This window comes from Cimex lectularius, unplaced genomic scaffold (assembly GCF_000648675.2).
Source record: "Cimex lectularius strain Harlan isolate CLEC.00 unplaced genomic scaffold, Clec_2.1 scaffold211, whole genome shotgun sequence".
NCBI classification, from domain to species: Eukaryota; Metazoa; Arthropoda; class Insecta; order Hemiptera; family Cimicidae; genus Cimex; species Cimex lectularius.
The window spans coordinates 303,407-447,585 of record NW_019392909.1 but is presented as its reverse complement, the minus strand read 5'-3'; the positions used below and the strand labels follow the sequence as shown (position 1 = coordinate 447,585).

The following is a 144,179-nucleotide window of genomic DNA, read 5'->3' as shown; positions in this document are numbered from 1 at the left end:
CAATTACAAATCCAATGAAAACGTTACTACCATACTACTTTAAACTAGTTCACCAGCTTTGTCCAATATTTATCACTTTATTCAATTTAATTCATTAAAAGCATAACTTCGTTTCTGTCGAAGTGTACTCACTGAATTTTTTAAAATGTTTAAAAAGTCACAAAAATATAATATACATCCTCTTCCTCCCTTCGATAACATAAAGGACAAATTTTTATTTGTTGATTCAACATGTATTTATTTACGTACTACAAGTCTTCTATAATTTTAACAATTTAGTCCAAATTACTGCGAAAAAACTGGGTGAACATACTCGTACCCTTCTGGTTTCTCACAACCTACTCAACGTAGAATAAAATTAAATAATATATTTTTAGCATAAGCTTTTCTTTCAAATATTACAATAATTACAGCTTCTGAGAAAAGTTAAAAATTGGACTTTTCATTTTTCAATTGGTAACTCACATTTACATAGTAGATTCGTAAATTTTATCATGTTTTATAAAAAGTGGCGACAACATTTTCAAATATATCTAGGAAAAGTAATTCAGCTCTTTTTAAAAATTCGTCATTGTTGATCACAGAATAGTTTCAAGAAAATCAAGTTCACAGCCTCTGTCATACCATATCTCAATTTCTAATCGTCTGCCATGGGTGTAAATTTTTCTTAACCTTTAATTTTTAAATAGCCCCATATAAAATAGACCAGTGGTTTTAAGTGTAGTCTCCATGGTGGCGAACAAAATTTAAAAATTTTTATTGCAGTATCTGATCTGAAGTAATGTCTAATACTTTTCATAAAATCGGATTTATTTTTTATTATTATTTACTTGATGAATCTGCAAATGAAAATGTAGGCTGCCATTTGTAAAAGAAAAATTTCATTTGTGGTTGGTGGCTGTTCCATTAATGATTCGACAACTCTGAGCAAAACTGGATAAGTCAAAAGGCACCATTTTCTGATTTTTAACAAGATTTTACAGTTGTGACCTATGGTAGAAATTTAATTTTTGTAATAATTTGTTTCCTTTTTCTTCCTCTATTTTATGAGAAGGTCCTCGACTTTATCAAGTTTCTCAGGTCTGAAGACTTATTGGAAAATGCATATTTCATTTTACCAAAATTTGATTTATCCAGTTTTGCCCCTGGGGTGCAGAATTATGTGAGGGTTTATTTGAAATAATCAACTTTTTTTTTCTTTTTTCCTTTTATTGTAAATGTTTTTCAGGTTCGAGCCCCGTGATGCACTTCCTCAGTGCAGCTTCTCTTGTTGATATCGTCTGGGATTATATTAATATATTCTCAATAAAAGATTTAACTCTTTTAAGAAATACAAAAACAATAAATATTGCAAAGTTTAAAAGTAGAGCTTATGCTGAACAAATATTGTTAACATTGGTTAACGAGGTTGATTAATTTTTACATTTAGAGATAACCATAGTTGACACTAGTACTGTGTATAACAGCCTGTATATCAAGTTATTATTTAGATCAAGTTATTTACAGACTGGTCCTTTATTTATCGCGTTTAGCTTTGTACTATTATACATCAGTGTTCAGCAAAGCTATAACAAATTTGTATATTTTATAGTTTAAAAAATCTGCTATAGTCATATTGAATTGGTACTATAATTTTTTTACACAAATGTAACTGGTTTATTACAAACAATTTAGTTGGAAATATTGTGATGATAATAATATTTTCCTTTGTTTAACCTACGTATAAAATTGTGTTTTCCATTTACTCGTTGTTGCTTGTGGTTTGAATAATTCATCTGTTTGAGTTAATCGTTGATCCTACTAGGATCGTCATAGTTTAAAGAAAATAGGAAGGCCAATTTTCGACTTCCTTTATTCCCATTGTAAAAGGCTTAATTCACACAATATATTCACTGTATAATATAATTCACTTTTATATTGATAAGTGAAATTTCTGAAATCTTTCTGAATTGAACAAGTAGAATAATGAGAACGTGCGATGAAATTGCGGAGTAGTTTTTTTTCTTTTAAAGTGTTTACACACGGGAAAATTATCGACGAACTTCTGGATGTTTAAAATGATTGTTTTAAAATAATAAATACAATTAAAGAATCTTTATATTTTATTCAGGCACATAATCGCATAAATTATTTACCTACGGGTAGTAGGTTCAAAAAAGTATCAGAATTTAAAAAAAATATATATTAAAAAAACATTGAAGACTTCTTTATTGTCTAAGCCATTGGTGGAGAAAATAATGAAAAATTATTAAATTATTGTTATGATTTTGATTTTCATAAAAACTTTTTTCATTTTTATTGTGATTTTTGTCTTAAACTTCTTCATGTGTAAAAAAGAGACGAGTGTTTATGGTAGTATATTGATTAAATTGACATTTACATCATTACAATGTCTCACCTTGTATGTACTAAAGGTCAAGTCCGTCGAAAGTTCACTTTTTATCGCAATCTAACCTCCTTGTCTTCTTCTTACCCATTAAAAAAAGATTGTTCAAAATATTGAAGACTTCTTTATTTTCTACGCCATTGGTGGAGAAAATATTGAAAAATTATTAAATTATTATTATGATTTCGATTTTCATAAAAACTTTTTCCAATTTTATTGCGATTTTTTTCATAAAAATTCTTCATATGTAAAATAAACATTTCAAATTATTAATGGCAGGGTAATTGAAAAAATTAACTTGTAAAAATCAGATTATAACACAGATGTGATAAGTTCAACGCGAAAAGATAAGTGAACTTCTTTCATGAGAAAATATGTGAACCAGGATGACCAGATGCTGGGAAGGTAATAAAATCCGTTTAATAAAAACTTCTTTCATAATTTTGGATAGAACTGGTAAATATTGCGTCAAAAATTTTTAAAAAAATTGAAATGAACGGATAGGTAAATTATTTCATTCACTTATAACGCTAGTAAAAGAAAACAATGGGACAATTAATTTAATTATTTTATCCATGTATTTTTTTTAAATTATAAGCATAAATTAATGTTTATTTGCCTTGGTGTTGTATTAGCTTGAATCTGTGTTTAAAACTTAAGAAACAAGAAACTATAAAACTAACTTCCCTTGAACAAAAACAGCATTGATTTAGTTCATTCTTGATGCACAACAGGCCTTCGATCGAGTCTAGCACTCGGGCTTTCTTTGGGAACTTTACTGTTCTAAATTCATCACAAAATAAATATATTTCCTTGCAATCATTAACATTTCACTCTTCAGAACAACGCATTTCCCCGTTTGGTAAAATATTCTGTCATCTGTATGAACCAAAAACCGAACGCCCAATTTATCGTCCCACGAGTATGCTTCCCATCAAAACTGTTTGAGAAGTCTTTTTCATAATGGGAACCCTTAAACCTTAATTCTGACAATCAGTTCGGCTGTCATCACTTCAATTCCACATTCACAAAATTTGCTTATTCGATCGCCACTTTCTTGCTCAAGGATCCTCTACTTCTGTTATTTATCCTATCAACGATGGTCTTATACAAGGATATGTACTGGAATCCTCTCTACACTGCTATCTTCTTTCCGCAATATCAATGCTATTCTGTTCCCAACCTGATCTTGACATAGCCTCCCGCTTTCACTAAAGCACATCCATAATCTACAACCCTCCGCGCTGGGAGAATTAAAGTCAACGAAAACAAGTCCACCTTGTATTTTTCACCATACACAAACAACCTTACTAACCTAATCCAGGACAAACCATGTACCCCCATGTACCCGGGCGGTTCACACTCAAATAAAACTTGCAGATAGAGATACGAAATGATTTAACGGCTGCCAACCAACAGAGTTGAATAGCCGTTTTAACAGAACAAAAAATAATTTTATGCAGCGCTACTTAAAAATGAGAATTGTACGGGACAGCGAAAACATTCAATCTACAATATACCATGTTCAGTTTTTCAATCCAAAGTCCTCAACTCCTAAAATTAAAATGCCTCTTTGAGAGAATTGCTGTATCGTCTGCAAATATGAATGTGGTGGCATTTCAGCTGTGAACACCTGGCATAGCGTAGTGGCCAGAACTCTACCCTGAGGAACACCAGCATGGATAGAGAAATATGCAGAGAGGGAATGGCCTTCGATGACTTGGAAGAATCGGTCAGTGAGGTAATTGTGCTGTACGAGATATTTGGTGGCTGGAAGGATGCCCTTGATCATGAAGAGCAGACACGGGTGCCAACTGCTTACGCCAAGAAAGGCCCCAGAACCGTACTGCCCCGTCTCACAGGAGGAGGAAATAATGTCTACTACACGGTGACACTGTTGGACAGTTGAGTGACGGTTGCGAAAATTAAATTGATGGTCTAGGATTATGTTTTGAGAATTTCGAATCAAAGAATTCTTTACAATAGAAGTTTTTCTAAAATTTTACCCAAAGTGGGTAGAGTTATTGACTGTATGAAGTAGTACAATGTGTTGACTTTTTGGCTTAGGTTAGCTATTGGGAAATAGGTTGTACGATGAACAGAATTAAATAGGTGTGTAATGAGTACGATGCCTTTTTTGGTAAGGTATTGGAAAAAACTTAAAAAGGAATTTTGGAAAGTTTTCAAATGAGCCTGTTTTTGAAAAAGAGCTTATTAGCTAATAACCAGTTTAAGTAGGATTTTCAACATAATTTATATCTTTAGACTTAGTTGGTGTCACTCCATTTCCAAGTTATACGTTATGTGATGCATTTGTGTACCATTATTATACGTTTTATGTGAATAATAAAATTTAACAAATATAACAATGTAGATCGATTGTAGAATATTCAAATTTTAGTTTTTAGTTTTCTATAGAAAGCATCAATACATTTCTGGAAATTTAATTAAAAACAAAGCCTATAAATCACAATTAACTAACTAATCAATATCCACGGCACTGACAGAAATAATAGTGGTAAATTTTAATTACAAACAACGTTTATTTGTTATAGGAACAAGGTCATGTGGGTCACAGTCGAAGTTCAACCTAGTGGTGGTTATGTATCGTCATAAAGGAGCACTTAACTTAATCGGTTCGGGAACGACGCAGGGCTTCGTTAAGGACTTTGCCTCCAACGCCATCGACTTTTTTCACGTGAATTACTGCACTTCCTATTAATTCCCTGAAAATTGCCTCCCCTTTCCAAAATGGCCACGCTCTTCATTAGGCCTAGTTTAACAGCACATTATAGCCCTCCTTTTAAGGACGTAATTAAAAAAATCTTGATTTTGATTTACGATTAGTTGCTTGGATCAGGGCCATTTCTGATGGTGTGAGAGGACGTCCGAAACATTGGTTTGCGTGACGGCCGGTGTAAAAAATACATCTCGTGCTAGGAAATCTAGCACTTCTTTATATGATGTGATCTATCAAAGTGTCATGCACGTAAATGTAACTGTTCATTTTCCTTCCTGAACTGACTAATGTTTTGTTGTCTTAATCTTCTTTACTTCCGTTATATGAAAACCATTCGATTTATTTTATAAATTTATCATGTTTAATTAATTAAAGAAGAATAATATAGGCGAAACCTATGTGATCATGCTCAAGCAAGCTGATAATAACAGTTTAGTAGTTCATTATTAAAACTGGGGACCCAACAAACCGTAACGCTATGCTTTATCACTTGACAAAGTATAAACGAGTAATATCATGAAGGATTGAAATCAATTTTTTTTTCTCGCAGTTACAGTTTCACACGTACTCACACATACTCGCCCTCTCACTCTTTCTTATTCTCATACTTCTCCACTCTCTCAAAGTGTATACTCTCCCTTTCCTCTATCGCTCTGGCTTCTCCCTTCTAACCCACTTTTTTAACTTACTCACACACTCTGACTTATCTTTCTCTCTCATTATCAACGCTTTTTTTCAGACATACACATTCATTTCTAGATATATTTCAATTTCTTATTATGTATCATTCATAAGGGTTTTCAGTTTTTTAAATCTTCCTCTCAATCTCTCTCTTTTCTACCCTCTATCAATTAAATCACACCTTCCGTCCCACCCCATTTCACAATGATTCTTTCCCTGCAACTATAAATAACACATTAATTAATCAATCAATTTCGCATTCTCTTTCTCCCCATCTTCTCTCTCTCTCTCTCTCTCTCTCTCTCTCTCTCTCTCTCTCTCTTTCTTTCTCTTTTCCTTGGACCTCTGTCTTAAAATAATGTTGGCCCTATCTCTATACTAAACTATATACCCCTCTATCTCTCACTTTGTCTCTCTCATTTTTTCCATGATTCTCTTTCTTCCTTTTTCTCGCTTTTCCTGCCTCTGTCTCTCTCCCACTCTTTCTCTGTTTCTCTTTATCTCTCTCATTCTCTCTCTCGTTTTCGCTCTATGCCTTCCATCACTCTATCACTCTGCCTCAAAACACTCTGAGTTTTTCGTTCAATATAAAACAATTATAATAATAAAGTTTGATGAGAACTAAAATATTATAATGGGAAGAAGAAAAGTAAATAGGTAAACAAAACATTAATAACGTTAATATGTGATATTTAAATATAATTTGTTATATTTTTTATCCTGCGCCAGCCTCTAGCCTTGGGGGCCACCAGACTTCGCGCAACACAAAAAATTTTTGCCTGTCGGTTGTACTGATCTTTTTCACTAACCGACTCCCGGACAGCAGAGCACTCCTCCAAGTGGTTCATTTCACCCTGGCCGCAAAACGGGCATACCGGAGGGGTATCCGCTACTCCGATCCTGAACAGATGTTTATTGAGGTACTCGCCCGGAAACATGGAACCGCCAGATCCCTTGTTAGGTCAGATGGTAAGCTGTTATTCCTCAGACTTTCCCATCGCTTTCCTTCTGCCGCCTAAATCTTACCTGACCTATCAATTTAATGTGGCTTTGCAAAATTCTGGCTGAATGGAACGTTAACCCTATCTCTGCTAGTCTTTTTGCGAGCCTTCTCGAACTAAAGCAACCGCCCTCTCGTTTCCGTGCAATCCGCAGTGTTTGGGAATACACTAAATCACTATTTATTTTTCATCTGACTCGGCTTTTTTATCAGTGAGGGGCAATTGATTGCATCGGAGTGCATACAGTTAGGATCCCCATTTAACGCAGAAATTTCTGCTGTAGAATCAACTAGGATTACGAACTTATTTTCAGCTCGGTTGTCAATCAAAACGAGGGCAAGATACCCCATCGATGTTGGTCGCAACTCTACCCCGACTCTGAAATCGTGCCAATGTGGGAATAAACCCCGGCTCCTGCATTCATATTTGCAGTTGTTGCAGAGTCGTCCGTATAAACATGCGTCCAAAGGGGTGAAGGATATCTGGCAGCGATTGTTTCCAATGTTACTGGTTTTAGCTCCCATACTGGTGGCCTTGTTTACTTCGGAAATCAGCCCTAGCATGCACTTCACTCTGATAGTATTTTCTATTTTAGATTTTTTGGGCTGAAAAAATACTGTTCTCCATCCCCAGTCCATTGCTGATCATAATTTCTTCATCCCTGTCCAAGATGATATGCTACGTTTTTAGTATTTTTCGCGGCCTGATATGACTTTCCCAATAATCGATTTCTAGTATTTTCAATCTTTTGAATATGTTCATTGCTGGGCTTTCTCTGCGCAGCTCAAGTCTTTCCAGATTGCTCTGTATTTCCGTGGCTGCTATAGGTTGAATAGGTTGCGGTAGGTTGCTATAGATAGAAGGTGTCCCACCGGTGATTACGCGGAATGCTTTATTTTGTACTTTGTCTAAGCATTTTGTTGTCGCATTCGATGCAATACTTAGCAATTTCCCACCGTACTCTAGGGTTGGGCGGACATAAGCTGTATAGGCTATGCTAAATATCTCTTGCGAACATCCCCATTTTTTCCCAGTTAATCTACGGATTCTTTTTTCTCCTTTTATTACTAACTTTTCAGTGTGTTTAGTCTAACTTAATGTCCAAAGGTATGCCAAGGCAAGTGGCTTCTTCTGTACGTCTTAGATTTTCGGAACCAAGCATTAGGGAGACTTGATGGCTCTTGGTAGAGAGTGTGAACAGTTGGTAATAAGATTTAAGCACGTTCACTATCATTTTGTTTGTGTTGGTCCATGCATGTAGGTGTTCAAGGGCAGCATGCTTGGTGCTAGGACCGGAAAATGGCTTGGAGTGTCCCAAAAAACGAGGTCGACCGCAAACAATATAATTAAAGTTAATGAAAAAAATAAGTGAGATAAACTGAACTAAAATATTCAACGTTTAATTTATGATTTTCGATTAGTAGAAATTTTATTTCATTGGGTGTCAGTTGAGGAGAGAAAAGAGATAAAAAGATCACATAGCAAGACTTAAACAATATCCTCTATTTGTGCCAATTAGGTTCAGCATCTTACTTTCTGGTAACTCACAGCATCTCTTTTGTTCCAGATTCCCCTTAACACAAAAGGGAATTTTTATCTAAGAGCGAAGGACTTTTTCTGTCTCGTGTCCCTGGGAAAGGAGGGCATTGTTGGCCAAACGTTGGCCTGCTGGTGATTTGAACAAGTGATTACGCGTAGAGATATAGCCACGATAGTGTGGCCAACTCTCGTAAAACAATGTAACGCTGCCAGTGACACTCAATATGTCAGTTGCCGCACCACCCTTCTATTGTCTGGTCGGTTTTTAGATAAACAGCCCTTCATGCTGTTAAAGATTTACTGCGCCTAGGGGAAACGGGAAGGGGGGGTTTATTAAAAATTCCAAACGGTGGCGCTCGAATTCACAAGCGTTCTTCGATTCGGAGATAATATTCGAAAGGGCAAAGCATGTCTGGGTCTAAAAATAGGAAAACCACCGTGTGCACGATGGAGGTAAAGGGTTGGCTGTGCTCGATCAGACGACAAACCTCCCGTTTGCTGGCAAATTCGGCGGAACTAATGGCTCGCCTGTCAACCGATAGGAAGACCCCTCTGCCTTTCGTTTTATTAAGCAGCTACCTGTCGCAGAATCGTTTAAAGAATCCCTTTCGTTTCCCTTACACCTTCTGCTCAGCATTGAAGCGTTACACCGATTGATTAGCACCTTGTATTTTAATAATTCTTTCACCCTGAAATTCCATTTAACGACCACAAAATGTATGCAGTCCACTTATTTTTCATCCATTTTCTTTAAATAACACACTTAAATTACACATAGCCTTACACTTTAACAAAAAATCATAATGATTGAGTAATTACTCTTTATCAGCACGTTATTAATCTTCCCAATTTGCCGTCGAAGGTATTTCTTCCTTTAGCACTTAACCTTTCGTCTATTGTGCCAAGTGTTGCTATTTAACGTAGAATTAATGTATTAATTAAATCCTGTCATGAATAAACCAGAAGCTCTTATTATTTTGGGTTGTAAGACACGTGTTACTACTTATGACCCGTCTGTATGTCTACCTACCGACATCCATTCTCTTAATATACATAGTTGTCTCTCTTCTATCTCTCTCTCAATCTATCTTTCTATCCCTCCCTCCCTTGCTCTCTCTCCACGCACTCTCTCTCACACACACCCACACACAAAACCTTCTTATATATCTGTCAACTCTGTGTTTAGTTGTTTAGTATCTTTATTATATATATATGTCTTTTTTCTACCTATTAATCTATTTTTCTGTCTGTCTATCCTTACTCTGATAAATTCAATTTCTTCTCGAACTTTTTATGTCTGTACAAGTATTTGTGTTTGTTTACCACTCTCTCTGACCCCACACCCTCTCCCTCACACCCTCTCTCTTTCTCTCCCCGCTCCGTCTTTCTCATTTTCTCTCGCTCTCTCTCTCTCTCTCTCTCTCTCTCTCTCTCTCTCTCTCTCTCTCTCTCTCTCTCTCTCTCTCTCTCTCTCTCTCTCTCTCTCTCCCCACTCCCTCCATCCCACAAGAGTCAACCTTCTACAAATACCCAATCACTGTACATCTGTATACAACAAATAATTTCTGGTACAAGCCTGGCGTAATCTCAATCTTAAGGTGGCCATTCACGATCACTCCAAATGGAACCGCGCCAAGCCGTACAGCTAGCTCCATTTCGAATGCCTGAAATTTGAGGGGGCATTCACGACCGATCCACAGCCAGTCGCTCCGAACGTCAACCAGTGAATTACCTTCTCAAAATGGATGACGATCTCTTGTGCTACTCTTCTGTTTATTTACATATTGAAAGCAAAAAATCGAAGAGAAAATGGTGAAAGAAGTGGCTCCTGAACAGAAGCCGTAATACCCACATCAATTTTATGAAAGATCTTTCCCTTGAACCCGCTGATTGGAGGAACTATTTAAGGATGGATGAAACGTCTTATTTATTCATTATATTAAGTGTTCTATTGACCAAATTACTTCTTTCAAGTAATTAATATTTTTTGTAAGGTTTTGGTCGAAATGAAAAAGCTACTGTCACGAGCGGGATCTGAATCCATGGCCTCGGCTAAATACGCCGCTGCTCTACCACTTGAGTTATCGTGACTTCGATCCTCTCCGACACCAAAAAATGGCAAAAAAGAGAGAAAATTCGAAAGGTTGTAGGTTGAGATGGGGAGTTGGTGTCCCAGTGGATAGAACTATCGATGTCACGATAGCTCAAGTGGTTAGCGCAGCGGCGTATTTAGCCGAATGTCGTGGATTCGAATCCCCTCGTGACACTAATTTTTTTCATTTCAACCAAAACCTTACAAAAAAAAAATGATTGTCTTATTTATATTTACTTCAACTTGTTACCCCCTTGATTAGAAAACAAAAGACAGTAATGAGAGAAATCATCACTCTACATGAAAGGTTGGCAACCACATTACGATTTCTCGCTACAGGGATGAACTACAAAGAACTTAAATTCTCTACTACGATTTCTGATCAGCGCTTAGGGGTTATCACTACCGCATCTCTCATTGCATTTGTATCCTTTGTTTTGAAAACGTCGACCAACTTGTTGAGGACCGAATTTCTTTTATTTCTATCGTGGTAATCGTTGTCCACCACTTTCCATAAATATGGTAAACTTACATACAATTCAATCACCTCAACAATAAAATCTAGGTTGGATGTCATTACCAATAAAGAATAAACGTTTTTGACTTTTTGAGAATGTACGACGGAGATGTTTGCTCAGTGACAGAAAGACGGAGACTGCACCAAAAAAAAACGCGGGTTTTCCGATTCACGAACGCGCCATGCCGTCGTCGCGTCGGAGATATTTGGAGTGGCGCGATGGAGTTTGGACCGGTCGAATATTCGCCACAGCCGGGCACGCCAGTTCAGTTTTGCCATTGACGTGATTTTTGGAACGGCGTCGCTCCGATTAGACTGTTAGGAGCGATCGAGAAAGGCCACCTTTAAACTGTGAGCATTGTGTAGCAACTAACAGGCTAAAAATGCACTCTATCCTAATTTGCATAAACTAAACAATCTATTTGTCAAAGATCTTTCTTTTCTTTGAAAATGTTAATATTAATGTTAATATTTACTATATGATGTGAAACCCATTTGGTTTCACGTTGGATGGTGTCACAAATATTTAATTGTCTCTAGTACTCTCGATACTAAGATAGAATTTTATTGTGCGTATTACTTTAAAGCTTTAATGATGAATTTGAGTTAATTTAATGAAACGAATCAGTAGTTATTTACTTATGCATTCATGTATATCTTACATCTGTTATTTATTCATCTATAAAGTTGCTTGTTAAAATTAATTTTTTGTAGTTTTTTTTTTTTTTAATTTGTTCTTACATTAGAGTAATATATTATTATATTATATTTACTCTACTCCATTGAATTATAGTTTTTGTATTATTGATATTTAAATTGGACTACTAAGAGCCTAATATGTGGTAGCAGGAAGAAAGGACATGCATGTCCTATCCTGTAATTAATAAATAAATGTATCAAGTCTCTCTCTCTCTCTCTCTCTCTCTCTCTCTCTCTCTCTTCTCTCTTTCTCTCTCTCTCTCACTCACTCACTCACTCACACTCTCTCACTCTTTCTTTCTCTTTCCCTCTCTTTTTTTATCACTCTCTATCTCTCTTTCTATCTGAAACTCTCTTTACACTTCTTCTTTCTTTTCTTTCGGCCTCTTAAAATAAAGGCTTGCTCGGTAGATTTTTTTTGCGTCAATTTTTATTCTTCCATATCTTTTCTGTCAATAATAAGGTCTATTCTGTATAGATCACTACGCTGTTTGAAGGCTCGTCTACTTCTTTGTTGAATTTTAATATAATTAATTATTTAACTAGAGAAAAAGTAGGGGCTGTGGTCTGGAACATTCATGCGAGCAAAACATTTATAATATTATATTATACTATTGAATTGAGGAAGCAAATAACGCAGTTTAATTAATTTGTTCAGCTGGATCCCTCGCAAACTGCGTTGATCAAATATTGACGCTCGGATGCGGATAGCCTGTTGGTAAACTATTTTGCAAAGTCGAACTCTGGATACATGTTAGTCAGCAAAACGGTTTTAACATCGATTTTCCGCTTTTGGCCAAACCATTAATACCCTGAGATATCTCCAAGACAAATGTTTACATGCTAATGGGGATAACAAAATGATATACAACTGCAAGTATAATATTGGTTGCTTCGGATAACAGTGCGCCGCATTCGTCAGGTGTTCTGTTGAAAGCCACGAGTCTTGTTTTACGATTTGTTTTTTTTTACTTCTTTTTAATTCTTTTATTTTTACCCCTTTCTCAAAAAACTAGTATCAAACAATTTTTTTTAAAAAGCAATTATGAAACAATTAATTTACGATAAATTACAATTTTCAGTATTAGAAGTATCGACCACGTTTTACTTACGGACACTCAGGATCAAGGTATTGGGTTGTCCGGAAAATAATGCAGGATTTTGGTATTAAACAAAAAAAAAGAAACTAGTTACTTTAAAGCAATGTTCTTTAATCAAAANCTAGCCGAAGGTCGTGGGTTCGAATCCATCTCGTGCCATTAACTTTTTTTCATCTCAACTAAAAACCTTAATTAATTGTAGTAAAAACTAAACATATTTTTAGGATGTAGACATATGTAAGGATGTTTCGCCCTAATGATGACCTTAAAATAGGTGGAAAGCTTGAATTTGCTGTCTTCTTCAAGACAATAGCTTGATCCAGAGTGTTCGTCAATTACATAGGTTCTTGGTTGCAGAGGTTCGAGAAGATTTCGTTTTCCCGCAAAACAATGTCCGGAAATAGCGTTTTGCCAATAATTTAAGAACAAGAAAAAAACATTTCCGAAAAAGTGCATTGGTGATTGTCTGACCACTATTCGTACCCGCTATCCTTACAATTTTGACCAAAACTTTTGGCGTTCTCTGAGTGATTTCCCCCATAAAAATAAAGGGGAGAATAGGAGTTAAATACCCTACATTTACGGAGTTTAAATTTTCTTTTCTTGTGAGAAGATACCTTTTCTTTGTTTATTTTTAATTCTCTTTCTTTGAATTCTTGGAGCGTACTCACATTATTTGTAATTGATTATTTGGAAATCGTGAGATGTGGTCTGGTGTGACGTAGGTTTTAGAAAAATATTTTCTTTAACGTGCTACGTTTCGATCTATTGAGATCATCTTCAGGGACTGGGATTGAATATAAAAAATATTTTTTCGCTTTGTATAAATTCACTTTTTGTATACATCCTACTTGTATTTGTTACATTTAAACAATATTTATTTCCCAGACCTTGAAGATGATCTCAATAAAGATCGAAACAATTAATAAAGGTTTTTAGTTGAGATAATAATTGGTCAACCGGACTACGAAATTAGTGAATTTAAAGATCGAAACGTTGGCACGATAAAGAAAATGTTTTTCTAACACCTACGACACACCAGACTGCATCTCACGATTTCCGAATAATCATCGACTAACGGTCACTAATCACCTCACATTATTTTTAATTTTATGATGAATTTTTCTTGGTAATTTCGTTCGTGAATGTTAAACATTACTGGACCATTCTGGAGTTGAGTGACCGGACAGGTAAAGCTTCCAGGATATACAAAAGACTTTCACAGTGCACAAAATCACAAAATATGTACTGAAATTTCGTACATCTTAATAGTCAGTACAGAGGCTGTTTTCTGCCACTCCTAGTATTTTTAAATGCCTGTAACGTCCTGTTATCATAGCTAGCAATTATCCTGCGCTTTGTTTAGCTAGTACATTAGTTTGGGCGATACTTATTTAAGGATGTCTTTTCCCTGTCTCTATTTTTGTATGTTGTTCCACCAAGTATGAATCTAAACACGATCAATTCGACATTCGCTCCATTTTTTATCAGCTCGGAATTGTTCAACAAGGTTTTTCTGAGGTCCGTGGCTGGTCTCTCTGACTTTACGCTTCTGTCTTGTTGTGCCCCCTAGGAATCAGTAAAAAGAAAGTTTGATATCGTGCGATCAACCAGCCTTTATTATGTAATTCACTCAAGTGGATTATGATTGTGGTCAAACGACAGTTTGTTCTTTATTCCTTATTCTCGGAGGGTACTCACATTATTTTTAAGTGTGTGAAGAATTTTTTTTTCGCAGACATTGCTGAACCATCTTGGAGTTGATTGACAGGATATGTTACGCTCCCAAGATATATGAAAAAGATATATCTGTGAACCTTTCGGTCCCATTTTTTACTATTATCTGAACTTAAATTCATGGACTTCACATTGAGATGAGGGGATTTTAATATAGCAATGTTTGAAAATATTACAAGATTATCAGTAGCAATAACTTACTTCGTTTTTTTAAAACGATTTGTGTTTTCATTGAGAATAACTAGGATTAAAATAAATATATATGCTGTTTTTGTAAGAATGTACATTTGGGGAGACAATGCCTTGATACAAAATAAAATAAAACAATTTAAACACTACTATTACTAAGCACTGAAAAATGCCCATTTAATTTTTAAGTCTGTCCATAGATGTCTCGATGTCAACGTCGATGTTTTTGTTTGCTTCATTGATTATGAAAAAGCATTTGACTCAGTTAAAAATGATAAACTTATTAACATTCTTAAAGAATTGGGCCTAGACAATCGTGATATCAGGTTGATCGGGAATTTGTATTGGAATCAGTGTGCTGGTGTCCGGGTAGATGGTCAGATATCAAAAGAGGTGTCAATTACGAAAGTTGTTTGTCAAGGTTGTATTCTCTTACCTCTACTTTTTAATATCTATCCAGAAAGAGTTTTCCGGGATGCTCTGGAAGGAAAGAACTAAGAAGTGAAGGTGAAAGGAGTTTTTGTTAATAACATAAGATACGCTGACGACACTGTCCTGCTTGCAACAAGTCTGACAGATGTGTAAGGATTCTGTTGCTACAGAAAGCAGTTCCATAGGATTACGACTTAACGTGAAGAAGACAAAATGGTACACAGAACCTTCTCAAGAATGGCAGTGAGATAATTGAGAGAGTATCATCTTACAAATACTTGGGGGTGCTATGTCAAGAACAACTGGGGCCTCGCATGCGAAATGCGTTGTAGAATTGAACCAGCTTGAAAGTCCTTCCAGAAAATAAGAAAAGTCTTGACTTATCTCTCAGGCTTCGTACTAGAATACTTCGATCCTATGTATTCACTATACCTCTATGGGGTTGAAACTTGAACCCTTACAGGAAGCTGGAAGCATTCGAAATGTGGATGTACAGACGAATTCTGAAGATGCCTTGGACAGCCAGGGTCACTAATATGGCTGTATGACAGCGCATGAATAAAAAATAAAATAATAAAATCCTCAATACCATATAGGGAAGAAAATTACATTTTGGACACATAATGCGCAATTAGAAATCTCATCTGCTGCAGGTTATCCTTGAAGTAAAAGTAGATGGGAAGCGTGGACCAGAGCGTAGAAGAAAGAACATTCTGGCTTAAGAACTTAAGCCAATGTTCCGCAGTGAACACAACTGATCTATTTAGAATAGCTTAGGATCGAAACCAGTTCAGGCTACAGATCGCCAACGTTCTACAAGGACATGGCACTTGATGAACAAGAAGTCCATAGATAAGTACTTAAGGGAATTAATTACTTGTAACATGACCTACTACGTTTTAGGACTATTGGGTTCGTTTAGTAAAGTGTACGGTAATAGAGCAGCGATACACTGATCATAAGATTTTTTTTGTGAAATTGTTGTATAAAACACACATTTTATATATATATATGATATAGCGTGTCTCTTCTTCTTTTTTTGTTGGGCCCAACCCTAATTNTAATTATATATATTTACGGAAAATATATTCATTTACACAGTATGTATACGTTACAAACTTCATAATAGAGGCATTTACAAAGTTTTTAAATAACAAATACATTATAAATAGTATAATCAGACTTGAATATATACTAGATTTCCTTCAGTGGTTTAGAATTGAAAATAATTCTTTTTTATAATAGTTCTATGACTGGTAAAATATATTTATTTGGTCGTTTGCACAGTTTAGTATTTTATAATCTCTTTCCAGAGGAGCATTTTTCATACATTTGTGTTATTGTGTGCTATATAAAAACAACTCTGGTTGCCTATTTCTATAGGCAGGTTCATGAATTTTTATCTCTTCTAGTAGAGAGAGGCATTTAATTATGTTGTTAATTATTTTGAACAATATTAGAGCATCGTTATTGATCTTCTAGATCCTAGTGAATTTATACCTAATTCGGATCTCAGTTGAATAGTTTGGTTTTCTGGTTCAAGACGTATTTGTAGTTTGAGTCCACAGAATCTTAAAAATTTGTTTTGCCTTTTTCCAATGTAAATGATTACTATAGTAGGGTGACCAAACAGGTGAGACATTCTACTCTAAGTGGGACCTGACCAAAGCGAAATATAGGTTTTTAATGGCATTAATGTTATTTATAGTTACATTACACGTAACGAAACCTAGCATTTTTAGGCTTTTATTTTTAATATATTCTATATGTACAAGGAACGTTACTTAGAATCAAAAATTACCCCTAGGTCCTTCATGGAGTCCGTGAAGAAAGTTGAATATCACAGATCTTATAATCAGATTAGAGGGCATCGAATACGATGGAAGCGAATTAAGTTACATTTTTTTAATATTAAGTTCTAGGCAGTTTACTGAGCACCACGTCACTAACTTATTTAATTCTGTCTTGATAATATCACAGTCGATGTACAATCTATGGTTTTGTAAAATGTAAGGTCATCTGCAAATAGTTTAATATAGGTGACAAATGTCCTCCTTGCGGAACACCAGATGTGACCACAGTAGGATTGGATGGGGTATCATTAATGAAAACATATTGGATCCTATTATTAAAGTAACTGCTTATCCAATTCAGTAAATGGCCATGAACGCGAATTGCATTTAACTTTTGGAGTAAAATACAATGGCTAATCTTGTCAAAAGCGTTTGCGAAGTCTGTATATACCACTTACTTGTGGTCTTCAAAAGCATGTAGAACATCATATTGGAATTAAAGTGGATTTATTTTTAGCGAAGCCATGTTGTTCATCGGACATAATATCATTGAAATATGGTGTGAGTTTGTGATTTATTATTTTTTCAAAGATTTTCGATATATGTGAACATTTGCCTATTGGCCGATAGTTGATTACATTATTTTTCTCACTACTTTTGAAAATTTGTGTACATAGCTTGTTTTCCATTTTGTTGGACATATGCCTGTTGCTAGTGATAGATTAAATAGTAGAATGAATAATGAATGAATAAACATTTATTAAAAAAATACTTATACATTATGTTCCATAACATTCATTAAGCAGGGGAAGTGACGGGGCACTTTTACGTCCTATTTCAAAACTTTTTCCTATCAACGCACCTAGTCCTAGTTTGTTGTTATTTTTAATTAATCAAACAAGAAAATAGTGGGAAAAATTTTCTTAAAAAACCCACTAGGTATCAAATAGGATAATAATTAACAATTGCATTAACAAAAATATGTTAACAAAAACATAAATAAATGAGAATAACAAGAACAATGCAGCACGGGTAATTGAATTATCACAAATTGCCTTATTTATTATCACAGCTCTAGATTATCACAGAACCTAAATTTATGTATTGTGCCTAATCCTTCTATGTTTCCAGGGAAAGTTTACATCATACACTCATATATCCCTACAAGTAGTGTTCTTGCTGGAGGAGAGACCCATAAAAAAATTCCTGGACAGACGCTTTAATTCGGAGTTAATATACTCCACTCTCATGGAGGAGGCCAATTCTGGCGTATCGAGGTAGTGAGGTTATAAACCTTAGAAATTTATTTTGGACCAGTTAACAGCAGGTTTAATAATTATTTTATAAATAATTAGTTTATTTTCAAAGTCATTCCACTCTCATGGGTTATCAGCGGAAATAAGGCTTTTATAGCTATTTTACCTTTTGTAACTATATCATTTATATGCCTAGAGAAGTTAAGTTTTCGGTCCAGAGTTAAACCCAAGTACTTTACCCATTCACACCACTCGATTTTGTGTCCGTGAATTGAAATGGTTTCCCTGAATATTGGTCGTCGTTTTGTGAAAAATATGGCCTCAGTTTCGGGGACATTAATCCTGAGTTTCCAGCGGTGACAAAACCTGCAAATCCTGGTGATGCTGTCATTTAATCTTTTCACAATTGTTTTAGGCCTCGAGGATGAACAATAGACAGCAATGTCATCCGCATAAAGCGCAATTTTGCAATTTTTCAGTGAGGGGAGTGGATTTATAAAAAGGAGAAACAAGCATGGCCCTAGGATTGAACCATGGCGAACTCCGGCGGCAATTGGGAAAAGTCTAGAAGTTTCATTGTTTAGGGAAACTAGGAAACAACGGGTTTTTTTAAGTAGGCCATGACAACTTTTATAAGGTATCCAGGGAAATTCATTTCAATATTAGAAACAATGGTTTAACAAGTGAGAATCTGCATTCATAGAGCAATATGAAAGGAAAACCATCTGGATCTTTGCTCGTGTTATTACAATTTAAGGATGATAATTCTTTTAGAATTTCATGAATAGAAATTCACATATGACTTAAGTTTATATCACTATATATATCACAGTATTAGTATTACAGAATAATAGGTACTTCAGAGAATTAATTACTTGTAACATGACCTACTACGTTTTAGGATTATTGACTTAATTCAGTAAAAAGTGTACGGTAATAGCGCAGCGATACACTGATCATAAGATTTTTCTCTTGAATTTCTGTTTGGCTCTTATGACCTTAACATACAAAAAATCTTATGATCAGTGTATCATAAGATTTTTATTATATTATATATTTTTAGAATTATGATAAAATTCTTTATTTCTCTTTATATACATATATCAAAAATTAAACCAGAAGAATGAGTTGTTTATAAAGTTTTCCATGAATAACTCACTCAACTCTTCAAGATCATCTCGGACTGACACGTCTGTATAAATTTGGCTTCCTGCACCATATGTTCGAAACAAGAAAAGTTGAATATTTCAACGCTTTAAGAAGAGAGGATAAGTGCTGGTGGAGACGGCCGCTCTGAAGAGGCGTCCTGTTAATCAAAACATGTCTGCCTCCAGTTGAGACGTTCTTCTGTACTTTGTACTTCCATAAACACTTCTCCCTAGCCCTTTGGCACGTTCAATTTATAAAATAAACAAGGGTGACTTCAGTCACTTTTAACAAGGGTCCGGTGGAGCTGAGAGCAGCGACCTTCTGGCCAGGTTGTCCGTGAAACGAGCAATAATAGGCAAGCAGAAGACGATACAGAAAAACTTCAAATTTGCGCATTTCGTCTATGTTATACTATATTCTACCGAATTGTGTACACATTTTTACGTTTTGCAGTTTATGTTTCTATTTATCATTTTCTTGTCTCTACACACACTATTCAATGTATTTATATTTATTTCATATAAATTTTAAACCTTAACGTCTGTTTGACCTCACCTTTGTTGTATGGAATGAATGTAAAATGAAACTGACAAAACAGAAAATAACAGTAACATTGAAGATGGCGAGTCGCCGATCCAACAGAAGAAAGACAGACAGACCACAATGACCGGAAGTGATGATTTTTTTTTTAAACTTCTTATTTGTTATTCACACTGTTTTTAGTCTATCCAACATCTAATTTATTTGTTTAGATCTATGTAATATTAATTTTCAAACCTGTTGAGTGTTTGAACCTTTACACATAAAGGAAATATTTCATAATAGCATTTAACCACGCTATTTTTGTCAAACATGATGATTGTTTGAACCTTTAGTTATAAACAACTACTTTGTAATAGCAATTAACTACGCTGAATTGTGTTTTGGTCCTCCGGGCTGGATCGTTTTTCCTATATTATTGTTTTAGCCAAAGCCATTCGTGTGGTGAGTGATCAAAAAGACGTTATTTATTATTACTTATAGTTCGTATTTTTACTTATCATTGGTTGCTGTAACTGCTTATAGACTAACTGTCATATATTACATTTATTTACGTCACATGTGTATCAATTTCCAAACAATGAATGTTTGAACCTTTAGATATAAACACCTACGCTCAAATGTATTTTGGTCCTCCGGGCCGGAACGTTTTTCCTATCTTATTAATGTTTCAGCCAAAGCCATTCGTGCGTGATGAGTGAACAAAAAGAAGTTGTTTTTTATTATTTATAGTTCGTATTTTTACTTATCATTGGTTGCTGATACTGTTTTGAGACTCTTCGTCATCCATTTTATTTATTTATATCTCTTGTGCATCAATTTTCAAACATGATGAATGTTTGAACCTTTAGATATAAACAACTACTTTGTGATAGCAATTAACTACGCTCAAATGTATTTTGGTCCTCCGGGCCGGATCGGTTTTCCTATATTATTATTATTTTAACCAAAACCATTGGTGTGAGGTGAACGATCAGAAATGACGTTGTTCTATTCATACTTATCGTTGATCATGGTACTTTTTTTAGCCAGTCCATCATGCATTGGATTTGTTTCGCATCAATTATATTCATTTTAAACCTTCACGTTCATTTAAAATTGATAATTACAATGTGCAATGTATGTAAAATGAAACTGACTAAACAAAAAATCTTATTAATCGACCATTAAAGATGGCAGCACGGCAGAATGTACCGATCGTAAACGACGATGTTTTTCTTCTTTCTGATTTGTATTGTATTTCTTATGAGTAAATAGTATTGTTTTTAGTTTATCCTTTATATATTTTATTTATTTCATGTTTCTTTTGAAACTTGATGACTGTTTGAACTTGTTGATATAAAGAACATGCTTCATAAGGATGATTAATTACTCTATACCATATTTTGGTCCTCCGGGCCGGATTGTTTTTGTCTGGATTGGCCTAATTATTATTGTCCCAACAATATCCGTTTGTGTGATGGCTGGTCGGAAACGACGTTGGCTTTTATTGTTTTAGTTCACATGTGTACTTTTTATTAGCTTCTGGTCTGTCTTCATCTATTCGATTTGTTTCGAATTAACTGCATTCTTTTTAACCTTGATGTCAAAGAAAAGATTATATCAGTCTTTAAATATTAAGGCTTTTTTCTAGTTTGCTTATTGTATGTCATTATTTTGGGGTTTGAATTATATTTCCTATTGCAATAATTATCTAAGCCATCAGAGAAAGATCATGTTTGTTGTTGTAATTTACTGTTAACCTCTTTTCGACCAATTTATTTAATTTTCATTGTATTACTCGTTATCAATTCAAATTCCGCAAACAATCGTTTCATTGTATCACAGACGGACATTTTTCCTAGGGGCAGTGAAAGAGCTGTTGTAACTCCCTTTGTCCCCTTTCTCGCTGCAATTAATTTATTAATTAAAGTTTCAAAAAAAAAATCCGAATCGCGTTTTATTTATTTACTTCTCGGCCCCATGCGGCGGCTTTTGACGATGGTTCAAGATCAAACGGTGCCCGTATGTTGGGGAATTGTGGGAATTGGTGGAAGCGTTCGAAGCACGTTATTAGCCATGGTGCCTGGCGCTGCACGCGAGCCGTAATTGTGGATAATTTAACGGCGTAATTCCGTGATTCGGGTTCGACTGGAACGGGAAAAACACCGGGGCGATCAGCGCTGGAGATAGAGATGCAAACAAGAAGCGAATAATTCGCCGCACCCGTCAGGACGAGCATCAAAAATTGGGCCGCCGCCTCCACAAAGGTGAAAACACGAGAAAACAACGATTTTTCCCAATAAACTTTCCCACTTGTGAATATATTATGCAAAACGCCATATTTATACATAAGAACACAAGATCAAATCAAATTTATACCTACTAACTGTATACAGGGTGTCCGTTTTCGATGGCCCGGCTGAATTTCTCTTGAACCAATGACTCTCTCAAAAAAAAACAAAAAATACGTATTGAATATTTTTCAGTCTAGTTTCAAATTTTTTTGCAGAAAAATTATACAGTGTACCTCAGGCCCAGTTCAACTTCAAAATTTCAAATAAGACCCTATTTATACGGACACATCATTTTAAAGGATTTTTCACGCTGAAAACAGTGATGCAATAGGATTTTAAATTAGTCAAAAAATGACAAAGTTATGGCAAAAAAAAATTAAAAAACGCATTTCGTTAATTTCAATAATTTGCTTATACTTTTTCTCCAAAAAATGGAAAAATTTGAAATTAGTCTGAAAAATATATAAACATATAACATTTGCTTTTTTGATAGCGTCATTGGTTCAAGTGAATTTCAACCGGACTATCTAAAAAGGACATTTTAATAAAAATTAAATTATTAAATAAATTTCAACCAAGATAACCGCTAGCTTCCTCACTAGGTCAATTTTTTTATATACCAATTAATTATTCTTTTTATCTAAGGTTTTTGGTTGAGATCAAAAATTAGTGTCACGAGCGGGATTCGAACCCAGGACCTTCGGCTCAATACGCCGCTGCTCTAACCACTTAAGCCATTCCCTCGGACTCCAACTTCCGTTCTTAACCTATAACCGTTCGAATTTTCCCTCTTGTTCCCATTTTTCAAATTTTTATATTTTTTATATAGTCTATAACTTCCTATTTTCTCATATTGCTTAGATCTTAATGACGAGATTTTATTTAAATCTATTATTCAGCAAACGTTTCATTTACAAAACATTTCAGCTTAATGAACTAAAACTAGATTTTGTACTTAGTGCATTAGTCGAGCACAAGCTAAAAACGAAAAAACAAGTCGGAATCATGCTAATGGAATAGAAATTTGCCTCGTGAATTAGATCCAAAGGATACGCAGTTGTTGGATGGTTGCATGGATAAAAGATCACACAAATTTCCAAATACGACATTGCACATCAGCTCGAAAAGAACGAAACAACCACCAGCCCACATATCAGTACCAAAGGAAGTTCTGAAGTAGATTCACAAACTCAACCAACAACTGGACTGTCAGGCGATATTTATCAGCAATAATATCCATTTGCACTACCACCGAGGTTAAGAGCAACATGTAGCCAAGTCGTTGTGAAAGATAATGACCTGATAGGTCTCAACAAAAAATTCGGAGGAACGCATCACCATGTTCAACCAATTGGCAACATACATGCTGTTACTCTTTTCCTTCCAGAAATTGTATCAACAGTAAAAAAATTTTAAAAAACATTATTTAAACATTTAATTAAAAATTTATTTAGAAAATTTCAACTTAAAAGTGTAGTTAAATGTAATATAAATTGTAAAATATTGTATTTAATATGTCTGTTAAATTATGATTGCTAATATGGTCGCCTTTGATAGAATCATACAAGCAGAAAAAGAAAATCGATTGTGGCATAATGTAATAGAGTTGGTTAGTATATATCAAAATTTCAACTTTTTCTAGAAAATTTAGCCATTTAAAAAGAAAAACCTTTTATAAAAGAATAAAAACAATTAAAAATAAAATTAACTTCAATCATTGTTTGAATCATTTTGTCTTATTGTGTATGTTTCTGCTGAAAAATATGACGAAATATAAGCCCGTGTTTTTTGAAAAGATAAAATTTTTGCTTATACTAACCACCTCGTAAAGAGTACATTATTCAACATAAATACCGATTTTCTTCCTGTTGTATGTATGCATGTTTCATTTGGTTTTATGTCCTTACGTATAAAATGGTAATTAATCATCCAAACAGGACTGTAACAATCAGCACTAATCATTAGAACTTGATTAAGTGCACGCTGATAAAATAAAATCCACGTTTGGTTCTTTTTTTTATAAGTCCCCGAGTTCGGATTCCTTTTCATAAAAACAACGTTAACATTTTAAAAATTTGTTGGAGTGGTGTTTTAGGGTAGGTAAAAAATACATCAATTTGTATTTAACTTTTTAATTTTTAAATATATTAGTAATGATAGAAAACGATGTAAAGTGTAAGGAGAAAGAAAGAGAGAGAGTATGTATGAATTTATGTATTTCACTTATGACAATACCACAACAAATACTGTATCAAAAAACGTAATGCATGCTTTTGAATTATGCTGTTGTTGCACAACTGTATACATTTTAGTGTATGCAATATATGTATTATTACATAAACATATTTTTATTATAATTGTTTGTACATGTTATTATTTATATTTTAGATAAATTTAACGTGATATATAACGAGAATGGATGCTGTATACCAGGCACCCTCTTATAACGTACTAACATTTATAAAATAGATCAGACCAGAATTATATTTCTGTCAATGTTTCAACACCGAAGCTGCGAGATCTTACGGACCCTCTCTAATTTTGGATTTGGGTTTTCCCAAAACTCGTACAAATTACGGTATTAAAATTCCTTTTCTTAGGCCTGCTGCAAATTTACAAAGGATTTATTAAACATAAGAATTTAAAATCGATATATAGTTTTGGTGAAATATTTTTTATTTGGACCTATGAAACGGTGTAAATTAACTTTTCAATCGAAGTAAACGTATCTTTATTATACATCTAATACAAAATTTTATTAATTTATTAACATTTTTTACGTTAGTTATGGTAGCTTTATATATTGTGTGTGTCGGTTAATCTCAAGCAGCCATGCAAATTTGAGAAAAATTCCTGGATTTAAAATTCCCTCAAGGCAAAAAAAAAAATGCAAATACAAATTTCAAGCGCCTTGAAAAGAAGGTATAAAGTCTTGACCGTATTACTAAACTGGTCTTTTTTCCTGCGCATTTTATGTAAGAGAACAAGGAAGTAAATTATATTCCTTGAATTTTCTCGTGCTGTTTCACCAAGGGGAGCAAATATTATTTTAATGATGCAATGTAATACGGGGGTATTTTCTGCTACGCACAAGTGCATTTTAACATTCTTTGTTTACTTTTAAGGAAAGTGAGTTTATACATTTTAAAAATCTTCGTCAACCTGGGCAGATATCAAAGGCATTCTTTGTAAGTTTGAATCAACAACGAAACAATAAACGGTGAATCACGGGATCAATAGTTGGCTATTGATAGGGGCATCAAACGCAAAATAAAACGAAAACCCAGCAATGCTCTTTTCTTTAGACAAAGAATTTAGGAAGGTCGTCAAATTCGATTTTCAGGCATTCTTATAGGCATTCCAATCACCAGAAAAAAATGAACCCATCAATATTTGGTTTTATAACAGCCAACCTTTACGAGTAGAATATATCAAAGTGTATTCAGAAATGAGTGGATTGGAATACTGTAACATGATTGAAACATTCGTTGATTATCCGATAAAGCTGTTCTCCTTGAGAGAAAGTTGGATAATGGATTTGCCTTTTGTACGAGAAAATGACCCGGTAATTTGCAAAATATCAATCAAAGGGACGACTAAGTTATCACCGCCCTTTGATGGAATACATTCAGCCGAACTTCTGGTATGATTAAATATAATTACTGTATCACTTTCTGGAAAGGCTATGTTAGTGATTAGCTTCCACACAACATAAGCTTTCTCCGTCAATCTCTTAGTGACATCTATTTCTCGTTCCGTCTCTCTCAGTCTCTCTCTCTCTCTCTCTCTCTCTCTCTCTCTTTCTCTCTCACTCTCTCTCTGTCACTCTCTAACTCTCTCTACATCTTTATCACTCTCTCTCTTCCTCTGTTTTGTCTCTCTCTCCATCCCTCTCACTTTCTCTCTCNTATCTTTATATCTAATTATATCTTTGCTTATTTCTTCATCAGTCTCTTAATGATTAAGTGATAACTTTTCTCTCTTTTTTTTCTCTCTCCTACTCTCACTGCCTATCTATTTATCTTTCTACCCTCTCTACCTGTCTAACTAATTGTTTTTCTTCTTCTCTTTCTCTCCCTTTGTGCCATTCTGTCTCATCCTCTCTCCCTTGCTCTCTCTTTTTCTATCTCTCTCCTGCCTACCTATCTATGTACTATCTAACTGATTATTTTTTTCTTCTTTCATCCTCTCTCCCTCTATCTACCTATCTCGCTACATCTACCACTATACTTTTTTCTTTTTTTATGTTTATCTTCGTTGCTTTGGTCTGCAGACATGTTTCGTCATTTCGCCATCTCGAGTGGTCTCTAACTGAGCAGTTACGATATCACAGTCTTGGTTTTTTGCAGTAATGAAAATATATTTGAGAAGATACAATTTAAACGAAGAAAAACGCCTAAAATCATTAATGCTGACCACTAAAGGTCAACCTATTTGTAAATATTTTACAATGCCTTCTTGTACTTATGATGACATTTTTAGATAATAATAATAATAATAATGTATTTTATTATGAAACAACACATAAATTAATTGTAATACCTATTTTTTGTTTAAAAACTATTAGACATTAGCGTTAAGTCCCTCTGCCAAATTGACAATCAGAGCATTATAATATTAACGTAAACAATTAATTTATAATCTTACATTAGACTATGATAAAAAAAAGTAAATTTATAAAAAACAAAAATGTAATAGTAAAAAAGAAACAGTATCAATTAAATTAAAGTGAATATCTTCTTTTCACTGTTAGATTTAAGATGCACGTGTAAACAACATACAATACATAAACTACCGGTTTAGAAGTTAAATTCGTGATTAAAATTTTTCAAATTCTCCAGACTTCTACATTGAATGTACAGAAACATCAGGTCCTTACCGTTCAGATGTACTTTAACTTAATAATTATTCAATTGCAATTTTTTTTTGCAATTTCCTTCAGAATTAGGCAAATGTCTTATCTTGCCTTCAAATAATACATAGAACATTTTTGTTACTTTCTCCCTCTCTACACTGTAATATTTTGGAATATTTTCACTCCAAAGTGGATATCTACTTGAACTACATTTCATTGTTGGATGTCGCGCTTGGTTCAGCCAGGTCCGAATGTCTTTTTTTAATTCGCGTGTTTACATTCGACCCGACACTTTTCGCGTGACTGGGAACCGAAGAAAACTTGTTAACAGGCTTGTTTCAAATAGAAAAAGACAACTCGGCCCAGTTTGTAATGAACGTAACCGGTCTGTTTTTTTATGCTAACTTTAATTACGACTAAATTCAATCGATATCAATTATTGCCGATGGTTTAAACATCGTAAACGGGGGAGTACCGTCGTGATAAACTGCCCCAACCCATGAGGTAGTGAAACCCATTGTATTCATATCTGGATATTAAACGACCTCTGATACTATCGGCTCAATTGACATGTGGCAGACTGTCCGTCTCAATTGTTAATTTTTCGTTAATAAAAATTCAACCTCTCAAAAATCTGTTATTGCGAAATAAACAATCGCAAAGATCAAACCAGTGAAACTTAAGGGTCTTTTAAGAAAAATCATCAAAAAAAGTTTAAACATTGTAAAGTAAGAACCAAATACAAATATTGAAAATTTACGCATTACGTACCAGGCTCATTAATAGTTGGTGCAACGATTAAAGCCATAAAACTCAAAATAAATTATTATTTATTAATAATTAAATGCGTAACTTCAAAATAAGCAACATAAACACACAAAAATAAGTTTAACAAAAGGTCCGATGTACTTATGGTCGTTTCTTGTTTTACTATATGCGAGGACGTTTTTGTTTACATATATTGTTCTGTGAATGTACTACTAAAATAACAAAACGAGCGTGACCAGACGCTCCGAAAATGATGACGATAACATTTAATGTTCATTACGTGTTTATGACGGCAAAAAATCTTTAGCAATAGTTATCTTTTGTAATAAAAAATTGATAGTAACAATAAGCTAGTCTTGAAAGGGAAAAAATAAAAAACCTGATACTGAGCTGACATTTTCAATGACAAATAGTGGACAAATAGCGAAACGTGGCGGACCTAAAATAAAATTGATTTTATAAGACACTTAGCAATTTCGAATCCATTTGTCTTTTTAAAAGGTATAATAAAAATGTTCTCAATACGCATTCTTGTTTTATTCTGTGACATAATCCATAAGATAAGTAGTTTTGTAGCAATTAACTTAATGCTTAATAATGCTACGATGCCGGGGTAAAACAGTAAAGGTTAAAAAATTACTACTAACTAGTCAATTTATTAACTAGTTATACTTAAATTTTCCATAACTATATTTGTCCATTCTTTACAATAGCCTTACGTTTTTCTTCTTAAGGCTAGACTTTGCCCAGAAAAATACTTGGGAATAAATCCCAAGATGGCTGTACACCACAAATATAAGACCCCTGATTGTCATTAGCAATGAACAAGGAGTCAGAAAACAAACAGCTAAGTCTACAAAGATTAGTGTGTGTTAATATAACGGAAAATGCATCCTTGCCCTACAACGCGGAAAGCGCAGTCGAATTTACACACCTACAGATTGATGGACGAAGTATGGAAATAAAGATTTTTTTCGATTATCTTGTTTATTTGAGGTTTGCTGGTTTAATTCTTGCATCAATCGATTCAGAAAGGTCCATTTTGTACGAAACGAGTAGAAAATCGACCATTTTGTAAAGTATGGTTTTTTTAGTTCTTTGCGTTTACCTTCTTCATTTTGAAGTTAAAAATCTTCATTCTTAACTGATCGAATAAGGAAGAGCCATAAGATGTCTATCTTAAATATGTCAAAAATGCTTTTCTATTTTTTATCTTACTTGTTTTGAGTAACTCGTAGATATAATAAGAAATAAGCAAAAAAATTTTTTAAAAATATGTAATGTTTTTCCTTTACCTTGCTTAATTTGAGGTTAGCCGGCTTAATTTGGCCCTAATCGATTCTTGAAAGTGAATTCTATAAGAAACGAGCAGAAATACATGGAATTTTTATTTAAAATTATTTTCTTCGTTTGTCTTGATTCTTTTTGAACTAATCGATTACGGAAGGTGCATTTTATAGGAAACTTGTCATTACCTGGCTGAGGTTGAGTTTGGTTGAGTAAGCTGTAAAAATAATTCAAACATTTTTTGAAGTATGTTGTTGTTTGTCTTTATCTTCCTTAAATTGAGATTTGCCGGCTTAATCTTGCCCTAATCGATTTCGCAAAGTACTTTTTTCTTTTTTTTTCTCGAGGGTTTGCAAAAACAGAAGTCATACAAACCCTTAAGGTTTTTTTAAAAAACAACCTATTTGTAAGCATGTGGGGTTCGAATGTCGGGCCGCTGGATTCGAACCCGGGACCTTTTCCTTACAGTGATGAGCGCCGTGTCAATGCCTAAACCGTTGCGGCCGCCGACACCCCGCCTCAAAGTACGTTCTATAGGAAACGGGCAGAAATACGGCGAACATTTATTCGAAATTGTTTACCTTGCTTCTTTTGACGGTAAGGAGTTTCATTCTTGAATTAATCGATTAAGGAAGGCCCATTTTATAAGAAACTTGTCATAAATTCGTCCAAAATCTTTTTACAAACTTTTCTATCCTTTTATCTTACTTATTTTGAGTAACGTGTAAAAAAAATTCAAACATTTTTGAAGTATATTTTTTTTTGTCTTTATCTTGCTTAACGTGAGGTTTGCCGGATTAATTTTGCACTAATAGATTCTGCAGAGTACATTCTATAAGACGAGCAGCAATATGGCGAAGATTTATTCGAAATTGTTTACCTTGCTTCTTTTGAGGTTTACGAGTTTCATTCTTGAACTAATCGCTTAAGGAAGGCCCATTTTATAAGAAACTTGTCATAAATATCTCGAAAATTCTTTTACAAACTTTTCTATCCTTTTATCTTGCTTTGAGTAACATGTAAAAATAATTCAAACATTTTTGAAGTACGTTGTTTTTTGTCTTTACCTTGCATAATTCGAGCTTTGCCGGCTTAATCTTGCCTGAATCGATTCTGCAAAGTACATTCTAAAAGAAACGAGCACAAATTCGTCGAACATTTATTCGAAATTGTTTATCTTGCTTCTTTTGAGGTTTCGGAGTTTTATTCTTATTTTTTATAAGAAATCGATAAAGTATAAATAAGAATAAAACTCCGAAACCTCAAAAGAAGCAAGATAAACAATTTCGAATAAATGTTCGACGAATTTGTGCTCGTTTCTTTTAGAATGTACTTTGCAGAATCGATTCAGGCAAGATTAAGCCGGCAAAGCTCGAATTATGCAAGGTAAAGACAAAAAACAACGTACTTCAAAAATGTTTGAATTATTTTTACATGTTACTCAAAGCAAGATAAAAGGATAGAAAAGTTTGTAAAAGAATTTTCGAGATATTTATGACAAGTTTCTTATAAAATGGGCCTTCCTTAAGCGATTAGTTCAAGAATGAAACTCGTAAACCTCAAAAGAAGCAAGGTAAACAATTTCGAATAAATCTTCGCCATATTGCTGCTCGTCTTATAGAATGTACTCTGCAGAATCTATTAGTGCAAAATTAATCCGGCAAACCTCACGTTAAGCAAGATAAAGACAAAAAAAAATATACTTCAAAAATGTTTGAATTTTTTTTACACGTTACTCAAAATAAGTAAGATAAAAGGATAGAAAAGTTTGTAAAAAGATTTTGGACGAATTTATGACAAGTTTCTTATAAAATGGGCCTTCCTTAATCGATTAATTCAAGAATGAAACTCCTTACCGTCAAAAGAAGCAAGGTAAACAATTTCGAATAAATGTTCGCCGTATTTCTGCCCGTTTCCTATAGAACGTACTTTGAGGCGGGGTGTCGGCGGCCGCAACGGTTTAGGCATTGACACGGCGCTCATCACTGTAAGGAAAAGGTCCCGGGTTCGAATCCAGCGGCCCGACATTCGAACCCCACATGCTTACAAATAGGTTGTTTTTTAAAAAAACCTTAAGGGTTTGTATGACTTCTGTTTTTGCAAACCCTCGAGAAAAAAAAAGAAAAAAGTACTTTGCGAAATCGATTAGGGCAAGATTAAGCCGGCAAATCTCAATTTAAGGAAGATAAAGACAAACAACAACATACTTCAAAAAATGTTTGAATTATTTTTACAGCTTACTCAACCAAACTCAACCTCAGCCAGGTAATGACAAGTTTCCTATAAAATGCACCTTCCGTAATCGATTAGTTCAAAAAGAATCAAGACAAACGAAGAAAATAATTTTAAATAAAAATTCCATGTATTTCTGCTCGTTTCTTATAGAATTCACTTTCAAGAATCGATTAGGGCCAAATTAAGCCGGCTAACCTCAAATTAAGCAAGGTAAAGGAAAAACATTACATATTTTTAAAAAATTTTTTTGCTTATTTCTTATTATATCTACGAGTTACTCAAAACAAGTAAGATAAAAAATAGAAAAGCATTTTTGACATATTTAAGATAGACATCTTATGGCTCTTCCTTATTCGATCAGTTAAGAATGAAGATTTTTAACTTCAAAATGAAGAAGGTAAACGCAAAGAACTAAAAAAACCATACTTTACAAAATGGTCGATTTTCTACTCGTTTCGTACAAAATGGACCTTTCTGAATCGATTGATGCAAGAATTAAACCAGCAAACCTCAAATAAACAAGATAATCGAAAAAAATCTTTATTTCCATACTTCGTCCATCAATCTGTAGGTGTGTAAATTCGACTGCGCTTTCCGCGTTGTAGGGCAAGGATGCATTTTCCGTTATATTAACACACACTAATCTTTGTAGACTTAGCTGTTTGTTTTCTGACTCCTTGTTCATTGCTAATGACAATCAGGGGTCTTATATTTGTGGTGTACAGCCATCTTGGGATTTATTCCCAAGTATTTTTCTGGGCAAAGTCTAGCCTTAAGAAGAAAAACGTAAGGCTATTGTAAAGAATGGACAAATATAGTTATGGAAAATTTAAGTATAACTAGTTAATAAATTGACTAGTTAGTAGTAATTTTTTAACCTTTACTGTTTTACCCCGGCATCGTAGCATTATTAAGCATTAAGTTAATTGCTACAAAACTACTTATCTTATGGATTATGTCACAGAATAAAACAAGAATGCGTATTGAGAACATTTTTATTATACCTTTTAAAAAGACAAATGGATTCGAAATTGCTAAGTGTCTTATAAAATCAATTTTATTTTAGGTCCGCCACGTTTCGCTATTTGTCCACTATTTGTCATTGAAAATGTCAGCTCAGTATCAGGTTTTTTATTTTTTCCCTTTCAAGACTAGCTTATTGTTACTATCAATTTTTTATTACAAAAGATAACTATTGCTAAAGATTTTTTGCCGTCATAAACACGTAATGAACATTAAATGTTATCGTCATCATTTTCGGAGCGTCTGGTCACGCTCGTTTTGTTATTTTAGTAGTACATTCACAGAACAATATATGTAAACAAAAACGTCCTCGCATATAGTAAAACTTCAAATAAATGTATAGGTTTCAAATAGTACTTTTTAATCTTTTATTTAACAATAATAGTAGCAAGGGTAACAATACTTTAAATGTTTAATTTTATGAATGTTATATGTTATTTCTATATATGTGACCTACAAACTCGAATTTGTTTTCCATTTTACTGACATTCTACATAACCAACTAGAAAAAAATATTCTTGCCCACAACACAAACACGGTTTCCACCCGACGAAACAAGTAGGCCGCAGAGTTTGTTTTGTTAAGTGTGTACACTTAACGGAGAGAGAGAGAGAGAATATAAAACAATTGCAGCGCACGCTTTCGGTCAATAAGGTTTTTGTATTCACGAAATTAGACAAAAAATATTTGCAACTATGTATAATTTAATGTTCTGTGATGTCACCAGTGTAAATTTTTGGTAATACATTAACATGGGTTCGAACCAATCGAACCGTAAGGTATATAATTCTGCTAAATCTTTAAAAGCAATTATATCGTATAATTCAAAGCATGGCGAAAGTGGAGGGAAGGTAGATGGGATTAGGTCATTATTTATGGTGTAAGAGGCCAACCGACGAAGCTTCACAAAGTTAAACCTCACCGTTAACCAACTTAAACCAAAATAATTCTATCAAAATCCAGATTATAATCGTAGAACGATCGTTGTTTATGAGTGTATACGTATTATTCCCGGGCCGAAATTTAACCAATTAATCGTGAAACGAATTAAAATCACAGCTCACTTTGTCATTGGGAAAGGTTCGTATATATGTGTATTATGGTGCAGATTGCTTGACTATAATCATATGTTTTATCGTTACTGTTCTCGATCATCACGTGGACGAAACATTCTCGCTGTTTTCGCTAAACACAGACAGAAAGAAACAGAGGGAGAAAAAGAATTAAACCGCTCAAACATTTTTCAGTTCATAAGATATGAAATCATCAAACACAATCACCATACCAAAGAAATAACATAATAAACCAACCGTGTGAACGTTTACTGTATATAAGTGGGAAGTTTATGGGACAAACAGCTGAAGTCATAGCCTGCCCTCTGCGAGTTTTTCCTCCTTTTTCTCTTCTTTCGCGCGTATTTTGTTTTAAACTGCAGCCATTCGAGCGTGTCGATCTGGTTATTGACTCTCTACTTTCAAATATATACTACGTTGATATCCTAGAATTCTAGCCTCTCGTTTCTACCTCAGGTTGTCAAATACAGAATAGAAACAAAACATACAATACATATATATATGCATCGCCACAAACATAGATGTTTGGTCACATTCACTCCCACAGAGTACTCGATATTCAAAGCCTCTCCATTCTCGTTAATTACAATTAATTAAGGTTTTTAGTTGAGATGAAAAAAAGNGGACGGGGTTGAACCCACTCCACTCTCGCTAATAACTTGCTTTTACTCTCCAGACGTCACACACTCACCCCAGAATACTCGTTATTCCTCGGGGCTGGGTTATAAGCAACCCCTTCCTTTCACGCTATTAAATTACATTCATTCCACTAAATTAACACAAAGTCCACACAGACACAACACAAACACAAATGTAAAAAACTATTTACATTTATCCCTAAAGCCCTGAGGTACTGGAAAAGTGATCTGTGCCCCCCCCCCCAAAAAAAAACTACCCACAGGTCTGATGATATGCCAAAATATTGTCTATGTACATCAAGCCTTCTACAATTGAAAATGTGCTCGACCGTTAGTCTATCCTTGCATAACTGACACCTACGCGGTCGCTTTCCGGCCAGAAGGTATCCGTGCAACTTTTATTGTATTATTACATTTTATTTTATTAAGACATGACCTTTTTTCAGCTGCTTATTTTACAGGAAAACTTACTTTGGTTCCAAAAATAATTTTTCACGTAGAATGACCTGGAGCTATTGGAATTTTAGTGAGTTGAGCGCTACCTTTAAATGTTCTTGTTTCAAATTTTGTTGGAAACTTTTTTTTTAATTTTTAAATTCTCTATATTTTAATTTAATGGATTAAATTAATAACTAAAGCTATTAAATATCTTGAAGTAAGAATAAATTAATTTTTTTAATATTAACTTTTTATTTAATATAATTTTATTATTTTTTGTAATTTAATTAATATTATAATTAAACTGTAGAAAATAAGATATGTTAAAATATTTATGTTACGTTGAAGTAAAATTATGTTAATTACGAAAAAATTAAATTCTGCTAAATAATTATATACAAATAGTTAAAAATTTCCTGTAATCATCAATGGAAGCAGGACGAATAAATACGAGCGTTCTGATTGAAATTTCAGGGTTACTGCAGAGGAGAAAACTTAAAATAATACATACAGATGGAGAAACAGAAAAAACAGAGAGAGAGAAAGAGAGAGAGAGAGAGAGAGAGAGTGAGAGAGAGAGAGAGAGAGAGAGAGAGAGAGAGAGAGAGAGAGAGAAAAGAGAGAGAGAGAGAGAGAGAGAGAGAGAGAGAGAGAGAGAGAGAGCAACTAATAATAATTAATTAATCGTAAGGATTTAAAATTGTTATCTTTAAAAAAATAGGCAAATAGCAATATAGTTATAGAAGAACAAAAATATTAAAACAATAATAAGGTTCATGTTCGTTTTTCTACCTACATGTTCTAATGTTCAAAAATATCTACGATATTTTGAAAAAATACACATTTTAACTACAAAACATAGCAAAAATTGTTTAATACCTTTTAGATTTCACAGATTTTTTTAATTGCGCACTGTACACCTACTGGCCAATTACTTCTTTTGAAGATTTAAAAGACAGCATCACTGAAGCGTCCAGAAGTGCACTTCAACTTATGCTTCTGGAAATACTTAGATATATAGAGCTACTCTAGTTTAACCATGCTTATATATTTTTTTTATGAAGTCAGGCATAATTTTGGCATCTGGTGTAAATTATAAAAATAAAATTACGTTTGAAGCTTCAATTTTAAATCATATCCCATATATTTCCCATTGAATAAGTCACAGGGTGATATTGAATTTGCGGTTAATACAAATCAGAAAAAAATAATCAAAAGTATTTTTTTCAAAAACACCAAATAATAAAAGAATTCTTTAACGTTTATAATCATTTCGCTTGCTTGCCATGCTAAAAACAAATTGATTACAGCTTAAATGTTTTTGTACTATCTATGGACGATAGATCACATGATACATGATACACCCTGTATATACAGAGGGTGATATCTACCAGATCATTGTAGAAGGTCAACAGATAAACCTAAGAGGAAGCAGAAAGCAAGTAACTTGATAAATAACATACAATGACGACCAGAAAAAAATTAAATGGTGAAAATACAATTAAATGTTAATTATTAACAAAATATTTAGGACATTAATCATATAAAAAATCTTTTGAAAACTGCAAATTTGGAAAATAATGAAATTTTTATTAAAATTATTGAAATTTTTATTAACAAAAACTAATAATAAACACTATCTATGTAGCAAGATATAAAATCACATGTATGAACATTGATTATGAAAATAGTGGTCGTATGTCAAATGTATAAAACAGAAGAATATTCATCATTACTCAGTGAGACTAACAATCAAATTTTTTACTGCAGTACATATAAATCATAAACAACTACAAATGTCAAAATTAGTCATCTATTAGTAAATTTATCACAAGGAAAAACTAGAAAGATCTTTCACAACCAAATATAAAATTTATGACTTATCAACTTTGAAAAAAAAGCGAGTGATGATAATATAATTCTGACAAAATTGACAACTATTTCTCATATTACATTTTAGAAAAGAAAAAAAGCGACAAATAAAAATTAAAAAATATTAAAATTCCGCAGAAACATCTTGAAAACTATCTCTAAGATGGCAGTTTTAACAAACAGAAATACGAATAACTCTCATGTAGCCATGAAGAAGATCATGTCAGACAAAAATTGCATGAAGCCAACAGCCTATGAATTTTAAAGTAGATAGACAAACAGAACAGAAATCGTGACTAGTCATTTGAGCTACTGTTTAAATTTTATTTCCCATAATGCAGACTATTACTATAAGAAACTAAGCAAAATAAATTTATTTAATGTTTAAGATGTTAAATAATCCACAATATACTAGGTAAAGTTGCTTTACTAGGTTGTTCGGACATCATACTATCTATAATTTCACAACTCACTAGACAGTCAAATTTGAAAAAAAATTCGAAATCTATGCAAAACTTTCTGTCAAGAAGATTCGAATTTATGTGACAAGGTAAAATTGTCTGCCAAGCATATTGTGCAGCATTGATAGTTTGATATATTTTTAATTTCTAATTAAATCTATTTAAATTTAATATTTTTTGACGTTTCCGATCATCCTGGTCCGTCTAGTCTCGCAAGCTTTGTCATTGCGTACAAATTTCCCATCTTCAGTGGTGTATTTGTATGTTCTTTTTTCATTCTCGTTTCTTGTGTGAAATATCGAAGATGTACTTTTTTCAGTGTTCTTTCGTTGTATGTTCTGTCATTTGTTGCGATCGACGGTTCCTTTTTTTTGTTCTGTCGTATTTTTAATAAATTAAAATGTGAGTGTGTGTTGTTGAAATTCGTCGTGTTGAATGTCTTGTGTTTGTGCATTTCTATGTTTTCAATGGTGTCCTTTTTACATGTTTTTGTACGCCATGGTGCATTTTTAATTTAGTCTATATTGTTGATGGTTGATATTTTGATGTTGTTTAAAGTGAATTTCTAAGATTTTCCATATATTGTCCTTAGATGATGTTAGATTTTCTTTGTATCTTTGATTTTACTACTTGTTTTTATGGTGTATTTTCCCTTGGGTTACTTTTGTCGATGTTTTGCTTAAGATATTTCATTTTTTGGCATTTGATTTGATTATCAAATAGACAGATTAGTTTGTAAGTCGCTTTTCCTGTTTTGTGAATATAGTACATTTGTTATTTGCTTGAGGAAATGTCTTGTTTATTAGCATCTAAAGTGTTCTTTTTTTCTCTAAAATTTTGCTTAGATTTGGGGGATGAGTAAAATCTTAGCCTGCAGAAATGCTTCCCTTTTCATTATTGTCGGTTATTTATGAATTTAAAAAATATTATTTAAAAAAAAAATTTTTTTGCACATTTATATTTTGACGTACCTTCTTCGTGTCGCGATATTTCAAGTAGGATGTGAAAATGACGAGATCCGGGTCGATGGGGATGATTTCTTCGTCGTCGGAACCAGAATCGGGCCCGGCGGACGAGGAGCGACTTTTAGCCGGCGAACTGTACACCGTGTCAGACATGACTGTGGGGAGTCACGCGCCTCCGGAGGCGGGAGAGGCGGCCGGCAGTTCTCGCGGGGGTGGCATCTGCCGGGGCTGGGGTGAGTTTCCTCCACCGCCCCCGCAGGCGTCGGCTACAGATGTCGGGTCGGTAGCTCGGAGAGACAACTTGCGTATGCAATAAATAATTTAAACAATTTCAATTCCGTCAAAAGCAGATTTTCCCATTAAAAATTATTAATTAAAAGGTAAATTTTTAAATAATTAATGTAAATGGATGTGTTGTTTACGTTGTTTCACACAGCGAAATGGTTTCTTGTGCTGGATGTGTATTTATATTTTTATGATACTTTTTTCGACTGTATCTGTGGTCTCATGGGAAGGTTATGGTCATGGAATCAACGATTTTAATGAAACTTTTTTTGATGAAACCAGATCGAAATGTAATTAACACATGTCCCAGCGTTGCCAAGAAACATTTTTTTTCTTTTTGTATAATTTAAATAAGAAACTTTGTTCTATATATATTACAAGGTTACCATATGTACTTCATTGCATTTCTCCTCTTTAAGTAGGATAAGAAATAAAACTGGATGTTCACGGCTCACTTACTAACTGTGGCTTTCGCCGATGACAACCTTCTTATAGTATATGCAAATAATCGAGCCAACCTGCAAATTAAATTAATAATCAATTATTTAGGCATAGTATTCGATCACAAGATGGGTTGGAGGGAGCACACCAAGAATGTGACAGAAAAGACCCTCCAGCTAGTGAACGCGCTCTCAAAGGTGGCAAAAGTGAACTGGGAGATTAGGGCCTGGGGATGACCTACGGAGCTAGTAAGCTATCAACTTGGGTAAGGGCCCTAAAGATAAAAAAGAATTTGAGAATGCTGATTTGAGAGAAGAAACGGTTCAAGACTTGATAGCCCTAAGAATGATTAAAGGCTACAATACTATATCTAAGGCGGCGTGTGTGGTAGCCAACATAGTTCGAATAGGACTGAAAATAAGCAGATCAACGAAAGGTTCAGGCTCTAAAAGGTCACTATGACATGGGATTGCAGGACTGTGTGCTTGATAGGAAATTAAATAACACATTCTGGACACATCCAGCTGATGCAGTGAAAGTGGTGGTGTTTAATGCACACCATAATATTGACTTCTACATATACACTGATGGGAGCAAGTCAGAAAACAAAGTTGGATAGTTGTTTACGATAATAAAGAAATAAATAAGTTAATAAAGGCAAAAATGCAGAACTAAAATACACATTCCTCGAGAGATGATAAAACAATTAGGTTGAACAACTTGCTATACTTAAAGCACAGCAATGGATTGAACATCAGGACTTATCGAATAGCCTGATAGCTGTTGACCCTAGCGGTCCGGTGGAACACCGTTGCTAAGCGCTCTTCGCATGAGGAATTAGGGAAAATAAAAAAGACAATCCCTAAAAACGATTCAGTGTAGTACAATCGTTTTGTCTTGTTTGAGTATAAGTAAACTCGTCAACACCAAAGGTACCGAAGTTGCAACATCCATTCAAAATTAATGTAAATTGTCTTCATGTTCATTTTTGTATAATAGTTTGTAAGCACTTATACAATAAAAGATGTTATTGCGTATTTTGCTTTTAATCTTAATCGTTGTGATCCTAAATCTGGAACGAATAAATAATTAGACACAATAAGTGGTGATCCCGTCGTGATCATTTTCCCGAGAATAATTTAGGGACTGGGAGGAACTTAATGGAAGAGCACGCCACACTACACCATTGGTCCACAGCTCAGAGATGCTCGCCTTTTGTGGGAGGTATGTGGTGGCCATCTGCAGTTACCAAGGAACCCGCTAGGTGCCACTACTAGCTCTGGAATGGTTCGCCTTCAACTCTGCAGCGAATCAGAGCAGAGCTTGTGCGTACTGCCTCACTGGCTTCATTTTTATCTCCTCGACGAGATCTCACTTCACACCTCGAGTCTCGTCTGTACGACACATGGAACATGGTAGACGATGGCAAGGATACTATCAGCATTATCCTCGAACTTAACTTTTCAACATAGCCGACTTGTCTACTGCCCAACCGTTGCACTCGGCTTCCTGCTGCACCAAAGTCCCTTCAACCGCTGTAGTGTCAACCGACTTACGGCCCCGGACCTCAGCCAACGACTCTCTCGATAACGGACCACTACCAACGGCATACACACTCGGTTGGCCTCATTCATCGTCTCAGTGCTACGCTTCAAAACAACAGCCTAGCTACTATTTTAAAAGTAGTGGGTATCGCAAAAAGTAGGACTCAAGGGAAACGAGGTCACATACAAGCTAGCTAAGAAAACATCTAAACATCAAACAAATGATGAGTTAACTTTAATGTACAGAAGGTACCCTAAGTATCATATACAGGAACATACACATAAGAAATACACCGAAGAGTGGGAGCGGGATGGTAGTCTATCTCAAAAGCACAGCATACAATATTAAATAGTTCGACAATATATTTCTCCTTGAACTCAAAGATAAAACCATATTGACAGGACATGGACCTTACAAGGGCTATTTCCATCGAATCAAAATTATAGAAACCCTTCTGCATGTGCAGCAACACTAAACAAACAATTCGTCATATTATTTACTCTGCCCACTTCTAAATGACGCCAGGATGCCATGATTTAATCAGATATAAAATTTTTGTTAAATTACATGTAATGGATTCCAAGAAACATGTAAAGATGTCAATAAACCTTCCAGTAGAGGTACTACGGGGGGAGAGAAAAAGTAGGATAAAATATAATATTCAGATTTAATATTATATTAATTAAGATACATAAAAAGTTACGAAAACCAAAAGATACATCCAAAACATTTCGGATCTGTTTTTAGCACAACCACTAGCGGTTTAATAATTAATATTTTAATAATTATTAAAATATTAATTAATAAATCTGTTACAACCGTTAGAAAGCTTCATTTCTCTTCTTTTCGCGTTTGTCAATAAGGTTTAGGTTTTGTCATTATCAGTGAAAACATTAAGCCTACGGACGAGGGATCACTAATTTTAATGGAACATTTTTTGCGGAAAGTAGGTCAAAAAATATTTGTCACGTGTCCCAGCGTTCTTGTTAATGAATCCTAGTAGCCAAAAATAATAAATTTAAAAAAATTAGCTAATTAAGTATTTTTTATTAAATATATTTTTCTGTCTTTGTTGTACATGTATACAAGGTCGTTATGTATCACCAGATTTGTATTTTTATCTACGATAAAAAAATAATAAGGAATATCTTATAAATGAAATAAGATAATATAAAAAGTTACGAAAACCTCAGAAAGAATCCCATAAAGTAGGTCAAAAAAACTTTTTTTTAACATTTCGGATTCATAAGTATCATATATAACTCATTGGTTGACATATACGAATACTTTTGAGGCAAAAACCGTGTATGTCCGTGTATGTATTTGTGTCCAGCATACAAAGTAAGGTTTCTCGATGGGGTGCATATAGAGAGCGCGTAGGAATGCCATTTGATGAGATTTTTTATTGAGCACGGCAGCGAGTTTCTGTGTTTATTTATCGAGTTTCGTTTAGCTTATTTACCTAGCTATCTATTTCTATTTGTGGAGGTAACAGGGTTTTTTAAATTAATTTTTTTTGTTTTTGTTTTTTACGAGTACTCCCAACAGCAGAGGCCATATCAACCTTTGAGGTACCGGTGTTTTTGGAAAAAAAAGTCCATTTCATCGGGTTCGATTGCAGAACCAGCTTTAACCGTTACGCCCACCGACGCCCTCCTTTATTGTTGTTTTATTATACATAATAATATGTATCCCTAGCGTGTATTAAGAGTATTTTTTAGCGTGAATGTGTGTAAAGTACAAAAACTGGAATTGTTGGTGGGTTGCAATAAGTGACAGTCTCAAATCACATATTTGAGTGTATATGTATATGCATGTGTAGATTTGACCATATATAAATCAGTAATAAGGAATAACTATTCTGAACTTTAACCACATTGAATTCTTATACAAACCATTAGAAAGTAGAAATGTGTGATGATTAGTGACCGTTAATCGATAATTATTCAGAAATCGTGAGATGCGGTCTGGTGTGATGAAGGTTTCAGAAAAACATTTTCTTTATCGTGCCAACGTTTTTAGAGTGTCCACTCTCAACCTGACACGCAAGAATGGCAGAATTACACAGAAGACAAACACTTTGAGCCCTGAAGATGATCTCAATAAAGATCGAAACGTTGGCACGATAAAGAAAATGTTTTTCTGAAACCTACATCACACCAGACCGCATCTCACGATTTCTGAATAATTAGAAAGTAGTTTCCCCCCCCAGCTATTTCAACAACGTTTATTTATTATGTCATTATAAAATAAATAAAAAAATTAAATTAAAAGCTGCTCAAACGTTTGTTTATTTTATTTCTGCGGTCATAACTTATTCACGAAGGTGCAGTTTATTCCATTACCTATAATTTATAAGATTCTAAAACCCCTGTAAGATTCCTGTACATTGGTGGAATCGTTTCAAATTTATCACCGTTGGTGTGATTTTCTAAAAAATCAGACGTATTTGAAAAGCGAAAATTAGGAGACAATTTTCTCATTTTCCCAAAATTTGTATTCAGGGTTTATTGATTTAAATAAAAAGAAAATCTTAAATATTTTATTACAATCTGCGATTTATGATACAACAATTTGATGACACATATTTACAATGAGGGGAGCAAACAATCAATGTGATTCTCAAATAAACATCACTACTTACTCATCGGAAAGGAGGTCGCAGTGCCATTTCCTCTTGAGACCCCTTCTGGGATTTCAGAAGTCTGTTCTGTTGGACGAGCCTATTGGGGTGATGGGAGAGATTATTGTAGAACTTGATAAATTATTTGGGATTTAATTTTTGGATATGTGGGATTTTAAGGTTGTTGTGGAGGGTAATTTTTTGGATACAGAATATGGAGCATTTATGATTGATCTTTGTACTTTATACTGAAAGCATTGCAGACGTTGGATAATGGTAGGTTTAGCGGTTCTCTGAAGATCTGTACCGTACGTCCAATGGTCGTACAAGCGTTTTGTAGATGATAGTAAGTTTGTTTTTTGTCCACAGCTTGGATTTTGTGCTGTAAGTTGGTGGAGTAGAGCTATTTACGTCTTGTCGTTTCAGTCGTGTATAAGCGAGGTAACGAACGAGTTGGCCTTGGGGACAGAAGTGGACAGTATTACTCGGGGTGTATATTATTACCATCAAGAGCTATTGTATCCTATACTATCTTGTAACTTGATTAGTAGACCCGGTTTCAGTGGTTCGATCTCTTGTATGGTTACGTTATACGTCCCAAAACACTTCCTCCTGCGGGATCTCAGTTTGTTAGAAGGTGTGTTCGGCCTTTGGGATATTGTTGTAGTAGATTGTGAAGAGTTTCTTCCGATTGTAAATGTAACATGAACGCACTTGCTTTCATTTAACTTCAATTCCCATTGTCTACATCAATCTGCTCTTCCTGTGATATGTCTCTGCACATTTTGTTAAGCAACTGCTGGATCGGGGTTAGATGATGATACACCTGTGTCAACGGCAAAAGATGCAAGAAGGATGGTAGGTTTAGTGGAAACGTGTTGTCTCTTAAGCCGTGGGGATTCACGTCAGCCTGTTGTCTAGAAATAGTGCTAAGTATTTGACTTGAATGAAAATCCGTTGTTGATGTACGATGAGGGCAGACTGTTTTTTCAATATGAGCGAGAGAATATTTTTCTTTATTCAGCCTTGTCCTCCACTTTTTGAAGGACAGCATGATCAGTAAAATTAAGCGAATCGTAAGTTCATCAAATCAAGTACTAGTTTTAAAGATAGGATCGAATATTTAAAACAAAACTAACGTAATTATAGAGAATTTTATTTGTAACGTACACTCCTCATAACATACGGAACAAAATTATTTACATTTAAAACTAGCATATTCAAAAATAATAATATATTTAAAACATTTTGTTTAAATATGTACACCTATAAAAATTCGGTTTGTTACAAACAAGTCACAGGTGAAAATAATAGTTCAGGCACAATATATTAATTTGTGCACAGCAGAAATACATATGTACATTCAACACACTTATACCAGGTCATCCCATTAAGTTTCCTTTTTTGTAACATTTTTATTTATAGAAATGATGAATAGTGCAGTGAGTGCGGTGTTCAATCTTTTAAAAATATAGTTCCTACTCACAGTAAGTTGTTTTCTAACGATACGAAATTCGAGCTTTTAGCTCATCATCAGATTGAAGGAGTTCTATTCCGGATCGTTGAAAAACAACTTACTGTGGGAAGGAACTATCTTTTTGAAAACATTTTTATTTGTCATAATTTTATCTAGACAAGATGTTTGAACATATAAAATAGTTCGTTAGATTTATACTCATATGAGTTCACCGACTCGCAGACCAACACCAAGCATCAACTCTAAAATAGTTATCGTGCTGTATTTAGTCGGGGTGTGTATTATTCTGCGCCCTTTAAAAGATACTTAAAGCACAACGGTAAGTCCTATTTAATCAAGGAGCTAGGTCCGATTTCGGTTGTTGAATCTCTTCTACGTCCCGAAACACTTCCTCCTGCGGGCAAGAGCAGCACCAGTTTGTTGCTGTCGTGAGATAGTGTCGCCTCTGGTTCTTTACAGAATCCGCACATATTGTGATATGTAGAGAATTCATTCTTGGTAAATGGGCAACAGGCATTTTTAATTAATTATAATTAACATCATCATCACTATTGCTAATAATCAACACTTAAAGGAAACAGCATTTGTGAACAAGATAACAATTTTTTTACTTAAAAATATACTTATTGGAAAGTGATTTTTTAACCGTTCAAATGACCAAAATCGAATCAAATTCCAAACTTTTCCGGAATTTATTAATGTCCTTCATTAATTCTATGTGGCTTAATTCTTCTACAAAAGGTTTGTCAACAGATTTTCGAAAGTTACTAAAAAAAAATTTAAACAAAATCATGCGCGCGATCTGACGATATCTAGCAAGTTAAACTTTTTAAATATGCAGTTTTGAAGTACTGTTTATGTTTTGGAAACTGTTTACACGAGAAAACGTCCGAACGGTTAATATTAAAGCATGTTGCTACATTAAATTTTAACGGCTAAACAATACACTTAAAAATTTAACAACGATCGTGGAGAAGTTTGGATGAATAAAATGTTCAGTCAATATTAAGTTTTTAGCAGGCAAATTGAAAGTAAACCGGTGATTGTGTATTTAGAGATCAGGAAGATTTTCCACAATTGTTTGTTCTTAACTCTTCAGTCTTAACTTAATTATCTAATTTCCTATTTGATTTCAAATAATTCATTAAAATAAATATAATAAATCTTATATAATTTATAATTTTAAGAAATACTACTTAGCAAGTTATATAAGATAAAACATAAACGAATGAAATGACCTGAATTTGTTAAAACCAAATTCTCTTGACATACGTATGCAAAACATTTCCACAGCCAAATTAAGGGATAATATTTTAGAGTGTCATTTATACAATTGGATCCGTGATATAAGGTGCGCTCAGACGGGATGAAATAGGTTATGATTTTGACAGTATGCATCGACAAATGTATCCATGATGTCCTCGTTATTGAGCAGTTCCATGAGTAGGGCGTCTTCGATTAAAAGCATACCTTGCCTGGAGAAGTGTTCTAGGGTGGCGTAGCATTTCGCGAATTTTTTAATTCTTTCGTACGTCCTTTTCTCTGCGTTCTCCTCCGCCACGTAGACCGGTAGGGTGAGGAAAAGGCCGATGAGCTTCAACGTCTGCGGGTAAATGGACACCAGACCGTTTTCGACAATGTAGAGATAGAGGTCCCTCGCCGGCACCCGCTTCGTGTTGTCTTCGTAAATGACGGCCAGCTCGGTTTCCAGCCTCTCCTCGTCGAAAAACGAGTACAGAGCGGTGAGATCCATCAGATTGTCGTAAGGGAAGGCTTTGCCGAACGTCTCGAATTTCTGTTCGTCGAGGAGCTGGAAAAATTTCAGTTTGGAATGATCGAAAAACATCGAACCGAGTTCTTGCTGCATGAGGCGGATGATTTCTTCGGTGAGCTTGTTCAGGACGACCTGCTTCGGCTGGGTGTTCTTCCTCTCCCGCATCTTCACGCTCTCGACGTGTATTTTTCGCAGCGAGCTCGGGCTCTGTATATCTTTGATGTTGGTAAAAAACTGATTGATCTCGTCTGCGCACATTTTCAAATTTTTGAACGATATTATTCTCATCACGCAACTTACATGGTCAGAAATGATAAACGTCCTCGAAAAAAGGCAAAGGAGATAGACGAATACGTCGGATTGCATTATGTCGTAGATGAATTTGGCCATGCAGGTCGTTTCCAGGTCCCAGTTGCCACTTTCTAAAATGTACACTATCGCTGAATCCAACTGGGTGAACTTTGTTTTTATTATCCAGATATAAGTTTCCAACGAGGCGCCGGGTTCGGTGAATTCCCTGGGGACGGGATACCCCTCGGCCCTGAGTCTCATATCTCTCTTGACGTCGCTGAAGAAGGAGGCTATCGTCGCGACAAAACCGGCGAACTCCCTCACGTCGGGGTGGTCGAAAGCGACTTTAAGAAGGACTAAATTAAGGTTATAGTTGGCGCTGTGGAGCCAGAGGATGTTTCTCTCCTGGAGCTTGTTGCTCGTCAATTTTGTCGCCTTGCTGTCGTTAGAGACGCAAACCAATTTGTCTTCCGCGCCCCAATCCTTGATGAGGTTTAGGACAGTCTCGCAGAAATACAACTCCGACTGGTCTTTGGGAATCTCGAAAAACCCAGCGAATCTTTCGACGACTTTATAGTTGACAAGATACCTGAAGAGAATGCTAAACGTCGGCCTGGAGGTGTACTCGGACATGTCGTCCACTTGGACTGACACGAAATCGCAATTGGCGATTTCATGGCGGATGTGTTCTTTGACGCCTTCGTGAAGAAGGTCCAGTATCTCGTTCTGAGCGTCGTTGTTCGTAACGGATTTTAAATGATTTTCCCAATCGTATGGGAAGTGGATGTCGTTATTGGCTAAAAAATCAACACTATCTTTGAAACAGTCTGTATACACAGGTATCAGTTGAAGAAACTTGGTCTTGTTCGTCAAAGCCAAGAAGCGAACGAATTTTTTAAAAAGGTTTCTTCTAATTTTAAAAAAGTCTTTCGCCTGGACAAACTCGATCGGATTTACCTTTTTGTTGTACGTGAGTATCCGGACGAATTTCTCCGAGCACTGCACGTGGCCCTTCGAGGTCTCGTGAGCATGCGCCTTCTTGTGGAAGTTCTTGAGAGAAGAAAACAAATCGGCCACTTGAGTGCACTGCCCAATGACCAGGCAGATGAAACAGTAGAGTTTCTTCCTCTGCCGGCTTCCGGTGAGCCAGTCGTAGGCCGAATACCATTCCACGTCGAAGTGGATGATGCCTTCTTCGTCGTTGCTGGAAAGGTCGATGTTCGGTGTCGGCCGTTTGCTCACTATTTCTTGTTTCTGTGGAAGGGGCAAGGACTGAAAGACGTTGGGGCTGGTCAGGAGAAACTCGAGAAGGTCCATCGAAACCACGTTGGCGCACATGTTTCCCCTTTTTGGCCCGAACCGGTACCGCTTTTCCGCAACGTCTAGGGCCTGCGGAGTTTCTAAAATTTAAAACTTTGGTATTACCGACACGTCAAAACCTACGCTACGAAGTGCTCGACTAAATTGTGCTAATGCGCACGCAACGGCCTTCCATGTGAACGCATGCGCGCATCTCCTCGGACCGTGCGTGTTTTAGTTTTTCGACAGTCAAACGCTTTCTGTACCCCGGTATACACTCGGAGGTAGATGTCTCGCCCATAAACATTACCACATCATCATACATAATTTTTAATAAGAGTTCCGCATCAAATTCATTGACACACTGCTGTCGAATAGTTCGGGGTTTGGGCCTAACGGGTCATGAATCGCCTGCGCAGTTCGGCCAGGCTTTTTATAAGTTAATTCAACCAAGACTCCGTACTCCGTAGAAACAGATCCGCCTCCGGCCCCGGGCAGTAATTATTAATTACAGATTTATATGCTAAATACAATAAATTGATGCTTTCAATATTTTAATTGAGGTATTAGAAAACCGGAAAACATGTAAATATAACGGGAAAGTTGTAAATGAATCACCAACTCGATGTAAAACGTCCATAAGCATAAATCGGTGGCTCAATACAATTAATTATTTAAATAAATTACATATAAAACTACAATTTTTTTAGTGGAATCTTATACTTTTAAAAAAAATCGATCTCAACGTAAATATTCACTCCTTTTTTCCTCCATTCTGTAATTAGATAGATCGTTGTTAAAAAAAAAATGCACCACCCTCTTTCTTTTTTTAAATTTAATAATTTATTTATTTTTTTAAACTAGTAAATACTAGCAATCATAATAATTTTTTGTAGTTTACTGGATATGGTATAGCTAACTAAAAAATTAAATTTATTACCAAAAATAATACTATGGAAACAACGAAGAAAATATTCAATTCAGTACAATAAGTAAAATGGCTTTTATGGGTATGAATAATTATTGGGGAGGGGGAGCATTGGCCGAATGCAATTTACAAAATACACTGAGGCGCAAAAAAAAAGTAGCCACCCTCGTTTTAATTTTTAAAAATTTTTATCAGCAAATACTAGCAATGGTAATAATTTTTTGTCGTTTACTGAATATTTTTAAAGAAAAATATAAGATATAGTTAAATAAAAAAAATTAAACTGAGTAAAACAATTTTACCAAAAATGCTGCTATGGGTATGCACAATTATTATGGAGGGGGAGCCACTGGCCAGCCAATACACTCTGAGAGGCAAAAAAAAGTTGCCACCCTCTTTCTTTTCCTTTTTCTTTTTTTTATTTAATAATTTATTTTAATTTTTTTAAACTAGTAAATACAATTTTACTATTTTTTTTACTAGTTTAGTAAATACAATTTTACTATTTACTATTTTTTTAAACAGTAAATAAAAATCACAATTTTTTTTTTGTTTACTGGATATTTTTAAAGAAAAATATAAAGTATAGCTCACTAAAAAAATTAAATTTATTAAAACAATTTTACCAAAAATGCTGCTATGGAAACTGAAGAAAATATTCAATTCAGTACAATAAGTAAAATGGCTTTTATGTGTATGAATAATTATTGGGGAGGGGGAGCATTGGTCGAATACAATTTACAATATACACTGAGAGGCAAAAAGAGTGGCCACCCTAGATTTTTTCCCTAGTAAATAGTACAATTGCTACAATTTTTTGTCATTTACTGGATATTTTAAAAGAAAAATATAAGGTATACTTAAATTAAAAAAATTTAATTGATTAAAACAATTTTATGAAAAATGCTGCTATGGGCATCCACAATTATTATGGAGGGGGAGCCACTGGCCAGCCAATACACTCTGAGAGGCAAAAAAAAGTTGCCACCCTCTTTCTTTTCCTTTTTCTTTTTTTTATTTAATATATTTTTTTTTTAACTAGTAAATACTAGTAATCATAATAATTTTTTTTTCGTTTCCTGGATATTTTTAAAGAAAAATATAAGGTATAGCAACTAAAAAAATTAAATTTATTAAAACAATTTTACCAAAAATGCTGCTATGGAAACGAAGAAAATATTCAATTCAGTATAATAAGTAAAATGACTTTTATGGGTATGAATAATTATTGGGGAGGGGGAGCATTGGCCGAATACAATTTACAATACATACTGAGATGCAAAAAAAAGTGGCCACCCTCATTTTATTTTTATTTTTTTACCAGCAAATACTAGCAACCATAATAATTTTTTTTTTGTTTACTGGATATTTTTAAAGAAAGATATAAGATATAGTTAAATAAAAAAATTAAACTGAGTAAAACAATTTTGCCTGGGTATGGATTTTTTTGCTTTTTTTGCTGCTATGGGTATGCACAATTATTATGGAGGGGAGCCACTGGCCAGCCAATACACTCCGAGAGGCAAAAAAAAGTTGCCACCCTCTTTCTTTTCCTTTTTCTTTTTTTTATTTAATAATTTATTTTTATTTTTTTAAACTAGTAGATGCTAGTAATCATAATAATTTTTTTCGTTTACTGGATATTTTTAAAGAAAAATATAAGATAGCTAACTAAAAAAAATTAAATTTATTAAAACAATTTTACCAAAAATGCTGCTATGGAAACAACAGAAAATATTCAATTCAGTACAATAATTAAAATGGCTTTTATGGGTATGCATTGGGGAGGGGGTGCATTGGCCGAATACAATTTACAGTATATACTGAGAGGCAAAAAAGTGGCCACCCTAGTTGTTTTTCCCCTAGTAAATAGTACAATTGTTATAATTTTTTGTCGTTTACTGGATACTTTAAAAGAAAAATATAAGGTGTAGCTAACTAAAAAAATTAAACTGAGTAAAACAATTTTATGAAAAATGCTGCTATGGGCATCCACGATTATCATGGAGGGGGAACCATTGGCCAGCCAATATATATATATACTGAGATGCAAAAAAAAAGTGGCCACCCTCGTTTTATTTTTATTTATTAATTTTTTTACCTACAAATACTAGCAACCGTAATAATTTTTTTGTCGTTTACTTGATATTTTTAAAGAAATATATAAGATATAGCTAAATAAAAAAATTAAACTGAGTAAAACAATTTTACGAAAAATGCTGGTATGGGTTGCACAAGTATTACGGAGTGGGGAGCCATTGGCCAGCCCATACACACTGAGAGGCAAAAAAAAGTTTCTCTCTCTCTCTCTCTCTTTACTAGTAAATACAAGCAATTGTAACAATGTTTTTGTCATTTTATTACTTATTACTATTTTTTTAAACAGTAAATAAAAATCATAATTTTTTTTTTGTTTACTGGATATTTTTAAAGAAAAATATAAGGTAAGCTAACTAAAATAAATTAAACTGATTAAAACAATTTTGCCAAAAATGCTGCTATGGAAACAATGAAGAAAATATTCAATTCAATACAATAAGTAAAATGGCTTTTATGGGTATGCCCAAATATTGTGTACCATAAATTTTATGAAATTAAAGGATTACCAATGGGATACCCATGAACCCAACATTCTATCAAATATTATGGACAATATTGAAAAATCTCAATTAGAATTAAAAACACTTTTTAATTGACACTTTAACCATTTTTCATTAAGATGCACGAGGATGTCATGCTTCGTCTACCTCATTTCTGAATGTGTTTGGTAAAATATAAACAACAAGTGACTGCTGATTTTAAACAATAAAATTATTGTTCAACTGATAAAGGGTCACTTGTAGAATTTGTCTACACTCACATGTTTTTGATGTCATTTAAATGCGCTTCAGCTTCTTACTTTCAGTGAAGAACTGAAGTTGGCCCGTGCCAGTTCAACAACTTGTTCACCAACTTGCAGACCAACACCCACCATATCAGTACAATAGAAGAAAGGTTGTTAATGGAACAATTCCTTGTTGAGGGAAAACACCCAACATGAAATTTAATAAAATTATTGACCATTTTTATTAAATTAAGCTTGTTCTCACTGAATTCTTTTGACCTTTCACCATCTCAAGATAATAAAAACGATTCATTGAATTAAGACCAAGATGATCAACAGCAATGAAACCACCAGGAGAATAAAAATTGAATTTGTGTAGAAAAAATATGTAAATTGTTTTATTAATATACATCCAAATAAACTTTTAACACATTCTTACAACACGAACATGGAATTTTAACAAATTATATATAATTCTAAAAACTACCATCAACAATTAAAATTAATTTTTGTTTTACAAAACTGATACTATTCATAGAATTTAAAAAATGTATAAATAAAATTGTCTTTTTTATTTTTTGTTAAATTAATATTATTTCACATAGCTCAACCCAACCGTAAACATATATATGGTATTGAATTAAGTTAGTTATAATTATTATTAAAATATTATATATAACGCTAAACAAATCTTTTGGACTTTTAATTTATAACTGCACGTAAATTTAAAAAAAAAAAATTGTTTATTTTAATGAATCATACTTTTTATCTAATATCTTGGTTCAGGTGAAAAAGCTAGTACCATGAGTGAGGTTCGAGCCCACGACCTTAGAGCAGCAGCAAATTGACAGATTGTGGGTTCCAACCTCACTCATGACACTGGTTTTTCTTTTTGACCAAGACGTTAGACCAAAAAGTATAATTAATTAAAATAATTAAAACAGTCAATTATGACAACTATATACATATATTGTTGTTTATGTTAAACCCATATTTTATTTTAATTTGTACAATATTATGTTAAAATTTTTTGTAATATTTTTGATAAAACAATTTTAAAAAAAAATCCAAAATTATAAAACACTGTATTGTATGTATATGCCTTATTGCTAAATTTCTAAAATTCGTTGAGACAAGTTTCTGACAGATTGCACAGAAAAAGACGACCTTTTATGGAAAATTCACCTACAATAAAATAAGGCTATATCTACAAATTAAAACAGGAGATCAATGCCTTAATTTTTTTTTCACGACAAAAGGCTTTTGATTATTATTCCTTTATACAACAAATTAAAGCTGTCTCCAAGAAAAGGTTTTGAGCCACCATTTTTTTTTTTTTTTTTTGTCACAACTAAAAGCTAAAAAAAAGGCAGAGTTAAAAAATATATTTACATATTTATGTACAAAAAAAATTGTATTGTTTCCATTTCCCTCGTTGGAATGAGTCATTAAGGCACTTTGTGATTCGTTTATTAAATATTTTCAACCAGATAATTTTTTTCAAATTGTTCAAAATTTAAAACAGTTATCTTTCTACAATATTTACAAATTTTCATTCACATTGTGTATTTTTTTCTTTAATTTAAGTATCTTTGATTTGTTAAATTCTCTGTCATACTTTTAAAAAATTCATCCCAATCCACATAATCATCATAATCATACATTTTTTTTTAAAAAAAGGTCCATACTAGATTATTTTTTACAAGATAAGCAATTATTATTTTCTTCTTTAGCACTTGATGAACACAGAACTATAAAATGGCATTTTTTGTTTTATAGAAAACACCTTAGTCAGAAAACAAAAACAAAAAGTTAAAATATCCTGAGAAAATAGTGTTTCTTTCGCTTTGCATTTAAAATAAGGTAACTGCTAATTTGAGATTCACACTTGGGTCATTGGCACCGATCCAGTAGATCCCATCATCGATTTCCTCGATAACGACCTTTTACCTGGTGGTGTTTTGGGTCTTCCATTTGGGCTTGTTACAACGCTGTCCCTTGCTGAAAGAGAACCATCGCTAGATCTCAGTGACGCAGGGGTTGATGCACCCTTCCTCTCGTGCAGTTTGGCCTTCAGCGGGAGATCCCTGTATTCGTTCCGGGGATTTTCTATCCCCTCCGGCAACCCGTTTTGCATATCCATCATCAGCAAGTCCGCTCCGTAATATCGATCGTTCTGCCTAAAAGCAAAACTGGTAATAAATCTGTCCATGAATCGAAATATTACCAACTTACGCAGTACTTTCTATCACTGGTAGTTGCATTAAACAAACTTTTAGTTTTAGTCCAATCCAATTTTAATAAATAATATTGAAATTTTCTTAGTTTCTTACCTTATTGCACTTCTCCATAGTAGACAGAATATAACAACAATTACAATGAGCAAGAGGCAAGTTCCTGACATCGTCCAAAATGCAATTTGTAATGGCTGTTTTGGCTCCCACCAATACTTAAAACAAAAGAAAATTGATTGTAACAAATTCTCATTTGTAGTTCAGCAACCTACAGTAAAATATATTAGACTATACGCATACTATGGAGTCTTGCTAATGTTAACCTAAACAAACTTCAGTTGGTAAAGGCAAACATTTTTTAATTAGCAAAATATTTTAAGATTTATTTTCCAGTTAAGTATAAATGGTATAAAGGTAATTTATTTTGGAGTTGTTCACTCTAAACTCTACTGCTGCCTTCTTTACACTTTCATCCTAAATTGTTGATGGCTACTGGTTCACTTGTCGTTTGCAAACGTTTCCATTTTCATATCCTTTGCTGTTTTATCCTGCCAGATTTGTTTCAGCTTCTAGCTATCTTCAATGGAGGATTTTAACTAAAATTATTGAAGATTGTGAGAAACTGAAACATGACTGAAATGCCAAAACAATTGGAGCAGGCCCCTTAACAGTATCGATCTGTGCATCTTAACTTGGCAGGACGAAAACATGAAACCAAGGAGCCACACCATCTCCACGTACACACAGTTGTGCCCCTCCTCAATCTGCAAAAGTGGACTCACACCGTTTTTAGAGAAAGTAAATCCGGTTTCCTTGGCTCTCGCAGCCACAATGTTTATAACCGACCGCACCCTACCACTGCCCTCCGCCAGATCCTTATCCAAATGGTAGAAGCAGAGGTCCTTGACAAAGGGCATTCTCCTTATCTGCGGGGGCGGCGTCAGTGATACCTTTCACCATCCTGAAGAAAAGTGTAATGCTCATCATTGAACCCTAAGGGATACCACTCTCCTCAATGTGATCCCAGGAAAGCATGGTTCTCAGCCTGACCTGGAACCTACGGTTCTCCAGGAAACTTGTGGCAATTTGCCTCTTAGATTGAAATTGTGACATTTCCAGAGTATTGCTTATCTCCACATTGTTTCATATGCTTTCTCAAGGTTGAAGAACACAGCCATAGCATGTTCTCTGTTCAAGAATGCCCTGTAGGTTGCCCTTGAGAGACAGGCATAATCCACTGCAGAGTGATGCCTACGGAATCCCGCTTAATACTGGCCGTAAAATCCCTTAGTCTCTAGGTACCAGGTTAATCAACCATTAACCATGGACTCCAGCACCTTACTCAACAGGTAATCAATGAAATCGGTGTGTAACACATCAATGCACACTAAAAACCCACAACTGCAACCCAGCTTAAGGATAGGTATGAACCTGAATCCCAAATGTGGTTGAAGTCCAACAAGCAATGCTTTGCACCCTGGAGAAGGTGGCGAAGCATCTCATTGAAATACCATCACACCTAGGGCTTGAATTCCAGGTACACCCCAACACAGACTCGACTCTCCTATCATAAGCAGCACTGGTGCTGCTGTCATTAGTATGTTCCGCCTCTGTTTTTCTTTGCCGGAATCTTTTGGAACATGCCTCAGAACAGGACACGAATAATGAAGTGCCCTGCCAGTTCTTCAGCGACCTCCGAAGATGTCACACTTTGTTGGTAGTCAATTTTGTATTGACACCAACAGAGGTTTCGATTGCCAGAGAGGGCTCTGACCATGTCCCATACTTTCATTCACAGTATAAGTCATTTCTGATACAATACTTTGCCAGGCTATCCTTTTTGGCTTGACAAGGTAAGCCTCTCCCTAGCTCTTTTGACTTTAAAATTTACGTGGTTTTCCCTCTGTTGGATGTCTTGAAGTGCTGGAATGCCTGCTTCTTCTCCACATGCATGGCCGCAGGCATCGATCTACCAAGGAACCTGGGTCTACAGATAGACCCGCCAGTCCTGGCTATAGATCTGCCTGCAGTGCGATTTATCTCCCTCTCAAATAGGAGGAGATTGGTGCCAACATTCCCTGTTAACTCGAGTGCGGCACCATTGTAGAGAAAAGCTTCCAATCTGCTCGCTTCAGGCTCCACTTCATGGGTGTGAAAAACCCCTCTTGAGACGGACCTTCTCAACACTCATAAGTGGTCACTCAGGTGAGGGGGGTCCCCATGAAGCCCATTCTACCCGGGCGACCAGGGATGGTGAGGTCAATGACAGGTTGATCGCGACAAAACTTCCTGGACTAAAATTGATATATGTAGCAGCACCAGTGTTTAGGAGGACCAGATCGCTATGTCCCTAGAGTATGAGTGTAATGATCCCCACCATGTGTTGTGCAAATTAAAATCGCCCAACACCATAACTGGCAAGGGGGAGCTGCTCAACCAGAGCAGAGATCCCACTGCTGTGCCATGATCCATCTAGAGGGGACGTTCATCGATACTGCGATTGCCTGGATGTCAGAGTTTATCCTCACCTCATATACTGGTATATTTTCTCGAAAAGGTTTTGAACCCCCTCAGTTCGAGATATGCCCCGGGCAGATTTGGGTCTATTGTAGGAGTATCGCCATTGGTACATATCCCCTAACCAAGAGCTCCAGCATGATCTCTCACCTTGCGTGGTTAGCCAGACATCGGCTTCCAAGGAACGTATGAGAAGAGGGCCATTCAATGGGGGGAAGGGCTTTGGCGACTTTTACTTTTTGGGGAGCAGTTGCTAGGGCATATGTCCCCGAAGTACCCCTGCTCTCCACCACAGCCCTAGCCTCTTGAAAGTTTTTTTCTCTCACTTTTGAAAGGACAGGACAGCAAACAGAACAAATAGTATGATAGCCGTTGCAGTTTTTACAAGTGGGCAGGACAGCACATCCCAATTCTTTTGGGTACACACCTCTTGCAGCGACTTACACCACAGGGGAATTTGGCCAAACTTTTTGGCTTTGACTTTCAATTTGTAGAAAGCAGCTCTTATTTCATCTGGGCACCTTGCCATGTCAAAGGAGAGGATTAGACTCGCTGAGGGGACAATTCGTCCGTTCTGGGTGAGTATTCATCCTCCTCACCTCCAACTCACCAGGGCTATTCGGGGTTCGGGCTCCTGTACTACCTCGTTTCCCTGGAGTGCTGTAACCAAGTTTTCCTCTGGTACCCTCACAGGAGCAGGGTTCAAAGACATTCAAAGAGACTGGTAGATCTCCCCTCTAAATGAGAATTGTATGTTTATATTAATGTTTTGTGCATAGTATTTTGCTTTTTTTTTGAGCTTCGGTCCACCAGATTAGTGATCAATAGGTTATCGGTTATCTTTTTATCCTTACCTATTTAGTGGGACACATAGAACAACTTTCTCTGGATATCTAACAAATTCGTGTGCTTTGGGCTAAAAGTAAGTACTCATGTGTCAATTATCTTGCATGGCCTACTCTGAATCGCTCAAGTAAATGGATAAAAAGTTAAGAAGTTCTGGGAGGGATAGGGATAAAAGAGATGGCCATATGCCCTTCTGCACCTCGACTTCAATAGGTCTGTTGTCTTCAACTTCTGTGAGAACAGAATTACAATATTAAGTTGAACCTGGCAAAAGGCTGAGGAACAAAATGGTTCATATATTGTTTACAAGCACCTGAAATTTTCATTTAATTGATCAAAATAAGCAACGAACTTATTTTACGAACTGATAAACTAGTTATCATGTTATCTCTTAAACATTTGATGAGCTCAACTGGGTATCTTCTACTCCTAAATTTGCAACCATCGGAAGTGTTTTAATCATTATGAAAGCTTTGTAGACAAACACCAAAAGTAGTATCACACAAACTGTTTGTTACAGCGGCCCATAGATGGTCAATATTATTGTACAATATAGATTGCACAATAATTTGACGGTTGCCCCTTAACGTTCAATAATATTGTACAAAATTTTGTTTGTTCAATGAACTTGAATAGTTTGAAGGCGATATTGAAGTTTGTAAAATATTTTGTTACTACTTGTTGTACTTCACAAACTGACTGATATTGCGCAATAATGCCAATAGACAGTGCAATATTTTCCGGTTGTACAATATATTTTCAACTTTTCGTCAATTATGCAATGTATGTCAATGTATTGCACAAACTTTCAATATCGTCTACACACGATCAATTAAATTGCACAACCCAAAATATTGTGCAATAATATTGATCGTCTATGGGCTGCTTAATAGTCACAATTTTAAAATAATAAGGTTTTTTAATGAAATAATAATTTCAAGTGCTAGGATGTTTAATTCAATTAAATAATTATTACCTCAGTAAATGGTGGGTATGTCGGTATGAGGATGCCAATCACTGTTGGTAAGTACCAAGTCCAGAATGCCGATTCAGTTTGGCGGTAGTTCAGCTCAATTGTCGAGTTGAACGTTGTGTTGAAATTCAAATAATACAGCCTTCCATGGTATGCCATTTCAAACCTAATCCCCAGAATTTGTTGAGGTGAAGGATTCCTGGAAGTTGAATACAAATTTAGTTTGCCTCTAAATAAATTTTTCTTTGTTCAAAAATTATTTCAAATACCCTAGACGAGCAAAATCTGTATAGGCTTTCATAAAGAAGTGGCTGATGTTCCTGTCATTATCTGTCCACTTATGTTTGTCCAATCTCAATTTTTCAGGAAAGAATTCTGAAATTTATTATTATGTAATAAAAGAAGGGATTTTCTTTCTTTCTAATCAATCAAATACCTGTATCCATGAAAGGGGCGCCAGTAAGCAGAAGATGTTCAATATTGTGCGGAGCTTTCCTCCAATAAGGCAATTGCAGACTTTCTATCGTGGTGTTCATGACGTAAAAATAAACAGGTACTTTCTTCTCGACCAAAAGTTTTATCATTTTGTCTGTCGGTGCACGATAAATGAAATCCGACATAAGCTGCAAACCGAATAAATTGCTAATTTATAAATTCCAGTGCAAAACACAATCACAACTCACATCGATGTATTGTTCTCTAATATGTGTATGATTTTTAGGATCAGGCCAATAAGTATATCTATATTTAATTGCACGAAAAATGCCCTCTCTGTTTATTGTGTAGTTGTACCTAAAAACCATTTCTTCAACTTTCTTGTCAAACCATTCTTCATCTATGTCAAAATAGGGGGATAATGTTTCATTGTTATCTGAAAAAAAAAATCAACATGTTTCTACATTGTTTTATTTTTTTTTAATTTTTAATTTACATATTAAAGTAGCAGCTTCCTGAGTTGTCACTCCAGTCATGTAAGCAAAGTCCTTGTTGAATTCCCCTCTTTTAATCTGTGCTTCTGGTGTAAAATTGGTGAAAACCCAGTCATCTTGTTTCCACCCCTCATACCAAGAACTACCAGGCACTGTGAAATTAAGATCGAGCACAGGAGCCCAAGGGAACAAACCAACTTGCGGCTGAAATAATCAACACCGTTATTATCAATTTTGTCATTAAATTTTGTCAAAACTCACGAGAAATTCATTGGCGTTTCCGAGCTCATGAAAGTTCCTGTGCCTTCTCAAACAGTCGACTAATTTGTATGACGAGTCAATAGAGCAGCCGAGGTGTTGGCCGAATACCCTGCTCGTGTTCTGCGCTTTGTATTTATCCTGTATTAGGGCCCATTCAGCCAGAGCAGACCCACTCTGAAATCAATCACTTATCAATATCATTTATTTCAATTGATCGAGTCAAACTATTGTCCTGTTGAACCAGCCTTAGCCTCAATTCACCATTGCCTGAAGGGCTTTCTAATCAGCCTGCTGTCAATGCAAGGTTCATAATTATAATTTCAAGACTGAATTTTGAAATTAAGCAATAAATTTAGCCTTGTTTTGTTATAATCTTCTTATTTTTACATAAACCTCTTGTTCAAACGATTGTTTTTTGATTAGTTAAGCCCACGATAGCCGAGTGGCCATGGGTTCCATCGCCACTGTCATCCCTGTAATTTTCTGAACGCAGGAGAACACAAAAAATATTTTTAAAAAAGATGAAAAAAATGTACAATATATATAATATCATCATCTCAAGCTAATATGCAAGAGTTAAGGATATTAAAAAAAGTTCAAATTAAATAAATAAATAAAAGCTTTCATTTATTTCATTTAATCACCATGAAGATGATTGTACAAATTCAGTGAAATCCCTTGACTATTTCCAATATCAATTCTACAGGCCTTCCAAATTCAGCTAAATCTCAAGCTATGTAACCATTTTATCAATTTTATCACAACAAAAATGTATTACCTGAGCTATAACTCGATTGACCATGTGTCTCGTTCTTGGATTGACCATAAGAAGGCCAGCAGATGCAGCACCTGCATCAGGCCCAAACAACGTGATAGAATTTTTATCGCCGTTGAAAAAATTTATGTTCTCGTGGACCCATCGGATCGCCATTGCCATGTCTAATATTCCATAGTTTCCAGGTGAGTTGTGATCTCCAGTGCTTAAAAATCCTGCAAAACAAGAATAAATCAAATTGCCGGGACAAACAATTCATGCTACATTACCTAGAGCGCCTAATCTGTAGTTGAAGGTAACAACGACAACATTGTAAAATCCAGCCATTATATGACCAGGAAATAGGTTTGAAGCTCCATGAATGAAATCACCTCCATGAATGTACATCATGACTGGGTAAGGCTGCGAGACTCCATTATCGATCTATTAATAAAATAAATGTTCTGCAGGAAAATTTAAAATTGTTATTTGTAATTTTGAAGTAATGTATTTCTGTAGTTTAATAAAATTTATTTTTAATATATAGTTTTACTGAAATAATTGACCAAAAACAAACTTTTTAGGATTAATGAATCATCTCAATGAAATCTTGTCCTATTCATAACATTTTTCTAACTTTTTTCACTATGCCTTAACATTCTTATCTGATGGGGATTCTTTCAATAAATATATAAAGAAATCTAAATCTATTTTAATGTATCATAAAAGCAGTTTAGTAATAAAAATTAATGACAACGAGGAGGATGAAGGGTGCAAAAAAGGATTTTTCTGGGTTCAACAGAAAATGTAGTATGACGATTTAGAGGAAAGTCACTTTATTTGACTTTTATCATGAACATGAAGAATGAAATAGCTGCTGAAGTGGAACGGGCAGACCAATCAAAAACCCATTAAATATTCTTTTGATTCAACACATTTCGCTTCAGCCCTTGTATACATGAAATGTGACTATTTCACTTCTCTTGAACAATATTTCATTACAATAAATCCCTTAATAGCTAGGTTAAATTATTAAAATTGTAAAAGATTAATAGTTGTCTTAAAACGTAAACGCAACAATGATAAATTGTTGTTTACTTTTCTTGAGAGGGAGGAGGGAGAGAGAGTGAGAAAGAGAGAAGGAGGGAGGGAGGGACGGAAGGAAGGAGGGAGAGAGAAAGAGAAGAGAAAGGGTGAGAGGGAGTGTGAGAGAGAGAGAGAGAGTGGGAGAGGGAAGAGTGAAAGGGGAGGGGGAAGGGGTGAGAGAGAGGGAGGAAGTGAGAGGTAGGGAGAGAGAGTGTGAAAGAGAGAAGGAGTGACGGAGGGAGAGAGAGTGAGAAAGAGGTGAAAGGGAATGAAGAGGGGAGTGGGAGGGGGAGGGGAGAGAGAGTGAGAGAGAATGTTCACGGCTAATCCAACCGAAAATGTCTAAGATCATATTTGATGGTTTTACATGTTGCTTAAAACAAATCAGAATTTTTTTAAGGATTTTTTTTCCTACTTTGCTGGAAGTGTCTGGATTTTGCAATTTTTTACATAATATAACCTCATTTGATACAATTTGTCATATTCTTTGCTTATTCTACGAAAAAGAACATATCTGCTGATATAGATTAACCTTGAAATATATGCACAACGAAGGCAGAAAACTATATTCAAGTAAAATAAAACAATTTATTATTAAGAAAAATTTATTCCATGCAGGAGCCCGAAAACCAAAGCAAGCGACCTGGCAGACGTCCCCAGGGTGGCGGCCAGGCACTCTTACTATCATTATTATCTATATTATTTTAACTATTATTGTCCGGGGCGTGATAAAAACCATTCACACTGTATCCATGGCACCATGGTAAATACGCGCTCCACACAGACCAAAGCAAAACGCACCCAACGAGCCCGGTCCGACTGCCTACGGGATGACACCCCCATGAAGGTTGAAAGTAGGTGTCATGCTGAATTTACTTTAAATGGTTAGTTTGTTTTCTGACACGAACAAAATAAAAACACACCGAATGCCCACCGGCATCGAATGCATTAGATCATGAAGCCCCTCACAAGCAAAGATGCACCGGACGAAAGCAGGAAGTGCACATCATGCGAGAATTCGAAGATCATGTCTACTGCGTCCCTTAAATGGTACACAACGGCGGCTGTGAGGAACGTTGTAGTGAAGTGGCACGGACCACTTACATAACCTGTCCCGTTCCTATATGACTTCCTACCCGTGGCAGCCACTGATGTTTCCTTCGTGGGACTGAACTAAAGGAGGCAACTCACCTGTTTATCCCATGAGGAGTAGCAAATACTGTCTGGAGCAGGTGGACCTTAGCGCAAACCGAAAGGGTGAGCCTACGAACCATTCGTACGGTTCGTTTTGTATGAGAGGGGGTTTGTGAACAGAAGGGTGGGAACGAGTGTGTCGCGAGTGTGTATACAAGACTTATGTATTAACAGATTATAAATATAGGAAGAGGAATGGGAAGAAATTGTTTGATAGAGGAAGGAGCCAAAAAAGTATAGCCTGCTAGGAGGGGTACATACCATTTCAAATCACTATTCATATGAGACATGAGAATTCTGCAAGCAGACGCATTTTCGCAGTCGTGCAATAAAATGGTACATTTTTTCTGTCAAAAATTCAAAACTAAAGTTCCTCAAGGGTACGTACTACTTACTACATCTCATCACTTCAGAACCACAAGCGATTACTCTCATAGTGGTTGTGGTGCCGATGAATGTTTTTATATGTATTGTTTTTATATGTACTTACATTAGGAGTGTAGATATTGAGGTAGAGACAGTCTTCGTGGACGTCCCTAACACCTTTGGTCGCCCCCGTGTATTTGTTCGGCTGCGGGCAAGCCGGTCCAAAGTCGACTGCATGGAGCATCTGCTGCCATCCTGGATGAGGTCTCGGAGGCTGCAAATTTCAAATTATGATTAGCCAAGACTAGTAGACCAATTCGCTCGCGTCGTTGACATCAGAATTAACGCAGCCACTCGACAAACGAAACCCAATTTGCCGACTTAAACTACCCAATTGTATCCTCCAATCAGCAACTTCTATGACAGTGATTCAATCGGGTCATCTAAAATCAGCCGACAATACGGCTTCATTTGCATTCCCTTAATTCCCGCTCAAAAATATCATTTGTATCTGCACAGATTGTGTCTGGAAGTAAAGCGTGCCGTGAAATTACGCTTCGCTTATGATTTGTTGACTTATTGAAAACATTCGAACATAATTAATCATTCTTATCAACGATTAATGGGGGTCAGGCATGATGTTTAGAATAAACATGCTGCCAACTTAAGTGCAGTGTTAGCAAAACAAAACAAAAAAATAAATAAATACAAATAAAAGAAAATGACTGAATCGCATTTGTTTTTGCCTTTATGTTCAACAGGTAAATAATTAACTATTATTAAAATTAATTTTTTATGTAAGGTTTTGGTTGAAATGAAAAATTAGTGCCACGAGCGGGATTCGAACCCACGACCTTCGGCCAAATACGCCGCTGCTCTACCACTTGAGCTAATTAGGTCAATAGACCACTAAATATAGTGGATTTATTATTAAAATTTTGAATCTGTTCCAGTCGTATCCAACGTATAAATTTCGAGGAGGTAAATCACCCTATTACGTTGGTTTTAAAAGCAAATTTAAACATTAAAGTAAAAAGCATATTTTGAGGACTCAAATATTTGAAGAGATTACATTAACGCGCTCGTTATTATCGAGAGAAATAGAATAGAAGCTTTTTATGCATTTCAACATAAGCAATGGACGTTTTTTAATTTAAAGAAGAATAACTCCAGAAAATAATAAATTCAGATAATGTTTAATATAAAAAAAGGAATATATAAAAAACAAACTATAAAACATCATAACAGAAACCTGTTTTAATGTAAGCCAAATAATTTTACTGGGTTATTTTCAATGTCGGAAATCTCCGTGAGCTAAGCCGGAATTCGAACCCAGAACCGCTAGCGTGGCAAATACGAGTCGGACGCCCGACCACTCGGCCACCGTGATCCTCATTATTTAATTAATAGCACAGGTCAGATCTAAAATCTAGAATATATGATTACTCATTTGGGTTGTAAATACCAGTTACCAACTTTAGATGTATTATATGTACTACATATTGTTACACCCAAAAGTTGTTTCGGGTCAGAGCAAAATTTATCCCGGTAGCTCGTCGGGAGTGGGGGAGTAAGAGTGGAGGGGCAATACACAAAATATATTAAAAAAATAAAATAAAAATATAAAAAAATATTAAAAACGAAAGAAATATTGGTGAGTGGGGCGCCACCCCATTTTATGCGTCCAGAGTAATGGGGAACTCCTTTAACTAAAAAAATATACTTTTATTTGTACTCTAAATAAATTTGAGAAAAATAAATAAACAAAACAATCAATATATGAGAGGAAAGTAGTATTTTCTATAAAAAAAATAAATGATTTACTTTATTCCATGGCGGACACTCGNCGTAGGTGTTTTCCGCACTGTTCTCTTCGGCGACCTCTGGCACGGTCCAAGCGATCGCGTTATCGCTTAATCCCCGGCACTAAATACACGCACGTAATAACAACACTCATTTCTGATTTTCACCAATTTTTTTAACTAATAAAAATGTATACATCTTATTACAAGGTTACATACCTCCTCACAAGAAAAGGAAGCTGATCGAGGCGAGAAAATAAAAACATAAAAAATAGATTTTGGGGCAAAAAAAACCACTTTCCTCTCTTACAAACATGATATTATAAAACCCTATTTTTTTGTCACAATATTTGTAAATGAGCAATTTTTTGATAAACAAATTCCCTTCGTATTGTGCAGAGGAACATACGCGAGGCGCAATATCCAATTTGCTGTATAAAATTCAAGAGTGCAAACATTGCACATTTAAAAATAAATTATTTTATACACCTGACCTCATTAAACCCGCTATAAAAAAATCACTGAACCTCCACAATAATCTACTAGTACGACTATCACTTCCGACCTACGCGAAAATCCTCCAAGACCTAGACCTCATTGAGTGATTGACGAGGTTTCAGTGTAAAGGAGTGGGCAACTTTGCCTATAATATATACAATTCAGCATATATGAACATATTGGGTCGGTGCAATGTTAATGCAGGTTTTGAAAATTTGTTTTATTTTCGCAGGTGCTTGTCATGTAAACAGAGTTAAAACCTGAAATCAATTTATTGATTATAATAACTACTTTTATCTATTTTTTATACTCAATATTTTAAATTATATTTAATTTTATAAGAGTATATGAGGACTTGCAAAATTAAATATGTCCAAACAAGATATTCGTCAAATTTGTTTGTACGAATTTAAACTTGGGCGAAGTGCAACTCAAACCGCGAAAACATCTATACAGTTTGGGGGGAAGGAGCATGAATGAATGCACGGTGTGTTTCAGAGATTTCGTCTTGGAGATTTCGATCTCGAATGCAGGGAAGGTCACAGTAGGCCTTACGACGACCAACTCAAAAGGTTGTCTTAAGAAAATTCACGTAAGACAACACGGGAAATTGCGGAAGGGCACAGCGTTGACCACTCAAACGTTGTTTGCCATCTGGAGCAAATTGGTAAATATGCTCGACAAGTGGGCACCTAACGAACAACCGAAGCACAAAGGAATCGACGCTTTGAATTTTGAACGTTTCTCCTGTTGCACCACCAAAATGATCCATTTCTCGATCAAATCATCACGTGCGATTTGAAATGGATTCTGTACGATAACAGGACAAAGATGAAGCGCCAAAACTTTCCGAATCCAAATCTGCACTCAAAAAAGGTCATGGTGACGGTTTGATGGTGTACTGCTGGGGTTGTTCATTATAATTTCCTGAACTATGGTGAAACTATCACACCAGAGAAATACTGACAAGAAATTGAAAAATACATGGGAAACTAAAACTTCTTTGTCCAGCATTGGTAAAGTGTAAGGGGCCGATTCTTCTTCACGATAACGCCAAGTCACATGTTGCAATGCCAAAAACTACGGAAACTTAAGGACTTCGGATATGAAACCTCTCGCCTACAGACTACCACTTTTTTACGCATTTTGATTACTTCTTGAGTGATATATTTTAGAGAATGCGGTGAAGTCGAAAACGCTTTCGAAGACTTTATTGTGAGTCGAAATAAAGATTTTTTATATCAGCGGAATAAAAGAGCTTATTGCACGTTGGCAAAGATGAATAGATTGTGATGGAAAATATTCTGAATAAATTTTCTTTATTTTATAAAAGTTAAAAAACAGTTTGGCGGCCTTTTCGAAACCTGCATTATATTTACACCAGTCCAACATTAAGTTTTCTCCGTGGGACGGCGTGGTGATCGTTGGATGAACCATGAATAAAATGGGTCGTTAATGATCATCCTATGCTAAAAATGGTGAAATGCGTCGAGTTATAGATTTTTATGTCATCGTCATAAAAGCGCTTATTACATGTTGGCGAAGATGTATAGATTGTTATGGAACATATTTCGAATAAATTTCTTTATGTTATAAAAATTGAAAGTAGTTTTAATTGCCTTTTCAAAACCACCATTATTTTTGTACTAGCCCAAATATTTACTTGATAAAATTGTAAATATAAAATAAATGTAATGAAAAAAATTATATACCATGTGATATCATATTGTATTAAAATATCGTTTTGAGTTACATAAGAGTTTCCGTTTAGTTTCGTTTTAACAATTTTCGACATTTTTAGTGCCAAATAATTGATCGAAATAATGTCTGTGCGGTCTAGACTGAACGAAGCCCTTGAGGATAGCGAGAGGTACAAAATCGGCGAAGGTACGACGGACGACGAGTGCGGAACGGTTTCGGATCATGGAAAATACTCAAATCGCAGGAGGCTGAACAGGCCGAGCGCACATCCCGGTTGGAAATCCGTCTACTTCTCGTCCTACAATAAATTCGACATAAAGTTCAGCGATATGTTCGAAAGGAAAAAGGCAAACGGCCCGTTGGCACAGCCGCTCAAGGCGCCCCACGAGCCCAAATTCCCGGATCAAACGACTTACAACTCCTTTTTCAAAAGGAACAAAGTCGAGGTGAATGAGCCGGTGGAGAAACCCAAGTCGGAGTCGTCCTGGTTTCTCGGGGGTATCCAGCCCGGTTCCAAATCTTCTTACGACCAAGAGTTCACACCCAAATTGCCCAACCTCGTCGAGAGGAAAGAAAGGCACAAACGGCATTGTACGACAGATAGAATTCTCCCGGAAAAATCGGCAGTCAGGAAAGACGTCCCGCTTATATTCTCCGACATGGGCCTGGTGAAGCCGAGCCAGATCATCGCTGGGAAACTCGTTCAGTCCGACAGACTTCCTCTCTTTCCGGAAAACTCGACCCCCAACTTGATCGATGTCGAACCGGTGAAACACAAATACAGGAACCAATCACAGATTGCCATGTCCTTACCGGAAGTTTCTTCCAAGGTCAACGATGCACAGATTAAGATGATCAGGCAATTATTGGATAGAGTGTAAGTTTTTAAAAAAAATGTCTTCAGCTAAAGAAATAAAAACGAAATTTTTTTAACTAGATTTGAAAACTTAAAAACTCACAACTCAAATAAAATCTGATCATAAATAATTTTTTATGTCGTCATTTGTCTATTCGTATAGGATCCTTGCAGAGACAGATGTTTCACAGGCATACATTTGTTAAAATGCGTATTTAACATTTACTATGAGAGCATTAAAAAAAGAAGAGTTTTGCTATTAACAGACGATATACTTCTAAATTACGCCTTTATTTAAGATTCAGTACCAAGAACGATCATATTCTAAATGGACAGAGATATGGTGTTATAATAAAGTCGGGAACACACTTACCCGATGCAAGGCCATGCGGCGCTACCGATGCAACCCGAGACCCCCGGAATTGGGCAAGTTGGATAATAATGGGATTTTTAAGTCGGTATGAATGGTTAGATACATAAAATGGAGCATTAACTATTGTTCGAAAAATTTTAGATTGGATGGTTAGTAGTCGTTTAGACTGGAACTCTTAGCGGTTCTGTACAATTCAAGTCTGTATGTACATTGTGGGACTAGCAGGACAGTATTTAGTCTAGTAGTCTAGTTTTCTTTGTTACTGTAAGCATGAATTGCTTGTCAAGTAATCTTTTTTTATTAGCAGTCTGAATCTCGTATTTAAATTTTTACGTTGGAATCTCGTACGCGGATTTCATGTAAAGCCGGGAACAGATTTACCCGATGCAACGCTACCCGATGCGACTCGATTCCAAAGTTCAATTCAAAAATTATTAAGATTGTATTACTCACGTGCACATAGGGCAACGCTACCCTCCTCTACCTAACCTCAGCGATCCCCACTGTCCAGATTTTCGTCGGGTAGCATCGAGTACAGTCGAAGACAAAAGAACAGGACACTCATATTTTTATTCAAACTACATGTATTATTGTCGTTATACTAATTACAACAAAATTATTTTAATATAAACCAAATTAACCGAGATCAAAAATTTGTTAGTTTTTATTTAAATTTTTTTTTAATGGTTTGGTAGAAATATGTGGTGATTAGTGACCGTTAGTCGACGATTATTCAGAAATCGTGAGATGCGGTCTGGTGTGCTGTAGGTTTCAGAAAAACATTTTCTTTATCGTGCCAACGTTTCGATCTTTATTGAGATTGAGTTTGGTAGAAAATTATCAAAACACAAGAATTAAATTTTTGATATAATGAATTTAATAAACAATTTATTACACGGTTTTGCTCATAAAATTTAACTAACAATTTATTTCATGGTTTTGCTCAAACAATTACACCATTTTCGTCGAGTATCGTCAGAACAGGACACTCATATTTTTTGTAGTTTATTTTAAACTATGTATATGTATTTTTATCTTTATAGTAATTACAACATTCTTATTTTAACATGAACCAAATTAAAGAAGAAAAAATTTCATGAGTTTTTATAAAAATTATTTAATTATGATGGTTAGGCAGAAAATTTATCAAAACACCGGAATAACTTTATTTAAAACAATTAAATTTAACTAACAATTTATTACATGGTTGTGCTCATAAAATTTAACTAACAATTTATTACATGGTTTTACTCAAAATAATGCATTAAAAACAAAAGAGGCGTTGCGATTGTGATACTGATTTGTGATACACGCTGTTTGACTGCACGTGGCGTGCGCTTGACGTCGCATAGATGTGCACACCCTACCAAAACGTGGCAAGTCGTCGGGTAGCATCGGGGAGCGTTGCATCGGGAAAGTGTGTTCCCGGCTTTAGGATGGTGGAGTCCTCGATATTTCTCCCTTTAAAACTATTATGTAGCTAAATTACTTACCTACTAATAACTAATTGAGGATCGATGGGGTGGTACTTAATATTCCTCCATTGGCCCTCTTACACTACACATTCACGCCAATAAGAATTCACTCTCAACACACGGTAGGCACACAAAACTATCAGTACTATGTACAATAAAACAACGCAGTTTCCTCCAAAAATGAAAACTAACATTCACATATCGTGATCTCATTTATGTATGATCTCTACTGCTTTGAACTCTCGTAAAAAAATTAAGTAAGAAAAAAGCCTGTTTCTTCCAAGAATCGAAACAAATGACACACATACTCACTGTCGTGCTCAAGCACAAATCTCATCGAGTGGTTTTCCTACGCGCTCTCTATATGGAGCCAAGGAATTGTATCCTTCAATTAGGTGGAATACACCGAGCAACCTTTCTTTACATGCCGGACACATAAGGTATTAGCATATTTCCTTTATTGTTTTAAATTAAATTTTGTTATAAAGACAACAAGGAAAAGTACGTTATTCAAGTTTGACGGTAAAATTTCATTTTATATGGGCAAAATTTTTAATCCTCTGAAGTAAGGGACTGAATGAAAGAAGTTTTTCTTATTTTTGCTCCTTAAGGAGGAATGGTTGCATTAAACGGAATCGGCCAGTCACTGTAAAAATAAATTATTTTGTAAATATTTAAAAATATTTAGAGTTCATTTCGAGTCTTTGTATTAAGTATATACCCCGGGATTGGCAGGAAATAAACAATGGCATTAGAGTGGTATTAGTGTTTTAATGAAGAAAGTCCGCCTTGAAGTTCTCTAGTTTGTTGTAATTGGCTCGGGGGTTGTCGAAATTTTTCCCCCTCACAGTCTTTTTCACCTTTGGACAAGTTTTAGGATAATAACACTCCGCCTAAAACTCCGACGGGATATTTATATATAAGATACGTTAATGGCCAATGTGACCGTATGGGACGTAACGATCGCCTTCAAATAAGGTGACCTGCAGCTGACAGATTTTACAAGTTTACTCGGTATTTTATGGAACCCTGGAAAATAAAAGAAAGGATAAAAGTTTGCTACTTTCCGTAAATGAACTTTACGAACTTTGACGCCCTACAAACTAGCGATCATAACAGTAAAAGAATGTTATGACAGTGTTAAGAAAAAAAGCCAACGGATGGAAAAATTACAAATTGAAATCTAAAAATTTAGTTCTTTGATTATATTTTCACATTTAATGGAGACAGGTTTGTTAATGTTTTCCTTTTATCGCCGAGGAGATACATAAATTAATAAAACTAGTTCCTTAAATATGAATGGCTTAATAATATACGTGTAAAATTAAGGCAGAATATTTCATCGAGGAAAGAGCAAAATTTTTAAAGTGTAAATGACTTCATTTGAAATACCCTGACTTGATGTTGAAATCTCCATGTCAAAAGCAGTAATACGCTCGCTACATTAGCTTATTCAGCCTAGGTCGGAATTCATTACATTGACCAAATCGTCATCATAACCTTAATTTGAATCTGACAAAATGACATCATTGATTAGAAGTGCGGTGTAAATTGTTTTCAAATAAAATTTTGAAATAAATGTTTCCAATGTGCATGGTAAAAAATAATAATTAGGTGAGAATGTGTCTGATTTTGAATTGAGAAAAAAAAACCTTTTAAGGTAGAACTGAGCAGAACGTGCATGGAAAAAAAAAATAGTTCTATGACGCAGGGAACACACTTACCCGATGCAATGCGAACCGAAGCCTGCAAGAAATCCGATGTTCAATTTTTCCATAAAATTGTATTACCCCCGTGCACATCTGCCCGATGCCAGCAACGCTACCCTCTCTACGCTACGCGATGCAACCAAGTTCCCCGCTGACCAGATTTTCGTCGAGTAGCATCAAGTACAATCGAAGACAAAAGAATCGAACGCCCATATTTTTATTTTAAACTATATGTATTATTGTTTTTATATTAATTACAACATACTTATTTTAATATAAACCAAATTAAGCGTGATCAAAAATTCATTGGTTTTTATTTTTTTAAAAAATTTTAAGTTTGGTTAAGGTTTGGCAGAAAATTGATCAAAACGCCGGAATACCATTTTTTGATGGAATGAATTTTACTAACAATTTATTACATGATTTTGTTCATAAAGGTTTTGCTCATAAAATTACACCTCTTTCGTCGAGGAGCGTCAGAATCGGGCACTCGTATTTTTTGTAGTTTATTTCAAAATATGTATATGTAATTTTGTCTTTATATAAATTATAACATGCTTATTTTAATGTAAACCAAATTAAATGAGATCAAAAATTCTTGAGTTTTTATCTAAAAAATTAATTTTAATGGTTTGGCAGAAAATTTATCAAAACGCCGGGGTATCATTTTTTGATAGAATGAATTTAACTAACCATTTATAACATGGTTTGCTCAAAATAATGCATTAAGAACAAAAGAGGCGTCGCGATTGTGATAGTGATTTGTGATACATGTTGTGTGACTGTACATGGCGTGCGCTTGACGTCGAACAGATGTTGCATGACTGATGCACACCCTACCAAAATGAGACGAAGCGTCGCGTAGCGTTGCATCCGGTCTGTGTGTTCCTCGCTTAACACAGTGAGGCGGATTGTTTTCGTATAAGTTGTCAGCAGACAAATCTCTGTGAAATAATCCTTCTGAAGTTTACAATAATGACGAGCAGAAATTCAATATTTACAAAAGAAAAAAGTGTAAAAATTATTCGATTTACTTCTATTATATTTCTATAACATTATGACCCCGATTTCCCGCAAATTGTGAAGATACTGTTTATTTTCTTTCCAGGAGTTCAACAGCCGTCGATCCGCTTATTTTCGCATTTATTACGACAAAACAATCATTATTGACGAAAGATTCGGTCATGTAATGGAATTCTCAGAAGTACAAGATTGAATATTTCCTTAAGGATAAATTTAATTGCTGTTAAAACGACGATTATCTTTATTAAAACGACTTTTGCGAAATTTTTCTTTGGGTCTGTAGAGTGATGAACCTATAATTTGGTCGCTTCCTATAATACGCGGATCGTCTTCAAGCCCTGGCCCTGCAGTGGGCACTCTCAACACGACACGCAAGAATGGCACGATTACACAGAAGACAAACACTTTGAGCCCTGAAGATGATCTAAATAAAGGTAGAAACGTTGGTACGATAAAGAAAATGTTTTTCTTAAACCTACATCACATCAGACCGCATCTCACGATTTCTGAATAATTATCGATTAACGGTCACTAATCACCACACATTAAATAAGTTTTATAAAACCTATAAATTTTCGATCTCGTTTAATTTGGTTTACATTAAAATAAGCACGTTGTAATTAATATAACGACAAAATTACATATACATACTTTGAAATAAACTACAAAAAATATGAATGTCCTATTCTGACGCTACTCGACGAAAATGGTGTAATTCTATGAGCAAAACCTTTATGAACAAAACCGTGTAATAAATTGTTTGTTGAATCCATTATATCAAAAAATGGTATTCCGGTGTTTTGATCTATTTTCTACCAAACCATTAAAATTAATTTTTTTAAATAAAAACTAACGAAATTTTGATCTCGGTTAATTTGGATTATATTAAAATAAGTATGTTGTGACAATAATACATGTAGTTTGATTAAAAATATGAGTGTCCGGTTCTTTTGTCTTCGACTGGACTCCATGGTACCCGACGAAAATCTGGACAGTGGGGATCGCAGAGCGCAGAGTAGGGTAGCGTTGCAGATGTGCACGAGTGTCTGATAGAGTGAATGGGTTTGGTTTTAAGAACTTATTGCTGGGTGCTGAAATGACCCTGTTGGTAGCCTCTGGACATCGGGCAGATGTGCACATGGGGAATACAATCTTACGGAAAATTTGACATTGGATTTGCGTAGGGTGGGGCTTCGGGTCGCGTCGCGTCAGTGTGTTCCCCGTCAACTCCTTGAAATGTAATGCAAATCCGGGACCGGATGATATTTCTGAACATCTTCAATCATTTAGTCATTAGCTCCGTCACACATAACCCGCCTATTTCAACTGTATTTTTCGACTGAATCCTGGAAACGTTCTTATGTTCTCCCTGTGTACGAAAAGGTGCTAGATCAAATATGTAGAACTACCAGCACATTAGCAAAAGTCCTCCCATCGCTAAAGCCGTGGATTCTTTTGTAGCGGGCGCTAACAGCCGCGTTTAAGAATAGTCTTTCCATATATCAACATGGTTTTATAATAAGTCGATTGACCTCAACTAATTTCATCCTTTATAGATTTAAACTGTCTGCTTTTGATGATGGCCACGCAGTTTATTCCGTTTATACTGACCTTTCACAAGACACAGTGGATAATTTTGTGCTGATTCACAAGTTGCGTTTCGCAGGGGTTCGTGACCCGTCGTTGAGTTGGAGTCCTTTCTTTCCTGATTAACAGATCTATTCGGATTAATTTTAGAGGTGTCTGTGGGATCAGGAGTCCCTCAGGGATCACATTCGGGGCCAACCTTTTTCAATATTTTCTTTAACGACATTGGTAATTCTATTAAATTTTCTGAAGCTTCATTATTGGCTGATGACCTAAAAATCTACAGATGCATCTCTACGTTTAATGATTGTGTTTCAAAAAGTTATTTCTGTTTTTCATGTCTGATGCCCTCTCAACAGACTTTCCATTAATCTATATAAATATCCTTACATTCTTTTTCTGCCAAAAAACGTTCCTTTCTCGCAATGATATTCCGTATCATATTCCTTAGGTGGTAGGAGGGTTTGGGAGGTCTCCGTGGTTACTGATTTGGGGGTGGTTATTATTCATACATGATCAACAGAGCATATAGAAACTTGGATTTCATTAAAAGTATGATGTTTGTCTTTACAAGTGTTTATGCATTAAAAATATTGTATCACTCTTTTGTTAGGAGTATTCTTGAATATGTAGATTTTCCTTGTTACAAAATCCATTCGAATGATTTAGAAATGATTCAGAGAACAGCTAAAAATACCTAATGTTTAAATCAGATGTTCACTACTTATTCCGCGGCACTGGACATACTGAATATGCATTCCTTGGTCGCTCGTCGTCAAGCTTTTTCGCCATTGGGATGGAATGTCTTAAATGGTTTATAGAATTGCCCGTTCTATGAATGTGCCAAGAATTGATCCATTTGTTGACAGTCGAGCAGAGTTGTGAGAACCTAAGTATAATTGTACTTAAGTACTTCCTTCAAGTATTTGAGTAAATGTATGAATGTATTATTTCAGGAACATCAGTGAAATAAAGGGCGGGACAACGAAGTTATTTAAAAGTCTCAAGTTCTTCAAAAGTAATTGCAAGTACAAGTACTTTTACACGTACTTGCAATTTGACTTCCAGCGAGAACAAGTACAAGTAAAATACTTGACACTGGTAGTACAAGTACAAGTACTTGTGTTTGTACTTGTGAACATTGAATACAATTACGAGTACTTGTACCTGTACTTCCTTACTGGTAGTTGTAGTTGAAACTGTTGTCATTGTAAATTATTAATATCGCATTATTATTACCTCAATTTGAATTAAACTTATAATAATTTTTCCCAACCAATGTTTTTAAACAATTTTACCGTATAGCTTTATTCATTCAATTTTATTCTTTTCTCACTCACAATCAATCCTTTCCTATTCAAATTGCCTTTACAGATGTCGCTATAATTAAGTAATCTCATGCCAAATATTTATACAGACATTGTATAAATTTTTACAATTACTACCTATTCCCTTAACAAATATAAAAGATCAATGTATGAGTCTTATACATTTAAAGTCTTAAGAGATCTCATTGAGATGGTTTTCTAGTTTAGAACTAAAATTATATTGTATATTAAAAACATCATAAGTTTAAACATTCTTTAAATACACTAGTAATAAATAATCAAATCCTATATATTAAATGAGACAAATGAAATAAAACTCGAACTCTTACGTTAAGATACTCGTGTACATAAACAAATACATACACAAATATCATTAGTAAAATATTCAAAGATAAAAATTTCAGACGATTCCCTCATCTCCAATATTAACTTTCTTACGGGTTTTTTCTCCCTTTGAACATTGCAGAACCTAATCACTACTTTATAAATATCAAGACTAAGTGGAGTTGATATGATTTTATGGTATTGTGTTTCTATAATGTTGTAATTATGTAGAATCAACTCAATATAATATGTCTTTATTGATACTGTATTTCCACACGGTCGGTTCAAAATGTGAATGCGAATTCAAAATCAAGCTATTAAATTCACAGATTGCTAAATACGGGTTTAACAGCGGGAAGTTTATGTCTTTCAAAATAATCCAAACAAAATGTGACTAAATATAGGCAAAAACCCCGTAAAAACAGTTTTTGCGTAGTATCTACAAATCCATCACACTGGTAAAGTTCCAAAAAAAGAAAGTACTCGTTGTACTTAAAGTACAAACTAACCACAAGTACAAGTACTGGAGTAATTGACCTTAACAAGTACAAGTCGTGAAGTGCATGTAATTGCACCCTGAGTAAACAAGTACAAGTACTTAGACTTGTACTTGTAATTTCAATTATATGTACTTGTACTTGAACTTATTCACTCTATTTCAATTCCAAGTACAGTATTTGTAATTGTACTTGCAACTCTTTTTCAAGTACTGTACTTGTACTTTGTACTTGTAAGTACTGATTTTCCAACTCTGCAGTCGGGTGGACTTTAAAAGAAGGATTTTTGAGTTTTTAAAGCCGGGAACACACTTACCGATGCAACGCTAGCAACGCTCCCCAATGCTACCCGACTCCTTGCCACGTTTTGGTAGGGTGTGCACATATATCCGTGTAATAAGTTGTTAGTTAAATTCATTATATAAAAAAAATGGTATTCCAAAAATGGTAATGATCAATTTTCTGCCAAACCATTAAAATTAATTTTTTAAATAAAAACTAATTAATTTGTAATCACAGTTAATTTGGTTTATATTAAAATAAGTATGTTGTAATTAATATAACGACAATAATACATGTAGTTTGAATAAAAATATGAGTCTCCGATTCTTTTGTCGTCGACTGTACTCGATGCGACCCGACGAAAATCTGGACAGTGGGGATCGCAGAGCGTAGATTAGGGTAGCGTTGCATGGCATCGGGCAGATGTGCACGGGGGTAATACAATGTTATGGACAAGTGGACTTTGGATTTGCGTCGGGTAGCATCGAGTTGCATAGCGTTGCTTCGGGTGTGTTCCCCGCTTAAGGAATAATATGTATGTAACCCTTGAGCTGCAATGAATTTCTATTCTTGATTTTCCTTATTTCTATTTACATGTATATTTTCGACTAGTGTCATGTTTGTTTATTTGTATACGCCGTTTTTACCTAAAGTATTGTTATTACTATTATTATATTTTGATTGATCTACTTTGGGGCTGCTTCCCTGTTTGAACTAGGAAATAAATGAATAAATTAAATTAAACAGGTTATTAATCAAATTTATTTACCAATAAATAGATTAAATATAATTTATAAACGTATAGCTCTTCAGTAACTGAATCCTATCAAACTACAATTTCCTCTAGTCCGTTTACTACATTAATACGTTTTTGGTTTCAATTAACCAATTTATTCCAATACATACTGTAAAACTTTGCTCACGCTCTTGAACTGTAAGAAGCAAAATATCTAATTTACGTTAAAACAATAAAACCTATTAATCAAAATGTAATATTTCCTACGAGCGACCCCATACGAGCGAGACAATCGTCTACTTGGCAAGCTAAAAATAAAATTTTTGCACAGGTTTTAATTACTTAAGTCCTTAATTTGGTCTAACCCATAAAAGGAAGCAAAGGAAGGTAAAGGAGATCTTTGAAAATATTTATTCTAATTAAAAGGATCTCCATTTCCTGGTTTCCCCTTTTATACTAGTATCTGGAAGGGCTTTTAAAATAGGTATATATTAAAATGTATGCATTGTCCTAATTACTCAAGGGAAATCCAGTCAAAGATAAAATTTCCTAACCTATAATCACAATCTGGTTAAACATAATAAAATAAATAGTAATTAAATATTCATCACAGTAGAAATGTGTGGTGTTTGGTGACCGCTAGTTAATGATTATTTGGACAACGTAAGATGCGGTCTGGTGTGACGTAGGTTTCAGAAAAACATTTTCTTTATCGTGCCAACGTTTCGATCTTTGATGATCTTGAGATCATCTTCAGGGCCTGGGATTTATAAACATTGTTTAAATTATACAAATACATGTAGGATGTGAAAAAAATGAATTTATACAATGCTAGAAATTTTAGATTCAAGTATTTGTATCGATAGCACAACAATATCGATAACATACATATATCATCATCAGATCACATCAAAGATGTAATATTACACATAAAACAATCATTATATTCCCCACAACAAACATTTCTACTTCTTCAACAATCTGGCTTTCCTTTCCCTGATTATCTCCGTCTATCGAATCCTGAAATGATAATCAGGCCGAACCATTACCCATTCTTTCCCATGTCGGCTGCTTTTACCTCAAAGAAGCCGACTCCTCATATAAAACTGTTTTCTGTCCCAACTTCCTTCCCAACCCCTTCAAAATCCAAGTTATATAAACATGAAACAACAATATCTCATTGGCACTCTCAGCACGACACACCATAATGACACATCTGCTCAGAAAACAAACACTTTGAGTGAGTACAAATACTTTGATTGAATCTAAGATTTCTAGCATTGTATAAATTCATTTTTTCCACCTCCTGCATTTGGATAATTTAAACAATGCTTATCAATCCCAGGCCCTGAAGATGATCTCAATTAAGATCAAAATCTTGTCACGACAAAGAAAATGTTTTTCTAAAACCTACGTCACAACAGACCGCATCTCACGATATCCAAATATTTATCACAGTATTAGTGACACAGTACACTCGAGTGCTCTTTTTTGAGTGCGTGTATAGCTCCCTCGCAAACTTCTTGCAAAAAAAGTGTGCTCGACGCCCCTCTTCGACTCTCATCCGAAACACAAGGGTCTGTTTCTTCTTTTGAACTTATACAGGTAGCTGGCCAAAGATACAGTTCCCTGTCATAGTTTGCCTGGTCCAGTAGTCGGGGAGGATCCAGTTGCTCTAAGGACCTGACATTTTTGCCCGCTTCCACCTCAGGTATCTACCTTTAGTTCCCGGCTTGTTTGATTTGCCTTCATCGATTTTAACAATAGATGCCGTTCAGATCGACCTTTTAAGATTAGGTTTTGGCATTTTTTCTAGTGGATTTATTTCATCCCTTTTTACCATAAAAAATAATAATCAAAAATATTTTTAAAATATCACAATGATATATACTTTTGTTGAATAATATTTTTCTTGTATATTGAATATTAAACAATGTACACCCTTGGGACAATTTTTGAACATTTTTTTGAATAATTAATTAAATAAGGCTAATTTATTTGAAATTCTGACAGAGTTGTTTCCTAAAAATTGTCAGGTTCGTTACAACAATCCATGGAAATATTCAAGAGATTTTTAATATTTAACAGAGTGAGATTAGGCGTATTCAAGCCACGCTAACGACCCAACGGCTTAAAAACCATTTTAGCGTATAATTAACTCCGGCTGACTTTATGTATTTTCAGTTCGTTGAAATAATTGTTTTGTCAATTACTCGTTTGAAGCATAAATTACACGAGACTGGATAATATAATACAATATTCTTTTGCTAGTTTAAATCTTAAATTTTTTTATTTTTTTTTATCCCTGCTTGTTTTTGATTCTTCAATGCGATTTAATATTTTCAACGGTATTTTGACTGTACATTTTATATATTTGTTTAAAATCGCTATATCTATTTGCAAGAATCAACTATCAGATCGGTTGAGAATTTATTGTTTCTGAAGGAAAATCTCTTTAAACATCCAAACATCTTTTGTGTTTTAACTGTTAAAGAAAAAATTCCGTTTTATTCAACCCTTCAACAGTTATTATGGGAAAATTTCAATTTGTTGGAAGAATAAGATTTAATGGAAATGGAATCGGAAGTGAATGAAATTGAAACCGTAGGTCCTGGTAGTTAAGTGATCTTAATTGAAAGGGTCAACCTTTCTCCATTTTGTTCCATCCAATTTGCATTGTTAACGCCTTCTACTAGACATTTTTCTAGGAGGTAAAAGTTCCGATGTTCAGCTGTATTTATCAAGAAAAAATCGATTACCGGACTACCTATCAGTCTGTCAAGTAGATTAGATAAAAAGGGAATTCTCAAAACCCGTTATTTCGTCCCATTCGTAAAATCTGCTCGTAAGAATTTTATTGTTAATATGGGAGACAATTTCTCAGATGATTTCTAGTAGTAAACATTATTGTTTTATTGTTTAGGGATGGTTAGGGCCATACACCGAATTTAAAAAAACCCACTCATTTTGGATTTTTAACGTAACCTCAAAAAAGACAAATCATGAGTGCATATATATATATATATACAGGGTGAATTGCTACTCGTGCTACAAACTTCTCCAGTAGATTCTTCACCCTAAAATGAACAAAAAAGTTCATATTGTCCNTATATATATATATGTATGTATGTATGTATGTGTATATATATCACAAAAAGTTCTTATAGATCATGTTATTCTACGATATTTAAAAACAATCATAAAAAATATTTAAAAATAACTACGTTTAAATTTTCGTCAATTTTAAAATAATATTAAGACCTACAAATACGTCCTATATGTAAAATATAAATTATAACATATGTAAAATTAAAATAATTTAAAAATGCATATTATAAAAAAAACAAATACACCAAAAAATTATATTCCTAAATTAATAAAACAGTTTAACATAACTGGGTATTAAAAAAACAGTAGGTAATATTTGTTCCTTAACCTTCTTCCATGTTGGTCATACGGCTTGTCGGCAGTAAAATTTTCTTTTTTAAATATCATTAAAAAAAATACAAAATTTTGCATAAATAAACTTAAATTACAGATACAAAATGGTCATGTATTAAAAAAAACTACTTAATGAAAAATTAATTTTTTTTAAAGGTCAGCCTTATAATAAATTATTATATATAATATTAACTTAACTAAAACTTTAAAACTTATAATAATATTATTTTATTATAATGCTCAAACCGACACACCTGTCTTTCAATGGTAAACACGGAATCCTTGAAAAAAGCCATACATCAGAAAATCAATTTAATTTTAAATGAAAAATAATTTTTAATTATTTATTTGAGCAGAATAGCAAAACCCAATAAAACTGTATAAAATGTAAAAACCTCACAAATATAGATAGTGAGATATTTATTACAGCTACTTACAATTTTCAGCACAGTTGGTGAGGTATTTAAATGAGGTTTTATTCTAGGTTTTTATGGTTTTCGGTATAGCTGATGAGGATTTCTTCTAAGTATCTAGTTTTCAGTATAGTTGTGAGGTATTCATGGTTTCTAAGGTTAGTTGTGAGATTCTCTTTAGTAATCTATAGATTTCAATTTAATTGGAAAGGTATTCGAGGCTTTATGGTTTTTAGTATAGGCGATGAGGATTTATTCTAAGTATCTAGTTTTCAGTATAGTGGTGAGGTATTCTTGGTTTCTACGGTTTTCAGTATAGTTGGGTAGGTATTTACTGTAGTTATCTATAATTTTCAATATAATTAGTGAGTTAATTATTTTAGTTTTAATGTTTTTAGAATAGGCGATGAGGATTTATTCTAAGTATCTAGTTTTCAGTATAGTGGTGAGGTATTCTTGGTTTCTATTGTTTTCAGTATAGTTGGGTAGGTATTTACTGTAGTTACCTATAGTTTTCAATATAATTGGTGAGTTAATTATTTTAGATTTTAATGTTTTTAGCATAGGCGATGAGGATTTATTCTAAGTATCTAGTTTCCAGTATAGTTGTAAGGTATTCTTGGTTTCTACTGTTTTCAGTATAGTTGGGTAGGTATTTACTGTTAGTTATCTACTAGTTATCTATAGTTTCCAATTTAATTGGAGAAGTAATTATTTTAGGTTTTAACCTTTTTTAATATAGTTGATGAGGATTTATTCTAAATATCTTTGTTTTCAGTATACGAATGAGGTATTCTCGGTTTAAACTTTTTTCAGTAAGATGGTTAGGTATTTATTGCATGTATCATAGTTGTCATTATAGTTAGTGAGGCGTTCTACGTTTCATAAGCTTTCAATAATATTGGAGATTTCTGCTAGATAAATACAGTTTTTAGTTGGCTGAAGTATTTTCTAAATTTCTACAGATTTTAACAAAAATAACTTTACCATTGTTTACATACGTTTAATCGTACCAATATATCATGGGAAACAATGCAATTAATCGCTAATTAAAAATTTAGAAAACGTAAAATTAAACAATAACCATAATTTTAAATATAATCTACCCGAATTTGTAAATGACCTTATCCCCAACGTAAAAATATTCGAATATGTAAGACAATTTATTTTCACTAATACGCTTACTAATAAAAAGTTTTTTTTTTTTTAATTCACTTCAATTTCGTGGTTCGCTTGACCAATTAATATCTTTCAATTAATTAAAGTTTTTAGTTGAGATAAAAAAGTCAGTGTCACGAGCGGGATTCGAACCCACGATCCTCGGCCAGACACGCTGCCGCTCTACCATTGAGCTATCAAGGAGCAAAAAAGGAGGGAAAATTCAAAAGGTGGGGTTGAGATGGGAAGTTAGTGTCCAAGTGGATCGAGGTCACGATAGCTCAAGTGGTAGAGCGGCGGCGTATTTAGCTGAAGGTCATGGGTTCGAATCCCGCTCGTGACACTGACTTTTTTTAGCTCAACTAAAAACCTTAATTAGTTTTTTTTTTTTTTTTTTTTTTTAAATTCTTGGTCACTCCAGCATAAAGGGAAGCGAGTTAGCTATTACAGTCGCCAAAGAGGCAGCAATAAGGTATCTGATATTAGGCAATCAGTCAACAAAAGTATACTTTTTTCTAGCAAAATATGCTAATATTTACAACTATCTTGATGGAGTGTTAGAGACAAGTAGGTGTCGGCTTCTTTGAGGTGAAAAGAGCCTCAAAGAAGCCGACACCTTGTACAAAAATGTCTTTTCTATACCGACTTCCTTCCCCACCCCTCCAAAATCCAACGTATATACACATAAAACAGCAATATCGCACTGGCACTCTCAACACGACACGCAAGAATGGCACAATTACGCAGAAAACAAACACTTTGAGTGAGTAGAAATACTTTGATTGATTATAATAAAAAATAGATTTTGCATTGTATAAATTCACTTTTCCACATCCAAAATGTAATTGTAATATGTAAACAATGTTTGTAAATCCCAGGCCCTGAAGATGATCTCAATATCGAAACGTTGGCACGATAAAGGAAATGTTTTTCTGAAACCTGCATCACACCAGACCGCATCTCACGATTTCGGAATAATTAGTTAAAAATATCACAGAACAGAGGTTCAGATAGACGAAATAATCAAATTCCCAACAAAAACTGACACAGAGGGGAAAGTTTAATCTTTAGGTGACAATATAAGAGCAACAAACTATTTTTATATAAATATTTTAATTACGAGCTCAGAATTTATAATTTTACAAACCGCGTTATTACGAGCTGTTAGTCATATTTCGTAGGTGAAACCTAGGACTAAGATTTTAAAAAATATTTATGAATTTTTACAAAACTGTTTTTATTCATGCCGCAGCCTCCGAACTGGCTTTGAAATAAGTTAATAAAATCTTTTAGAGGAATCTGTTTCAAAAATTAATAGTAAATTGAACTTAAAATGGAACAAAAATAAATTTTATTTCCAGTCCATTACAGTTCGTGGTCCGATTGACCAATTAACTTTTTTCAATTAATTAATCTTTATAAAAGGTATTGGTTGAGATAAAAATGTCAGTGTCACGAACGGGATTCGAACCCACGATCTTCGGCTAAATACGCCGTTGCTCTACCACTGAGCTATCGTGACTTCGATCCGCTCGGACATTAACTTCCCATCTCAACCTCACCTCTCGAATTTTCCTTCTTTTTTGCCATTTTTCGTGACTTTTTTATCTCAACCAAAACCTTTCATAAAGATTAATTTATTTATAGTGAATTTTAATAAGAAATACTGTGAACTACATAAACAGGTAACATAATGAAAAGTATAAAACAAAGCTTTTCCGTTTGTCCAAGAGGTTTTTCACAGACAAGCCTCAGAAGGACTGTCAGATCACACAGCTCATTTTCGTTTTATAACTTAAGTTTCAAGTAAAGTTTGTACTTAGAAACAAAGAGCCTTTTGTATTGTCCTTTTTGTAAAGTTAGTGTTAAAAAAGCTTTCATTGCTACGGTTCACAGTTAATCCGTTTATTTGTAGTATAACACTTTAATTCGGAAGTCTTTTTTCGAATCGCATTACGTAAGCTTCTGTGAAGAATGAATACATTTATCAAAGAACTTTGTTTACTTTGTGCTATTCGTAGTAGGGGCCAATCGATCAAATCGTAATGGAAGGTATAAGTCAATTTCTTCGTACCAATTTATAGAATATCCATTGTATGTTCCTCCTTTGAGCAAAGAAGAACATCGAAAGATCGCCTTTTTTTGTATACAACTTGTCAATTCTTTCTGACCAAAAAAGACCCAATGCGCCCAATGTTAATTGTTATATGAAATTATCCGTACAAAAGGGACACAAACAACATTTTATCTTCAAGATTTTGTTAATTCCGAATATATTCCAGGATATATTAGTTATATTTTTTTCATAATTCCTCAGGGGTTTCCTAAGGGGTTGAACGAAGAAAACCACGCCCAATGAAAGTTCCAATTATTTTCCCCTGCGGTCAACCATTCAATGGCCCATTTAATCAAGCACAATTGCAAGACAACGTCAAATATTTATAGAGCCCTAACAAATACATTAAATCCTATTTTTCATTAACCTTGAAAATAAATTACAGTGTACACATAATTGTACGCGAAAGATCAAAGAGAAAAACATAAGGATTAAAGAATTAGCAAAAAATAACTGCAAATAGCAATACAAATTTAATTTGATAAAAACTTATTTTAACTTTTAATTGGTGTTCTTTAAAAAGTAATAATGAAATATTTTTTTAATCTTTTCTCGAAACACCATTTTGACTGCTTCATTATTAAGGACAATGTAAATGCAAACGTAACAGCAGACAAGCGAAACAGACGTAATAGGATGAAGTTTAGTTATAAACGTTTCCAGCATTACTTATATTAAAAAAATGAAAAATAAAATGTACTTTTTCATTTAGGGTTTTATTCTTCCTGCGCTTGTTAGTTGTCTTATATTATCTTTTAACCGCTGATTATTTTTCTAAAATAGATAGAATTATTTTAATTATAGCATTCTAACCTTAAGTCTACACAAATTGTATAATATACATATTTTTATTCAGAATAAACCAATTTTCTCATTTTATATATCAATTTAATTATAACTGAAATAGTACTTAGTAGGTTTTCAAATGATTAGTTTTCATGTAAATTTTTACGATTTTTAAATTCCTTCTACACTTTGTGTTACTTACTATTTTATTCGCATATTGGGTAAGAGTTGATAAATGAAAGAAACCAATTAAAAGAATGAAATGTAACAATATCGTTCAATTATATATATTTCGAATAGCCTTTCTACTCCAAGTAAACGTAACTTTTTTAAGCTAAAGTAATACATATTTTTTTAAATTTTGGGTAATAATATGTTGGACATTGTTTTTGCTTTCAGTTTTTAATTAAAGTTATTTTGTTTATACGTTTTTTTAAAAGATACTACTTGAAAAGGATGCAATTCCTTGGTTCCATATAGGGAGCGTGTAGGAATGCCACTCGACATAAAAATTGCTCTTGAGCACTACTACTGTTGTCTGGATAACCTGTTCCTATTCTTGGACGAAACACGGTTGTACTGATATTTTTTAATTTTTTTTAAATATTTTTTATGAGAGTTCGCAACAGCAGTGGTATATCAACCCTCAGGGTGCCGGTCTTTTGAAAAAAAAAGCCCATTTGTAAGTATGTCCGGTTCTAAAGCAGGGCCGCTGGATTCGAACCCGGTACTTTAACTTCACAGTGATGAGCGCCGTGTCAACGCCTAACCGTTGCAGCCACCGATGCCCAGTACTGGTATAGTTGTGTGTACACTATTGTATGCTGGTCTGAATGTATTTATTAGCGTGAATGTGTAGTGTGAAAGGGTCGATGGCGGAATGTTGACTACCCAATCAATCCTCATTAGGCTAGTTATACTATATAATAGGTCTAAAAGGAGGAATTAGTAGGAGGGATATTTGGGGATAAGCCGTGCAATTCACGTTAATAAATTACATGCACTCATCACAATTCATTCAAAATACCTCGGGGGACAAATTGGGAAAAGGACATACATGAACTTAGGAAGAGAGATGTAGAAATGGTTAATACTTACAAATGTTTACACACTTGATTCTTGAAACATGATGAATGGCCAATACTGTTTACTTTACTCAATTTAAAACTAGCGGAAACATTTAGACAAAAATTAAAGGAATGAATGAATTCTAGACTTTATAAAGAATTGAATTGAGATCTGAAAAGTAAAAATTACATGAATGACCACTATCAATTATGTGTGGTATATTTTTAAAGCAAGGGGTAATTTATTTATTTAAAAAGAGTTTTCTCAGAGATCCCACGCGTTATGACGGTGCTCTATGTAACTTGGAAGCAAGTGAGGACCTGTATCGTTTTTAGGGATCTGGCCTATTCTAAATGTATTTCGTGAATTTAGAAAAAAACGAGATTGTCTGAAATGACGAGATTGAATATTTGATTGGTTTTAAAAATTGGGTTCCTCTTATCAATTATTGTCAATCTGATTGGAAATACAGGTATGAATTGATCAGTGATTTCAATAAGTTTAGTAACTGAGTATTTATTTCACCATTTATACTTATTTTTATTATTTAAATTAACATGTAGAAACTCCTGCTGATGAATTTCGTCAAGTGTAGTCTTTGTTTTGTACAATAAAATAAAATAAAAAGTTATATGCTCTTTATTAATAATTTCCTTTTTAGTTATACAGTTGTATTTAATTTTTCTTAACCTGCATATTGTGTACAAAGATATAGAACAATAAAGACATTGTAAATACTATTATTATATGAACTCCGCCTTGTTTTCGTGAAATAATGTCTCCCCTGAGACAGTTTATCGGCCAGTTTTCCCGTTGCAAAATTCTCCAAATTCCGCCTGAACAAACTCTTGTCGGCAAAATGTCCGCCCCCAATCCTTTCGGCCTTAACGTCCCCACGAACGGGCATGTCTCCCCAGTTAACCGATAAGAGGATTAAATATAGACAGGACGAACCTGTTTTCATTTTAACAGCTAATGCGTCAAACATAAAAAGTCTGTTTAAAGTTTTGTTTAGAAGAGGGTTTCTTTGTATCACTTTTTAAACTAAAAATGTTAGATTAGACTTGAAGTCATATATATATGTGGTATGGATCTATTAACTAAACCATTTTATTTATTTTTTTGTACAACCGCATTCTTCGACGCAACAAGTAAAATATACTATTCACATATAAACAATAATAACAGTAGCATGAAAGCTTGAATATCTACCATCCAGTGCTGGTAGCGTACATCAATACTTTGAGCGAGATGGACTCCGTCCTAGGAGACCGATGTCAAGTGTTAAGCCAGAAACACACTTACCCGATGCTACGCCATGCGACGCTACCCGTCGCAAATTCAAACTCCGATTTTCCATAAGGTTGCATTACCCCCGTGCACGTCTACCGATGCCACGCAACGCTACCCTATACGCTCTGCGATTCCCACTGTCCAGATTTTCGTCGGGTAGCATCGAGTACAGTCGAAGACAAACGAACGGGACGCTCATATTTTTATTCAAACTACATGTATTATTGTCGTTATATTAATTACAAAAATTAATTAGTTTTTATTTAAAAAATTAATTTTAATGGTTTGGTAGAAAATTAGTCAAAACACCGGAATACAATTTTTTGATATAATGAATTTTACTTACAATTTATTGTATTCGCTTCGGCGGTACATATACTAAAATTGGAACAATTTATTACACGGTTTTGCTCATAACATTTAATTAACAATTTATTGCATAGTTTTGCTCGTAAAATTACACCATTTTGTAATGTCGGGTAGCATCAGAACTGGACACTCATATTTTTTGAAGTTTATTTCAAACGAAGTACATGTAATTTTGTCGTTATATTAATTACATGTTATTTTAATGTAAACCAAATTAAACGAGATGAAAAATGTATACGTTTTTATAAACATTGTTTAATTATGATGGTTAGGAGTAAGTTTATTTAAAACAATTAAGTTTAACAGACAATTTATTAGATGGTTGTGCTCGTAAAATTTAACTAACAATTTATTACATGGCTGTACAAGGTTTTGCTCAAAATAGTGCATTATGAACAAAAGATGCCTTTCGATTGTGATAGTGATTATTGTGATAAACACTGTGGACTGTACGCGACGTGTGCTTGCGTCGGATAGATGTGCACACCCCACCAAAACGTGGCAGGTAGCGTCGCATGGCGTAGCATCGGGTAAGTGTGTTCCCGGCTTTAAGGCTGTCGCGGGACCACCGTCGAAAGGGTTCGGATGATGGGGTAGTTTGGAATGGGATGTTTTGAAGAGGGATTGGGTTAGCTCGGTAAAAAGAGGGACATTTAGGTCGGTATGGATGGTATGATTGGAAACATAGAAATGGCGTTGACTATTGTTCTGAGGATTTTGGATTGAACGGATAGGATTCGATTGAGGTTGGAACGCTTAGCAGTCCCGTAAAGTTCAACTCCGTATGTTTGGACATACCAAATAGAGGCCAGGAGGGCTATGTAAAGTTTTATTTTGTTTGTTAGTGAGAATTTTGATCGTCTGTCGAGTAGTCGTAACTTAATTAACAACGTAATTAACACGTAAAGTAATTAACAAAATCAAAAGAGAAAGAAAGAAATTACAAAATTAATACTTTGGGTATGTCTTTAATTAAAATACTATTCGTAACGTGTGTAATAAATAAAAATTGAATTCGAGTAAAATTATATATTCGAGATCTTTGATGATTTGATATTTATTTTCGATTCATTTTCCGTACGAATTGGATGGAAACGATCCAGACAAACCCATCCATCAGAGTCCTCGCATAGAGCGTAGTAGCTGAAAACAAACGTGTTTTTGAAAAGTAACAACAAGACCATACGACAATGACAATCTTACTGTCGATTTTGACAGGTCAATTTGCAAACCTGACGTCGGAAATGAGTTACAATTCACGGCGATTGTTGTTAACTAGGCTATTGCTCTTGACGCCTCGTCTAAGTAAGTGGTAAATTCCAAAGTGGATGCTGTTAGTCTAACTGGTATTTTTATGCATTATTCCAATGTTGATCAAACCCATTGGATAAGAGCAGTGGATTTAACACTAAAATTTAACTCCTCTCATACTCCTTTCTAAACATTTCACCCCAAACGACGTCAAACAAATAATCCGCAATTTTTCAAAGAAAGAAATCCTCTGAATGAATTGATAACTGGGAACATCGTCCCCATCAAGGCGATTGTTTTTCTGCCAACCCTTTACAATGCAGTCCTCCTCAGAACAATTCAGCTCCCCATCTTTATGAAAGTCACTGTTACCATATGAACGACAAACCCCAACAGATCATCCAATTTCCTACCTTTTCATTAGATTTCTTCCCTCCTTGGAAAAGTACTCGAGAATTTTATTCTCAAAATGCAAATCAATTTAACACCCCTAAACCTTATGCCTGTCCATCAGTTCGGCTTCTGTCTACCAACTTCCATTCAGCATTCGATAAAAAAAAACTGGAAAAGGAAGGAGTAGGTAACCCCTTTCTGGGTGGATATCGATTCTTTTCTGTCGGGGAATACTAAGATTTGGGGATTATCGGCTCCTATCTATGATTCCGGTGTTCCCCAGGGATCTCATTATATGTAGTATATTGTGATATTTTTAAGTTATGTTGGATCAGTCATTAACAACTCCAGATTTTCACTTTTAGCTGACGACCTGAAAATCTTTCGCCCGACATCCTCATTTAAGCAATGTAGGAGGATCGAGACGCTTTCTGGTCTCGGTGCGGCAACATTAATCTTAAATTAAATGAAAAGAAGTGTAAGGTCATAATATTTTCGGAAAAAAAGGTCGCGAATAAGGTTGACTTATTTGTTTACAAATTTAACGGTAATCTCATTGAAGACGTCGGTTCCATCTCGGACCTTGGAGGTAATTTTAATAAGAACTGCGATTTTCGTGACCACTTTGAAACTTTTCAAAATAGGTATTTAAAAATTTGGGCTTCATTAGAAGAATACGGTAGATTTTAAAAATGTACTAGCCATCAAAATTATCTTCCAATCGCTTGTTCGTTGCTATTTAGATTATGCTAGTATTGTGTGGTTGCCCGGATGAAACAACCACACAATGTTGCTCTTGATTGAGAGAGTACAAAGAAGGGCATGTAAATATTTGCTTTTCAAAATACATGACTGTAGAGAGAACTCCCTTATACAGCAATACTGGATTTGCACTCTTTGGAAGATATTTAACAATAGGAGTGTGTGTTTGTTCTGTTGTTTCATAATTTGTTGAAGTCCTGAGAAGCGGTCAAGAATGTGGTTGTTTAAAAACAAACACCTTTTTCATTTTTTTCCCGACGTTTCGACCTTTATCCGGGTCATCTTCAGGGCATAAAATATGGTGCTATTCTTACGGTGTCATATTGTCACAACAATTTCACACACATATGACTCCCCAGAGATCTTGACCTGCATCAATATTAGAGTCCCCCAGCGGCAAATCCGCTCCCGTGAGCTATTCTACGTTTCCCAACATAGGACGAATCAGGTTCGGAATATTGTCTACATTGGATAGTTCGGCACATTAATCGGTATGGAGATGTCGCAGACCCTTTCTTAGACTTCGAAAAGAAGATTTTACTCGATTTAAAAGAGTGATTCACGGAGAGTTATTTATTTTTATTTGTTTATATATATTTATTTTTTTGTATTTACTTTTTATGTGTGGTGTTTGGTGACCGTTAGTTAATGATTATTTGGAGATCGTGAAATGAGTCTGGTGAGACGTAGGCTTTAGAAAAACATTTTCTTTATAATGCCGTTTCGATCTTTATTGAAATCATTTTCAGATCTCAAAGTGTTAGTTTTCTGTGTAGATGTGTCATTATTGGGTGTCGTGTTGAGAGTGCGCTTTTTACTTTTATGTTTCATTTTTTCCTTGGCCATAGATTTTATTGTTACCTATTGCAATTATTACCTAGGTGTAATCTACTCTTTTTATCTAACGCTAAATTTATAAAATCTTAATTATTATGCATGATTTTGAACTTTCGACCGTTCAATTTTGGGTCATATGACTCGTTTGAACTGGAATAAAATTAATTATGAATAACATGTTACAAAATGATTCCAACCTATATCGCATTTAGTTAGTCCAAAAACCTCCGTACAATATTAGACCGTTCGGAATAAAGCAATGATATAGATTTAGATGACAAACATTTTCTTACTTGACCTAAATTTTAGCTATGAACTAAGGTTTGAAACATTTCCTTGGGTGTACTGACTGCTACTTTTTTCCCGACGTTTCGACCTTTATCCGGGTCATCTTCAGGGCATAAAATATGGTGCTATTCTTACGGTGTCATATTGTCACAACAATTTCACACACATATGACTCCCCAGAGATCTTGACCTGCATCGACACCTATGAGAGTTGATAGGAATTTTGAAATCACAGTTGATATTATTGTGATTTTGGTTGTATACAACTTTTATATGATACAAACTATAATCATTTGCAAGTGGTGTACGAATTTTCACTCTCATGTATTCATCGACTCCTGATGGGCATCAAGATCATGGATTTAGTATTGTTTTTCTCTACTAGGTCATTTTTGTTGTTCTCTGAAAGGATGAAAAAATAGTAGATTGATTGACACTGCTCACTTCACCGGAATTGGGTTTTTCAGTGAAGATGGCATAAAGCCAAAACGCCTACTCAAGATTTGTAAACCAGGGTGAATATACGGAAGTAGGCATCTATTTCGATAAGTATATGATGAGATGACCCACTCACAGAAAACAACACCTCAGTTGTCAATGATATTTTCGTAATATAGTTTAATGTTAATTTTATTTATAACCATGTTTTTTGTTTTTCATTTCATAGCAGTAACAGGTCGATATGTACTATGTTAATAAATAGCGCCTAAGCAAAGGCGAGCCTTGAACTACAGTACCAATGATAAGACTATGGTACTAGTTGCAATGGACCAGGGATAGGGATAAATAAGGCGGCCCAATGCATTATGCACCTCATGCTGAATAGGTCCACTGCACTCCTCCAAATATAGACTACTGTACACTAGTATACAAAGACACCTGGTTACCTTGAATCTGCCTTCTTTCACTGGTGGTATGGCATACGGTATGCCGAGGAAACTGCTGACTTTCGCCTGCACTCGCTCAATTTGTCCGTCCCAAGGCCTGAACCCCGGGTTCGGGTTATCGTAGATGAACACCCTGAAACCTTGTACTTGGCCGTAGGAGGTTGTCACGACGACGTCACGCTCGGTATCCTGCCTGGGAGAATCCGCCCTTTGTTTCCCTTGCAAATCCGGCCGCCAGCCGCCAAGGACCCCGGGAAGTTCGATGCCAGCTTGCTGAAAAAGAAAACCAGATTGTTAATTCGAAAAAGTATGGAAGTTAAATTTGTAATATGGTCAGGCTGATTCGTTCAAGTCAAAACTTTTAAGACGCTGCAAGCCTTCTGGAGGTTTTACTATTTTGCAACTGCGTTTCTTTATCTCCCTTATTGTATCATTAAATATTATTCTCAAAATGTAGCAATTTATTAATACAAAACACAATTCAAGTGGAAAGTATTATTACGTCATAATAAATTACAAAACGTTCACGATTGCTGTTGGCTCTGGAATGTGAAAACTGCTGTCTTTGTTCACAAGTTTTCCAAGTGAAATATTAAAGACTTGAGATCGACACCGAAGAAACCTTCTCGAGTGCGAATGTGTTACAGACTCTCGATCTTTTCGGTAGTTTTGTCGAAAATCACTAACTCTTGCCTCGGAAAGTTGCCACACCTGATAAATAAGTCATCCACATCTCGATTTACTTTCAATTTTTCCGTAAAATTTTATCTAAGAAGCTTTGGGAAGGAAATCAATTTCCCTGATAGAAGGGACTGTCTCCGGTCACCTATCTCTATAAATATTTTTTGAAAATCACCGAGAAAACACTTTCGCCTCTTCACCTGATCTTGCCCGTTGTTTATATAGCCGTCATTTATGTCGCCTAAAATCGAAGCCTACTTTTCTAATTTCCGGCAACCCCTAAACAACTACCTACTTCTAGTAAAAGAACCATGTTTCTCTCTAGAAAAAAACTCCCGATCTAAAGCGAGTCCCTCCCGACACAAGCCAAATGACGACAATGAAACAGCATTCCTCAATTGACGAACAGGATAATCTCTAATTTAATCTAATCATTCATAGAGGTTTTTTAAATTATATATTGTATAGTTATTGTTCAATATATTGTACGTTGTGTTAACGCATACTATGTTTTGTATATATTGTATATATTTTGTTTAAAAAAAATAATTAGTATAAGTTACATGAAATTATTGTTGTTAAGTGTGAACTTTTTATGATCTGTACGTCGCGCATCTAAAAGGCCGTGAAGTGACGGTTTTTGTTGTTGGAGACTCGCTTGACGACGAGGTCCAGAGACACTCTTCTTCGCTACCGCACGTGTTCGAGGCAGTCCCGCAACCCGCAAGCTTAAAGACTTTGTGAACATGTACATCTGCAATTCATTCGCGACCGTTTTTTCGTACGTGTCGATTTCTCCGCATTTGTTTTGTGACTCGCCGCTCCACTCGCTGACCTCACCCGTGAGTTTTTTTCTCGCTTTAGACAATTTATGTTTTTTTCTCTCTCTTTGTTTTTATTAAAATTATAAACTTATTTTATATTTGTTTTAATACTTATACCATTGTATTATTATTATCGCATTGTTGAAAATTTGTGGCGCCTCTCTTTTGTTTGTATAAAATTTAAATTTAATTCCTTGATTCTTGTAAAATTATAATTAATTTCAAACATCGCCTTATTGTCATTTATTTAAATATATGCATTAATTGAATTGTAATTGACTTACACAGGTATTGTGGGCTGGTAAGTGTTAATTATAAGGATTGAATTTTCCATTTTTTTTCATTACATGTGAGATGATGATGGATTGCAATCTGGGAAAATTGATATTTAGCGGATTATAGAGAAATTTAGAGTTTCGGAGAGTGAGGGATTTTCCTCAATTGAGTTGGGTCGCCCTTGCTCGCACATTTAAACGAGTGTGTTTCAACTGTCTTTCGACGCATCATGTTTCCAAGATGTGTAAATCCAAGTCATCTTGTCATTAATGTGGTAAAAAACATCATACCCTGTTACATCTTGATAATCCAAACATTCATATTAAGTCTCAACCAACAGCAAAAATAGAAACAGATTACAAGAGAGATAACCATGACATGGAACAACAAACTATTACTAAGCGCACAGTCCTGACATCTGCTGTTTCCAACAATCAAAGCATTCTGCTCGGTACCGCACTAGCTTACATCGAAGATAGGGACGGAACATTTGAGCCAGTTCGCATCGTCATAGACTGTGGAGCTCAACGCTCTTTCATCACAGAAGATTTATTGCGACGTTTAAGGCTAAGATTACACCCAAACCCACATCGCATGTGTGGATTCGGTGATTCGCCTATTGAAGGAGGAAGATTTCAAGTAAAATGTCATCTGACATCACTTGCTGAGAAACGAGCATCTCATCTTGTCACAGAAGCGGTAGTCATCCCCCAGATCTCCCAAAACATGCCCGCGTATGCCGTTCCCGCGGACATCATGAATAAGTTTGAACACCTTACACTTGCCGATCCTTCCTTTTGGAAACCTGGACCTGTAGATTTCCTGTTAGGAGCTGATCTTTTTCCACAGATTCTCGGCGTACAACGAAATGATGACAGTCAAGTGTCTCCAACAGCCATCAGCACAATTTTTGGATGGGTAATTATGGGACCGATCTGGTGTGATAATCAGCCGATAGATGTTGCCCTCATGGCTAAAACAACCACAGCCGAAAAAATGTATGAGTTAACGAGAAATTTATGGGAAATCGAAGAAGTTACGAATGTATCTAGACAAGATCTATGGAACGTGAACCCGTGAGTTTTTTTCTCGCTTTAGACAATTTATGTTTTTTTCTCTCTCTTTGTTTTTATTAAAATTATAAACTTATTTTATATTTGTTTTAATACTTATACCATTGTATTATTATTATCGCATTGTTGAAAATTTGTCTAATCTAATGTATCAGGCGCCTCTCTTTTGTTTGTATAAAATTTAAATTTAATTCCTTGAATCTTGTAAAATTATAATTAATTTCAAACATCGCCTTATTGTCATTTATTTAAATATATGCATTAATTGAATTGTAATTGACTTACACAGGTATTGTGGGCTGGTAAGTGTTAATTATAAGGATTGAATTTTCCATTTTTTTTTCATTACATATGAGATGTTGATGGACTGCAATCTGGGAAAATTGATATTTAGCGGATTATAGAGAAATTTAGAGTTTCGGAGAGTGAGGGATTTTCCTCAATTGAGTTGGGTCGCCCTTGCTCGCACACGTTGAATACATTTTATTGCTGAAGCAACCAATGTATAACACTTCCAAACTGAAGTAAGCTTGTCTTACTTATTCTCTTCATAATCTCGTTCTTTTAGGGTATTTCAATAATGGGGTGGTATTGAATCCACAGGTGTTGCTTGAAAGCTGAGAATTAAGTTATTTACGTTTAATTGGACTGAACAGATCACGGTACGATTACGCACTTTCAATAGAGAAAAGCGCTTTTTATTACATTTTTCTATCGAAGTTAAGTTCTATTATCAACAGGTTGGTATCAAAATTTATTAAAAATTCAGTTGAAATGATAAAGTTACAAAATCGTTGTGCAGAACAGCACAACGGTTTAATATCGATCATATATCTTTTTGGAAGGAAAAAAACAGGCGCGCTATATAAAGAAGATAAATTTTCACACTCCAGTGCAAAGTAAGCCCTCACTCATATAATATTCGAGGTGTTCCATATATTCGCACGTAACAATAACAAAAAATTCAGGATATAAAAAGACCAGGAGGCGTTCTGGGAAATACATACAGTCAATTTAAAATATGTCTATTTTTGGAAGTTTTACTTAAGTAACGCTTGTCTGCAAAATAAGTGGTCTTAATAATTAAACACCACCTTACATAATCCAATACTTCAATAAATAATACTTCTAAACTACCTTTAAAATAGAAAACATATTATTTAAAATTCGCCTAATATCATTTATTTTTAATAAGTACGACAATTAAACTATTACTCAACCTTACTTTAACTTGGGAAATTTCACTTAATAAACATAGACTTAAAAAATATTTATTATTTTAAAATAAGCAGTCGTTAAAAATTTATTTTTTGAAGTTTTTCTTAAGTAACCGCTTACCTTCTAAACAATTAGTCTTAATTTTATTGTTAAACATAATCTTACACAATAGATAAAGCCTGCAATCTGCCTTTCAGATAAAGAAATTATTATTTAAAATTCGCTTAATTATACTTAAAGAATTTTTTTCTTGTCAATTTTACGAGGGTATTTTAACTACAAGGTTATATAAACTACTGACTGAATGAACCGTGAACTGAGGTCACGATAGCTCAAGTGGTAGAGCAGCGGCGTATCAAGACGAAGATCGTGGGTTCGAATCCCACTCGTGACATTGGCTTTTTTATCTCAACTAAAAACCTTAATTAATTGTAATATAATAATTGGTCAAGCGGACCACGTAATTAGTGAATTTAGTTATATGAACTCTTGAAAAAAAGCCCATGTTGGGTTCGTAAATTCAGGGCACCTGGATTCGAACCCAGGACCTTTACCTTACCATGATGAGTGCTATGTTGACGCCTTCGTTGCGGCAACCGATGCCTCGCTTGGAAAGCTAACATACAAAATTACGTATGTCTCAACCTTCGATTGTTCACAGCTGACCAGATTTAAGCTACAAACAATTATATCATATGAGGCTTTGAAGACGTAGGTAGTGCTTATAGCGTACCGTGTATGTCAGTGTCGATGAGGTCATGTTCAAATCTCTATGAATCCGCCTATTGCGAGCAAACCAACGAACAGCTACCATATTTCGTATTACTTTATTTTGGATATTATGTATTACGGCTTCTTTTGGCCCACCACCAAAGTTATATGAAAGTATACCATCCATCCAATATGTGATTATAAATCATTATTTTATTATGTATTGTTAGTCCAGAATTCCTTTCCAGTAAAGTTGACGGTATTTGAAATCAAGATCTTTACTTCTTTCCAATTTAATTTTTTATCTACTGCCATGACTAACTATTTAACTGAATTTTGGGAAGGAACTACTTTACCACTTAAGACGATTGGTTTGTAATTGATTTCCGGACGTTTTGTTACAAGCGAACAGGAGAGGGAAAAAACTGGGGTGCCCAGACTCGGGCAGAGGCGAGGGTGCCCTCGGCAAGGTTGAGCGAGATCTGGAAGAGGCCGAAGACGTGCGGGTGGCATTTGGAAGCTGAAGGAGGCCCAGCCAGGGCTCAGCGGGGACGCTGGCGAGGAGTGGAGCCCGACCGGAGTGAACAAGGAGGCCTCGAGCTGAGACTGGTCAGTGTGGACGAGCCGGGCGAAAAAGTAAAAAAGGAACGTGACAGTGTATTACTTTATTACTTTGGGACTTTTCTCATCGTCGTGGAGTGGAAGGTTCGCGTGTGCGAGGGGAGAACCGCTCTGGAACGACGAGAAAAAGGACGTACACGAGGTTCGAGCTTTTATGTTATAAAATTGGTTTCTGGACAGTTTTGTTTTTTTGTTTTAATTCCATAGAGACTTGTTTTATTTTTTGTTTTACATCTTATTCATAATACAGAGGACATTAATATTTTACTTTCTTGTTGTGTATTTTTAAAATTTTATTTGATATCTTGTTATTTCACCCCGCGGGTTTCACTGTTTTCCTAAAGGAAGAAAATAAAATAAAAACAGTGTGGCGCTCGATTATTTCACTTTTGGAGACGAAGCGGCCACGGAAAAAAATCTCCACTGAGCCCCAGGTACCCGGCGACCGGTGAATTGCCAACGGTCCGGCGAGGAACCGTAACAGTTTATTTTGTCGTTTATTTGTCCATTTGTGAATGCTGTTGATTGCCGTGGCATACATTCGTCAACTGAGAAGGCAGATGTGTGTCATCGGCAAATGTTGCGACGGTTATGTTTTCCATCAGCGGTAGATCACTGTGTACAGCAAGTACAGCACGGGGTCTAGGATGCTACCTTGTGATATCAACCTTGATTTCAAACAAATTTGAATATTCGTCTTGTTTAACTTGAAAAGTCTTTCCGAAAGGCAGGAGTTCAAAAGTTCAACATATGGTTGTGGGAATTTTTTTAAACTAAAAATTAAACCTTTGTGCCCAACCTTGTCCAAGCTTGCAATACATCTAGGAATAAAGCTGAAAATATATTTTTATCTTCCAGAGCTTTCTCTATAATATCAGAGATTCTATGTATCTTATCTATGGTTGAATGTTTAGCTATGAATCCAATTCGTGGCTTCGTATAATGTTCGCTTTTTCAATAAAGGGTTTCCATCTTTTTAGCAAAACTTTTTCGAATTATTTTGAGATATTTGGAAGCAATAAGAAGGAGCGGTAGGATGATATTTTTTGCGGTTGTTTACCTACTATCATTGTGATATCAGCAGCCTAAGTTGTGTTGCCGCGTTAAATAAATTCGTCAATTTTAAACTTCCTTTTTTGTAAGTTTTTCAAAATTTATCCTATTATCGAGTCAAATCCTAGACCTTTCCGAGAAATTAGAATGGTCTTTATTTCTTTTGCTACTAAACCTTTACTTTGAAATAATATTTAAATGAAACAGTGTGATATTTTGTAAACGGACAAAACGATAATTAATATGGACCTAGCCAGTCTCCATCAGAATGTTTTTTTCACGACAAATTCAAAATGTTTAATAAAATCTTGTTTTCTTTACCTTCGCATTTCTTGGAGAGAAAATCACGAGGAGCCTTTGGCGGGGAACACACTCAACCGAAGCAACGCTACCCGATGCTACCTGACGTTGATAGCCTTGCCACGTTTTGGTAGGGTGCGCACATCTATGCGACGTCAAGCGTACGCCACGTACAATCACACAGCGTGTATCACAAATCATTATCGCAATCGCAACGCCTCCTTTGTACTTAATGCATTATTTTGAGCAAAACCATGTAATAAATTGTTAGTTAAATTGTATGAGCACAACCATGTAATAAATGGTTTGTTAAACTTAATTGTTTTTCATAAAGTTATTCCAGTGTTTTGATAAATTTTCTTCCTAACCATCATAATTAAATAATTTCATAAAAACTTATGAATTTTTGTTTTCGCTTAATTTGGTTTACATTAAAATAGGAATGTTGTAATTAATATAACGATACAATTACTTATACTAGGCTTGAAATAAACTACAAAAAATATGTGTCCTGTTCTGAAGCCACTCGACGAAAATGATGTAATTTTATGAGCAAATCCATGAAATAAAATGTTAGTTAAATTCATTCATGCAGAGCGTCGGGTAGGGTAGCGTTACATAACATCGGGCAGATGTGCACGTGGGTAATACAATCTTATGGAAAATTGGAATGGATTTGAGTCGGGTAGCGTCGCATGGCGTTGCATCGGGTAAGTGTGTCCCCGGCTTTTTGATTTTATTGTTGGATTTTTCCATTTTGTTTGCAGGATGATGAACCGGTAATTTAATCGTAACCGATTATCTTGGTCTGCCCATCCTCGCTTGGTTGGTCGGTCAGACACGTTTCGATATTTTGCAATATTGATTGCGGCTCTGTAATCCTTTGAAGTTTATACGATATTTTTTTCTGTATAGTGAGTATTTTTTGCACGGGTTTCTAACTGATTTTATTGTAAAACAGTGCAAAGTTTTAGGCGAAAAACAAGCCCAAAGAACATAAGATGAACATAATAACAATATGGCTTTTGCCACATAACATGAACAATTATGAAGAAAATAATCAGTAAAATAAAAATTTATGATGGAGGCCCTATTCCACAGCTTTGCTATCTCGTAAAATACTAGTTGAGAAATTTCAGATTAACAGATTAAAAATTATGATCTGGTTTAAAGGCCCTAACCAATATGGAGGGTATAAAAAGATAATATAAGATACCACGACCTAGGGTTTTGTGACAAACGAACCCCCGTCTTACTTTATAATCGCAATAATCCCAACAGGAAATATATTTTCGAAGGTGTTAATAATTTTACACCCTCGTTTTATGGTTTTATCATAAGTCGGACTTTTATTGGCCCGCCGGTTGACAATTTATCCCCCAGTTGCGGAGGATGTAATCCAAAATATAGGTAATATTTTCGGACTGGGAAGAAACAGCAGGATATAAAAAAGGACAAATGTTTGGACCAGGAGAAGCGATCACTTCCGGATGTATCGGGTAACCTGCATCATTAGACCTTGCCATAAAGCCTTCGTCACGTTATACAACCAGTTGTAAATAAAATGTTATAGCTCGTCAACTTGTTTGTGTAACAAGGTGCCGTTTAATTAACATCAACGGCAAAATATTACTAGATATTTTTATTTAACAAATTTCTAATGTGCTTATAGAAATTAAAAGACATACACGATCAACCGAAAAGTAAGTATAATGGTGTAATAAATGCACTGAAATAATATATATCGTTAATAACCGGTTTCAAATTTATCGAAGTACATTTACCTGGAATGTGGAAGGTGGCCGAAATCATAATGATAGTGAAGCTTGGTTAAACATCCCGTGATGTTTCCTCATGTAGACAAGTATCGCTATTTCTAGTTATTTCCAAGTTCTTCAAAAAAGTATTAAACAAAAGATTAAAGCCAATCATCGTAAAAAAGAGCATCATCCCAAACAATTGGCTTTAGAACAAAATACTCAATATAATAAATAGATCGAATAAACGAAGAGGCCGACAAAGCGGCGAAAGAAGCAGTGGAAATACTCCATGACCTCTAGGTCAACTCAGTGAATGTAAGAAAAGCAATGGAGATATTAAGGTGGAAGCTGGCAAATCCGCTGGGGATGACATCGACGAAAAGTGGAAAGCAGCAAAATTAAAGTGAAACCCTGGGGCCAGAAAATATAAAAAAGAGAGAGAGAATCATTTTCACGCGATTGATGATATGCTCCAATCGCCAAACACACGGCCACCTCCTCCATTGTCCAAAGACACAAGAAAATACCAAATGTGTGGCACAGTTGTAACAGAGAAGCAAATTTTGGAAAAATGCGAACAATTTGCGCCGCACCCCACGGTATGTCAAAAGTTCTGAGGCATAACCTACTGACTACAAAGATAGGTTTCTTCATATTTATTAAGATCGATAAATGCGTATGGTCACATATAACCCACCACACATGGTTCTTTTCCCGGTTATATGTATGAATGTATTTATTTTCGTGAGTGTTGTATGCGTATTGAGTATGCGCGCCTGGGCTGTGACGGAATATCGAATAACTCACAGGCCCACCGAATAGTCCAGGTAATACATATTTGTAATGTGATGTGATGGAAGGATCGACGCGGTTATTAATCATTTTTGCTCAGGTGCGGAAGATCCCTCCTGTGTGAATGTATTTATTAGCGTGAGTATGATTAGGCAGGTCTTTCGAGAAATGTCGAGTACTTCACAGGCTCATAAGTTAATTAGTTAACCAATTTTTAAGACCACCAGGTTTCACCAATTTTTAAATTGTACATATCGTTTGAAAAGATACCCTGTCTGAATATATTTACTGGCGTGAATGGAAAGAGGTTTGCCAAAATGTCCATAACTTCGCCAACCAATTATACTCGTTTTGTGGTTTTTTGTATGTACAGTACATCTCATAAGGGACTCCTCTGTATAGGTTCACCCGCTTACAGGTCAGTTATACAGATGCACCTGTATAGAAGATTCATTTTCCATGCTTTTACAACTTTATTTAGGGGACATTGTAAATAAAGGGCAAGGACTCTGTCGTGTCGACTTAAAGTCACTCTACTTTCTGTAACGGAGCAGGAACTTTTAAGTTGACAGGCCAGGTTATTTCTATCCTTAGATTACATAACCAATCAATGCTAACATGGCTTCCAATTGATTTCTTTAATTGTCACTTGGATTTTCCAAGTGAATTGGTTAAACCCCCCCCCCTCCTTACATCCAATCATATTTTCTTTTTCCCTATGTTGTTTAGATTTCCTTATTTTTCTTCAAAATGTTTAATGTTTTCAGGCTCCGACTCGACAAAAGTTGATATTAAAACAAAGAGAAAAAGAGCTTGATTTTTGAAAAAATGACAGCTTAGCAAGGCGAAAGGAAGGAAAATTTTCAAAAATCGTAAATTCATTGAAAATGTACATCTAAATCTACGCGTCGCATTTTGTATCTGTACACATACATATGTGTTATCTCAAATTATAAAAACTCTCTTTCGAGGACACCTGGAAAAAAGTGCATAGTTACACCGTCAAAGTGATCAATGTGAAATTGTTGGAAATCATTGGGCAAGTTTATTTAGTCCAGTTTTAATAAATAAATGGATCAATAAGAAATATTGTAGTCGGTCAAAAAAAAATCCTTAAGACAATATAATTTATAAAATCGACAAAACGAAAGAAACCCAAATCAACCCCGTGGGCACGTAGGCCAACAAACGGCCAGATTTGCCAAGTTACATGTTTCGAGTTGAGTAATCATAAGAAAGCAGGATTTGCGAGGGTCGACAGAGGCTTTCGAGAAGTTTGCGTCACGTACACGATGCAGGGGGCTCGTATCGCGGTGACGCCCTTGGAATTTGTGATGGTTTAGAATTGGCAAACAGTGTAATGTGGTTTGAACCGTCTTCATCCAAGTTGCCGGAGTTGCATGCAAAGCCTGCTTGTAAAATATATGCATGATTTACTTACTACATGGGCTTTACTTCCACTTAATACACTTACTTATTATACTTACTATATATTTCCACTTTAAGACCAATATTAGTTTACTGTTCACCGCTTTGGGCGATTTTTTACGCCTGATACATTACAAAACAATTGGAGAATTCAGAGATACACTGAATCGTTAATGTCGGATCTGAAATTGATGACTGTTATATACAAAAATAAATTGTTTGATTGTATATTATTGTATACATTATCACATTCCTTAATTGATTGCCCTTTACTGCATACCTTCAGCTGCACAAGTAGCTAACACATTCATGAAATGAGCGTACTCCATCACTGAGATGAGATTTGAAACACGATTGAGAGTAGCTGTAGAGTGGACAGGAATCCCAGCGACAGCCAGACGTTTGAGGTGGGAGAAGAGGGTTTTGTCACCTAGTATGTCCTCAAATACTAAAAACGATTTTTTAGACGCGGTTTTAGGTGTCTAGAGTTTAGACGCCCAGTATGTCATGAGCCTTATCTAAACCGGCGGATAAACCAAGCAAGACGCCACCCCGACTGGAAAAAATAACATATTTTGTGGCATTTTGAAGAAGCACCATGTATTTATGTCTAAAAGGGTGTTCTGACAATTCTGTACCTTAGCAAAACTTTTACAAAGAATGGCAGGCTTTGTTGAATAAGAAGAAAGTTTTGCTTTAACGCTCGGTTGCACACGACACGATGAACAAGGCAGCATGGGTGAACAAACCCACAAAACACCCAAACTTTGTACAATGGGTGAAATTGAGCGACTACACCTAATCGAACTTCGAACCTAGGTATTTCACACTACCACTTCTTACAAGGAAAGACACGCCTTCATTATTTACTCTAATGCAACCGAGAGAACATTTTTAATTTTTTTTGTAATGGGTGAACAAGAATACAGATGCAAAATAATTTATCCGCTTAGCTTTCTTATGACCTTAGAACTTGCTTATTTTATATATCATTTTTAAGTCATAGATAATTCTGATTTTCGTAGCGACATGAATGAAAATGTAAATAAATTCGGACAACGTAGATGTTCCAGTTCCGGCAAACTCATAGACATATTTTTTGTTGTTTCAGTTTCAATCAATGGATTTTAGGCCCCTTTCACACTGGACGACTTCTGTCGTGCGAAAAACAATCGGACGATATGTTATCGTGAATAGTTTTTAATAAAACAAGGATTCCAATTGACGCGTTCACACTAGTCAGATGACTTTTTATCGTACGAGCGGCGTATGACTGTCGTCTCAACCACTGGGAAAGGACGATATCGTGACGATATTTTATCGTAGTTCGCCTTGCAATGGTCCACAGAAAGAAATGGGATGTCACACTTCACGACTTTCATTCATGTGTCGTCCAAAGAAACAATGTGTTCTCTCAATTTCTCTGCTTCCTATTTTTCCGGTGAATCTTTTAGTGAGTGTAGTGGTTAATGACCGTTAGTCGATGATTATTCAGAAATCGTGAGATGCGGTCTGGTGTGATGTAGGTTTCAGAAAAACATTTTCTTTATCGTGCCAACGTTTCGATATTTATTGAGATCATCTTCAGGGCCTGGGATTTACAAACATTGTTTAAATTTAGCAAATACATGTAGGATGTGGAAAAAAGTGAATTTATACAATGCTAGAAATTTTCAATTCAATCAAAGTATTTGTACTCACTCAAAGTGTTTGTTTTCTGTGTAGATGTGTCATTACTGTGTGTCGTGTTGAGAGTGCCAGTGAGATATGGATGTTTTATGTTTATATACGTTGGATTTTGAAGGGGTGGGGAAGGAAGATGATCTCAATAAAGATCGAAACGTTGGCACGATAAAGAAAATGTTTTTCTGAAACCTACGTCTCACCAGACCGCATCACACGATTTCTGAATAATCATAGTTACCTTTTAGCTTGCAGTACAGTTCATCACACGATAAAACGGACATCCTGAAGTAAAACAATTGGTTTCATGACGTCTTAATTCCTCAAAAAATGATTTAAATGAACCCACTTCATCCCTCCTTTGGTTTATGGGACAGTAAAGTAATCAAAGAGTTATTACAAGTCTTCGGTCCATGATGCATCAAGCGTGGTGATCCAACAACACCGGCGAATTTTCGGACGAGACGACTTTTGTCGGCCAGTGTGAACCCATTGATGCCACGATAACATATCGTCCGATTTTTTATCGCACGTCAAAAGTCGTCCAGTGTGAAAAGGGGCCTTAGGATTTAGGCCTCCATCAGTATACCAAAATGTAAAACAGTGGCCGTTCGTTCAAAGTTATTTTCGGTTATATCACCGATGATAAATCGCAGTTATGAAAGATCCGGATGGATTGTCACGCTCTATAATTTCAACGTCGAACCAACCATGAACTGGGGCCGTTCATGACGAAAATGTACTTTTGTATAAGCGAAACGAATCCATTTATTTTTTCTCTTCTAATTCGTTTAAATCCAAAGAAATCATATTAACCTTCATAATTCTTTTATTATCTACTGCATATTATATACTGTTTATATCCAGTCCTTGCAGATCTTCCTACATTTAAATTGTAAGGGAGATGTGTTTTTGGTATATTTTATAACCTTTTCTGCTTTAAAAAGTGTGAATCTAGCAAATTAAATAAGGTCAATAAAATAAAAGATGATAACATTAGTTGGCCATAAAACCACTTTGACTTTCTGATTTAATATAACATAATATGAATCCATATATATAATGATTTAAGAACTAAAGTATTATTATTGTTCGCGCCAAATATCGTAATGTTTATTTTTTCCCCTAATACCGCTAATCTAAAATTCTCACCTAGGTAATCCTAACCTAACTCTGCTCCCATCTCACGATCTGTCTTGTTTTTGTCTAGTCCTGCGCCCTATCCTGTTCGCTTCCATGCAGTCGTCTAGTTAATTAGCCTCCAACAGTTATTTTTCATCACTTTTTTCTCTTATTTTCAAGAAGAATTTTTATATTTCGAATCGAGAATTATCGCGTATAAAACAACGCGAGTGCCGCCTTCTGCATCCTTCAATGCGACATATTACCCAGGGTTCAGACGGGAGCCCCGAATGTAATTAATATACGACGATTCTGTTTTACCTTTGGTCAGAGTTATTACAGGTTTTAGCTATTAAACTCCTACCTTGTTTATTGACAAACACAGGCAAACGTTGATAAATTAGTATTTTTTTATTGTACTGGGATCGACGCGCGCAAAATTATTATGAAATAAAATAATGTATCGATAATAAATTGATGGTGTATGAATACTGATTGATTACTAATTTATAAAAGCTTAAACAATCATATACATAGGGGTCTATATTTTAGGGCTCTCGTGACTTTCAAAAAACGTTCCCTTTGGGTTACGTATTTATGGGCCTCCTGTGATTCTACATAGATACGAACCACAAATACCATGGCCAGTTCGGAGCCGTGTAGTTGTGACTTGTGAAGGCTTTCCCCCTTCCACCTTCCTGAAAACATGGTCTTTACCTGTATCGTTGGGAATAACAAACGGTAGTATCTCCCCACTTCGGTGTCATAGTACAAATTTAGCCTCCTCATGAGCCTTTCTATTTTACCAGGATTAATGACGTCTCCCCGGTAAATTGAATATCTAAGGAAGTTTCTTTACTTATTTTTTAAGTTCATTTATTTATTTACAACTCCACTATAAATATGCAACAAGCAAAATTTTTAAATTGTTATTGGGTGAACGTGCACCGAAGGTTGTATGGGCATGTAAGGTATGACCAACCAGTGATGAAAGCCGTTAGTTCACCAACAGGTGGAGTTCACTTGGCAAGTATCATTTGCTGAAGTTAGGCAACTAAGTTGTCGCCTGGCCAACATCGCTTCAGTCTCCGACGAGGAATGGCGGGTAATGTTGAAGATGACAATCGCGGATTAAGGAGTTTGAGGTAATTTAGAATGAACATTTTTGTAACGGAATTGGGCAAGGTGGATAATAATGGGATTTTTAAGTCGGTATGAATGGTTAGAGACATTAACTGTTGTTCGAAATATTTTAGATTGAATGGTTTGTAGTCAGTATCACGTTAGCGGTTCCGTGCAATTCAAGTCCGTATGTATACAGTATTTAGTCTAATTTTATTTGATACTGTAAGTTTGAATCGCTTGTCAAGTCGTCTTTTTATTAGCAGTCTGAATCTCGAATTTAAATTTTTACGTTTGAGTCTCGTACGGGGATTCATTGTAAAGCCGGGAACACACCCGATGCAACGCTATGCGACGTTACCCGACGGAAATCCAAAGTCCAAATTTCCATAAGATTGTATTATCCCCTTGCACATCTGCCCGATGCTATGCAACGCTACCCTAGTGTACGCTCTGCGATCCCCACTGTCCAGATTTTCGTCGAGTAGCATCGAGTACAGTCGAAGACAAAAGAACCGGACACTCATATTTTTATTCAAATTGTATGTATTATTGTCGTTATATTAATTACAATATAATTATTTTAATATAAAACAAATTAACCTACATCAAAAATTCATTAGTTTTTGTTTACAAAAAAAAAAATTTTAATGGTTTAGTATAAAATTGATCAAAACACCGAAATACTATTTTTTGATAAAATGAATATAACTAACAATTTATTACACGGTTTTGTTCATAAAATTTAACAAACAATTTATTTCATGGTTTTTCTCATAAAATTACACCATTTTCGTCGAGTAGCTTCAGAACAGGAACTCAGATTTTTTGTATATGTATTTTTGTCGTTATATTAATTACAACATTCCTATTTTAATGTAAACCAAATTAAACGAGATCAAAAATTAATAAGTGTTTATAAAAATTATTTAATTACGATGGTTGGGAAAAAATTTATCAAAACACCGGAATAACTTAATTTAAAACAATTAGGTTTAACAAACAATTCATTACATAGTTGTGCTCATTAAATGTAACTACAATTTATTACATGGTTGTGCTTATAAAATTTAACTAACAATTTATTACACGTGTGAAGATTCCATGTTCGGAATCTTAAACAGAGTTTTATAGAAATTAAGTATATTGTAAATATAAGATTATACATAAGAAATATGTTAGCTAATTATTGGGAGAGCGTATTGAGTAGACGGAAGTGGCCTAGAATCGCGGGAACCGACCCCGTCTTTCTCGAAATTTCCAGACGCAGCTACACAAAGCTGGCGAAATAATAAGAGCTGGATGTTTTCGATTAAGAAATGTGGGCCGATCCCGGGGCAATCGCCCTAGAAACATTGGCTGTCGTGCTGACGAGTGTGCCTTATTGCTCAACCCTCAGGGTTAGCTAATGCCAGGACTCATCCGGAATAGCTCAATGAACTGAGAGGACAAGGGCAGTCGGGTCACCCGGAAGCATAGCAGTATTTTCGAAATACAACTGTTCCCCACCTTCTCCCTGAACGGATAGATAAAAGAGGGACGATCAGTAGAGAGTAAAAAAATCAGAGAATTAGTGAGTAGTGGAGAGTAGAGAGAGGAGAGTATTAGAGAGAAGTAGAGAGTAGAGAATTCCATGGAGACGGCCAGGAATTGAAGAGAGAGGCGGTAAGTAGAGTGCTGTCACGGTCGGGCCGCCTCGGTCGGGGCGGCCCCGGCGGACCGTAGGACTAAACGTCGGGAGAGACGCCCGGAGGAACGTCAGGAGAGACGCCTGGATGAACGTCGAGAGAGGCGCCCGGAGGAACGTCGGGAGAGACGCCCAGAGGAACGTCGGGAGAGACGCCTGGATGAACGTCGGGAGAGACGCCTGGATGAACGTCGAGAGAGACGCCCAGAGGAACGTCGGGAGAGCGCCTGGATGAACGTCGAGAGAGACGGCCGGAGGAACATCGGGAGAGACGCCCAGAGGAACGTCAGGAGAGACGCCTGGATGAACGTCGAGAGAGGCGCCCGGAGGAACGTCGGGAGAGACGCCTGGATGAACGTCGGGAGAGACGCCCAGAGGAACGTCGGGAGAGACGCCTGGATGAACGTCGAGAGAGACGCCCGGAGGAACGTCGAAAGAGACGTCTTGAGGAACGTCGAAAGAGACGTCTGGAGGAACGTCGAGGGAGACACCCAGAGAGAAACATCGTAGCAAAATAGTTCGTAGAATCCGCGCCGACTATCCGTCAGGATCCTTTGAGTACAAACTTTTGTCAATTGTTTGGCAGGAGATTTTGAGAACAGTTGGGCGGTTTCGGCTACTTTTAATACGGCTATCCCAATAATTAAGCCCCTAGTAGTAAGAGTTAGTTATAGAAAATAAGAGCACTAGTTATAAGTATCTAGAAATAATTGTCCAGTAATAGGGTTGTCTCTGAATTATACACTATTTTTGTTTGTACATATTGGGAATTGTTTAGTCACAACAATAAAGGGACTTGGATTGTTTGGTCCGAACTCTTGTGTCTTTTCCCCAAACCTCCTTGGCCTGAACTAGCAGCAAATAAGAAAAGGGTGTTCACCCGTCGAGCCCGGGCAACCTGACACATCTTACCCCAAAAAGGCTTGAGACTGACGGGCTTAGAGTGGAGTAGCTCGCTGCCCCCTCGGAACGCCCTAGCGAGCGACGGTACCCGAACGAGCCGTGAACCGCGAGCCGCTCTCGGGAAACCGCTCGTCACAACAAGGTTTTGCTCAAAATAGTGCATTAAGAACGAAAGAGGCGTTGCGATTGTGATAGTGATTATTGTGATACACGCTATGATACGTGGTGTACGCTTGACGTCGCATAGATGTGCACACCCTACCAAAACGAGACAGGGCGTCGGGTAGAATCGGGTAGCGTCGCATAGCGTTGCAATTTGTAAGTGTGTTCCTCGCGTAAGTCGTTTGTCTCGGTACAGTCCAAGGTATCGAACGTGGTTCGTAAAGAGAGTGGGAAGAGTATTGAAATATAAAGGATGGAGAGTTTTTGTTAAGAGTGAAAACAACATATTTATATTTAGTTTCATTAACTTTGATTCTCCATTGGCGGAGCCAGGACACGAGTTTATATAAATGATTTTGTAAAGTGAAGCTTTAACGGATCCATTATGGTTTTACTTGTGGCCTGCTTGGCTAATTCACCCACGTTGTTTACCGTTAAAAAATAATCTCACAAAAATTTCTTACGTGTTGCAAACGTAAACAGTTGTTTAAAGAAATCCCCATATTGATTTCAATTTTCAATCTCCCAAGAAGCATGTAGGTGTTAAAACTTATTTCCTAAATTTATCTCAGTCCTTCAGAATGCTGAACTGGATTTGATTAATTTACTGTTCTCATTTTGAATTTGCAAGTAGTTTCCATTGTTAACTTGACAAAGACATTAATATAATTTCAAAATCCTAAGAGGATTTCTAGGACTACGCAATTATTTCACTGTTATATTCGTTACACAAAAACTACGCTAAAATTGATCCGACATAAAACAATCTCGTTTGTCTGGAATTTAAATCAAAGGCGGAGAAATAAATTAGAACTAAAATATTTTGTATAACATTGTAGAATTGATATAGTTTTGGCTAAATAAAAAGTTTTTTTTTTTGCAATAAATGCTCAGTGAGAATGAGAAAAAAACGTTAAAACGAAATATTTAATAAAGTTTACATCCTTAACCATTCATCGATCTGTAAGACTTAATTCAAGGGTGTAATCAAGGAGCGTCGGTGGCCGCAACGTTTTAGGCGTTGACACGGCGCTCATCACTGTAAGGTAAAGATCCCGGGTTCGAATCCAGCGGCCCATTCAAACCCGACATGCTGACAAATGGGCGTTTTTTTCAAAATCATCGACACCCCGATGGTGATACAGGGTGCATCAACTTCTATAGTACTCCCATTTAATTCGGAAACGAATAACTTTAGCAAAAAATGGTCTTATACAAACCCCAAGTTAATTTAGGCTAGGAATCGGTTATAATCGATTGAACATAACTTTCTCATATAACTTGGAAATAACACTAACTCTGTCATTTAATGATAATCCCATGTTTTATTGCACAGTTCGATTCTAGAGCTTATTTTATGCCACTTTGCTTAAAGGAAAATTTTGATATGATCGACCGTTTCTGAGTTATGCACGATGGAAGACGCGTGAAGGGGTACGCTCAGCTCTTTATATGTATTGTTACAGCTTTGACATTTATTAAAATTGAGGTTTAAATAAATGCTCATAATTTATATAATTATTCATTATAATAATTGCGCAGGAGCTTATTTTAGTAGTTATTAAAAACATAAATTTTAATAAATGGTCAAATCTGCAACCATACATAATAACGTCTGAGTCATTTTAAAAATAAAATAGACTCGATGATGATAAAAAAATTTTTTTTTTTTGTAAAATTGGTTAACATTAGCAAGTTAATTTAGGATAGCAATCGTCTCAGAATAGGGTAGGGATCATGGGGTTGCTTTTATGCTTAGCTTATATTTATTTTTTCGAAAAAAGATTGACTCAGATGTTATTATGTATTGTTTATTATGAACATTTAAAAGAAGGTTTGGTATAAATTCATTACTGTACATTTTTTCGTATTATATCTATACGGTTTACGCAGAATAATTTTTAGAAGTGATTTTATCACTTATCACATCCAGCCTTAGTGTAGCATTTATTACTCCCCCCCCCCAGGAAACACTATCATAGACTATTATGATTTGAGAGAGAGAAAGATATATTATTTTTAAGAGTTCAGTTTTCATAAAATTGCATAAAATTCGAAATTTATAAAGCTTTATCAAAAGGGAGAATAAAGAATCAATATGTAAATTAAAACTCAAATTTGCGTCCAATGTCACACCAAGATATCTATAGCACTTTAAGCAAAACACTGAAAGCACACAATTACAAAATTTGAGTTTACCCAAAAATTAATAATTTTCATATTATTATTTATATTTTTCGTTAAATTAATTAAATTACCACCTAAGAAAATATTATCTGCATATTTTTACAGAGAATTTAATTTTCAAAAAAATATTAATAAATAAAAGACACAAAATTGGTCTCGATCTCGATTCAACGCCTAAAGAAGACGTGTAAACGGTTCCAACCTTTGAAACTGGAATTCTGTCTGATAAATATGATTCAAGGAGTTCAAGGGAATATTTGAGATACATAGACTCAAGTTTTTTTAAGCATGAATTTAAGTCCTCCAGAGTCGAAAGTTTGTCGAAAGTTCTAATGTCCCGAAACAACCTTTATTTACAAACAACGTAATTACCTTTATTAATTTCTTGTGAAATCAAATTAGTAACATCAAACAAAGCCTGATCAGTGGATCCGCCCGGAAGAAACCTATAGTGTTTAGGAAATATTCTATAAATAAGTACAATCTATTTTTAATTGTTCTTTCTAGAATTTTGAATAATGATAAAGTTAATCCATAGGTCTACATGTACATACATATTATGCAGCTTTGAACCAGATTTAAATAATGATATTACTAGGGATTGATTAAAATCAGAATTAAAAATAAATTTGTGACAAAAAATTGTGTTTTATAATGTAATTATTGTAAGAGAGTAAATGGTTTTTTTTTTGTCCCAAAATCAACGTTTTATTTTCTCGCATTGATCAGCATCCTTTTCTTGTAACGAGGTATGTAACCTAGTTATTAGATAGATAAATTTTTATTAATTAAAATCAGTGTACTTAGGAAATTAGCAACAATCAACATTGAGTGTTATGGATTAAGTGCCGGGATTAAGCGATAACGACGACGTCGCCGGGGAAAACAGTGGGGTAAACACCTACGAGTTGGCAACTGAGAGAGATTCTCCGGAAAACGGCTCGTCCGGATTTTTCTTCGTGTGTATTTCCGTTTTTGGAATTTCTACCGGGCGCCTTCCTCACCAGACCACGGCGACGAGCGAAGACTGTGAGCGTCCGTTTGTGCTTTCCCGGAAGGATATAGAGGCGGCCCCTCAATTCGCCGGAGATTTTTTTTTTTTTTGAGAGAGGATTTCGGCAGGACTGGAACCTACGACTCGGCGGAGGTTATTGCTGGAACAACGATTCCCAAATAAAATCGTTGGTTTACGGAAAAGGATGCAGAAGGAATTTTTGTTTGTTTTAATTTAAACGTTGGGGCGTCGATGGCCACAACGGTTTAGGCGTTGATACTGTGCTCTTCACTGTAACGTAAAGGTCCCGGGTACGAATCCCGCGGCCCTGCATTCGAACCCGACATACTTACAAATGGGCTTTTTTCAAAAACACCCGCACCCTGAGGGTTGATATGACCTCTGCTTGCGTTGGGAACCCTCGTTTTAAAAAAAATTTTACTATTGTTAATTTAGATTATTAAGTTTTTGGTTATTTTTTTTAAGTAAGTCCAGATCTGGTTTATGGTTTACTGTAATAACTGGTTAAGGAAACAATGCGCTAATGTTAATTTTACTTGTTTAGAAATAGTAAATCCCCCTTCCACCATTGTTACGTTGGATTCTCATTTTTATTTTTTTATTTCCCTGATTATTTTTCATAGCCAGGTAACTCGTAAAAGTATAAATAATCATTTAAGCAGAGGAAATTCGAACGTCACAATGACAAGGTAGGGATGGTAACCCTAACCTTCCCAATGACAAGGTAAAGATGCTTTTCAGGACCCGCCGGGTGACGCTGGCTTTATCCAGGCCCAAGCCAAGTGGCCTTGCCTGGAGTGCCCTCCCTCCCTTGACGAATGTCCGCCATGGAATAAAGTTTTTTTTTTTTTTTTTTTTAGTCCAGAAATGGAAAGAACAGTAATGACTAATGAGCAATGTTTTTTTTTTTTTTTTTTTAGCGTATCAAGCCGAAGGTCGTGGGTTCGAATCCCGCTCGTGACACTGACTTTTTTATCTCAACTTGAAACCTTAATTAATTGAATACTATACTACTTTCCACTGATATATTTTTTTAAATTTATTTTCTTTAAATCAAATTTGTTTACTGTATAAAAAGGAATATACTTTTAGTTAAAGGAGTTCCCCATTATTCCCCTCCTGGAGAACTCTGGAGGCATAAAATGGGTTGGCGACCAACTCACAAATATTTCTTTGGGTATTTAGTTTTTTTTTTGTTTTTTTTTAATATATAAATTGTCCCTTCTTTCTCACCCACCACCCCTACGAGTTGCCGGGATAATTTTGCTCTGACCGAAATAAGTTTGGGTGTAACAAATTGTTCTTTGTTTTACATAAATAATCGAACAACGGTCCAATTTAAATATTTCGCGTTAATTACCAAAGCATTTATCTCAGATTAGCTGTGCGATAATTATAAACAGAATTGATATTTTCTTAAGTAGTAAAGGAGGAAGGAGTAAGTGAGCATTTGCAATTAGTGCTTCAAATCTTCATGCAATTTCAACCATGATGGGGCTGAGAACAGTTCATAAATATTCAGTGAATATAAAAAGACCCCCATTTGTTAAATACAAGTTAGAAATGAACAGTGGTTAAATTAAAATTGCCGATGAACGATTTCAAGTGTTTGTCTCGTCTCAATTGTATCAAACGGTTTTTTATTCTAAAAGTTTAATTTATTCTAATTCCAGCAGAGTTCTCGGTAGCTGTGGAATCTTTCTGACCTCCGCTACGAAACTAATCACCGGGCTCGAACGGAAATGATCACTTTGTTAGCGAAACTGGGCGAACCCGAGGGAAACAATTCCATCGCATTTTTCGTCCTCATTAATGTCCGATGAAGAACGGAAAATGCTCTCTTTTTTCACTCTCAGTTTACAAGCACATTTCTCCCCGGTTCTACGGCATCGGCACATTTCCGTTATTGCGGTTTACACCAATTATTCACCTGTGAAAAACAGAATTCCACTGAACAAGTGAGAAGGACAAACATGAGGATTTATAGTTATGAATTTTGGAAAAGACTTAATAGAGTAGTTTAACGCATACGCGATACAACTGAAATATTGTACACTGACAGGAAAAAAATTCCACCGACTTCTAATATAACCTGATTTGTAAATATTTTTATACATTAATCAAAGTTTCACGGTTTTTAACGTTTATTAATTCAGTCTTTGTCTAAAAAAGTAAAAAAAATGTACATTGCTAAAGAAAAAAAACCGACAGATAAAATTTGTTTCAATTTGTTTTAGATTTTTATTAACATTTCAATAACGCGTAATTCCTTGTCTTGCCTTAAATACATCTCAAAGACGCCTAGGCATACTTTCTACCAGGCTGGAAATGTCTCTTTGCTGGAGGTTAGCCCATTGTTCACGAAGAGTCGTTTCGGGGAGTGTATCAGGAAGTGATGGACGTGCTCTTATTCGTTTTTTGAGGTTATCCCAAAAGTCCTAAATGTTCGATGGGGTTCAAGTCTGAGAACGGGCTCGCCAAGCTAAGACCCTGATTTTATGCTGTTGAAGGTACGATTGTACCATGCGAGCGACATGTGGACGGGCATTATCGTCCATTAGAATAAGATTGTCGCTGATTTCATCGAGGATAGGCAACCCATGATGTATCAACATTTCATCTACATGGTTTCGTCCACATACAGGTTGGCTCTGGGAAAAATTACAGGCTTCGTACCTTTCATTTCTTCTCCACATTCTTTCATGCCGATCTGGGGATCGTAAAGCAAATCTACAAACATCTGTAAAAAGTACAGCAGACCAAACGTCCAAAGACCAATGTGTTCTCGAGCTAATGCGAGCCGTGCAAATATGTGTGTTCTGGTCAATTCTGATCCTTTTAAAAAAGCCATCAGTCCATACTGATTTTATCTTCTTCAAGCAGTGCGTTCAATTTGGACACCTCGAACGTCCTGGAGCTGATGAATCGCTTGGACAACACTAAGGTGGCGGTTTCGCAAAATTCTCTAAGTCAAAAAACCGTCATCCTGTGGTTGTGTTATCTTAGGACGTCCAGAACCAGACCTTCTATGGTAGGACCTCGTTTCTCGAAATCGTCAACAGCGTCTCGCAGAGTTCGTAGGGAACTCCGATTGTAATAGCCGCAATACGTGATGGAACGTCCATCAGTAAGTGCCACACCACGTGCAACATCCTCACTCGTTAAGTTTAAAAATTGAAATTAAGAAAACAAAGATTAAAACTAAACAGTTTATTGGTTCAGAATTCAAATGAAACTGAATAAACGTTTTTAATTCTGTAAAACGTGAATATTGAATTCTTGTTCTGGATTAAGGATTAAGTGTATTTACCTCTTTTGATATTCCCAATTTAAAACATATTAATTGGAGGAATTCTTTGCCTGTCAGTGTATTTGCCACTAACAAAGGGACGATCAGATTGGTGTCACGAATTTGGTCCAAACCTTTTTGGGTGATTCTATACTCCAAAATATTGTGAGTCACTTCTTGTGAATAAGCCCCGATTTCGCCAATAACATTTTTTTACAGTTGAAATTGCCGTTTTTTACTGTTTTTATTTCGCCGTTCTACTTGCTCAAATCTCCTATGCGAACATATCATTTTACAGCATTTGTTATGTAGATTGCAAAAAATGTAGTAAAAGCTATCAATGTTTATCTGTAACTAAAAAAATTCTAAAAACCAAATATTTTTCAAGTAACAAGGTCAAGCAATTTTTTCGTGAAACTAATATGAAATTTCGTTTTAGCACCTTTAGAGACCCCTCAATATAAATTTTTGTTTGAATTTAAATTTATCAATTTTTTGGCTCCTAAATTTTTTTCGATTTTTAAGAAGTCGTTATCGGAATATCTGAAACGCCTCAAAGGATTTTAACGTCAATTATCCCATTTGAAAGAAGTTGGACGTAGCTTTTTAACGACGTTTTATCATAGAAATATATAAAGATTTCTCAAGAAAATAAACAACTAGGAAAATTATTTGCCAGAAATTAAGCTCGTTTTTTTAATGGAAATAACAGTCCGATTTTAATGTTTGATACAATTATAAAATGCGTTTGATAATTTCTTTCAAACGAAATATAATGCATGTAAATCGGTCTACAATAGCAATGGACCTTTGAATCATGTAGTACCACAAATATTTAATATGCACACAAATACAATTTGACACTTGAACAAATATAGATAAGCGAAAATCAAATATAATTAACACATCATTGTATTTATTAGATTATAATGTGTAAACATTATTTTCTAAAAATTATCATATTAAGACTTATCCGTTGGTTTTTCCGGACGAAGGGTCAGAACCGACTAAAAGTCTACCGATGATGGCCGAATTTCGATTCTGCCGACAAAAGTGGTTACACTGGCCTATATCCTACGGAGGTTCTGCCAAAACCTTGGCAACCTTCGTCAGTTGTCCACTACTCTACGTAAAATATGGTCGAAAATAGGAGTTGTCGAAATGTTGACTGACAATTGACTTTTGGGTTACATACTGTAGCGACCGTGAATGAGTTTCTGGATAGGGAGGTAACACGCAAATTTCATACATTGTTCTCCCAACTGTTGGAACTAGCAACCAAATTTGTGGAGTACTTCAGTATGAAGCCTGGGACGAGTTTTTTACACCAGGGAGATCATCAAGTCAATCCATGCGATCAAACAAAAGCAGTTTTGCAGCGTGCAGCCTGACGAACGCACATAGGAATCACGGGTCCAACAAAAATATCATGAAACATCGGCAGATTCTGCCAATAAAAACAAAATTTTTTGGTTTGGTGTCGGTAGTCGGTAGAGTTCGGCGGAGTTCTGCCGAGTAGGTCGGCCCTAGTTGTGAATGTAATAAATGTGCATTAAAATTTTTTAATTACTTATAGAAGATGGTAGCAAAATATCATGATTTAATAAACGATAATAGTGTAGAGGGTATTTTGCATTAAAGGATTATTGTATGTTCTTATCCAAATTTGACTGAAATGTGAAATAGCGTTATAGCATCGGCATAAATACATCCTATATATGTAAATTAACAAATAAGAAGATTATTAAAATTATTTGTATAGTGTTTAGGCACTCTCAACAGGACAGACAAGAATGACACTTCTTCACGAAAAACAAACACTTTGAGCTCTGAAGATGATCTCAATAAAGATCGAAACGTTGGCAAGATAAAGAAAAGGTTTTTCTAAAACATACGGCACACCAGACCGCATCTCACAATCTCCAAATAATCATTAAATTTATTAAAATTTCAAGAGCAATCAAATTCAATTACCTAAATAAAAACCTGAAAATAAACGCGAAGAGAATATTGTTGGATTAGTTTTAAATGTGATCCTTTACGGCTATTATGTGAAAAGCAAAAAGGTAAAGTACCTAGGCATAGTTTTGGGAGAAAGGCTAAGTCCGTCCTACAAACCATGCCATCAAGATCAGAGAAATGACGAGATGAGTCTTCTCGAAACTAAGCTCGATCGCCAAATCAAAATCGGGGCTGAGTCCAAGGGCGCTCTCCATCACTTACAAAAGCGTATATCTGCCCATTGCCACGTAAGGAGGAGCCGCTTAGGGAACAAAATTGCAAAGCAGGAGTAGAAGCATCCTCGAGCAGAGACAAAGAATAGCGCTCCTGAGAAAGACTAAAGCTTATAGGACAGCCCCTACTCACGCCCTCCAAGTCCTAGCTTCCGCTGCACCAATAGACATTGTGCTCCACAGTAGAATTGCAATCCGGCAGCTAAAAGATGAAAAGGAGCCAATAATGGTAAATTTGGATGCATCAGATAGGGAATGGCTACGAGCTGCACCTAGAAAGCAGAACCGGGAGATTACAGTTTGGATAGACAACTCGTGGCAGGAAAGATGGAAGAGCAGCACTAAGGGAAGGTTAACCCACGAGTTTCTACCCTGTATTGAGGACGAGCAAGAGCAAAGTGGTTTCAACCAGATTTCTGGATCACACAAATAATGACAGGTCACGGAAATTTCAACGCTTACCTGCACCGATTCCGTAGAGCCAACAGTCCACTGTGTCCCGACTGCGGAGTTGATGACAGTGTCCAACACAGACTATTCAACTGCCCCCTCCTTGAGAGTGCGAGGGAACGTCTAAAGCTCCTCTTCCGCCACACTTGGCCACCGACCCTCAAAGAACTGGTTAAAGAAAAGAGGACGTTTGAGGTCCTCAAGCCTGTAAGCCGAGCTATAGTCGATAAAGTACCTGACTAGTTTTTTCTTTCTTTTTTTTTTCCCTATGATAACTAAGTTACTTGTCAGATCTTAGCGTTTCCCTGAACTTTTAATTCCGGGCTGGTTACTCCTTGTACCCATAATTGTTAGTTATTTATTAAAATATTGTATATATATATATCTTTATTAGAAAGTGCATTCGAAAGGATTAACCAGCAAGGGGGAGATCTATTAGATTAGGTAAATTAGTAATAAGAAAAATATGTCCCTCCTTCCTTGGGTCTTCCCTTTCAGGGCAAGGTCGAAGGAAGCCGTTAAGCACAATAAGATCTCCTTAACATGCATCCCATTTGAATTAGTTTAGTGGCCGTGGTACGCCGGTGTGGGGACTAAATCGTTTTTATCTAGATTGCTACAATAGCTACAAAATCAGCGAGCATAGGCGGACCAGGATGGTAGGTAACTGTCATGGTAACAAACATAAGTTCATCACCCCGTTGACGAAATGAGGAAATCTCACTGTTAATAAAACTCCTTGGTCGCCAATAATTACACAGAAAAGTGACAGGGAAAAGAATCGAATGTTATAAGCTATTTTGTTAAACGTTTTCTTAAAATCCGGCACGTACCAAATTGGAGAGGTAATTGGGCAAATAAAAAGGCAATATAGGAGCTATTTGTTGGCCAAATGGAATTTCTGAAATTAAATCCGCTTATAGAAGGAATTCTCTCGGGAGAAACGGATTCGAAACTTGATTCAATTGATTCCCAGTTCCGACATACCAGATCGGAATCAACTTATAATGAATTCGCCCAGTTGAGTACAAATCGTTAAACGACGCGACAGACGATGTACAAAATGGGACAAATTGGCAAAAGACTGCGAGAGAATATGGCTTTGAGCCGAAATCCACTCAAACCCGGTAATAAAAGCGAGAATAGGCAGCCGAAAGATGATCAAGTCTGATGGAACCACTCTGAACAATTAGTAGAGTTGCTCATGTCAGTAACAAAGTTTTACAACGAATTAGAAACAGGCAACTGGATCCGGTTAGAAAGGGGTGTAACATTTGCATTAATTTGAACCAAAAACGACATCCAACATTGTTCATAAGTCCAAGTTTTATATGGATGAACGCGAAGCTAAGGTCAACCAGAAGTGTAATACAAAGAATTTTAAATAGGTAAATATTCAATTTTCTTCTAAAATAATGGCATTACAATCCATCTAGAATCTAACCAAGATTACAATTGCACTAATTTGCTAGGAACAGAGGAAACCGCAACAAATAATGTTTTGTTCAAGTGATGATGAATTTAACCGGGAAACATAAAATTATTCATATACAAGCGGATTAACATGACATGTACGCAGAGTTTATTTATAAAATATAATTTTGAAGAAACAAAGAATATTGCTGATAGTCTTAAACTGGCAGACAAAAAATTTTCTACCCAATTGATTCTTTATCAACATTTCATTAAAAGAAAATTCTGCCCTTAATTTTATTTAGTATTTTTACCAATAAATATGTGTTTATGTTATGATTTAAACTGGGAATATCAATTAGAGGTAAATACACTTAATCCTTATCCAAAACGACGATAAAGGATTATCCAATATTTTCTTTTTACGGAATTTAAAATGTATATTCAGTCCCATTTGAATTCTGAAGCAATAAACTGTCTAGTTGTATGTTTTCTTAATTTCAATTTTTAAACTTATAAATGCCACATACTGCTGAGGATGTTGCGCGTTGTGTGGCACTTACTGTTGATGGACGTTTCATCAGGTATGCGGCTATTGCCTTCGGAGTTCCCTACGAAACCATGCGAGACGCCGTTGGACGATTTCGAAAAACCGGGTACTACCATAGAAGGACTGGTTCTGGACGAATAGAACCACCACAGGATGACCGTTTTTTGACTTACAGAATTTTGCGAAACCGGCACCTTACTGTTGTCCAGACGATTCATCAGTTCCAGGATGTTCGAGGTGTCCAAATTGAATGCACTGCTTGAAGAAGGTAAAATCAATATGGACTGATGGCTTTTTTAAAAGGATCAGAATTGACCAGAACACACATTTGCACGGCTCGCATTAGCTCGAGAACACAGCCATTGGTCTTTGGACGTTTGGTCTGCTGTACTTTTTACAGATGTTTGTAGATTTGCTTTACGATCCCCAGATGGGCATGAAAGAGTGTGGTGAAGAAATGAAAGGCACGAAGCCTGTAATTTTTCCCAGAGCCAACCTGGACGAAACCATGTGGATGAAATTTTTGTACATCATGGGTTGCCTATCCTCGATGGAATCAGCGACAATCTTCTTCTAATGCACGATAATGCCCGTCCACATGTCGCTCGCATAGTACAAACGTAGCAGCATAAAATCAGGGTCTTAGCTTGGCCAGCCCGTTCCCCAGACTTGAACCCCATCTAACATTTAGGACATTTGGGATAACCTCAAAAACGAATAAGAGCACCTCCATCACTTCCTGATACCATTCACGATCTTGAAAGGATCTTCGTGAAGAATGAGCTAACCTCCAACAAAGAGACATTTCCAGACTGGTAGAAAGTATGCCGAGGCGTCTTCGAGATGTAATTAAGGCAAGAGGAGGAAATACGCGACATTGAAATGTTAATTAAAAATCTAAAACAAAATTTTAAAAAATTTTATCCATCCGTATTTTTTATTTTTATTATTTTATTTTAAATCATTAAATTCACTAATTTCGTGGTCCGCTTGATCAATTAATATATTGCAATTAATTAAGGTTTTTAGTTGAGATAAAAAAGTCAATGGCACGGGCGGGATTCGAACCCACGATCTTGGGCTAGGTACGCCACTGCTCTACCACTCGAGCTATCTGACCTCGATCCACTCGGACACTAACTTCCCATCTCAACCCCACAGACTGTTTTATCTCAACTAAAAATCTTAATTAATTGTAATATATTAATTTGTCAAGCGGACCACGAAATTAGTGAATTTATTTTTATTTTTTATTTTCCTTAACAATTTACCTTTTTTTTACATTTTTAGACAAAGACTGAATTATTACATGTTAAAAACCGTGAAACTTTGATTAATATATAAAAATGTATACAAATCAAGTTATATCACAAGTGGGTGAAATTTTTTGTCTGTCAGTGTATGACTGTTGGATAATTTATGGACTTTTAAGTAATTTTCAACTGAAATTCAAAAAAAGATACCTACGACCATGTCTAATTTAAACTAAAAGTTTTGGGGATCAAATCACTTGTCAAGTTTTTCTCGTGGTTAGTTTTTCGATCAAAATATTTATCAATTCTGGTCCGTTTACCTTTTCTCGGACTACTACCGGTCAGATGTCATTGTTCACACTATTCCCAGTCGTGTAATTTATGGAGTAATAACAACAAAAAATATTCAGACCAGTTAGACATGGTTCTGCTTCAGGCCATTTTCGTCTGATAAAAACCATGACGGGATCTCTTCTGACAACAGTTTGTTCAATCGATAGGCACTTTTTCAAAAATTATTACGCTTTTCTTCCAAACAGACTATTCTTCCTTAAACAGTTTGTTTAATATATATTTTGTTTATTTTAAATAAATAAATTTACCCCAAATATTATTTTGTACAAAATTGATAATTGGATGTTCCTTTTCTTAAATAACTTTTTTCTTCTAATTTGTTTTTATAGTTTATTTACAGTTGTTGGATGATGATCCATTGCATCTTGGATCGTTTCCAATAAAGAAAAGTCCAAAACATTTGCGAAACATCTCTCCGAGGTATTCAAACCTCATAACTTAATCGATATTGAACACGATAAATTTATATCGGATTCACTTATGACACTTATAACTGTAGATCTGCCATCTACACCAATAACTCCAAAACAAGTATGACAAGAAATAAGACAGCTTTCTAAGGAAAAAAAATCACCTGGTCATGATTTGATAACAGCCGAAGTTCTACGAGAACTTCCCACAAAAGCCGCCGACTTTCTGTCTTCCTTATTTAACGCAATTTTCAGAACTGCACTTTCCTATACAATGGAAACTTTCTTACATTAAAATGATCCCAAAGCCTCATAAAAAAGTAAGCACCCCATAATCTTATCGTCCTTCTAGTTTGTTACCTGTTCCTTCTACATTTTTCGAAAAATTAATTTACAAAAGATTTACGTCTGTGGCTACTTCAAACAACATCTTACCATACACTAATCATCAACTTCACAGAATTTCAGACTTCATTACTTCATGTCTCGAGCAGAAACTGGACCGGAGTGTTTAAGGATGTTTCTCTGGCCTTCGACAAAGTGTGAAATGAGGGATAATTGTACAAATTAGAGTTATTTTTACCCCCGGGCTTATATGATTATACAATCATATCTTAAGGAGATATTTTTGGCAATAAACCAGAGATCGGAGACTTCTGAGTTGGACGAAGTGCTTGCCGGTGTGCTACAAGGGTACACTCGCTCCACTGTTGTGCACATTTTGTACTTCTAATGCCCACAAATGAGAATGCACGTACCGCCAAATACGCAGAAGACACCTCGATATTAGCAAGTCATCCCTCTTCTACACAAGCTTCACTTATGTTACAAAACCATATATCAACTATTGAAAAATGGAGCAATATTTGGAAAATAAAGTTTAACCATTTAAAGTTACAACTTTTACACTCCGTAAGACTTGTCCTATCATATACTTGTACAATGAACCTGTTCCTCAATCCGACGAAGTTAACTATTGATGACTTACATTTGATAGAAGACTAATTTGGAATCTACACACACGGTTAAAAAACCGACACTCAACAAAAGATTCAAAATGCTTTATTACCAACTTAACCGACAATGAAAATTACCATTAAAATCAAAACTTTCGACATACAATTAATCAAGTTTTTTTAGTTGAGATTTCATTCAAAAGGTGACGTTGAGGTGGGAAGTTAGTGGATCGAAGTCACGATAGCTCAAGTGGTAGAGCAGCGGCGTATCAAGCCGAAGATCGTGAGTTCGAATCCCGCTCGTGCCATTGACTTTTTTATCTCAACTAAAAACCTTGATTAATTGTAATATATTAATTGGTCAAGCGGACCACGAAATTAGTGAATTCCGACATACACTTACTCAAACATATTTAGATGTATGGGTTCCAAGTGTTTGGATCGGCCAAATACTCCAATATTCAAAGAATAAAAAAGTTTTCAATACAAAATTTTAAGACTAATTGTTTCTGCCCCTTTATACGTAAACAATAACACACTTCACAGAGATCTTCACATGCCAATAATTTATTGACCCATGAAAACATATAACAGACGTTTTCATAGTAAATTAAAAAATCACACTAACAGAAAAATAGGATTACTCCATTAAAATAATTATCTGGATAAGATACCTCTTAAATGGTTAATATCATTTTATTAATCCAGGGTGGCTACCAATTCTGTAGAACGCCCGTAATGTGACCATGATAAATTGAAATCCAATCTGCTGGTTGTATATAATACATATCCACTTGTAGACAAAAATAAATGAAGACAAAAACATTACAGTTCATTTCAACTACCTTTAATTAGGTAGTAATTAGCAATGATGTATTAATATGTACATAATGATTTAGGTGTTTACACTGTCCTGATCATCAGGGTAAAAGTGGTACAGGGTCTTCAATCTTTCACAACTTTATTTCATCATGTCCCCCGTATCTCATAAAATATTCACCCTACTGTAAATTTGATTACACCAAAGGAAAGAGAATTAAAAACCCTGTGAAATTTGTTTATTGCTTGTAACCTTAATTAAAGAAAATAAAAAATCTCTAAGAAGACTGACTTTTACGGATTTCCATAGTTCTTGTTTAACGTTTAAATATTTGGATTTTTAGATTTTCTTAATTATGTAAATATTGACAGATGTGGCGCAAACAGAAAATTTGCTAGTACTAATCAGGCGTTAACCCATAGGTAGGTAATTAATTTATCAAAGGTCACTTATTACCGATGTAAAATTAACGTTTAATTAATAAACATTTGTCGATTACAAACGGTTGAAAAAATTATGGTTATGACTTTGAACCTTCTATTAAAAAATAATGAAAGTAATATTCCAATAAATAAATAATAAATAAACCTAATAAACCAAAAAAGGTGCTTTCGTACAAAATTGAACGTAAGAAATCTTCTAAAGATTAAATTAAATGTTCAAGACGTCCACCTTCTTGGAGTACGCATTCCAAAGAATAACCTTGTTAACGTTTCGCCTTAAAGAGGGAGTACGCCAAGGATGTGTGATGGCACCTTTGTTTTTAACCGGAAACCATTTTCAAAGTATCGCTTGACGATTTCAAGAATAAGAATTCCTGCCAATTAAATTGAGAGATGGTGAAGAAAATGTCCTATTGGCTGACTCAGGCTCGGGGTTGAAAGACGTGATAAAACTGGTCAAAATTAACGAATCACATGAGCTACGTATAAACTAAAGGAAACAAAAGCCAACAGCCACAAATTTTCAGTAATTCAGAAAAAGAGAAAGCCTAAATACTTGGATCATATTAAGCACGGATGACTATATAAACTGTTTTTTTGTCGTTTTATTTGAATTTTACAATTGTTAACTAACAAGCAAATATTATGTTGTAAAAGAAAAATTGACTTGAATTGCCATGAGCGGAGAAGTCACTCAGTTGTGACACTCCGACGTAGATAAACCAAGGTTTATCAAGTGTTTACTTGTCACTTGCTACCACTCGAGTTAGGATCACGAGGCCATCGGCGTTTCAGTCGGCGGTGTGGAGTATTGGAATGTGTGGTAGAAGAAAGTTGGGTTACTAAGGGATGGGGATGACCTGTGAGGGAGGAGTGGAATTTGTTTTCATTTGATGGTGTGGGAAACATAAGGGATGTTGAGGTCTTTATGAAGGGTACAATTGGACACAGAGAAAGGAATATTTGCAATACAACGGAAGGTTTTGGACTGGAAGGATTCGATAGGAGTTGAATACTTTGGCTGAGCGTCATATTTCCATACAGTAAGTCTATGTCGGTTTGAGTAATGTATTGTAGATTAGTCTTTTACTGTTAAGGGATAGTTTGGATCGTCTGTCTAAAAATCAAGAAAGAGGTTTGCACTGTCATTGAGTACTTGTCGTTTAATGTAGTATGCGGATTCCTTGTGAGGCGTTGGTCGATGTATAGTCCCAAGGAACGTCCACACAGTTTGTCTTGGGTAGAGGAACACGGTTGAGGTATACAGAAGGAAGGATTGCTCGCCGTAATGTGAAATTAATGCACTGGCATTTATTTTTATTCTCCAATTTTTAAGCCAAAGCTCTGGGAGGCTGAAGAAAACGTTCTTCCATACATCCTACGGACTGATGAATCCAAGTCGCTAGTGGCATACCAAACCGAAAATCCGAGAATTTCGTACTGTAGTCATCATCATAAGGTCACAGTATCACGTTTGGTGTGTTCTTTTCGCAAATAAATTAATTGGGCTTCGTGTCTACGAAAATAATTTATATGGTTCCTTTCAAAAAGATAGTTCCTAGTCACAGAAGTTGTTGACAACGATACTGATTTCGAGCTTTTAGCTCATCATCAGGTTGAAGGACTTCTACAACCACGTCTCTCAACATGAATTGCAAAAGTAAACCCGCCGATCTCCCGCCAATGAGAAGCTGGTTTTTAATGCCGCTCAATTTTGAACGTGCGAAAAGCGGGAATCACAACACCAGTAAATATTACATTAGTAAATACTGTAAGAAATTAATTATAAATTAGTGATTAAAGATAAAAGATAAAAATTAAATTAGAATAATACATTGATAATAGATTAGTAAATTAAGATAAAATTAATAACAATTAAATTAATTAATTTAATTATTTGGACGTTTAATATTATTTATGTACATATTTAAAATTGGAGGTAGATCAAAATCTATTATATTATTAATGCATTTATCTCCACGTTCAATTTTACATTTTTTAATTTCAAATTTCTCAAACCAATCTAATTCTTTCCCTTTGTTGAAACTATGTAACACTCTTGTATTTAGATTTGAATTGAAATTATGTTTTGTTTCTTTTAGATGGTCCTTAAATTCCGAAAATTTGCTCGATTTAGGCAAGTGTTCTTTTTCTCTTGTTTTTATTTCTCTACCGCTTTGTCCTATATATTTAATATCACAATCATTACAATTGATTTGGTAACCCCGCTTTTTGCTAAGTTGTCTACCTTGTCTTTAGGTTTTGAGAGGATATTTCTTGTTTAACAATTTTACGAACTTTTTCTGATAGTTCACCAATGTATGGCAAACAGTGGAAACCTAATGATTCATTTATGGGTGTCTGAGTCTTATTGCTGCTACTTTTAAAGTTAATTTTTTTTATTCTTTTAACTAGCGATCTATCAATAAATATTTCTAGATATTCATTGTTTTTGCTAAGGTTTTAATAGTTTCTAATTCTTTTTTATAGTTAGCAGGGGTTAATGGAAGTTTTAAAATACGGTCTATGAACCAAATGAAACCAGCAGCCTTTTGGGGAGAGACGAATCCGCTGGTATCGTAGTGTCTGTAGTTGTGGGTTTTCTATTTACTTCTATTTCAATTTTTAGGTCTACTATTCTACAACTATTTTAGGTCTAAAATTCTAAATCGTCTAAATTTTAGATCTTTTTACTGTGAGTAGGAACTATCTTTTCAAAAGGATTGAACACCGCACTCATTCCACCATTCGTCCGTTGCATTAATTTAAATGGTGCTCAGTTCTTCAATTTTTCAAGTGAAGTTTTACTAACACAATTAGATCATGTTCCTCTACAACAACGATGAAGAATGATTTTCCAGTTTGATGGATGCCCCGTACAAAATTCTTTGCAGTTGAGATGTTATTTGAATCATCACTTTCCGGATAGGTGGATAGGAAGACCTCATCGCCCGATCTGTTGGCCTCCTCAGTCTCCCGATTTAACTCCATCTGAATATTTTCCGCGGGGCCATTTGAAAAATCAGTGACTACGCCTATCATAACTCAGCAACCTCAGTTGAAGAACTGCGGCAAAGGATATAAAATGCTTGCTCAATGCTCAATCCATCGCCGCTGACTATATCGCTCGGAGCACCGGTGAAGAGTGGTTAAACAGAGCAAAGGAGGCATATCGAACATGAAATGTGATTAATAAATATCAAACCAAATGCCTATTTTTTCGAACTTTTTGCCTTGATTTTGTCATTTTTGACCAATTTAAAATCGGATTGCACCATGATTTTCAGCGTACAGGATCTTTTAAAATGTTTCAGGTTGTATAGGGTCTTATTTGGAATATTGAAGTTGAACTGAGCCTGAGGTACCTGTTTAAAGGTATGTGCAAAAAAGATACAAAAAAAGGTAAAAATTTGAAACTAAACTAACAAATTAAACACGTATTTTTTGGTGTCTCGATAGCGTCATTGGTTCAGGAGAAATTCAGCCGGACCATCTAAAACGGACAGCCTGTATAACATACTATATTGGGACATTCAACAGAGAAATTTTAGTTTGCTCACAAATTCCAGTACAACGAGTAGTGTTCATTTTCCACGACAAGTTCAACGTTTTCATTTCGACGAGGCGGTTAATCGATAGGGAACATTTGTTTACTGAAATAACACCATGGTGACGGTGTACAACGGCACTCGAATGGACAAACGTCCCTTTGGCAAAAATCGGTTCCCGGTGTTTGTCGCTTAACACGTGTTTCAACCGTATTACACGACTCTACTAAACTTATATTTTTGTTGACAGGCTCGAATTTTCCGACGGATTTCCACGACGGTCATTGGATCTTTGTTTTCTTTGGTATCAGCCCAAACAGGACGATTCACCGCCCAATTAACTGGATGGCAATCCCCATTGTTTGAACTGTTCGATGAGCTTACAGCTAAGGCTCAAAGAAGGAACTAGACTCCTTATTAAACAAGCTCTAAAGGGATTACGTTAGAGTGATATCTGTATATATGGAGATTGAGGTTATTATTTTTATGAAAATGAATATCAAACCCTTAAAAAAATAAAAAATACAAATACAAATAAAAAAAGGCCACACTGAAACGACGAAACCAAACGTGCCCCACGAGAGCGAGAATCATTAATTAGAGATACATATTTGGGGTGACGTTTCAGTATCTTTTTTTATTTTTTTCATTGCTTTATATAGCATTTCCAAGTCTATTCGATCTTTTCCAAGCCCCATGTAATCTTTTGCAAATCAAATGTAGCACTTTCCATTTTGAATTCCATAGTTGCAACCCTTTCCAAAACACAATGTTTCAAATCTTTATTAATTAACAACTAAATTATAACCCGTTTTATTTTTATGGTAACGTAAAGAATTCAAAGATTTAACTTACTGTTGAATGGAAACAAATTCAAACAAAAAAGCAAACTAAGGTAAATTAATTTTGGAAAAACAATGTTTTATAATTTTATAAACATAATTATTAATTTAAAAACACGAAGGAAAAGATCCAAAAATAGAAGATGATTTTGTCTCAGAAAGTAAAATAATGTAAACCAAAACCAGTTTCTTTAATTTTACTAGTTTTAATTTTCAACTTCTATTTGCAAAATAACGTAAATACATTTTCGAAAAAACGATGTTTTTTATTCATAAATATTTCATCGTATTTCAAATATTTTTTCATATTATAAAGCAAAAATAAGCAAAAGATACTAGTGAATAATTCTTTTAAAACAAAAATTTTTTTTATTGAAAATTTTATAACAATTTTAACTTGGTGCGAAAAATTCACTGTTCAATATTTTTAAAAATTTTAAAACTCTCTAGCTACGAATTTGTAGAATATGATAAATAAGGCAAAAAATATTGATTCTTAAACCATAAATAGATTTTGATTAAAAAACACTTAAAATGATAACTTTTTTTGCCTATCTTTGAACAATAAAATGATCTTCAAAATATGCTTAAATACAGTAGAATTTGAAAGTTTTATGCTTAAAGTAAAAATAAACTAACTTGGACAAGAAATGCTTATCAAAATAAAAATTTATCGAGTAGAAATAGTGTTAAAAAAGACTGTATTTAAAATTAAATAAACTACAACGGCTAAAATAAATGTTTTGAATCCTTTAAAGATCGTAAAATAAAACGATGGTGCATAATTTTTAATTTCAAATCGTGTATAATTTTGGCATTAAAAATTTTCGATTTGGAACATTTTGACAGTCAAAGAAATGTTTGTTGAATCTGTCGTACAATGGCATTTCCCTGGATAATCTAATTTCTTGAATTATTTCAGTAAGTATTTCACAAATTTCATGCTTTCAAATAAAAATCATTTATGAAATATGATAGACGTGATTAGAACATTTATCATTTATGACACACTGTTCTAATCTTACCGTTAAGTTACTTTTTCCGGAATCTACGTCAATTGATAAGACGTTTCTTATAATTGTTCCGGAAACACTTTGGGGTCAAGTGATGATTCAGAGATTGCGAAATGACTTAGAAAAAAGCCCAAAAGGCCATCTATTCATTCTCATCCAGGGCATAAAGGAATATTCCTTCAATGTATTTGTGTAAGCTTATTTTTCATTTCAACTAGACCATACCCACCAACAGATGATATTCTTAAGTATACTTAATTTGATTGAATAATATTGTCTTAAAATTTAGTTAAAATGGTAAAAATGCCTACTTTACTTGTTCAAGAAGGATTATCAGGAAAATTACAAAGGTTTTGCTGATGTAGCAAAATCAAAATTACAAGTCGATTCTAGGTGTAGGAAATGAATTAAGATTAATATTTTTCGTTGGAATTAATTTTTTCTTTTATACATTCAGTTGAATCCCCGTGACAAGCAAACAATAAAGTTAAAACATTGCATTTTATTATTTAGTTCGGTACATGAAGTAGATATTACAGTTACTATCAAATCTTTAGTTTACAAACGGAGATAAAATATTAGCACACAAATCGACGAAAATCAATAATGAAAGATTAGAGATAAATTTACCATAAAAATATCATAAAAAAAGATAATGATATGAGATAAAGAGACAGAGAGAGAGAGAGAGAGTGAGAGAGAGAGAGAGAGAGAGTGAGTGAGAGGGGGGACGGAAGGAAGGAGAGAGTAAGAGAGACAGAGACAAAAAAAGCGAGCGAGCAAGAGAGAGAGAGGGAGGGAGGAAGAGGGATGAGTGAGTGATACAAAAAGAGTGTGAGTAAGAGGGAGGGATAAAGACAGAGAAAGAGTGGGAGGGAGTGAGCGAATTGAGTAATAGAGGGAGAAAAAATTAAACAGAGAGAGAGAGATTTTGTGTGAGTGTGTGTGTGTGTGAGTGAGTGAGAGAGTATGAGTGAGAGTTAGGGAAAAGAGTGAGAGCGAGAGGGAGGAAGGGAGGGGGATAGTGAGACAAGCAGAGAAAGAGAGAGAGATAGAATATGAATAAGTGATAGAAAAAGAGAGTGCGAGTGTGAGTGATAGTGAGAGTGAGTGATTGAGTGAGTGAGAGAGAATGAGTGAGTGATAGAAAGAAGAAGTGGGAGGGGGGCGGAAGAAACGAGAAAATGAGAGAGACCGAGACAGACAAAGAGAGAGAGAGAGAGAGAGAGAGAGAGAGAGAGAGAGTGAGTATGGTGAGTCATAGAAAAAGGAAATGAATGTGAGGGAGGGATCGAGAAAGAGAGAGATTGAGTGAGTGAAGAATGAATCATATAGGGACATGAAAAAACGAAAGAGATAGAGAGGTAGATACATAAATAAATAGAGAGAAAGAGTGGTATGGAGTGGAGGGTGGGAGGGATGGAGGGAGGTTGCGAGAGAGAGAGAGAGTGAAAGAGAGAGAGAGAGGGAGAGAGAGAGGGAGAGAGAGAGTGAAAGAGAGAGAGAGAGAGAGTGAAAGAGAGAGAATGAAAGAGAGAGAGTGAAAGAGAGAGAGAGAGTGAAAGAGAGAGAGAGAGAGAGAGAGAGAGAGTGAAAGAAGAGAGAGAGAGTGAAAGTGAGAGAGAGAGAGAGAGAGAGAGAGAGAGAGAGAGAGAGTGAGAGAGAAAGATAGATAGAGAGAGAGAGAGAGAGAGAGAGAGTGAAAGAGAGAGAGAGAGAGAGAGAGAGAGAGAATGAAAGAGAGAGAATGAAAGAGAGAGAGTGAAAGAGAGAGAGAGTGAAAGAGAGAGAGAGAGAGAGAGAGAGAGTGAGTGAAAGAGAGAGAGTGAAAGAGAGAGAGAGAGTGAAAGAGAGAGAGAGAGAGTGAAAAAGAGAGAGAGAGAGAGAAAGAGAGAGAGAGTGAGAGCGTGAGAACAGGAGAGACTAATTAATGCACTTAATCCACTTAATTGAATAGTTAGTTCTCTATTATCTTCTTCTCTTGTCTTTAATTTGTCACACAGAATTTTTCTATTTACATCTTTACGCACAGCTAATTAAACTTGATGTCTTTTAGAGAGAGAAAGAATAAAAGAATAACAATAACAACATACGTAAGGTACAGAGAAAGTCAGTGAATGAGTGTGAGAGAAACATTTATTGAGAAACTGAGTGGATAAAAGATAGAAAGAAACAGTAAGCCAGAAGAATTATGAGAGAAAGAGGGAGCCAAGTGGGAGTAATACATTTGATAGATAGTGAAATTGAAGAATTGGAGGGAGTGTAATACAGCTAGGCAGCGAAAGAATTTGAGGGATACAATAGATTTCTATGTGGCAATACCACCTCGGCCGATGGTCTGGTTATCAACTAATTTAAAAGTATTCATTATAGTGAAGATATTTTTTGTTTAAAATCATCCGATGTGACGGGGAAATCGGGAACTCTCATCATATAAGACAATTAGCTTCATTTTAATTTTTTTCACGTGAGTGGTTTGCTACTTTCCATGAGGTTTGGGCGATTTCTTCGACCCAAAATTGTGTGTCGGCCAATGAACTTGACAATTCGAGTTTTTTCGGTTATAAACGACGATTCTGCGATATTAAGTAACATCGGTAGTTCGTGACTAAAAATAGAAGTTGTTACTGTAGCAACGAAGCAACTTGTTGATATGTTTATTGTTCCACTTACGTCAAACCTCGGGTCCGAAGGCCTAGGGATGCCAGGCTGGAATTCCAGGGTCGGGTTGTAGTTGGGGCTATAGATGTTGGGAGGGTTGTATCGGTTGTCGGGCCCGTAAGGGTCAGGTGGTCCGTAAGGATTGTAGGGCCGCCTTCCGGGCACGTAGGACGGGCTCTGCCCGTAGCGACGCTGACCGTACACATACGTCCTGTAATCGACATCTGCATCCGAGGGCGGGATGTAGTTGCCGTCCTTGTCGTAGAACTGTCTGCCCACTTGACAATCCGCAGTCGCGAATATGGTGAGAAGGGCGGCGTAAACAAACATCATTGCATGGCGGCACACCCACTTTTTGACGCGGCACAGCGGAAATAAAACACTTCAGACCGTTAGCGACACCATCCAAACGGACACTAACAACGGAGTACGCGGCAGTGAAAGCTGACGTGCCCTTGGTCGGTTGTACACGTTGCGTCGAGAGAGGTCGCCACCTAGCAGGCCCTCTTCCGACTCCCACGAAACGTGAGCTGACCCACCTGACACAGGTGTTGCCTTTGAGAACTACATTTCTTCAAAATTCGAATTCTTCTGCGGACGTCATATCTATCGGATATCACAGTTATTCTCTTTTAACTTTAAATTCTCTAAATCGAACAGTTAGTGTATGTACAGATTGTGCTTAACACGTTTGTTCACAAAGACTTAAACGTATATCCAATTTTATATAACATTATACATTTTTTAATTAAACATGTTGACCCCGATGGACACGTGATCTCATCCTAGTCATAGCGATTGACGTAAGTATATGCATGAAATTACATTGACAGGTAAAAATTTCCACCCAATTGATTTTTTCATTCTCTTGATAAAAGAAAATTCTGCCCTTAATTTGTCTAATTGTTTTTGCCAATAAATATTTGTTTATGCTATGTTTTAAATTGGGAATATCAATAAGAAGTAAACACACTTAATCCTGAATCCAAAACAAGTATAAATGATTTTTCAATATTTACGTTTTACGGAATTTAAAATGTTTATTCGGTCTCGTTTGAATTCTGAAGCAATAAACTGTTTAGTTCTATTATATTTAGTGGTCTATTGACCAAATGACTTCTTTCAATTAATTAATGTTTTTATGTAAGTTCGAATCCCGCTCGTGACACTAATTTTTTTATTTCAACCAAAACCTTACAACAAAAAGATGAAATAATTGAAAACTGTTTAGTTCTTTGTTTCCTTAATTTCATTTTTTACATTTAGTGCTGAAGATGTTGCGCCTTGGGTGACATTTATTGATGATGGACATTCCATCAGGCATGCGGCTATTGCCTTCGGAGTTCCCTACGAAACTCTGCGAGACGCCGTTACACGTTTTCGAGAAACTGGGTCCTACCATAGAAGGCCTGGTTTTGGACGTCTGTTAACATAACAGAACTACAGGATGACCGTTTTTTGACTTAGAGAATTTTGCGAAACCGGCACCTTACTATTGTTCAAGCCATTCATCAGCTCCAGAAGTTCGATATGTCCAAGTTGAACGCACTGCTCGATGAAGATTAAAACAGTCTATTGTAACAGTACTGATGGCTCTTCGCCCCGTAAGAGGCCCAGAATTGAGCAGAACCCATAGAGTTTCACGGCTCCTATTTTCTCGAGAACACAACCATTGTTCTTTTGACGATTGTTCTGCTATACCTTTTACAGATGAGTGTAGATTTGCTCTACGATTTCCAGATGGGCGTGAAAGAGTGTGGGGAAGGCGAAATGAAAGGTACAAAGCCTGTAATGTTTCCCAGAGCCAACCTTTGCAACGAAGCTCAATGATGGTGTGGGCGGAAATTCGAATGGAGAGTCGTACAGAGTTGGTTGTTGTTCGTGGAGCGTCTTTGAGGGCCACTTGTGGCCGCTATGTGGATGAAATTTTGGACCATCATGCGTTGCCTATCCTCCATGAAATCAGAGACAATCTTATTCTAATGTACGATAAAGCCTGTCCACATGTCGCTAGCATAGTACAAACGTACCTTCAACAGCTCAACATTACAACATCAGGGTCTTAGCCTGGCCACCACTTTCTCCAGATTTGAACCCCATCGAACATTTATAGGATAACCTGAAAAGACGCATAAGAGCACGTCCATACCTTCCTGATACACTCCACGATTTTAAAAGGACACTTCGTGAAAAACTGGCTAAGCTCCAGCAAAGAGACATTGCCAGACTGGTAGAAAGTATGCCGTGGCGTCTTCGAGATGCAATTAAGGCAAGAGAAAGAAATCCGCAATATTGAAATGTTAATTAAAAATCTAAAACAAAATTAAAACAAATTTCATTTGTCGGTCTTTTTTTTCTTATTCCTTAGCAGTTTACATTTTTTTCTACTTTTTTAGACAAAGACTCAATTATTAAACGATAAAAACGTGAAACTTTGATTGATGTATACAAATAAATACAAGTTATATTACAAGTGGGTTAAATTTTTTACCTGTCAGTGTATAGCGTGTATCTTTTTGTTTTGGCCCAACCCTGACACCAGAGACCGGAAAACAAGGTCCCCTTTTATAATCGGATCTGACTAGGTTAATTTATACTATCGATCATACCTTTTTTTAATGATAAGTAAATTCCAAATATTCTATACAAAACAAAAATAGATATAAGACCAAAATATTCGAAACAACTAAACCAAAAATGTGTAGAGATTAGTGACCGTTAATCGATAGTTATTCAGATATCGTGAGATGCGGTCGGGTGTGATGTAGTTTTCAACATTTTCTTTATCGTGCTTGTGATTGAATATAAAAAATATATTTTTTTGCATTGTATAAATTCACTTTTTTCCACATTCTACATGTATTAGTTAAATTTAAATAATGTTTGTAAATCCCAGGCCCTGAAGATGATCTCAATAAAGATCGAAACGTTGGCACGATAAAGAAAATGTTTTTCTGAAACCTACATCACACCAGACCGCATCTCACGATATCTGAATAACTAAAACAAAAATAGAAACCATAGAACTTCTTTATTCACTAAAATTTTGTTTATAAAACCAACGAAATACTTTGAAATTTTGAAATCTTTTATACCAAAACCTATTTAAATGTAAACTTAAATTTTCCTTCTTATATTATTATATTAAATATATTCGTTATAATGAAAAAAGAGTAAAAATTTTAAAATCTTTTTATTACAGTTTATTGCAAAATAAAATTACAATTTGTTTTTATTATTATTTTTTTATTTAAAAAATCTTTTTATATTTTATAATAAAACCTATTTTAAAAATCTACAAAATTTATCAATTTTAAAATCAATTTTAATTCGTTTTATAAAGAAAAGCAAAAGTAAATTTTTTTTGTTACTCCCTTTTTTAAAATAAAATTAAACTTTTAAAAAACGGTTAAAATCAGATGTTATTTATTTTATTTTTCTTTATAAAAATATGTTTTTAGTTGCAACCTCTTTTAAACTACAACTATTATTTTTTTGTTTTGACATTAAAATATAAAATTAATTCACTTGATTGTGTGCACACCAATTAGTTTTCTTTTTACAAAAACAGCACCTTAACTTAGGGAAAGGGAAAAGCCCTGAGGACCGAAAGAGAATAGCCATTTCCTAGTCCCTACTCCTTTGGTCACTGCTAGATGCGTGTCGAATGGCAGGCGGTACAATTAAATTTAAACGTGACAGGTTCAATAGTGACCTTTGCTCAAAACTACAAGTCAATTATATTAGTAGTAGTACTACTTGGTACGACTTTCGGGCTGACAAACATTAAATGGTCATCGCTGCACGGTGAACCAGACTTAGATTTTGGAAATATACAAATCAAACCCCCTAACAAAAACATCAATGTGGTAAATGTTTAAACTTTAGGTAACAATGTTAGTGCTACAAACGATTTGGAAAATATAACTTTGAGATCACATTTTAATATTTTACAAAGGCACATATTATAACTTGTTTACGTCTAAATTTTGTTAGGCACAACAAAATATCAACTTGCAAATCTCGTTTTTTCATAAATACTTGCAATAATTAATTAAGGTTTTTAGTTGAGATAAAAAAGTCAATGGCACGAGCGGGATTCGAACCCACGATCTTCGGCTTGATACGCCGCTGCTCTACCACTTGAGCTATCGTGACCTCGATCCACTCGGACACCAACTTCCCATCTCAACCGCACCTTTTGAATTTTCCCTCAATAGCTCAAGTGGTAGAGCAGCGGCGTATCAAGCCGAAGATCGTGGGTTCGAATCCCGCTCGTGCCATTGACTTTTTTATCTCAACTAAAAACCTTAATTAATTATAATATATTAATTGGTCAAGCGGACCACGAAATTAGTGAATTTAATACTTGCAATGTTATGAATTTTATTTTTTGTTCTTTATTGGATATTTTTAATGAAAAATATAAGACATAGGTGTACAGTTAAATAAAAAAATAAATTGAGTAAAACAATTGTAAAATAAACTAAATCCATTAAGTTTCGTGGGCCGATTGACCAAATAAATTCTTTCCAGTTAATTAATCTTTAAATAAGGCATGGTTGTTATTAATAGACATTTGAAAAATGGCAAAAAGGAAGAAAAATTCAAAAGGTGAGGTCGAGATGGGAAGTTAGTATCCGAGTGGATCGAAGTTCGACAGCTCAAGTGGTAGAGCAGCGGCTTATTTAGCCGAAGGTCGTGGGATAGAATCCCGCTCGTGACATTGACTTTTTATCTCAACCAAAACCTTAATTAAAGATTAATTAGTTATAAATATATTCGAGCCCTTTATCTGAAGGAAAGTTGATAATCAATATTTAATTAAAAATAATATATAGAAATTTTCCTGTTTTATATACTATATTTTATATACACAATACCTTACTTAAAGATTAATTAATTTCAAAATAAATGTTGCTATGGAAAGAACGATAAAAATATTCCATTCATTATGAAGTATTTCCTCCTCTTGTTTGATATTAGATGATTACTGTTTTTTTTTACTTTTCCCCACTAAATGAATCCTAGGTTTCTACAGTAAATGTCTAAAGTATTTAAAATTTCGGATGAATGCTTTAGGATGTACAGAGCCCTGCTACTTTCCCGCTAAATTATAAATTTATGTAATACCTATGTCGTATGTAATTTGTCAATAAATATATTACTTATACCTCCTTTTGTGATGATCACTGTGAGACTACATTTTCCCCGAAAATCTTTTTCAATTTGCAATATGAAACATTCGTCTTATTTTTATCTTTTTATAATGTTTAAATTATTGCACGTTACCAACTAACTACTATACAACATGTTTATTGTAGAGAAATGTGTCAAACATTAGTCTCAACAATGAACTATTAAATTAACATTTGCAATTACAAATAACTATAGCTACCATTTTTATTTCTATATAATTTAAATAAAACATTGTAAATGACATGGTTTGCAAGAGGTGGAAAATATCAGTGGGTGGAACACGGTCCCCGGGGGCTACTGAGCTCCTACGTTTCAAACCTGACAATTTGAATATAAAAGATCGCAATTTTCAATTTATATCTCAGTTTTGTTACGTCCCACTGAGTTTTTTAGACACTGCTACAATTATAATCTTCTAACAATTTAGTATTATTGGACATTAAAGAAATACACCCACCAAAACTACACGTTTATTCCGCGAATTTTGAGACAAGGGAAACACTCATTAAACATACAACATGCGGAGGTGGTATGAAAAATTCAACAATTGTGTTAATTGCATCACATCTTAATGAATGCGACCTACACAAAATGCCATCTGTCAAACGAACCATTTGCCACAGTCAATCTGAATCGGCGATTAACAAATTTGATGGTGGGTGGTGGTCTGTATATTGTCGGCGGACACATGTTGAACCAAGTTGTATACCATATAGGTTTTAATGATGTAAATCAATATTTTAATTTGAATTGTTACCCGGGAATTCCCGACCAACAAAAATATTGACGGTATTTGAAATCAAGTTCTTTCCTTTTCTTTTTGATACGTATTGTCCAATTTAATTTTTTCTCTATTGTCATTCGCAAATATTTACTGAACTCTGGGATGGAACTACTTTACCTTTCAAGATTTTTCTATTTGTAAAATTTTCATGTACGGATTTGTGGTCGTTTGTTGTGATCATCCAAGTATCTGTCCACTCTTGGACGCTGACTGCCATTTGGAGGGAGAGCAGATGTGTCCTCGGCATCTTGTTCATGGCTTCATGCCATCATCAATGGTAATGTGACCTAAAGTGCGACGATATGTTTCCACGATTAAAATTAATATGTTATGAACAATTGTCATAATATTTGTTTCACTGGTATTAAGTAATGCTATCTATCTGCATTCTCTCTCACCCTCTCACTCTCTCTCTCTCTCTCTCTGTCCCTTTCTCTCTTTCTCACACTGCTTTTCTTCCGCACTTTTCTTTTTCTCTAATCACTGTCAACCTATTTTTAAATCTATTCCTTGTCACTTTTTCGCACCCTCTCTCTTAATCTATATTTATTTTACTGGTATTAAGTAAGAACCATAACTTTACAGTATACTAGAACTTTGATGATTTCTTGTACTGACCAGTCAATCCCCCACTAAATTGTATCATGATTTCGTTCAATAACGATACTTAAACTTAATTTATCAAAATTTTCAGTCTTAAATCTCAAGCCTACTGGAACATTCTTTTAGTTGTGTACGATCATTAGTATTTACAAGAAAACACCCAATTATTCAACCTAACAATTTATGTTGTATTTTGAATATCTACATCTAACTATAAAATGTCTGAATATGAGATATGGACAATTTAAAAGATAAAAAAATATAGGCAATCTGAAGCACATAAAAGACAATTTGTGTAAGTGCTATCTTTTGTCTTGTTCTTTTGTACGGAGGAGGACACGTGTCGTGTCAAAGTATACAGAGTTGTCTGAACGTAGTATTATTTTAACGACATCATTTAATTAATGTCGTCATTGTTCTCTTGTTCAGTTATTGGCTAACCTCTGCGTAATTTTACCTTTGTAAGTTCACAAAATAATTATTATTTTACTTCGGCCAATGCAATTTTGTCTGAAATAAATATTAATAACAATTGTAAAATGAAATTTGTAAAACAAAATCTTATTAAAAAATAATAAAATTTTGTCAAGCATTTTACCAAGTTCACTAGTTTTCGTGGTCCGCTTGACCAAATAATATCTTTCAATTAATTAATCTGTATTTAAGGTATTGGTTCAGTTAAAAAGACAGCGTCACAAGCGGGATTCGAACGACCTTCTCGACGACAAAGGAAATATATCTTCTCTACAGCTCTCCGTGGCCATTTCATTTCATTCAAAAGGTAAGGCTGAGGTGGGAAGTTAGGGTGTCCGAGTGGATCGAAGTCACGATAGTTCAATAGCAGCGGCGTATTGAGCCGATGGTCGTGGGTTCGAATCCCGCTTGAGATGCTGACTTTTTTGTCTCAACCAATACCTTAAATACATTTTATTAAAAGTTAGCCCGCTGTCGAAACATTGATTTCTTTGTGGGAAACAAACCTATAATTTTTTTTTGTGTATGTATACAACATTATTCTATAAACATATTTATTATTATTATTATTCATTCCTGGCTAGTATTAGTAGTTGTAGATTAACCCTTGTGCGTACCATGATCTGTCTCAAAAAATCTATTTATCTCTCTATTTCTGCACTCACTCTTTGTTTCAGACACTCATTTACTCGACTTACTCCATCAAGATATTTGTTTATTTGTTGTGTATTTCAAACCATATTTTCACTCCTTCTTCTCTCTCTCTCTCTCTCTCTCTCTATCTCTCTATCTATCTATCTATCTATCTATCTATCTATCTATCTCTTTATCTATCTATCTGTCTGTCTCTCTTTCTCTCTCTCTTTCTCACTCCCAATCCGGACTGATTCCATTACATTTAAGATCGGAAAAATTAGCCGGGAAATTTCTCTCTTTCAGATTAGCGGACAAGGACGACCAGGTGATACGAATCCTCATCCAATGCGCGTCAATACAAACAACACAAACCTCTCGAGGACTTTTCTCGTTCCCATCCATATGCGGCTGAAAGAACTCTGTTTGGGAAAAGTAATCTTTTCGGAAGAAGAAATAAATCCTTGAGAGCTACAAAAAAAAAAAAAAAAAAAAAAAAAAAAAAACAAAAAAAAAAAAAAAAAAAAAAAAAAAAAAAAAAAAAAATACCCCAAAGGTCACCACAACATATTAGGACACGACCAATATGCCCGAGTCTGTCAAATGTTGTCTGCAAATAGGACATTGCCCTTCAGCGATGGTTCTATACACTGAAGGGTCCAAGCTGGAGCTGCGGTTTTGAATGTTATTATACCAGTATAGACCAAGTTACAAATATGCACCATCTATACAGTTGAGGACTTAGCTATACTGGAGGCCTTAAAGTACACAGCGGAACAACGCAGCCAAACAGCCACAACCCCAAATCATGGTTCAGCAACATCAATGGGCCGAGGAACCGTTTTACATCCATTTGTAGGCTCCGATTGAACCACAACCGTTTGTCATACCACCTTCATAAAATTGGCATAAAACACAGCCTAGCATGTGAATGTGATCAGCAAAAACCGTGGCGGATCAGGACCATGTTTTTCTGACTTGCCCGCTCCCTTCCAAAAAGAGAGACGTCTTGTATTCCGCTGTTGTGAGAAATGGCCTGTTCTTGTCTACGAAAAGTACGGTTGTTTTGAGCAATGTTAATATAACACAAATAAGAGACGCTATACATGGGCTTCATTGTGGCAAATAAGTTGGTAATCTAATTCAGGGTGGGTGGGAATGTTCTAGTGGCTGCCCTGTGGGGGCGGCGGTCCTGTCCGAGATGCCATTTGGGGTAGGTTCTGGGTGCTTCTGAGCGCTTTGAGCCCAGGATAGTGGGAGGAGGAGGATACGCCCGCTGTAAGAAAGATGGATACATATCCCTAGAAATCAAGTGCCTGGTATCCGCCTAGGTGGCGGCGAGGATGTGGCTACCGCCCGTTGCTGCCCCCACGTTTGTGACCTTAAAATATATGGCAGATATGACATACACAAGGCCAAAAACCCATTTTTCTTCCTTCTTTCTTTTCTCGCTCCCTACCATTTTCTTTTTCTCTCTCTTACTCCTCTATCACCCTCTCTCACTTTCTCCATATGTATATATATATATATATCCCTCCTTCTCTCATATACTTATGTCTGTCTGTCTGTCTCTCTCTCTCTCTCTCTCTCTCTCTCTCTCTCTCTCTCTCTCTCTTGCTCTTTCTCGCTTTTTCTAGTTTTCTCTTTTTTCAACCTCTGATTACATAAGATTTCGGCCAGATCGAGCAATTGTAATTTTATATAAGTCGTGATCCAGCTTAAAGTTTATTTTATTTCGTTTATTGTCTTCATTTTATGAATTTATCGTCGTCATCGCTCCGGTGAAGTTCCTGAGACATCTGCGTGGTGAAGGTCCCCGTCCCAACTTTTCCTGTCTTTTCCGACCATTTTCCTCCTGGCATCCCCCTTTACCTCAGTTGAGGTAGCCGGACTATCGTCACCGGAGGTGTGTTTTTTCCTTTTTATTTTATAATTCAATTTTATTTTAGTTTCATTTTAAACCCATACAGTCCACTTGATAAGACAACCTCACTCTCTTTTTTTATAATTATTTTCAAATTCTATTTTTGCTTATATTCGTATGTGTCAGTCTATCTCACTTAAATTCCTTATTTTTCTTTTCTCTCTCTCACTCTCTCTTACTTAAATTATTTATTTTTCTTCTCTCTCTCTTTCTCTCACTCATATTATCTAACTTAATACTCTGTTCAGGTGGTTGATGATGTCAGGCCACAATAAAAAAAAGCTGAGACCCACAAAATCCCACCGCTATATCGGGGTCTACTTTTAATTTCAACATAATTTAATAGTATAAGATTATTTACCACTATATACAATAATTAAATGTTAAGAATATGAATAATTGTTAAAATTAAAATAGATCGCCCAGAGAAACAATTCAGAAACAAGAATAGCCTTTGATAAATATATAGTAGGTAGAACATAAGTGCACACCTTTCAAATGTTTTCTTTTTCCAACGAAATACCTTTCCTTTTCCACGAACTGTAAAATTATCACATATTACAATGTTTTGTTTATTAAACATGTAATTTGTATTTTTTTATAACACATATATTTGATTGTTTAGCTAATTCTATTACTCTTAGCTAGCTATTCTATTACTCTTCGAAAACAAAAACAATTTTTTTTGGTGTTGTGTGGGTATAATGGTAGGCGGGCAGTAGAGAGACCGTTCCACTAACCAATCAAAATCCTTTTCTCTCCGAATAAGTATGATCATTTATTTATTGTTAAATGATCCAAATCAAAATCCTTAATCTGCCATCATTTGATTTACGCATCATATGAACCCGTTGAAATATTTTAGCAACGAAATTCACGGGAAAAATACTAAGGCATCACCGAATCAGATATTACGATTGAGCAAATTAAGAGGCTAGATTCAAAAAACAGGATTTCATATTACAGAAATTAGATGTCGTATATTTTTCGCGGGGGTGAATCATTCTTTGGGACTGAATGGAGGCCATAAACATCCCTCATCACACGTAACGATATTGATCTAAAAGCGTCTTCCGCCGATTGTCCTTGATTTGGGAATTGAAGTATTAGCGAATGTAAACAATTTCCTTTTTGTTATGTATGAGAAATTGCGTTTTAAATGAGATTTCAATCTACTACAATTTAACAATGAAATATGACGTTTAACGCGACAAAGCATTCAACCACCTTCGTCGTTTCCTATTCAAATACGTTCAAATGGTTCCACGTCGCACAATATTAATTCTCGTTGTCCTATTCTGAATTGTCACCAGATACTTAATTGACTAGAAATATTAATTTTGTATAAAATTATAAAGAAATGGATTATTTTTATTGCGCTATCAGTTAATAAAAAACTTATACAGTTTTGTGTAGATAAATAACGTACTTCATTTTACAATAAATAAGTTCTTTCATTGTACGCTGATTTAAGCAGATCTTTTGGATTGAAGTTTTTATGATTTCACAAATAAATTTTAAAACCTTCATGGGATAAAAAGTAAAACTGTTGAACGATACGAAATCCTGTCACGACTAATTGACCAATGATCCAAATTATTACGGGGTAACAAATACAAATACAAATATGAGCATACGGAAGATGAACCAGTAAAATTAAACAAAAAAAATCGGTATACTGGACGTAATAGGTGGAACGGTGGAAATCGTTTTAATCCATTTGGTGTAAATACGTTCAATTTGATTTTGCACAGTCTCAAGAGGTATGTAAAACTTTTAATAGCCTGAAACCACGAAATTTTGCAGTCTTTTTCGCATTCAACTTAAAAGGGAACGACCAGGTTGGTGGGTCAGTGATTTGGACGAAACCTCTTTTTGGTAATTCTGCACTAAAAATTATCGGTCACTATTTGTCAATATACCCTGGTTTTGTCAAAAAAGTTTAAAAGTTGAAATTTTCCTTTTTTTTAATATTTTAATTTCGCCGTTGCACTTACTCAAATCATCTATGTAAATATATCATTTTACAGCAATTTTTTATGTAGATTGAAATAAAAATGTAATAA

General features: G+C 35.2%; 2 protein-coding genes across 2 annotated transcripts; both read right to left on the bottom strand.

Moving 5' to 3' along the window:
• Positions 1-45,470: 45,470 nt before the first annotated feature.
• LOC112127812 lies at positions 45,471-47,516 on the bottom strand. The gene has a single exon (XM_024229263.1). It carries the CDS (start codon positions 47,514-47,516, stop codon positions 45,471-45,473), a length of 2,046 nt encoding a protein of 681 aa, XP_024085031.1.
• A 4,952-nt stretch (positions 47,517-52,468) lies between these two features.
• LOC106665055 (neuroligin-4, X-linked) lies at positions 52,469-132,940 on the bottom strand. Its single transcript, XM_014391220.2, has 13 exons — positions 132,509-132,940; positions 91,643-91,915; positions 62,514-62,663; positions 60,034-60,187; positions 59,768-59,979; positions 58,990-59,163; positions 58,731-58,932; positions 58,483-58,670; positions 58,236-58,422; positions 58,069-58,174; positions 57,803-57,998; positions 53,563-53,678; positions 52,469-53,409 (listed from the first exon to the last, which is right to left on the bottom strand). Exons 1-13 carry the CDS (start codon positions 132,827-132,829, stop codon positions 53,112-53,114), a joined length of 2,577 nt encoding a protein of 858 aa, XP_014246706.1. The 5' UTR covers positions 132,830-132,940; the 3' UTR covers positions 52,469-53,111.
• Between the last annotated feature and the right edge of the window lie 11,239 nt (positions 132,941-144,179).

Excerpts from the sequence above, each read along its gene's own strand:
- LOC112127812 (XM_024229263.1), bottom strand. The coding sequence starts at position 47,516 with ATGTGCGCCAACGTGGTTTCGATGGACCTTCTCGAGTTTCTCCTGACC.
- LOC106665055 (XM_014391220.2), bottom strand. The coding sequence starts at position 132,829 with ATGATGTTTGTTTACGCCGCCCTTCTCACCATATTCGCGACTGCGGAT. Across the intron at positions 58,933-58,989 it reads GAAACGCCAATGAATTTCTC|CCGCAAGTTGGTTTGTTCCC; the intron begins GTGAGTTTTGAC and ends TGATTATTTCAG. Across the intron at positions 58,423-58,482 it reads TTAGAGAACAATACATCGAT|CTTATGTCGGATTTCATTTA; the intron begins GTGAGTTGTGAT and ends TTCGGTTTGCAG.